The 144,179-nt window shown below is 45.8% G+C and overlaps 1 protein-coding gene across 1 annotated transcript; it reads left to right on the forward strand.

Annotated features, from left to right (window-relative positions):
• Positions 1–8,998: 8,998 nt before the first annotated feature.
• Positions 8,999–91,225, forward strand: RNPEP (arginyl aminopeptidase). Its single transcript, XM_069756472.1, has 11 exons — positions 8,999–9,498; positions 27,803–27,943; positions 38,820–38,965; positions 39,086–39,202; positions 52,267–52,502; positions 55,186–55,299; positions 69,499–69,611; positions 76,948–77,056; positions 78,515–78,739; positions 84,122–84,264; positions 90,883–91,225. The coding sequence occupies exons 1-11, from the start codon at positions 9,025–9,027 to the stop codon at positions 91,030–91,032; spliced, it is 1,968 nt and encodes a 655-aa protein (XP_069612573.1). The 5' UTR covers positions 8,999–9,024; the 3' UTR covers positions 91,033–91,225.
• The last annotated feature ends 52,954 nt before the right edge of the window (positions 91,226–144,179 follow it).

Below are 144,179 nucleotides of genomic sequence, written 5' to 3' on the forward strand. Positions count from 1 at the left end.
ACAATAGTCCTTCCACGAGTCCAACAGAACAGATTCGGGGGCACCTCCCGATAATTCTTGTGCCAGCTAACAAAGCAATAGTCCACACGAGTCCAATGGATCCCAAAACAATCTCACGAACGACGAGATATGTCCTCAGCTCAAGTCTCGCCCCGTTCGCTTCCGCAGTCACAGATGGACGTGTGGTCTTGCCTCAGCTAAGAATCCCCACTCCTTCTCCTTTAAGGATCAACTCACATCTGATCTCAAAAATAAGAATGGATTGTCTGAGCTCCTGGGATCAGCCCATGAAGGGGGGTAGGGGTCACACCTTCTATTCAATGGTTGGGTCCACCAGAAGATTCTAGACTGGTGGGCTCCGCTTAGTCTATCTAGTATGTACATTTGACTAGCCACCTGCTGTGAGGAAGAATGGCTATTCTTCACTAGTGGTGTTGACAAAGCTTAATTACATTATAGCTTAGGGCTGCAAGTATTGGGGGAAGGAGACATATTGTTACAGGTGAACTCCCAGCACAAGAAAATACATAAATTACAGCTAATAGAAACCAGAGAACAGTTACATACATCAAATGGCATATTATTCAAATACAGGACAGGGCAAAAGTACAGATCATGACAGTCATATTATAGGTTCTTCAAAGTAGCCACCTTTTGCTTTGATGACTGTTTTGCACACTCTTGGCATTCTCTTGATGAGCTTCAAGAGGTAGTCACCGGGAACGGTCTTCCAACAATCTTGAAGGAGTTCCCAGAGATGCTTAGCACTTGTTGGCCTTTTTGCCTTCACTCTGCAGTGCAGCTCACCCCAAACCATCACACCTCCTCCTCCATGCTTCACGGTGGGAACCAGGCATGTAGAGTCCATCCGTTCACCTTTTCTGCGTCGCACAAAGACACAGTGGTTGGAACCAAAGATCTCAAATTTGGACTTATCAGACCAAAGCACAGATTTCCACTGGTCTAATGTCCATTCCTTGTGTTCTTTAGTTCAAACAAGTCTCTTCTGGTTGTTGCCTGTCCTTAGCAGTGGTTTCCTAGCAGCTATTTTACCATGAAGGTCTGCTGCACAAAGTCTTCACTTAAAGGGATACTGTCACCTGAATTTGGAGAGAACAATCTTCAGCCATGGAGGCAGGGTTTTTGGGTGTTTGATTCACCCTTTCCTTACCCGCTGGCTGCATGCTGGCTGCAATATTGGATTGAAGTTCATTCTCTGTCCTCCATAGTACACGCCTGAGCAAGGCAAGATTGCATTGTGCAGGCATGTACTACGGAGGACAGAGAATGAACTTCAATCCAATAGTGCAGCGAGCGTGCAGCCAGCGGGTAAGGAAAGGGTGAATCAAACACCCAAAAACCACGCCTCCACGGCTGAAGATTGTTCCCTCCAAATTCAGGTGACAGTGTCCCTTTAACAGTTGTTGTAGAGATGTGTCTGCTACTAGAACTCTGTGTGGCATTGACCTGGTCTCTAATCTGAGCTGCTGTTAACCTGCGATTTCTGAGGCTGGTGACTCGGATAAACTTATCCTCAGAAGCAGAGGTGACTCTTGGTCTTCCTTTCCTGGGGCGGTCCTCATGTGAGACAGTTTCTTTGTAGCGCTTGATGGTTTTTGCTACTGCACTTGGGGACACTTTCAAAGTTTTCCCAATTTTTCGGAATGACTGACCTTCATTTCTTAAAGTAGTGATGGCCACTTGTTTTTCTTTACTTAGCTGCTTTTTTCTTGCCATAATACAAATTCTAACAGTCTATTCAGTAGGACTATCAGCTGTGTATCCACCAGACTTCTGCACAACACAACTGATGGTCCAAACCCCATTTATAAGGCAAGAAATCTCACTTATTAAACCTGACAGGGCACACCTGTGAAGTGAAAACCATTCCCGGTGACTACCTCTTGAAGCTCATCAAGAGAATGCCAAGAGTGTGCAAAGCAGTCATCAAAGCAAAGGGTGGCTACTGTGAAGAACCTAGAATATAAGACATAATTTCAGTTGTTTCACACCTTTTTGCTAAGTATATAATTCCACATGTGTTAATTCATAGTTTTGATGCCTTCTGTGTGAATGTACAATTTTCATACAGAAAAATCTTTAAATGAGGTGTGTCCAAACTTTTGATCTGTACTGTACACTACATGTGAACACAGCTTCAGACTTACATTTTTATTTAAAAAAAAAGGTTTAAAAAAGAAAACATGTTAACCATGCAATTTAATGATCACTGTAAATAATCCATTCATGGCAGGACTGCGGAGTTGGGAAGCAAAATCTCAAGACTCCTCAAATTCCATGTCTCCCGACTCCACAGCACTGGTCACTACTGAGCATGTACATAAAGTGCAGCACAGATTCATCTCAGCTAAAAGCCGAGATCCTTAGATCAGGAGCAGAACAGACATTTAACCCCTTAGCGACCGCCGATACGCCTTTTAACGGCGGCCGCTAAGGTACTTAAACCACAGCTGTGGAAAAAGTAAATAGCGCCCCCCAGAGTCGGATTTTCTCCGGGGTCTCGGCTGCCGAGGGTAGCCGAGACCCCAGAGAACATGATTCGGGGGGGGGTTTTAACCCACCCCGCATTTGCGATCGCCGGTAATTAACCGTTTACCGGCGATCGCAAAAAAAACGCGATCTCTTTTTAATTTCTCTGACCTCCGATGTGATCGCACATCGGAGGACAGAGAAAAGGGGTCCCAGGTAGCCCCCCAATACTCACCTATCTCCCCCGATGCTCCTCGTGTCTCCCGGTGGGCGCCGCCATCTTCAAAATGGCGGGCGCATGTGCAGTGCGCCCGCCGGCCGGCCCCGCGAGGATCTTTGTGGTCTCGGCTGCCGGGGTTAGCCGAGACCCCAAAGAGCATGATCGGGGTCGGTTTTAGCGACCCCTGTTTTGCGATCGCCGGTAATTAACTGTTTACCGGCGACCGCAAAAAAAAAAAAAAAGTCAAAGTGTAATTCTCTGTCCTCTGATGTGATCGCACATCAGAGGACAGAGAAATAGGGGGATTCGGGGACCCTGCCATACTCACCTGTGTCCCTGGGTCCTCCTGCTGCTCCTCCTGGCCGCCGGTAAAAGAAAATGGCGGGCGCATGCGCAGTGCGCCCGCCATCTGTCTCCATCTGCCGGCCGGAGAAGAGCAGTTGGGGTTAAAATTAGGGTTAGGGGTAGGGTTAGGGGTAGGGTTAGGGGTAGGGTTAGGGGTAGGGTTAGGGGTAGGTTTAGGGTTAGGGCTAGGGTTAGGGGTAGGGTTGGGGTTAGGGGTAGGGTTAGGGTTAGGGGTAGGGCTAGGGGTAGGGTTAGGGGTAGGGTTAGGGCTAGGATTAGGGTTAGGGCTAAATTTAGGGTTAGGATTGGGGCTAAATTTAGGGTTAGGGTTGGGGCTAAATTTAGAGTTAGGGTTGGCGCTAAATTTAGGGTTAGGCTTCTTTCACACTTACGTCGGTACGGGGCCGTCGCAATGCATCGGCCCGACATACCGACGCACGTTGTGAAAATTGTGCACAACGTGGGCAGCGGATGAAGTTTTTCAACGCATCCGCTGCCCAATCTATGTCCTGGGGAGGAGGGGGCGGAGTTACGGCCACGCATGCGCGGTCAGAAATGGCGGATGCGACGTACAAAAAAACGTTACATTGAACGTTTTTTTGTGCTGACGGTCCGCCAAAACACTGATCCAGTGCACGACGGACGCGACGTGTGGCCATCCGTCACGATCCGTCGGCAATACAAGTCTATGGGCAAAAAACGCATCCTGCGGGCACATTTGCAGGATCCGTTTCTTGTCCAAAACGACGGATTGCGACGGATGCCAAACAACGCAAGTGTGAAAGTAGCCTTAGGGCTAGGGTTAGGGTTGGGGCTAAAGTTAGGGCTAGGGTTGGGGCTAAAGTTAGGGTTAGAGTTGGGATTAGGGTTAGGGTTTGGATTAGGGTTGGTATTAGGGTTAGGGTTGGCATTAGGGTTACGCTTGGGATTAGGGTTAGGTTTGGGATTAGGGTTAAGGTTAGGGTTGTGATTAGGGGTGTATTGGGATTAGGGTTAGGTTTGAGGTTAGGGTTGAGATTAGGATTAGGGGTGTGTTGGATTTAGGGTTTTGATTAGGGTTATGGTTAGGGTTGACATTAGGGTTGTTTTGGGGTAAGGGTTGTGATTATGGTTAGGGTTAGTGATTAGGATTATGGATCAGGTTGGGATTAGGGTTAGGGGTGTGTTGGGGTTAGGGTTGGAGCTAGAATTGGGGGGTTTCCACTGTTTAGGTACATCAGGGGGTCTCCAAACACGATAGCCAATTTTGCGCTCAAAAAGTCAAATGGTGCTCCCTCCCTTCTGAGCTCTGCCGTGCGCCCAAACAGTGGGTTACCCCCACATATGGGGCATCAGCATACTCGGGATGAATTGGACAACAACTTCTGGGGTCCAATTTCTCTTGTTACCCTTGTGAAAATAAAAACTTGGGGGCTACAAAATCCTTTTTGTGGAAAAATATATATATATATTTTTTTTATGACTCTGCATTCTAAACTTCTGTGAAGCACTTGGGCATTCAAAGTTCTCACCACACATCTAGATAAGTTCCTTGGGGGGTCTAGTTTCCAAAATGGGGTCACTTGTGGGGGGTTACTACAGTTTAGGTACATCAGGGGCTCTGCAATCGCAACATAATGCCCACAGACCATTCTATCAAAGTCTGCATTCCAAAAAGGCGCTCCTTCCCTTCCGAGCTCTGCCGTGCGCCCAAACAGTGGTTTACCCCCACATATGGCGCATCAGCGTACTCGGGATAAATTGGACAACAACTATTGCAGTCCAATTTCTCCTGTTACCCTTGTGAAAATAAAAAATTGGGGGCTACAATATCTTTTTTGTGGAAAAAAATTTTTTTTTTATTTTCACGACTCTGCATTCTAAACTTCTGTGAAGCACTTGGGCATTCAAAGTTCTCACCACACATCTAGATAAGTTCCTTGGGGGGTCTAGTTTCCAAAATGGGGTCACTTGTGGAGGGTTTCTACTGGTTAGGTACATCAGGGGCTCTGCAAACGCAACATAATGCCCGCAGACCATTCTATCAAAGTCTGCATTCCAAAACGGCGCTCCTTCCTTCCGAGCTCTGCCGTGCGCCCAAACAGTGGTTTACCCCCAGATATGGGGTACTAGCATACTCAGGACAAATTGGACAACAACTTTTGGGGTCCAATTTCTCGTTACCCTTGTGAAAATAAAAACTTGGGGGCTAAAAAATCTTTTTTGTGGAAAAAAAAATATTTTTTATTTTCACGACTCTGCATTATAAACTTCTGTGAAGCACTTGGGCATTCAAAGTTCTCATCACACATCTAGATAAGTTCCATGGGGGGTCTAGTTTCCAAAATGGGGTCACTTGTGGGGGATTTCTACTGTTTAGGCACATCAGGGGCTCTCCAAACGCGACATGGCGTCCGATCTCAATTCCAGCCAATTCTACATTGAAAAAGTAAAACGGCACTCTTTCTCTTCCAAGCTCTGCGGTGCGCCCAAACAGTGGTTTACCCCCACATATTGGGTATCGACGTACTCAGGAGAAATTGCACAACAACTTTAGTGGTCTAATTTCTCCTGTTACCCTTGTGAAAATAAAAATTTGTGGGCCAAAAGATCATTTTTGTAGAAAAAATGCGATTTTTTTTTTTCACGGCTCTACGTTATAAACTTCTGTGAAGCACATGGGGGTTCAAAGTGCTCACCACACATATAGATAAGTTCCTTAAGGGGTCTAGTTTCCAAAATGGTGTCACTTGTGGGTGTTTCTACTGTTTAGGCACATCAGGGGCTCTCCAAACGCGACATGGCGTCCAATCTCAATTCCAGCCAATTCTACATTGAAAAAGTAAAACGGCGCTCCTTCACTTCCAAGCTCTGCGGTGCGCCCAAACAGTGGTTTACCCTCACATATGGGGTATCGACGTATTCAGGAGAAATCGCACAACAACTTTTGTGGTCTAATTTCTCCTGTTACCCTTGTGAAAATAAGAATTTGTGGGCGAAAAGATCATTTTTGTGTAAACAAAAGCGATTTTTTTATTTTCATGGTTCTACGTTATAAACTTCTGTGAAGCACTTGGGGGTTCAAAGTGCTCACCACACATCTAGATAAGTTCCTTAAGGGGTCTAGTTTCCAAAATGGTGTCACTTGTGGGGAGTTTCCACTGTTTAGGCACATCAGGGGTTCTCTAAACGTGACATGGCATCCTATCTCAATTCCAGCCAATTCTGCATTGAAAAAGTCAAACGGCGCTCCTTCACTTCTAAGTTCTGCGGTGCGCCCAAAAAGTGGTTTACCCCCACATATGGGGTATTGGCGTATTCAGGAGAAATTGCATAACAAAATTTATGGTTACATTTCTGTTTTTACACTTGTGAAAATAAAAAAAATGGTTCTGAATTAAGATGTTTGCAAAAAAAAGTTAAATGTTCATTTTTTCCTTCCACATTGTTTCAGTTCCTGTGAAGCACATAAAGGGTTAATAAACTTCTTGAATGTAGTTTTGAGAACCTTGAGGGGTGTAGTTTTTAGAATGGTGTCACACTTCATTATTTTCTATCATATAGACCCCTCAAAATGACTTCAAATGTGATGTGGTCCCTAAAAAAAAATGGTGTTGTAAAAATGAGAAATTGCTGGTCAACTTTTAACCCTTATAACTCCCTAACAAAAAAAAATTTTGTTTCCAAAATTGTGCTGATGTAAAGTAGACATGTGGGAAATGTTATTTATTAACTATTTTTCATGACATATCTCTCTGATTTAAGGGCATAAAAATACAAAGTTTGAAAATTGCAAAATTTTAAAAATTTTCGCCATATTTCCGTATTTTTCATAAATAATCGCAAGTAATATCGAAGAAATGTTACCACTAACATGAAGTACAATATGTCACGAAAAAACAATCTCAGAATCAGTGGAATCCGTTGAAGCGTTCCAGAGTTATAACCTCATAAATTGACAGTGGTCAGAATTGCAAAAATTGGCTCGGTCATTAAGTACCAAATTGGCTCTGTCACTAAGGGGTTAAAGGACATTTCATAACTTTCCCAAATTCTGGTGAAAACATTTACAGCACGTCCTGCACAGAATTACTGTCCATATTATTCTGACTCCACCAAAATGGACACAGACTCTGACTTCACCGCATTGTAGAAGTTGTTAAAATTACAGGGATATCAAATATGTTTTGTGCTTGTTACTGCTTTGTAATTTTTTTTCTTCATCTAAAAAATGTCATTATTGCAATTTTTTTCCTTTCACCCATGACAGCACCTGTGAGAGGCTGCACCTATAAGGACGGAAGACCTACAAGATGAAGTCTCTTAAACCATTAGTGGTTTTCGCACCTTAGGCTAGGTTCACATTGCGTTAGTGCAGTCCGTGTAGCGCATACGCTAACGGACTGCGCTAACGCAATGTCCAAAAAGGATCGCGTTTAGCGATCGCGCTAGCGCAGATGCCCGATCTGCGCTAGCGAGAGCGGACCCAAAAACGCTGCAGACAGCGTTCGAGGTCCGTCACAAAATAACGGAACATTGCTAACGCATGCCAAAAATGGCATGCGTTAGGGATGCGTTACATACATTGCGGTCAATGGGTGCGCTAACGGATTTGTTGCGTTAGTGGCGCTATGTAACGGATTCCGTTAGCGGATACCCACTATCGCAATGTGAACCCAGCCTTAGACTGGGGGTCACACTTGCGAGTGCAATGTGAGAAACTCACTCGAGTCTCTCTCCTCAATACCCGGCACTGCCGCTGGCACTCGGGACCAGAGCGTTTGGCTGTATAGAAATACATGCAGCCGCACACTCCGCTCCTGAGTGCCGGATATGGATGTGTGAGCTTCTCGTATTGCACAAGCAAGTGTGACCCCGGACTTAGAGAGAACCTACCAGATTTTATTTTTCCTCTGTAAAAAAAAATAGCCAGACTTTTAGTTTACTCCTAGAATACAGATTGAAAGAAATGCCCTGGCGTGTGTGACATATACATCTCTATTAGTGCACACTGTGCCTGTAATAGAATGTTAGCCCCCCCGCGTTTGATGATAAGAAATATAGCGGGGGTCTCATGTCCTCATAGTGCAAAGGTTACTTAAGGTTAATTTCGGTTCATTTTAATGTTTAATTAAGGCTGGCGCTTTGATTGGCTCTGAGTCTATTAAACTGGTTTTAGCCTGCTTTTTGCGCGCTCCTTTTATGGCAATCTGATTGGCCATAAGCGTTTTGGCGTTTTTTTGCGGCATATAACCCCCCCTGCTCTGCCCGGGTTACCTCAGTTGCTGGTGCAAGAAGAAAAGAAGAGCCCACCCACCCTTATTTATTTATTTTATTGTCGTGAGGTTTCGCTTGTGGGGAAAAATCACTGTTATGGGTGGATTTGGTCATTTGGAAATTTATGGTTGTTGGAAATATGTTATTTGGAGAATTTTTTAAAGGTATTTATGTAACCCTAAATAAAACCTCACGGCCATTTTTATGCCAGCTTGTGTATGTGTCATTATTTGGGGTATGGGTCTTATGTGGACATGCACTGCACATCCAAGCAGAGGACAGGCTCCGGTACTGGCAGTGCAGCCTGGGGCTCATCATCGCCACTGCCTCTGCCCCCGCTACTACAAGCAGAGGAGAATGGGAGTTTGAATCCTGGGGCGATCAGAGTATGAGTAATGAATGTACAGAGCACAGATTAGCACCAGCCCCTCATTTTATGTGCCCCCCACCACCCCTATACATCTGTGCACCCCTGCTCTCCCTCTATGCGCCCTCTCGAAACTCCCCTCCTCCACACACTCACCTCATGCCTCCGGTGTGCCCCTGAACCCATTCTGTAACCCCCCATACACTGTGTACCCCAATACTGCCAAGGACCTTCCTGTAATGCCTCCATTCTAGCCTGCCCTATAGTGTGCTGCCTACAGGGGGCGCCCTCCTGTCCTCCTGCCCTGCAGTGTGCACTGCACATGCGCTGAGGGCAGCGTCCGCTAATGACCCCACTGAAGGCGGAGGGCAGCGTTAGGACCCAGGAGGCTGCAGAGCGCGTCTCCAGCGGAAGCCATAAGCACAAAGCGCGGAGCTGCACTTCCTATTCCCCGGGAGGCAGGATGGCAGCGCTGCTGGTGGGAGATGTGGCGACCGCTTCCAGTTACCGCGAGTTCCAGCTGGAGCACTTTCACCTGGACTTGCAGGTGGACATGGAGGCCAAGAAGCTGCGGGGCTGTGAGAGGCTGGAGCTGCGAGTGCTCACTGAGGCCACTGAGCTGCGGCTGGACTCCTTCCCCAGCCTGCAAGTCCTGCGCGTGTGGCTGGAGGCGGCAGCCGGGCAGCGGAAGGAGCTGACCTGGGAGGAGAAGCCCTTCACCAGCTATGGCAGCGCCCTGGTCATCAGACTGCCCGAGGCTGGCAGCGCCGGAGCGCACCTTGTGGTCGGTGTGGAGTATGAGGTCGGGGACAACCCTGGGGTGAGACCTGCTGTGCTGCGCCGTGTGTATTGTGCTGCTGTAGCCCCACACTGGGGCCTGCACCTAACCTGTGCCCGCTGCTTGCCCCATGTAGGGTCTGCACCTAACCTGTGCCCGCTGCTTGCCCCATGTAGGGTCTGCACCTAACCTGTGCCCGCTGCTTGCCCCATGTAGGGTCTGCACCTAACCTGTGCCCGCTGCTTGCCCCATGTAGGGTCTGCACCTAACCTGTGCCCGCTGCTTGCCCCATGTAGGGTCTGCACCTAACCTGTGCCCGCTGCTTGCCCCATGTAGGGTCTGCACCTAACCTGTGCCCGCTGCTTGCCCCATGTAGGGTCTGCACCTAACCTGTGCCCGCTGCTGTAGCCCCACACTGGGGTCTGCACCTAACGTGTGCCCGCTGCTTGCCCCATGTAGGGTCTGCACCTAACCTGTGCCCGCTGCTTGCCCCATGTAGGGTCTGCACCTAACCTGTGCCCGCTGCTTGCCCCATGTAGGGTCTGCACCTAACGTGTGCCCGCTGCTTGCCCCATGTAGGGTCTGCACCTAACCTGTGCCCGCTGCTTGCCCCATGTAGGGTCTGCACCTAACCTGTGCCCGCTGCATGCCCCATGTAGGTTCTGCACCTAACCTGTGCCCGCTGCTTGCCCCATGTAGGGTCTGCACCTAACCTGTGCCCGCTGCTGTAGCCCCACACTGGGGTCTGCACCTAACCTGTGCCCGCTGCTTGCCCCATGTGGGGTCTGCACCTAACCTGTGCCCGCTGCTTGCCCCATGTGGGGTCTGCACCTAACCTGTGCCCGCTGCTTGCCCCATGTGGGGTCTGCACCTAACGTGTGCCCGCTGCTTGCCCCATGTGGGGTCTGCACCTAACGTGTGCCCGCTGCTTGCCCCATGTGGGGTCTGCACCTAACCTGTGCCCGCTGCTTGCCCCATGTGGGGTCTGCACCTAACGTGTGCCCGCTGCTTGCCCCATGTGGGGTCTGCACCTAACGTGTGCCCGCTGCTTGCCCCATGTGGGGTCTGCACCTAACGTGTGCCCGCTGCTTGCCCCATGTGGGGTCTGCACCTAACGTGTGCCCGCTGCTTGCCCCATGTGGGGTCTGCACCTAACGTGTGCCCGCTGCTTGCCCCATGTGGGGTCTGCACCTAACGTGTGCCCGCTGCTTGCCCCATGTGGGGTCTGCACCTAACGTGTGCCCGCTGCTTGCCCCATGTGGGGTCTGCACCTAACGTGTGCCCGCTGCTTGCCCCATGTGGGGTCTGCACCTAACGTGTGCCCGCTGCTTGCCCCATGTGGGGTCTGCACCTAACGTGTGCCCGCTGCTTGCCCCATGTGGGGTCTGCACCTAACGTGTGCCCGCTGCTTGCCCCATGTGGGGTCTGCACCTAACGTGTGCCCGCTGCTTGCCCCATGTGGGGTCTGCACCTAACGTGTGCCCGCTGCTTGCCCCATGTGGGGTCTGCACCTAACGTGTGCCCGCTGCTTGCCCCATGTGGGGTCTGCACCTAACGTGTGCCCGCTGCTTGCCCCATGTGGGGTCTGCACCTAACGTGTGCCCGCTGCTTGCCCCATGTGGGGTCTGCACCTAACGTGTGCCCGCTGCTTGCCCCATGTGGGGTCTGCACCTAACGTGTGCCCGCTGCTTGCCCCATGTGGGGTCTGCACCTAACGTGTGCCCGCTGCTTGCCCCATGTGGGGTCTGCACCTAACGTGTGCCCGCTGCTTGCCCCACAGTGGGGTCTGCACCTAACGTGTGCCCGCTGCTTGCCCCACAGTGGGGTCTGCACCTAACGTGTGCCCGCTGCTTGCCCCACAGTGGGGTCTGCACCTAACGTGTGCCCGCTGCTTGCCCCACAGTGGGGTCTGCACCTAACGTGTGCCCGCTGCTTGCCCCACAGTGGGGTCTGCACCTAACGTGTGCCCGCTGCTTGCCCCACAGTGGGGTCTGCACCTAACGTGTGCCCGCTGCTTGCCCCACAGTGGGGTCTGCACCTAACGTGTGCCCGCTGCTTGCCCCACAGTGGGGTCTGCACCTAACGTGTGCCCGCTGCTTGCCCCACAGTGGGGTCTGCACCTAACGTGTGCCCGCTGCTTGCCCCACAGTGGGGTCTGCACCTAACGTGTGCCCGCTGCTTGCCCCACAGTGGGGTCTGCACCTAACGTGTGCCCGCTGCTTGCCCCACAGTGGGGTCTGCACCTAACGTGTGCCCGCTGCTTGCCCCACAGTGGGGTCTGCACCTAACGTGTGCCCGCTGCTTGCCCCACAGTGGGGTCTGCACCTAACGTGTGCCCGCTGCTTGCCCCACAGTGGGGTCTGCACCTAACGTGTGCCCGCTGCTTGCCCCACAGTGGGGTCTGCACCTAACGTGTGCCCGCTGCTGTAGCCCCACAGTGGGGTCTGCACCTAACGTGTGCCCGCTGCTGTAGCCCCACAGTGGGGTCTGCACCTAACGTGTGCCCGCTGCTGTAGCCCCACAGTGGGGTCTGCACCTAACGTGTGCCCGCTGCTGTAGCCCCACAGTGGGGTCTGCACCTAACGTGTGCCCGCTGCTGTAGCCCCACAGTGGGGTCTGCACCTAACGTGTGCCCGCTGCTGTAGCCCCACAGTGGGGTCTGCACCTAACGTGTGCCCGCTGCTGTAGCCCCACAGTGGGGTCTGCACCTAACGTGTGCCCGCTGCTGTAGCCCCACAGTGGGGTCTGCACCTAACGTGTGCCCGCTGCTGTAGCCCCACAGTGGGGTCTGCACCTAACGTGTGCCCGCTGCTGTAGCCCCACAGTGGGGTCTGCACCTAACGTGTGCCCGCTGCTGTAGCCCCACAGTGGGGTCTGCACCTAACGTGTGCCCGCTGCTGTAGCCCCACAGTGGGGTCTGCACCCAACGTGTGCCCGCTGCTGTAGCCCCACAGTGGGGTCTGCACCCAACGTGTGCCCGCTGCTGTAGCCCCACAGTGGGGTCTGCACCCAACGTGTGCCCGCTGCTGTAGCCCCACAGTGGGGTCTGCACCCAACGTGTGCCCGCTGCTGTAGCCCCACAGTGGGGTCTGCACCCAACGTGTGCCCGCTGCTGTAGCCCCACAGTGGGGTCTGCACCCAACGTGTGCCCGCTGCTGTAGCCCCACAGTGGGGTCTGCACCCAACGTGTGCCCGCTGCTGTAGCCCCACAGTGGGGTCTGCACCCAACGTGTGCCCGCTGCTGTAGCCCCACAGTGGGGTCTGCACCCAACGTGTGCCCGCTGCTGTAGCCCCACAGTGGGGTCTGCACCCAACGTGTGCCCGCTGCTGTAGCCCCACAGTGGGGTCTGCACCCAACGTGTGCCCGCTGCTGTAGCCCCACAGTGGGGTCTGCACCCAACGTGTGCCCGCTGCTGTAGCCCCACAGTGGGGTCTGCACCCAACGTGTGCCCGCTGCTGTAGCCCCACAGTGGGGTCTGCACCCAACGTGTGCCCGCTGCTGTAGCCCCACAGTGGGGTCTGCACCCAACGTGTGCCCGCTGCTGTAGCCCCACAGTGGGGTCTGCACCCAACGTGTGCCCGCTGCTGTAGCCCCACAGTGGGGTCTGCACCCAACGTGTGCCCGCTGCTGTAGCCCCACAGTGGGGTCTGCACCCAACGTGTGCCCGCTGCTGTAGCCCCACAGTGGGGTCTGCACCCAACGTGTGCCCGCTGCTGTAGCCCCACAGTGGGGTCTGCACCCAACGTGTGCCCGCTGCTGTAGCCCCACAGTGGGGTCTGCACCCAACGTGTGCCCGCTGCTGTAGCCCCACAGTGGGGTCTGCACCCAACGTGTGCCCGCTGCTGTAGCCCCACAGTGGGGTCTGCACCCAACGTGTGCCCGCTGCTGTAGCCCCACAGTGGGGTCTGCACCCAACGTGTGCCCGCTGCTGTAGCCCCACAGTGGGGTCTGCACCCAACGTGTGCCCGCTGCTGTAGCCCCACAGTGGGGTCTGCACCCAACGTGTGCCCGCTGCTGTAGCCCCACAGTGGGGTCTGCACCCAACGTGTGCCCGCTGCTGTAGCCCCACAGTGGGGTCTGCACCCAACGTGTGCCCGCTGCTGTAGCCCCACAGTGGGGTCTGCACCCAACGTGTGCCCGCTGCTGTAGCCCCACAGTGGGGTCTGCACCCAACGTGTGCCCGCTGCTGTAGCCCCACAGTGGGGTCTGCACCCAACGTGTGCCCGCTGCTGTAGCCCCACAGTGGGGTCTGCACCCAACGTGTGCCCGCTGCTGTAGCCCCACAGTGGGGTCTGCACCCAACGTGTGCCCGCTGCTGTAGCCCCACAGTGGGGTCTGCACCCAACGTGTGCCCGCTGCTGTAGCCCCACAGTGGGGTCTGCACCCAACGTGTGCCCGCTGCTGTAGCCCCACAGTGGGGTCTGCACCCAACGTGTGCCCGCTGCTGTAGCCCCACAGTGGGGTCTGCACCCAACGTGTGCCCGCTGCTGTAGCCCCACAGTGGGGTCTGCACCCAACGTGTGCCCGCTGCTGTAGCCCCACAGTGGGGTCTGCACCCAACGTGTGCCCGCTGCTGTAGCCCCACAGTGGGGTCTGCACCCAACGTGTGCCCGCTGCTGTAGCCCCACAGTGGGGTCTGCACCCAACGTGTGCCCGCTGCTGTAGCCCCACAGTGGGGTCTGCACCCAACGTGTGCCCGCTGCTGTAGCCCCACAGTGGGGTCTGCACCCAACGTGTGCCCGCTGCTGTAGCCCCACAGTGGGGTCTGCACCCAACGTGTGCCCGCTGCTGTAGCCCCACAGTGGGGTCTGCACCCAACGTGTGCCCGCTGCTGTAGCCCCACAGTGGGGTCTGCACCCAACGTGTGCCCGCTGCTGTAGCCCCACAGTGGGGTCTGCACCCAACGTGTGCCCGCTGCTGTAGCCCCACAGTGGGGTCTGCACCCAACGTGTGCCCGCTGCTGTAGCCCCACAGTGGGGTCTGCACCCAACGTGTGCCCGCTGCTGTAGCCCCACAGTGGGGTCTGCACCCAACGTGTGCCCGCTGCTGTAGCCCCACAGTGGGGTCTGCACCCAACGTGTGCCCGCTGCTGTAGCCCCACAGTGGGGTCTGCACCCAACGTGTGCCCGCTGCTGTAGCCCCACAGTGGGGTCTGCACCCAACGTGTGCCCGCTGCTGTAGCCCCACAGTGGGGTCTGCACCCAACGTGTGCCCGCTGCTGTAGCCCCACAGTGGGGTCTGCACCCAACGTGTGCCCGCTGCTGTAGCCCCACAGTGGGGTCTGCACCCAACGTGTGCCCGCTGCTGTAGCCCCACAGTGGGGTCTGCACCCAACGTGTGCCCGCTGCTGTAGCCCCACAGTGGGGTCTGCACCCAACGTGTGCCCGCTGCTGTAGCCCCACAGTGGGGTCTGCACCCAACGTGTGCCCGCTGCTGTAGCCCCACAGTGGGGTCTGCACCCAACGTGTGCCCGCTGCTGTAGCCCCACAGTGGGGTCTGCACCCAACGTGTGCCCGCTGCTGTAGCCCCACAGTGGGGTCTGCACCCAACGTGTGCCCGCTGCTGTAGCCCCACAGTGGGGTCTGCACCCAACGTGTGCCCGCTGCTGTAGCCCCACAGTGGGGTCTGCACCCAACGTGTGCCCGCTGCTGTAGCCCCACAGTGGGGTCTGCACCCAACGTGTGCCCGCTGCTGTAGCCCCACAGTGGGGTCTGCACCCAACGTGTGCCCGCTGCTGTAGCCCCACAGTGGGGTCTGCACCCAACGTGTGCCCGCTGCTGTAGCCCCACAGTGGGGTCTGCACCCAACGTGTGCCCGCTGCTGTAGCCCCACAGTGGGGTCTGCACCCAACGTGTGCCCGCTGCTGTAGCCCCACAGTGGGGTCTGCACCCAACGTGTGCCCGCTGCTGTAGCCCCACAGTGGGGTCTGCACCCAACGTGTGCCCGCTGCTGTAGCCCCACAGTGGGGTCTGCACCCAACGTGTGCCCGCTGCTGTAGCCCCACAGTGGGGTCTGCACCCAACGTGTGCCCGCTGCTGTAGCCCCACAGTGGGGTCTGCACCCAACGTGTGCCCGCTGCTGTAGCCCCACAGTGGGGTCTGCACCCAACGTGTGCCCGCTGCTGTAGCCCCACAGTGGGGTCTGCACCCAACGTGTGCCCGCTGCTGTAGCCCCACAGTGGGGTCTGCACCCAACGTGTGCCCGCTGCTGTAGCCCCACAGTGGGGTCTGCACCCAACGTGTGCCCGCTGCTGTAGCCCCACAGTGGGGTCTGCACCCAACGTGTGCCCGCTGCTGTAGCCCCACAGTGGGGTCTGCACCCAACGTGTGCCCGCTGCTGTAGCCCCACAGTGGGGTCTGCACCCAACGTGTGCCCGCTGCTGTAGCCCCACAGTGGGGTCTGCACCCAACGTGTGCCCGCTGCTGTAGCCCCACAGTGGGGTCTGCACCCAACGTGTGCCCGCTGCTGTAGCCCCACAGTGGGGTCTGCACCCAACGTGTGCCCGCTGCTGTAGCCCCACAGTGGGGTCTGCACCCAACGTGTGCCCGCTGCTGTAGCCCCACAGTGGGGTCTGCACCCAACGTGTGCCCTTTTCTTGCACCGTGAAGGGCTCGCATCTAACCTTTGCCCTCTCCTTGCACCATATACTGTGAGTCTCTTTTGCTGATTTGACTCTTCAGTGAGTTGGTTCTGTTATTTATTTGTCTTTACAATGTGGCTGTAGATCATTGACGAGCAGTTGGAGGGTACAAATAAACATGTCTTTAGTTATTATCTTGCTACTTAAGATTACGCTATCAGAACCACATGGTTACCTCCAGAGCCCGTTCAGGCCACATTCACGTCAGTGTTTTACATAATTGTTCCATTTCTTGTGTTGGCTTACAATCAGAGGAAAAGTATAATAGAAACACGACCATTTTTGCGTTTTTCACCCGCTCTTGGTTCTGGCGTGCAGATACTGATGTGTGAACAACGACATTGACTGCTTCGGCCGGCGGTTTGTGTATGGGGGTGCCGGCTGTTTGGTGGTTGAGAGAAATGTCAATTGAATTTATCTGATTTTGGACTGTCGGTCGCATTGTTCTCCCAGAGATAAGCAGCTGGCCAAGTGAGCGTTCTTGTATGTGGAAGTGATGGCTTTTGGTTGAACGATCAGCCAAAACGCTCTTCTGCCGATAGCCATGTAATGTGTATGGCCAAACTTTTCCCTTCCATAAATCTATATTCCATGGAGAGCAGAATGTCGTACTACAGGCAGATGTTTCCAGATGGCGGACGTACTAGCACCTTACCTTAGTGCTACTTTGTACTCCACGGTTTCTCTACGCAGTTTTCCACCAGGAGCACTCTGAGAATGAGGTTTTGTGACTGATCTCTCCCGCACACAGTGGTATAAAAATATGGAGCCCGATTTAACAAAGGTCTCTTCATCAGAACAAAAAATGTCATCAACTGTTGTGGAGACACACCGCACCTGTGAGATTTGCTGAATACAGTAAGTGGCACACACCTCCTAATGATTCAGGCACAGATTGAAGTAGCCGGTGATTGGCAGCGGGGTTTGTGACAACACACTGTTACATGATTGTTGGGAGAGACAGTGCCAGCATCTGCACCACAGATGAGTATACTGTATATACTCGAGTATAAGCCGACCCCCCCCCTCCCCCCCCTAATTTTGCCACAAAAATCTGGGAAAACTTAATGACTCAAGTATAAGCCTAAGGTGGAAAATGCAACAGCTACTGGTAAATTTCAAAAATAAAAATGGATACCAATAAAGGTAAAATTAATTGAGACATCAGTAGGTTAAGTGTTTTTGAATATCCATATTGAATCAGGAGCCCCATATAATGCTCCATAAAGTTTATGATGGGCTCCATAAGATGTTCCATATTAAACTATGCCCCGTATAATGCTCCACAAATGTGGATTATGGCCCCATAAGATGCTCCATACAGATAACTGCCGCATATAATGTTGCACATGGCCACATAAGATGCTCCATACATACATTTGCCCCGTATAATGCTGCACATGGCCGCATAAGATGCTCCATACAGATATTTGCCCCGTATAATGCTCCACAATTGTTGATTATGACCCCATAAGATACTCCATAGAGATATTTGCCCCCCATATCATGCTGCACATGGCCCCATACAGATGCCCCATACAGATATTTGCCCCCATATCATGTTGCACATGGCCACATAAGATGCTCCATACAGATATTTGCCCCATATGCTGTTGCTACGATTTAAAAAAAAAAAATACATACTCACCTCTCAGGCATAGAGGTGGAGCCGCATATTCAATACTGTAATGAGCGGTACCATGTGACCGCTCACTACAGGAAGAAGCTGCAGCGCTGGAAGAAGCAGGGACTGCGCCAGGAGTAGGCGAGTATAATTAGACAGCCCCCCCTCCACTGCCGACCCCTGGGTATTACTCGAGTATAAGCCGAGAGGGAGACTTTCAGCCCAAAAAAGTGGGCTGAAAATCTCGGCTTATACTCGAGTATATACGGTAAGTGTTATTTTAACCGCTTGACCCCGAAGCCTGTCTTCAACTTCCTGGCCAGGCCATTTTTTTCAATTTTGACCACCGTCACTTTGAGGCCATAACTCTGGAACGCTTCAACGGATCCAGGTGATTCTGAGATTGTTTTCTTGTACCATATGATACTGGTAAAATTTCTTCGATATGACTTACATGTAATTGTGAAAAAAAGCAAACGTAAATTTGGTGCAAATTCTGAAAATTTTGCAATTTTTGAAGTTTGATTTTTTTTTTTTTTTTTTATGTCCTTAAATCAGAGGGATATGTCACAAAAATTAGTTAATAAATAACATTTCCCACATGTGTACTACACTGTTCCAAATTATTATGCAAATTGGATTTAAGTACACAAAGATTTAATTGTTTTGGTTTTCAAATAAACTCATGGATGGTATTGTCTCAGGGCTCAATGGATCACTGAAATCAATGTTAAACACATGTGATAATTAGTTTTCCAGGTGATTCTAATTAAAGGAAAACTACTTAAAAATTATGTTCCACATTATTAAGTAGGCCATAGGTTTCAAGTAATATGGGAACTAAAAAGGATCTCTCTGCTGCTGAAAAGCATTAAATTGTGCAATGCCTTGAACAAGGTATGAAAACATTAGATATTCCACAAAAACTTAAGAGTGGTCATCATACTGTGAAGAGGTTTGTGACTAAAACAGAGCACAGACAGAGTTCATGCAGATAAAGGCATAATGAGGAAGGTTTCTGCCAGACAAATTCATGGGATTAAGAGAGCAGCTGCCAAAATACTATTACAAAGCAGCAAACAGTTATTTGAAGCTGCTGGTGCCTCTGGAGTCATAGTAACATACATAGTAACATAGTTAGTAAGGCCGAAAAAAGACATTTGTCCATCCAGTTCAGCCTATATTCCATCATAATAAATCCCCAGATCTACGTCCTTCTACAGAACCTAATTGTATGATACAATATTGTTCTGCTCCAGGAAGACATCCAGGCCTCTCGAACCTCAAGGTGTAGGATCCTTCAAAGGCTTGCTGTGGTGCATAAACCTAATATTCAGCCACCCTTAAACAGTGTTCACAAGCAGAAATGGTTAAAGTGGGCCCAGACATACATGAACACTAATTTCCAAATAGTCTTGTTAACTTATGAGTGTCAAGCAACCCTGGATGGTCCAGATGGATGGAGTAGTGGATGGCCACCATGTCCCAACAAGGCTGCGATGTCAGCAAGGAGGTGGAGGAGTCACATTTTGGGCCAGAATTACGGGGAAACAGCTGTAGGATGCTTTAATGTTCCTGAAGGTGTGAAAATGACCTCTGCAAAGTATTTAGAGTTTCTGACTGACAACTTTCTTCCATGGTCTAAAAAGCAGAAATGTGCTTTCAGGAGCAAAATCATCTTCATGCATGACAATGCACCATCTCATGCTGCAAAGAATACCTCTGAGTCATTGGCTGCTATGGGCATAAAAGGAGATAAACTCATGGTGTGGCCACCATCTTCACCTGACCTCAACCGTACAGAGAACCTTTGGAGTATCATCAAGCAAAAGATCTATGAGGGTGGGAGGCAGTTCACATCAAAACAGCAGCTTTGGGAGGCTATTCTGACTTCATGCAAAGAAATACAAGTAGAAACTCTCCAAAAACTCACAAGTTCAATGGATGCAAGAATTGTGACGGTGATATCAAAGAAAGGTTCCTATGTTAACATGTAACTTGGCCTGTTAGGAGGTTTTGGAGTTAAATAGCTTTTTTGTTCAGTGAATGTGACCTCCTAATGCTGCAAATTCCACAAATGAGCATTTTCAGTTCTTTAAAACATATCAAATGTTTAGAAATTCTACTCTGCCTAATAATTTGGAACAGTGCATTTTGAGTTTTTATTCATTTTGGAGATTATACTGTTGGGAGGTTTCTTCAATAAAATTCGATGTATAATCTAACGGGTGATGACTTTTATTAGACTGACTGCCATTTGCACCCACCATTTAGGAAAATCCGAGAAAAATATCATTTGCATAATAATTTGGAACACAGTGTATGCATCAGCAGTTTTGGAACCAAAATATTTTTTGTCAGGAAATTATAAGGATTAAAAGTTGCCCAGCATTTTTTTTTTTTTTTAAATAAAATTACGAAACCATTTTTTTTATGGACCACCTCACACTTGAAGTCACTTTGAGGGGTCTATAGGACAGAAAATAGCCAAAAGTGACACCATTCCAAAAAGTGCACCCCTCAAGGTAATCAAAACCACATTCAAGAAGTTTATTAACCCTTCAGGTACTTCACAGGAGCTGAAGCAATGTGGAAGGAAAAAATGAACATTTTAACTTTTATGTCACAAAAATGATCTTTTGGCAACAATTAGTTTATTTTCACAAGGGTAAGAGGAGAAAATGGTCCACTAAAATTGTTGAGCAATTTCTCCTGAGTACGCCTATGTCCCGTATGTGGGGTAAACCACTGTTTGGGCGCACGACAGAGCTCGGAAGGGAAGGAGCACCTTTTGACTTTTTGAACGCAAAATTGGCTGGAATTGAGCGGACACCATGTCGCATTTGAAGAGCTCCTGATATGCCTAAACATTGGAAAACCCCCACAAGTGACCCCATTTTGGAAACTAGACCCTTTAACGAACTTATGTAGCTATGTGGTGAGCAGTTTGAACCCTCGGGCTCTTCACAGTAGTTTATAACGTAGAGCATTGAAAAAAAATAAATAAATTTTTTTTGCCACAAAAATGATCTTTTAGCACCAATTTTTTTTTTTTTAAATTTTCACAAAGGTAACAAAAGAAAATAGACCACAAAGTTGTTGCACATTTTCTCCTGAGTATGCCGATACCCTATATGTGGGGGAAAACCACTGTTTGTGTACACGGCAGGTCTTAGAATGGAAGGAGTGACATTTTGGATTGCATGGAATTGTCTTCAGGCGTCATGTTGCATTTACAGAGCCGCTGATGTGCCTAAACACTGGAAATCCTCCACAATTGACCCCATTTTGGAAACTACACCTCCTAAAGGAATTTATCTAGAGGCATAGTTTCATAGTATCTTATATATAATTGTCTAAGGGTCACTCCCGTCTGTCTGTCCTTCTGTCACGGTTATTCATTTGCTGATTGGTCTTGCCAGCTGCCTGTCATGGCTGCCGCGACCAATCCGCGACGGGCACAGTCCGGAAGAAAATGGCTGCTCCTTACTCCCCAGTCAGTGCCTGTCGCCCGCATACTCCCCTCCGGTCACCGCTAACACAGCGTTAATGCCGGCGGTAACGCACTCCGTTACCGCCGCTATTAACCCTGTGTGTCCCCAACTTTTTACTATTGACGCTGCCTATGTGGCATCAATAGTAAAAATTGTAATGTTAAAAGTAATAATAATAAAAAAAAAAAAACCTGCTATACTCGCCCTCTGTTGACGCTCGCGCCGGCCGCCATCTTCTGTTGCAGGTTCAGGTGGCAAAGATGGTATGGGAGCAGGACATGCCATGATGTCACGGTCATATGACCGTGACGTCATCACAGGTCCTGCGCTCATACCAACCCTGGGATCGGAAGCTGCCGTGGACTACAAGGGACCCTCGGAAAGGTGAGTATATGTTTATTTTTTAACCTGTGACAAACCTGGCTGGGCAATATACTACGTAGCTGGGCAATATACTACGTGACTGGCCAATATACTACATGGCTCTGTGCTATATAATACTTCGCTGTGCAATATACTACATGGCTCTGTGTTGTATACTACTTCGCAGTGCAATATACTACATGGCTCTGTGCTGTATACTACGTCACTGGGCAATATACTACGTGGCTGCGCAGTATACTATGTGGCTGGGCAACATACTACGTGATCTGAATGATCCACACCCCCCATGAACCAATTGTATTCCAAGATACAATCTGGCTTTCTGACTTGTGCTGTGGTCCCACGAACAGTGACAAGGGTGCTGTTGTCATGGTGTATGGTGGTCAGGATAAGGATATCCCTTTTGTCTTTATACTTGACCACCAGCATTTTGTTGCTGCATTGGGCTCTACTTTCCCTTTTTCTCAGCGTTTGCCCAATTAGCGACTTAGGGAGGCCTCGCTGATTTATTTATTTTTATTTTATTTTTTTTCGCATGGTGCCGCATGCAGCTGTACCTCTGGCAGAGAGGGCCTTGAAGAGTGGGACGCTGGTGTAAAAGTTATCAATGTAGAGGTGATAACCCTTACCCAGCAGTGGGTGCAGCAATTATCACACAATTTTCCCACTCAACCTCCCCTGAAGGCACCCCTTCCCAATGGGGGGGAAGCTTGGGTGTCCTTCCCCCTCGTAGACCCTAAATCTGTGGGTGTACCCTGAGATACTCTATTACAGATTGTACAGTTTTATTCTGTACCTGGACCTCTTACTGGGCAGGTATTGTCGGAATTTTAGCTTCCCTTTGAAGTGAACGAGAGATTCATCAATAGCGATGTCCCTCTGGGGTGTGTACGCCTCAACAAATTTTCTGCTGAAGTGTTCAACCACTGGCCGAATTTTATATAGACGATCAAAGTTAGGATCGTCTTGGGAAGGACACTGCATTATCACTATAATGCAAAAATCTTTGGATCCCTTCAAATTGTGTCCTTGTCATGGCCATGCGGAATGCCGATGTACTGTAGTGAATATCAGTACTCCAGTATTGCCAAAGCTCTGTTTTTTTTTGTTTAATTATGCCCATATGCAGCACAATTCTCCAAAATGTCATCTCTGCTGCATTTACGGGGGTCCATCTGGAGTATGACGACGTTGGATTTTGGGTGAAAAATTGTTGGGCATACAAGTTTGTCTGGGCCACCATAAGATTTATTATTTCATCACTGAAAAAGAATTTGAAGAAGTCCATTTCAGTGAGGCCAGTGGTATCAAACTGGATTCCTGAGCTGCTGCTGAAATCCGGAATGACGGGCTGAACATTTTCAGGGGGTGTAATCCATACAGGATCGATTTCTGCAGGAGTTGCCTGGGTCCTAGGGTGCCTTGTTGGGGGTCCTTCCTCACCGGATGAGGAGGAGGAATAGAGGAATGTGGGATCTTCCTCACTGGCTGAATCCGTGTTGGATGCAAGGATGGTGTAAGCCTCCTCTGGTGAATATCGCCTTGTTGACGAATGGGCCATTTTTTTAATTTTTCCAAACCTCGGATGTGTATTTAAGTGGTGCTTTTACACGTGTAATGTGTGGTGCTTGTGTATAGGGTACTCTTTATTATAACAAAACAGAGGGGGAAAAAAAGATAAAATGTAGAAGAAAAAATGGAAAGAAAGATCAGATGTAAAAAAAAAAAATAAAAAAAAAAAAAAAAGTTTGTATAAAATAGACGTTCACTACACTAATGCCCTCCCTATAAATTTACGACGCAAATTCTTTTTTACAAAAGAAAAATGGATGTTGTCAATGTGACGTACACTCCCCTAATGCACTTTTTATGCAAGAAAAAAGCTACCTCCCTACTTATAAAACTACTTTTTTTTTTTTTTTTTTTTCTAAAACAACATTGGTCGTCACTAATGATGTGATGCCGGCTATGCAACCTTGCTATGTCTAAAAGTACGCTGTACTAACTAATTAAAAAAAAACAAAAAAAAACGGACGTCGCTTAGACTGCGAAGTCCGCTACGCTAACTAGCTTAAAAAAAAGAGAAATTCCTGTGGCGCAGTCTGATGAGCAGCGATACTGATTAAAGCGCTGCGGACACAGGAAGAGCACAAATGTTCTGCGCAGGACGTCGCGCACGGGGGAAAAAAAAGTGCGCTAAAAAATCGACAGCCGTTTCGCACACACAGGTGCTTCGACGGGTCCGGACCCGTCGAAGCACCTGTGTGTGCGAAACGGCCGTCGTCCGAGCTCCTATACCGCACCCTCGTATATACCTGATGTCCTGATGGATGTAACTTGCATTTTTCTCCAATAAAGACCACAATCTTCACAGTTATCCCGGGGTGAGTGCCGCATATTTTCTTCTTCTCTGCTGTTGATGGATTTCTTGTTGGACATTTATGCAGAGCACCGGTTCCCATACTGATTGTGGCGCCTGTATACACAGCTGTCCGCTAATAGTCCTGACTGCTTGGAGACGTTCTACTCTAGTGCCGTTTTACTCTCTGTATTTTCAATATTACAATCCAGCCATGGCCGATGCTGCAATATCAACGGCCATGGCTGGAAACACTAATGTGCCCCCAGCCCTCCGATCTGTCCGGTACACTGCTCCGGCTCCCCTCCGTCCTGTGCTTCGTTCCACCCCCCCCCCCCCCCCGTGCTCCGTTCCACCCCTCCCGCGCTCCGATCCAACCCCCCATGCTCCGATCTCCCTCCCCCCCACCCCATCATACTTACCGATCCTGCCGGTGTCCGTCCGTCTTCTCCCTGGGCGCCGCCATCTTCCAAACTGGCGGGCGCATGCGCAGTGCGCCCGCCGAATCGGCCGGCAGATTCGTTCCAAAGTGCATTTTGATCACTGAGAGAGATTATATCTCAGTGATCAAAATAAAAAAAATAATAAATGACTCCACCCCCCCCCCCCCCCCCTCCCCCCTTTGTCACCCCCATAGGTAGGGACAATAAAAAAATAAAGAATTTTTTTTTTCACTAATGTTAGAATAGGGTTTCGGTATGTGCACACGTATTCTTCTCCTCTGCGGATTTTTCCGCAGCGGATTTGATAAATCCTCAGTGCTAAACCGCTGCGGATTTACCGCGTTTTTTCTGCGCATTTCACTGCGGTTTTACAACTGCGATTTTCTATTTGAGCAGTTGTAAAACCGCTGCGGAATCCGCACAAAGAAGTGACATGCTGCGGAATGTAAACCCCTGCGTTTCCGTGCAGTTTTTCCGCAGCATGTGTACAGCGATTTTTGTTTCTTATAGGTTTACATTGAACTGTAAACTCATGGGAAACTGCTGCGGATCCGCAGCGTTTTCCGCAGCGTGTGCACATACCTTTAGAATTAGGCCATATGCACACGATGCGGATTGGCCGCTGCGGATTCGCAGCAGTGTTCCATCAGGTTTACAGTACCATGTAAACCTATGGAAAACCAAATCCGCTGTGCCCATGGTGCGGAAAATACCGCGCGGTAACGCTGCGTTGTATTTTCCGCAGCATGTCAATTCTTTGTGCGGATTCCGCAGCGTTTTACACCTGTTCCTCAATAGGAATCCGCAGGTGAAATCCGCACAAAAAACACTGGAAATCCGCGGAAAATCCGCAGGTAAAACGCAGTGCCTTTCACCCGCGGATTTTTCAAAAATGATGCTGAAAAATCTCACACGAATCCGCAACGTGGGGACATAGCCTTAGGGTTAGGGTTGGAATTAGGGTTGTGGTTAGGGGTGTGATTAGGGTTATGGCTACAGTTGGGATTAGGGTTAGGGGTGTGTTGGGGTTAGTGTTGGAGGTAGAATTGAGGGGTTACCACTGTTTAGGCACATCAGGGGTCTCCAAACGCAACATGGCGCCACCATTGATTCCAGCCAATCTCGTATTCAAAAAGTCAAATGGTGCTCCCTCAAGTCCGAGCCCCGACGTGTGCCCAAACAGTGGTTTACCCCCACATATGGGGTACCAGCATACTCAGGATAAACTGCGCAACAATTACTGGGGTCCAATTTCTCCTGTTACCCTTGTGAAAATAAAAAATTGCTTGCTAAAACATCATTTTTGAGGAAAGAAAAATGATTTTTTATTTTCACGGCTCTGCATTGTAAACGTCTGTGAAGCACTTGGGGGTTCAAAGGGCTCACCACATATCTCGATAAGTTCCTTTCGGGGTCTAGTTTCTAAAATGGGGTCACTTGTGGGGGGTTTCTACTGTTTAGGCACACCAGGGGCTCTGCAAACGCAACGTGACGCCCGCAGACCATTCCATCAAAGTCTGCATTTCAAAAGTCACTACTTCCCTTCTGAGCCCCGACGTGTGCCCAAACAGTGGTTTACCTCCACACATGGGGTATCAGCGTACCCAGGAGAAATTTGACCCCAAAAGTTGTTGTCCAGTTTCTCCTGTTACCCTTGGGAAAATAAAAAATTGCAGGCTAAAAGATCATTTTTGAGAAAATAATTTTTTTATTTTCATGGCTCTGCGTTATAAACTTCTGTGAAGCACTTGGGGGTTCAAAGTCCTCACCACACATCTAGATTAGTTCCTTTGGGGGTCTAGTTTCCAAAATGGGGTCCTTTCTGGGGGATCTCCAATGTTTAGGCACACAGGGGCTCTCCAAACGTGACATGGTGTCCGCTAATGATTGGAGCTAATTTTCCATTTAAAAAGCCAAATGGCGCGCCTTCCCTTCCGAGCCCTGCCGTGTTCCCAAACAGTGGTTTACCCCCACATATGAGGTATCGGCGTACTCGGGAGAAATTGCCCAACAAATTTTATGATCCATTTTATCCTATTGCCCATGTGAAAATGAAAAAATTGAGGCGAAAATAATTTTTTTGTGAAGAAAAAAAAACTACTTTTTCATTTTTACGGATCAATTTGTGAAGCACCTGAGGGTTTAAAGTGCTCACTATGCATCTAGATAAGTTCCTTGGGGGGTCTAGTTTCCAAAATGGGGTCACTTGTGGGGGAGCTCCAATTTTTAGGCACACGGGGGCTCTCCAAACGTGACATGGTGTCCGCTAAAGAGTGGAGCCAATTTTTGATTCAAAAAGTCAAATGGCGGTCCTTCCCTTCCAAGCCCTGCCGTGCGCCCAAACAGTGGTTTACCCCCACATATGAGGTATCGGCGTACTCAGGACAAATTGGACAACAACTTTCGTGGTTCAGTTTCTCCTTTTATGGGAAAATAAAAAAATTGTTGCTAAAAGATAATTTTTGTGACTAAAAAGTTAAATGTTCATTTTTTCCTTCCATGTTGCTTCTGCTGCTGTGAAGCACCTGAAGGGTTAATAAACTTCTTGAATGTGGTTTTGAGTACCTTGAGGGGTGCAGTTTTTAGAATGGTGTCACTTTTGGGTATATTCAGCCATATAGACCCCTCAAACTGACTTCAAATGTGAGGTGGTCCCTAAAAAAAAATGGTTTTGTAAATTTCGTTGTAAAAATGAGAAATCGCTGGTCAAATTTTAACCCTTATAACTTCCTAGCAAAAAATGTTTCCAAAATTTTTTTGTTTCCAAAATTGTGCTGATGTAAAGTAGACATGTGGAAAATGTTATTTATTAACTATTTTGTGTCACATAACTCTCTGGTTTAACAGAATAAAAATTCAAAATGTGAAAATTGCGAAATTTTCGCCAAATTTCCGTTTTTATGACAAACGCAGAATTTATTGACCTAAATTTACCACTAACATGAAGCCCAATATGTCACGAAAAAACAATCTCAGAACCGCTAGGATCCAGAAGCATTCCTGAGTTATTACCTCATAAAGGGACACTGGTCAGAATTGCTAAAAACGGCAAGGTCTTTAAGGTCAAAATAGGCTGGGTCATGAAGGGGTTAATGCAAGTATGTTAGAAAATAGTTTCAGATTATAGCATCAAATGGGGATCTAGAATGAAAAGTGCCTTTCCTTTGGACCACCCTTTTAATGAAGAAAAATATGCATGGGAGGACACCTTTCAGTTACCGTATATCAGTGCTATAAGTTTGCAGGAGTGCGCTGCTAGTTGGTTCCGGTTGTTAAATGGGGTATGTTGTAAAATGGCGCTGTGTGATCTGTACCTGGAGATGTGTTCCCTCCCCCCAATGTGAAATGATTATGGTATCAGGTTACTTGATGTAATATGTATTTGTTTCTTATTTTTCCAGGTATGTTGGTTAGAACCTGAACAGACTGCTGGAAAGAAGAAGCCCTACTTGTATACACAGGGTCAGGCTGTTTTAAATCGCTGCTTTTTCCCTTGTTTTGATACACCTGCTGTTAAATGCACGTATTCTGCAGATGTCAAGGCAAGTACCGTATGTACTGAAAATATTGTAGGTAAATGTGTGTCGGTATGGATTTCTATTTCTTTGCTCATTCTTATTTTCACCATATTATAAGGGCTCATGCTGATTGATGTTTCTTCTTGAAATATGTATGTTACGCTATCAACCCAGGAAGGGAGATAAAAGTGGAATATAGAAACCCAGAATCATGCAGCCAGGGAGAGGTATGCACTGCACAAACATTATATAATGGTTCAATACCATCTCTACAGAGGCTCTCCATTGGCCGGGGTCACACTGGTGATGAATGCGATAAAACATTGCATAGCATTCGCACCAGTATTCATCTATGGGGCAGCTCCCATCAGCGTTTTTTTTTTTTTTTTAAATCTTATTTTTTTTGCTCAGCCGTTTTCAACGTGCGAGTGAAATCTCAGCATCATGTGGTTGTCACCGAGTCTTGGCTCACTCGCACCCATATAAGCCTATATAAGTGAGGCAACATCACTCGGATATCATGCTGACCCCGGCAATGGAGAAGATGGAGAAATTCATTCTGTGCGAGAGGCTCGGAGCACAGACGCATAACACTCGGCTCCCACTCACAGCAGAGCAGAGCCGAGGGTCATTAGCATATCACATCCGATTCATACGCTCGTCTGACTCCGGCCATATTCTAACGCTATGTTAACATGTTGCATTTTTTAATGCACATTAAAAGCTGTTTTACTGTAGCGGCAAAGTCTGAGATTTTAGAGATCATGCGCACAGTGTGTGTGTGTGTGTTTTTTTTTTTTTTTTTTTTTTTTTTTTGTGTGAAACAAAGCAGGATATGAAACTCATTTATTTTTTCAATTTTATTTTTTTTTTCTCAAGTTTAAACCAAAATGTCTTGGTGTCCTAACCCAAGCGTTGGTGCAATTTAGTGAAAGCAGGGATGAGCTAAAGTGAACTAGTTGAGCAATTCAATGGCCAATCTGTATGTGTTGCATAGAACAATGCCTGACCATCTCAATGGCCCTGACCAATGTGTGAAAGTAAAGTTTCCTCCTTTACAAAATGCACTGCCCATGTCTTAGGGTATGTGCACACGTTGCGGATTTTGCTGCAGATCCACAGAGGATTGGCCACTGTCGATTCGCAGGAGTTTTCCCTGAGTTTACAGTACCATGTAAACCTATGGAAAACAAAATCCGCAGTGCACATGCTGCGGAAAAAAACATGCGGAAACGTAGCGTTGTTTATTCCGTAGCATGTCAATTCTTTGTGTGGATACCGCAGCGGTTTACACCTGCTCCTCAATAGGAATCCGCAGGTGTTAAACCGCAGGTGGAATCCGCACAAAATCCGCAAAAAAATTGCGGTAATTCCACAGGAAATCCACAGTGCTGTTTACCTGCGGATTTACCAAAATCAGTCCATAAAAATCCTCAGAGTAATCTGCAGCGTGTGCACATACCCTTAGGTATACTATTCCCCGCCAATTCAACTCTCCCCGCTGTTACATTTGCAATTATGAATTTTTTTTTTTTCACGAACTTTTGTTCAGAATAGTCACTATTTTTTCAGACCTAAAACAAATCTTTTTTCCACTAAATCTGGCCAATGTGCCCTTTTGTGGTTCACCATATGTCTTGCATTGGTGGCCTAACAACTTGCATTGTTCATGCTTGTATGATGAAAGCAAAGCAGAACTTTAGGATCCTGAAAAGCCAGCAAAACTCCCGAGGCTCTTACCCCCCCCCCCCCCCCCCCGAAGTCAGGTTTTGTCTGCAAAAAAGTGTCAAAAAAGCAACATGTGAATGTAGCCTATCACTGCAACAACAATTTAACAAAGCAGTTCTCCAGTTGTTAACATGAATCTTTTTTTCTCATCTGAGTGTGTGTTTAGTGCTGACACTGCTGTGTAAGTTCTGCATGTGACTGCTGGGGATAGTTTCTAATTGTGGCTGTAAGTTCCTCCTGTTTTTCCCTATCCGGCCTGGTTGTCTTTCTATAATGACCGCTGAGTACTGTCCTGAACTCTTCTCATTTTCTACAACCCTTGTCTCTCATTAGTTTGCTTTCTCTTTTTAACCCCTTCCCGACCCATGACGCCACGTAGGCGTCATGAAAGTCGGTGCCATTCCGACCCATGACGCCTATGCGGCGTCATGGAAAGATCGCGTCCCTGCAGATCGGGTGAAAGGGTTAACTCCCATTTCACCCGATCTGCAGGGACAGGGGGAGTGGTAGTTTAGCCCAGGGGGGGTGGCTTCACCCCCTCGTGGCTACGATCGCTCTGATTGGCTGTTGAAAGTGAAACTGCCAATCAGAGCGATTTGTAATATTTCACCCATTATAACGGGTGAAATATTACAATCCAGCCATGGCCGATGCTGAAATATCATCGGCCATGGCTGGAAATACTAGTGTGCCCCCACCCCACCCCTCCGATCGCCCCCCCACCCCCCCGATCTGGCCGGTACACTGCTCCGGCTCCCCTCCGTCCTGTGCTCCGCTCCCCCCCGTGCTCGTGCCCGCTCCCCCCGTGCTCCAATCACCCCCCCGTGCTCCAATCACCCCCCCTGCACTCCGATCCACCCCCCCCCGTGCTCCGTTCCACCCCCCCGTGCTCCATTCCAGCCCCCCCGTGCTCCGTTCCACGCCCCCCGCGCTCCGTTCCACCCCTCCCGCGCTCCGATTTCCCCCCCCCGTGCTCCGATCCCCCCCCCCGTGGTCCCGCCCCACCCTATCATACTTACCGATCCAGCCGTGGTCCCGTCCGTCTTCTCCCGGGCGCCGCCATCTTCCAAAATGGCGGGCGCATGCGCAGTGCGCCCGCCGAATCTGCCGGCCGGCAGATTCGTTCCAAAGTGCATTTTGATCACTGAGATATAATCTCTCTCAGTGATCAAAATAAAAAAAATAATAAATTACCCCCCCCCTTTGTCACCCCCATAGGTAGGGACAATAAAAAAATAAAGAATTTTTTTTTTTTCCACTGTTAGAATAGGGTTAGGGGTAGGGTTAGGGTTAGGGGTAGGGTTAGGGTTAGGGGTAGGGTTAGGGGTAGGGTTAGGGGTAGGGCTAGGGGTAGGGTTAGGGGTAGGGTTAGGAATGTGCACACGTATTCTGGTCCTCTGCGGATTTTTCCGCTGCGGATTTGATAAATCCGCAGTGCTAAACCGCTGCGGATTTATGGCGGATTTACCGCGTTTTTTTCTGCGCATTTCACTGCGGTTTTACAATTGCGATTTTCTATTGGAGCAGTTGTAAAACCGCTGCGGAATCCGCACAAAGAAGTGACATGCTGCGGAATGTAAACCGCTGCGTTTCCGTGCAGTTTTTCCGCAGCATGTGTACAGCGATTTTTGTTTCCCATAGGTTTACATTGAACTGTACACTCATGGGAAACTGCTGCGGATCCGCAGCGTTTTCCGCAGCGTGTGCACATACCTTTAGAATTAGGCTATGTGCACACGGTGCGGATTTGGCTGCGGATTCGCAGCAGTGTTCCATCAGGTTTACAGTACCATGTAAACATATGAAAAACCAAATCCGCTGTGCCCATGGTGCGGAAAATACCGCGCGGGAACGCTGCGTTGTATTTTCCGCAGCATGTCAATTCTTTGTGCGGATTCCGCAGCGTTTTACACCTGTTCCTCAATAGGAATCCGCAGGTGAAATCCGCACAAAAAACACTGGAAATCCGCGGAAAATCCGCAGGTAAAACACAGTGCCTTTTACCCGCAGATTTTTCAAAAATGGTGCGGAAATATCTCACACGAATCCGCAACGTTGGCACATAGCCTTAGGGTTAGGGTTGGAATTAGGGTTGTGGTTAGGGTTAGGGGTGTGTTGGGGTTAGTGTTGTGGTTAGGGGTGTGTTGGGGTTAGGGTTGTGATTAGGATTATGGCTACAGTTGGGATTAGGGTTAGGGGTGTGTTGGGGTTAGTGTTGGAGGTAGAATTGAGGGGTTACCACTGTTTAGGCACATCAGGGGTCTCCAAACGCAACATGGCGCCACCATTGATTCCAGCCAATCTCGTATTCAAAAAGTCAAATGGTGCTCCCTCACTTCCGAGCCCTGACGTGTGCCCAAACAGTGGTTTACCCCCACATATGGGGTACCAGCATACTCAGGACAAACTGCGCAACAATTACTGGGGTCCAATTTCTCCTGTTACCCTTGTGAATCTAAAAAAATGCTTGCTAAAACATAATTTTTGAGGAAAGAAAAATGATTTTTTATTTTCACGGCTCTGCGTTGTAAACGTCTGTGAAGCACTTGGGGGTTCAAAGTGCTCACCACATATCTAGATAAGTTCCTTGGGGGGTCTAGTTTCTAAAATGGGGTCACTTGTGGGGGGTTTCTACTGTTTAGGCACACCAGGGGCTCTGCAAACGCAACGTGACACCCGCAGACCATTCCATCAAAGTCTGCATTTCATAAGTCACTACTTCCCTTCTGAGCCCCGACGTGTGCCCAAACAGTGGTTTACCCCCACATATGGGGTATCAGCGTACTCAGGAGAAACTGGACAACAACTTTTGGGGTCCAATTTCTCCTGTAACCCTTGGGAAAAAAAAAAATTCTGGGCTAAATAATTATTTTTGAGGAAAGAAAACGTATTTATTATTTTCACGGCTCTGCATTATAAACTTCTATGAAGCACTTGGGGGTTCAAAGTGCTCACCACACATCTAGATAAGTTCCTTTCAGGGTCTAGTTTCCAAAATGGGGTCACTTGTGGGGGGTTTCTACTGTTTAGGCACATCAGGGGCTCTGCAAACGCAACGTGACGCCCGCAGAGCATTCCATCAAAGTCTGCATTTCAAAACGTCACTACTTCAATTCCAAGCCCCGGCATGTGCCCAAACAGTAGTTTACCCCCACATATGGGGTATCACCGTACTCAGGAGAAACTGGACAACAAATATTGGGGTCAAATTTCTCCTGTTACCCTTGGGAAAATTATAAAATTCTGGGCTAAATAATTATTTTTGAGGAAAGAAAACGTATTTATTATTTTCACGGCTCTGCATTATAAACTTCTATGAAGCACTTGGGGGTTCAAAGTGCTCACCACACATCTAGATAAGTTCCTTTGGGGGTCTAGTTTCCAAAATGGGGTCACTTGTGGGGGGTTTCTACTGTTAAGCCACATCAGGGGCTCTGCAAACGCAACGTGACGCCCACAGAGCATTCCATCAAAGTCTGCATTTCAAAACGTCACTACTTCACTTCCGAGCCCCGGCATGTGCCCAAACAGTGATTTACCCCCACATATGGGGTATCAGCGTACTCAGGAGAAACTGGACAACAACTTTTGGGGTCAATTTCTCCTGTTACCCTTGGGAAAATAAAAAATTGCAGGCTAAAAGATCATTTTTGAGAAAATAATTTTTTTTTTTATTTTCATGGCTCTGCGTTATAAACTTCTGTGAAGCACTTGGGGGTTCAAAGTCCTCACCACACATCTAGATTAGTTCCTTTGGGGGTCTAGTTTCTAAAATGGTGTCATTTCTGGGGGATCTCCAATGTTTAGGCACACAGGGGCTCTCCAAACGTGACATGGTGTCCGCTAATGATTGGAGCTAATTTTCCATTTAAAAAGCCAAATGGCGTGCCATCCCTTCCGAGCCCTGCCGTGCGCCCAAACAGTGGTTTACCCCCACATATGGGGTATCAGCGTACTCAGGACAAACTGGACAACAATATTTGGGGTCCAATTTCTCCTATTATCCTTGGCAAAATAGGAAATTCCAGGCTAAAAAATCATTTTTGAGGAAAGAAAAATTATTTTTTATTTTCATGGCTCTGCGTTATAAACTTCTGTGAAGCACCTGGGGGTTCAAAGTGCTCAATATGCATCTAGATAAGTTCCTTGGGGGGTCTAGTTTCCAAAATGGGGTCACTTGTGGGGGAGCTCCAATGTTTAGGCACACAGGGGCTCTCCAAACGCGACATGGTGTCCGCTAACAATTGGAGCTAATTTTCCATTCAAAAAGTCAAATGGCACGCCTTCTCTTCCGAGCCCTGCCGAGTGCCCAAACAGTGGTTTACCCCCACATATGAGGTATCGGCGTACTCGGGAGAAATTGCCCAACAAATTTTATGATCCATTTTATCCTACTGCCCATGTGAAAATGAGAAAATTGAGGCGAAAAGAATTTTTTTGTGAAAAAAAAATTACTTTTTCATTTTTACAGATCAATTTGTGAAGCACCTGAGGGTTTAAAGTGCTCACTAGGCATCTAAATTAGTTCCTTGGGGGGTCTAGTTTCCAAAATGGGGTCACTTGTGGGGGAGCGCCAATGTTTAGGCACACAGGAGCTATCCAAACGCGACATGGTGTCCGCTAACGATGGAAATAATTTTTCATTCAAAAAGTCAAATGGCGCTCCTTCCCTTCCGAGCCTTACCATGTGCCCAAACAGTGGTTTACCTCCACATGTGAGGTATTGGTGTACTCAGGAGAAATTGCCCAACACATTTTAGGATCCATTTTATCCTGTTGCCCATGTGAAAATGAAAAAATTGAGGCTAAAAGAATTTTTTTGTGAAAAAAAAGTACTTTTTCATTTTTACGGATCAATTTGTGAAGCACCTGGGGGTTCAAAGTGCTCACTATGCATCTAGATAAGTTCCTTGGGGCGTCTAGTTTCCAAAATGGGGTCACTTGTGGGGGAGCTCCAATTTTTAGGCACACGGGGGCTCTCCAAACGTGACATGGTGTCCGCTAAAGAGTGGAGCCAATTTTTGATTCAAAAAGTCAAATGGCGCTCCTTCCCTTCCAAGCCCTGCCGTGCGCCAAAACAGTGGTTTACCCCCACATATGAGGTATCAGCGTACTCAGGACAAATTGTACAACAACGTTCGTGGTTCAGTTTCTCCTTTTACCATTGGGAAAATAAAAAAATTGTTGCTAAAAGATAATTTTTGTGACTAAAAAGTTAAATGTTCATTTTTTCCTTCCATGTTGCTTCTGCTGCTGTGAAGCACCTGAAGGGTTAATAAACTTCTTGAATGTGGTTTTGAGTACCTTGAGGGGTGCAGTTTTTAGAATGGTGTCACTTTTGGGTATTTTCAGCCATATAGACCCCTCAAACTGACTTCAAATGTGAGGTGGTCCCTAAAAAAAAATGGTTTTGTAAATTTCGTTGTAAAAATGACAAATCGCTGGTCGAATTTTAACCCTTATAACTTCCTAACAAAAAAAAATTTTGTTTCCAAAATTGTGCTGATGTAAAGTAAACATGTGGGAAATGTTATTTATTAACTATTTTGTGTCACATATCTCTCTGGTTTAACAGAATAAAAATTCAAAATGTGAAAATTGCGAAATTTTCAAAATTTTCGCCAAATTTCCGTGTTTATCACAAATAAATGCAGAATTTATTGACCTAAATTTACCACTAACATGAAGCCCAATATGTCACGAAAAAACAATCTCAGAACCGCTAGGATCCGTTGAAGCGTTCCTGAGTTATTACCTCATAAAGGGACACTGGTCAGAATTGCAAAAAACGGCAAGGTCTTTAAGGTCAAAATAGGCTGGGTCTTGAAGGGGTTAAAGAGGACCTTTCACTAGTGTGCACTTATTAAAAATACACATTATGGAATAATGGCTGCAGAGCTGAATAAAATGTAGTTTATTGTTTAATTTCTCTTCTCCGTGGCAAAGATATTAGCTGGTAGAGTTTAGGTTATAGTTTTTTGTTGAGCCCAGCTGGATGTTAGAGATTTTTCTCTCGGGGTGAGGTGGGGGTGTACTTCATTCCCTGTATGGCTTTGACCAACCATAAGCAGTCAGCAACATACAGGGGGGAATAAAATGATGTCCCCACATTTGCTCAGAGGTTTTCCCCTTGTGATACATGTAGGGAGTCTGATCTCACTGCAGAGTGGTTACAAGGGAATAGAGTAGAGCTGAGCGCTCCTCTCACAGCAGTCAGTGTGGGGAGGGACATTACAGTAGAGCTGTGCCCAACACACAGGCCATCCATGCATGTGGTGTGACTGTCACACAGCCGCGACATCCAGTTGTGGTCCGAACAGCTGATCATCGGGAGCACTCAGGTATCCGGGTCCCCGATGCAGCTCTTCAGTAAGTGCTATAGCTCACCCCTAGTGCTTACCTGTTTCATGTAAACTTTGAAGGCTATCTTGGTCATTGAGTCACATTAAAATAAAAACCAACAATTTTGTGAAACCATTGTATCACACACATTAGAAAATGCAAGACAGGTGTGGAAGGACTAAATATCACTCATACCCTACACCAGAGCCTGCGATTATAGCAGTGTCCTAGGCCATTCTTCAAAACTAATTTGGCCCCCAGGTAAAACAAGAATGCAAAATTCAGACTCTAGACCCATGCCGTTTTCGCCATACAGTGAGGAAAATAAGTATTTGATACACTGCCAATTTTGCACAAAGAATGGAGAGTTCTGTAATTTTTGTTGTAGTTACACTTTAACTGTGCTAGACAGAATCTAAAAATCAAAAAAATCACATTGTATGACTTTTAAATAATGAAATAGCATTTTATTGCATGAAATAAGTTTCAGACAGTAGATAAACAGAAAATAAAATTTTGGTACAGAAACTTTTGTTTGCAATTACAGGTCAGACGTTTCCTGTAGTTCTTGGCCAAGTTTGCACACACTGCAGGAGGGATTTTGACCCACTCCTCCATACAGATCTTCTCCAGATTTTTCAGGTTTCGGGCAACTTTGAGTTTGAGCTCCCTCCAAAGATTTTCTATTGGGTACAGGACTGGAGACTGGCTAGATCACTGCAGCACCTTGAAATGCTTCTTATGGAGCCACTTCTTAGTTGCCTAGGCTGTGTGTGTTTAGGGCCACTGTCCTGCTGAAAGACTCAGCCAAGACTCCTCTTCAATGCTATTAGTGATCGAAGGAGGGTTGTGGCCCAAAATCCGGCAAAACATGGCCCCATCCATTTTCCCTTCAATAAGGTGCAGTCGTCCTGTCCCCTTTGCAGAAAAGCACCCCCCAAAGTATGATTTAAAAAAACATTTATTTTTTTTTCCCCACCATGCTTCCTGGTTCAGACGGTGTTCTTGGGCTTGTACTCATCATTCTCCTTCCTCCAAACACGGCAAGTGGAGTTAATACCAAAAAGTTCCATGATTGTCTCGTCTAACCACGTAGCCTTCTCCCATGCGTCCTCTGGATCATTCAGATGGTTATTGGTGAACTGCTTACGGGCATGGACATGTGCTGGTGTGAGTAGGGGGACTTTGCCAGCCCTGCAGAACTTTAATCCATGACTGGGTAGTGTGTTACTAACAGTAATATTTGATACTGTGGACCAACTCTCTTCAGGTCGCTGTCCCAGTCATCCCATGTAGTTCTGGGCTGATTCCTGACCTTTCTCAGAATCATCCTTGCCCCACGAGGTGAGCTCTTGAATGGAGCCCCAGACCAATGAAGATTGTCAGTCATCTCATGTTTCTTCCATTTTCTAATAATTGTGCCAACAGTTGTTGAATTCTTACCAAGCTGCTTACCTATTGTCCTGTAGCCCATGCCAGCCTGGTTGAGAGTTGGATTGTGATTGATTGAGTTTGTGGACAGGTGTCTCTTATACAGGTAATGAATTCAAGCGGGTGCAATTATTTATTATTATTATTATTATTATTTATATAGCACCATTGATTCCATGGTGCTGTACATGAGAAGGGGTTACATACAAATTACAGATATCACTGACAGTAAACAAAACTAACAATGACAGACTGATACAGAGGGGCGAGGCTTACATTCTACAGGTAATGAGTGAAGTGTAGGAAGCTTCTTAAAGAAAAACTAACAGGATTGTGAGAGCCAGAATTCTTGCTGGTTGGTAGCTGATTAAATACTTGCTTCATGCAATAAAATGCAATTTATTTAAGAATCATACAATATGATTTTCTGGGTTTTTTTTTTTTTTTTAGATTCTCACAAATGAAGTGTACGTAAGGAAAAAAAAAATACTGACCTCTCCATTGTTTGTAGGATGGAAGACTTCCAAAATCGGCAATGTATCACATACTGTACTTATTCTGACCACTGTATATCCTGAGCCCCTTTTATCTCCTCTCCAAGCAGTGCTATACTGTAGCTCCCCATGATGACAGCTAACCTCTTTGCTGACCACGGCTTAATAGAATCAGTTTTCAAGCTGGGGTGCCATTTAATCTTGCCCAAGGGTGCTGCTGCAATGCTCTAGTTAAATTTTGTGGGGGAAGCCCAGCACAGGGTGCTAGACAGGCAGCCTGTCATGGTTTATTGCTACCCTGAAAAAAAAAAATTGGAAAAAAAAAAAAGTGAAAAAGTACAAATTGCCACTGAATTAGTGAACCTGGTGGTTTTTTGTTTGTTTGTTTTTTTTAAATTAAGTGGCATCCGTATGCAATTCGTTTTTAACATCAACTTTTACATACACTAATTCTGTCATTTAAAGTTGGTTTTCGAAGTTTATAAAACAATCTTGTATACGGATGGATGTCCTGCAGATATTTAATGTAACAAGCACCTTTTTTAGTACCTTTCATGTGGCCAAATATTACGGTAAGTTGAGGGTGCCAACAATTTTTGTCCTGACCATTTTTGGGGTTTATGTCCAATTTGCCTTATTTCTGTTTTTTGTGCTCCGATACACAAAGGAAATAACAAATTATTGCATGATTCCTTGAAACATCTGAAATGGAGCGAAGCATAGCATCTGTACAATGTCTCTCTATCTTTTTCAACAATAAGTTTTGATCTCCCCTTAACTAAATATTTTTTTTCTCTTGCATCTATGTAACATCTAATGTGAAACACTGCTCACTAGTGGTGAGAATTTAATACTGGCATCAGTTTTCATTTACCGTATTTTTTCATTTATTTTTGGTTGTGAAGGTTCCAGATGGATTTACTGCAGTCATGAGTGCTGATGTTTGGGATTATCAAGGTTCTTCTTCTACTTTTAAAATGACACATCCGATTCCTTCTTACCTTGTGGCCCTGGTTGTTGGGGATATAGTGTCTGCAGAAGTTGGACCAAGGTTAGTAATATGACTTGGGTCATAAAATATTTTTTGTTTAATCTGCATTTTTTTTTTTTTTTTGCTTTCTAATTGTAATCCTTTTTAGTGTGTAACTGTTGCAAATCTGTTTCCTCTTAGGAGCAGGGTTTGGGCAGAACCATGCCTAATTCAAGCTGCAAAAAAAGAGTATGACGGTGTTATAGAAGAATTCTTAAGTGTTGGGGAGAAACTCTTTGGACCATATGTTTGGGGAAGGTAAGCTTTGTTCGTCAAATATTTATAAAGGGATTTTTTTTTCTTTATATAAAACACATGAAGTTGAACCACTAAATCTGTCCACAATGATGACTTCTAAGTTGGTGGGCATCTAACCTCATGAGACCTCATCTATCACCAGACCGTGGAGTTTTTGTCTCCCATCTAAATATAATAGCAGTGCGCATGCTCGATTAGTCATTCATTCATTCATTCATTCATTCCAATGGTGACCATGTGATGGCGTATAATGGCTCCTATACACATTACGACCTCTTTCAAACGTCAGTATGTCTGGTACGTGTGATGAGTTTTCACACGTATTGGAGACCCTTACACGCACAGACACATTTTAGTGAATGGGTCTGTGCACATGTCAGTGTGTTTCCACGGGCCATGTGACCATGGGGATAATATGCTGATGCGTCTTCTTAACAGCCGCACGGGCCACAAAACTTCCCGCACACACATCAGTGTGACACGTACTGGTGCCTGGGAAGCAGCGATACAGTTAGCGCTGTTCCCCCGGGGCCAGGTGTTGAAGACCGCTATCATCATTCTCCCCTGCTTGCACTGCTATCAGCGCTAGCAGGGGAGACTGTTGAGAGTTGTATTCAACTGATAACAACAGCGAGAGCAGGCGGCGTCTGATGGGACTTACTCAATCGGCCTACACCTGCTGCCGCTAATAACAATAATTTATAGAGCAGGCCATGGCTGATGAATAATCCCATTAGCCACCACCTGCTCTATAAATGGGTAAATAAATAAATAAATAAAAAAGTGGGTTCTTCTGTATTTTGATAACGATCCATGCAAAACTGACAGCTGAGGGCTGCAACCCTCAGCTGTTGGCATTAGCAATGCTGTTCATCAAGAATAGAGTGGTCTGTTTATCATTTATTAATTTATTTAAATATATACCCAGCCAGCAACCGATCTCGAAACTCCATAGGCCATCCATACATGGGCACCAGGACCTCCTCAATAGATCCTCAGTGTCACTTCACCAACTCACTCTCTAAACATGTAGCTTATTGTTCTCCCTCTCCTGCGATCAGCCCCCTGAATGTGCAGAAGTGGTTCTCCCCCCAAAGCTAACTGTGCATTGGTGTAGGTGTTTTCCTCATGCCGAACTCCTCACCTGGGACTGCATGTGAAACCACCTGTGGAGACATTTTTGCTGGGTCTACGATCACCATCCACAGTGAAACTAGTTATTGGGGAAATAACTGATTGAGGCCCCACAGATGCTAACTAGAGTAATGGAATGATTGCTTTGCTGATTACCAGTCTTGGGTCTGGCTTTATGTATGCATAAGATCCAACCTGCACGTCTTCCTCTGCTTACTATCACTGAATAGAAACATTGATTCCTGAGGCTGAATTTACAAACAAGCAAATCTCTAATAGGACACCACAATAATATTGATGTAACCGGTGCTCCGTGTTGTAAAAAGTCTGCATCTTTCAGAGCATTCTGCTCTATGTGCTTTGGTCCAATAGTCTTTAGTCCTTGGCCAGCTCCTCCTTCTGACCATGATAACCTTTTTACTAGTTGTCTGTCTCCGATGTGGAACATCACCGTCCGAGATACAAATATAATAGTTCACTACACCAAATTCAATACCAAATACACCAAATTCAGACTTTACATAGAATCACATTCAACACAGAACTGCCAGTTGCTAATTCGAAAAGGGAACAAATGTAAGCATGCCAAGAACAGAACCAGACTGGAGAAGAAAAAGTATGTGCCTTAGAAATTGCTTATTCTCCTTGTAGTTTTGCCTAACTCATCAAACCGCATGTTGGGCTGACAAAAGCTGAAAACTCTTCAAAAGTTACACAGTGAGGCGCTCTTTGTATACCACCTTCTTAGAAACACATTTGGAAACTTTTTTTTTTCTTCTGTGGAAAAAAAAAATCTGGCGTAGTATTGGGATTCGGCTGTTTTCACTCTTTGCGCTGGTGCTGAGAGTATGAAAACAGCCAAATCTTACCAATACTTTCCCCAGTGTTAGAATTCCACATGTTTGAGTCAGTGTGGAATCCCACAAATGTCCTAGACAATACCTTTAGAGCAGGGGTAGGGAATCTTTTTTTTTTTTTTTTTTTTTTTTTTTTCTTTCTGCTAAGGGCCATTTTGATATTTAAACCATCCTTCCGGGGCCGTACAAACTCCACCCACAAAGTACATCCTGACTGTGGCACTGGTGTCAGGACGTAATCTTGCATTGCATGCCCTTCAGTGGCCGCTCCTTACTCCCCGCACTGACTGCCCGGCGCCCGCATACACCCCTCCGCTCACCGCTCATACAGGGTTAATGCCCGCGTTAACGGACCGCGTTATGCCGCGGGTAATGCACTCCGTTACCGCTGTTAACCCTGTGTGACCAAGTTTTTTACTATTGACGCGGCCTATGCAGCACCAATAGTAAAAACATCTAATGTTAAAAATGATAATAAAAAAAAAAAAAGATTAGATACACTCCTACGCCGCCTTTCCCGCTCCTCGCGATACAACCGCCACGTTCCGGTCGCACGGATGGTGTGGCAGAAGGACCTGCCGTGACGTCACGGTCATGTGATCGCGACGTCATCACAGGCCCTGCGCGCCTACGCGAGCAGGACCTGCCGTGACTTCACGGTCATGTGACCGCGACGTCACGGCAGGTCCTGCACGACAAAGACCTTGCCGCTTGCAATGGAGAGGTCCCGGGAGCGTGGTGAGGAGCGGCAAAGGCGGCAGATGGTAAGTATAGCAGGACTTCCAACGGGCCTTCGGAAGGTGAGTATATGTTTTTTTTTTTTTACGTCTCTATACTACGTGGCTCTGTGCTGGGCAATATACTACGTGACTGGGCAATATACTACGTGGCTCTGTGCTGGGCAATATACTATGTGGCTGGACAATATACTCCGTAACTGGGCAATATACTACGTAACTGGGCAATATTCTACATGGCTCTGCAATGTACTACGTGGCTGAGCAATATACTACGTGACTGGGCAATATACTACGTGACTGGGCAATATACTACGTGACTGGGCAATATACTACGTGACTGGGCAATATACTACGTGACTGGGCAATATACTACGTGACTGGGCAATATACTACGTGACTGGGCAATATACTACGTGACTGGGCAATATTCTACATGGCTCTGCAATGTACTACGTGGCTGGGCAATATACTACGTGACTGGGCAATATACTACGTGACTGGGCAATATACTACGTGACTGGGCAATATACTACGTGACTGGGCAATATACTACGTGACTGGGCAATATACTACGTGACTGGGCAATATACTACGTGGCTCGTCAATATACTATGTGGCTCGTCAATATACTACGTGGACATGCATATTCTAGAATACCCGATGCATTAGAATCGGGCCACCATCTAGTACTGAAGGCATCAAAACTATGAATTAACACATGTGGAATCATATACTTAAAAAAAAAAGTGTGAAACAACTGAAAATGTCTTATATTCTAGGTTCTTCAAAGTAGCCACCTTTTTGCTTTGACTGCTTTGCACACTCTTTGCATTCTCTTGATGAGCTTCAAGAGGTAGTCACCGGGAATAGTTTTCAATTCACAGGTGTGCCCTGTCAGGTTTAATAAGTGGGATTTCTTGCCTTATAAATGGGGTTGGGACCATTGGTTGTGTTGTGCAGAAGTCTTCTGGATGCACAGCTGATAGTGCTACTGAATAGAGTGTTAGCTGCTTTTTTCTTGCCATAATACAAATTCTAAGTAAAGAAAAACGAGTGGCCATCAATACTTTAAGAAATGAAGGTCAGTCAGTCCAAAAAATTGGGCAAACTTTGAAAGTGTCCCCAAGTGCAGTGGCAAAAACCATCAAGCACTACAAAGAAACTGGCTCACAGGACTGCCCCAGGAAAGGAAGACCAAGAGTCACCTCTGCTTCTGAGGATAAGTTTATCCGAGTCACCAGCCTCAGAAATCGCAGGTTAACAGCAGCTCAGATTAGAGACCAGGTCAATGCCACACAGAGGTCTAGCAGCAGACACATCTCTACAACAACTGTTAAGAGGAGACTTTGTGCAGCAGGCCTTCATGGTAAAATTACTGCTAGGAAACCACTGCTAAGGACAGGCAACAAGCAGAAGAGACTTGTTTGGGGTAAAGAACACAAGGAATGGACATTAGACCAGTGGAAATCTGTGCTTTGGTCTGAAGAGTCCAAATTTGAGATCTTTGGTTCTAACCACCGTGTCTTTGTGTGATTCTGAAAAGGTGAATGGATGGACGCTACATGTCTGGTTACCACTGTGAAGCATGGAGGAGGTGTGATGGTGTGGAGGTGCTTTGCTGGTGACACTGTTTGGGATTTATTCAAAATTGAAGGCATACTGAACCAGCATGGCTACCACAGCATCTTGCAGCGGCATGCTATTCCATCTGGTTTGCCTTTAGTTGGACCATCATTTATTTTTCAACAGGACAATGACCCCAAACCCACCTCCAGGCTGTGTAAGAGCTATTTGACCAAGAAGGAGAGTGATGTGGTTCTACGCCAGATGACCTGGCCTCCACAGTCACCAGACCTGAACCCAATCGGGATGGTTTGGGGTAAGGCGGACCGCAGAGTGAAGGCAAAAGGGCCAACAAGTGCTAAGCATCTCTAGGAACTCCTTCAAGATTGTTGGAAGACCATTCCCGGTGACTACCTCTTGAAGCTCATCAAGAGAATGCCAAGAGTGTGCAAAGCAGTCATAAAGCAAAAGGTGGCTACTTTGAAGAACCTAGAATATAAGACATTTCAGTTGTTTCACACTTTTTGGTTAAGTACACATGTGTTAATTCATAGTTTTGATGCCTTCAGTGTGAATGTACAATTTTCACTTATTTATATATTTGTTTTTTTTCCCCTTTAGAAGTGTGCTGTGATTTACTATAGGTTTAGAAATAAATGTATATCTGGCATAATGAAAGTCAAACATAAGCATAGGTAACTGTCTGACTATTACTGTATGTGGCTCATGGGAGTGATGTGGGAGTGATGCCTCATTTGTGTTTTTACAATGTACATGCTCGGCCAATGTGAGATCAGAATGCGAGAAGCACTTAAGGTTTTGGGGCTTAGGCCGGTTTCACAGGTCAGTGGCTCCGGTACGTGAGGTGACAGTTTCCTCACGTACCGGAGACACTGACTCACGTAGACACATTGAAATCAATGTGTCTCTGCACATGTCAGCGTGTTTTCACGGACCATGTGTCCGTGTGCAAAACACGGAGACATGTCCGTGTTCGTGGGAGCGCACGGATTACACGGACCCATTAAAGTCAATGGGTCCGTGTAAAACACGTACCGCACACGGACGCTGTCCGTGTGCAGTCCGTGTGCCGTGCAGGAGACAGCGCTACAGTAAGCGCTGTCCCCCCCCCACATGCTGCTGAAGCCGCCATTCATATCTTCTCTCCAGCAGCGTTCGCTGCAGAGAAGATATGAATAATCCTTTTTTTTTTTTCTCGTGTTTAAAATAAAGATCCCTGTCCCCACCCCCCTCCCACCCCCTGTGCGCCTGCCCGCTGTTAATAAAATACTCACCCGGCTCCCTCGCAGTGTCCTGTCCTCGCCGCACCTTCTCCTGTATGAGCGGTCACATGGTGCCGCCGATTAGTCATGAATATGCGGCTCCACCTCCCATAGGGGCATATTTTTGTATGGAGCATCTTATGGGGCCACAATCAACCTTTATGCAGCATTATATGGGGCATATTTTTGTATGGAGCATCTTATAGGGCTCATCAAACTATGGAGCATTATATGTGGCGTATTTTGTATTGAGCATTATATGGGGCTCCTAATTCAATATGGATATTCAAAAACACGTAACCTACTGATGTCTCAATTAATTTTACTTTTATTGGTATCCATCTTTATTTTTGAAATTTACCCGTAGCTGCTGCATTTTCCACCCTAGGCTTATGCTCGAATCAAGTTTTCCCCTAATTTTGGCGCAAAAAACTGGGTCTCGGCTTATACTCTAGTATATACGGTATACACTTTTTTTTTTTTTTTTTTTTTTAATTGCATTCTCCTCTTGTGCAACCCCTTTGTTAGACCTAGGTAAAGAAAGCAGATTGAAACCTTACTTTATTGTTTGGGATTGCCTACAAGTAAATTCTTGCATCTATTACACATAATGGAGTGCCAAGTTCTAAATTTTTCATTTGAATCACAAATTTAAAATAATCAAAATCAGTCTAATCAATGACAACACAATGGATGTTGTCAATATGCTGTCTGTGATTAACATTGCAATGAATAGGAGAAGCATTGCAACTAACTTTATTCATCAGTGCAAATCGCTGATAGTAACATTGGTCAGCATATCAATCACTGATAAAATGGGTTACAAAAACTCACGTTGTGACCATTTTCTGTACACCTGAAAATTTTCTCTGACTGAGGCCATAGACAATCCAAACTTGAAAAACCATTTTAAACTGCACAAGAACTTATCAAAGCTTCTTATGCTGTTTGATAAATTCAAGTGCTTCTTTCGACTGTTAAGGCTGTGTACACGGTGCATTTTCTGTGTGGAAATGGGCAAAGAACACTGGGCACATGATCAGTAAATTACCTTGAGTATTTGCAGTGCATGTGTTTGTTTTTTTTTTTTTCTTTTTCTTTTTCTGCAGCATGTCAACTCTATGTGCTGGTTTGTAGCATTTTCCGCACATTGACTTCAAATGAGTCAGTCAAAGTCAAATCTGCAGCAAAAATACAGGTATAAAAATGTTTGCTGAGTTTTTGTTGCATTTTTTTTTTTTTACTGGCTTCCTATGGTGTTTCCCACTCTTTCATCTGTGTGATGGTGTGGGAAACACCTGCACGGTGGTTCTTATTTGCAGTAACCTTACTGCCGGTATGACAATTAATCAGTGTGCTGTGGGGTCATACTGTCAGATGTCAGTGTGATCCATCAGAGATGCTGTGATTACCGCAGGTCAGCTGATGAGACTACTCCTCTCATCAGGCTATGTCTGCTGCCATTGATAAGCGAGATGGCAGGAGCCGCTGATGGGAGAAGTAGTCAGCCGGCGCCTGTGCTTACACAAAAAAAGAAAAAAAAAAAAAGTAAAATAATGACATGCATATTGAAATAAAAAAAATTATACTCCCCTAATGCCTATTCCCCAATGCCCTTGTCTCCTAGAAAAAAATGTAAATTTAAAAAAAAAATCTGCTCCCCTTAAGGCCTAGTCCTCGATGTCCATGTCTCCTAGAAGTAATTAAAAATTAATAAAGCACCATATACTCACCTGTCCACATAATCCCGAGTGTTCGACGGTGATCTCACGTGTAGACCAGTCACATTGGGAGATGTGACTTCTCTACCTGGCTGCCGGCGATACACTTCAGGAGCGATTACCTCCTGTCAGTGTATAACTGAACTGCCTTGAGAGCGGTCACCTGAGTTCATCAACTGATCAGCTCCGGTGCTCTCACTTACGGCCCCACTGCTGCGTGAGAACTTTCATGTCACCGTTTTCCGTTCAGACTGTTGCTTCTTGTAAAGGTCCCTAATGAGACTAATCAGATGGTTCTGCACACCCATATCTTTCATAGTAGTCCAAAGTTTCTGGTGATCACTGTTGAAAGCTTTGCTGGTGTCGATGAAGCAAAAATAGATCTTGTTGTATTCTTTGGCGTTTTCCATTATCTAATGTTGGAAATTACATCTCTTGTTCCTCTTCCTTTTCTGTATCCTGCTTGTTCCTCCAGCAGCTTTTTTCCAAAGTAAGGCTGTAACAAGGTTTTCGTGGGCAGATTAATGAGCCCCATATAATGCTCCATACAGTAGATGATGGGCCCTACATATTGCTTCATATATAATGCTCCCCACAGTATGATGGGCCCCATGTAATGCTCCATACAGTACATGATGGGCCTCATACCGTATATACTCGAGTATAAGCCGACCCCCCCCCCTAATTTTGCCACAAAAAACTTGGAAACTTATTGACTCGAGTATAAGCCTAGGGTGGGAAATGCAGCTGCTACCGGTAAATGTCAAAAGTAAAAATAGATACCAATAAAAGTAAAATTAATTGAGACATCAGTAGGTTAAGTGTTTTTGAATAACCATATTGAATCAGGAGCCCCATATAATGCTCCATAAAGTTTGATGGCCCCATAAGATGCTCCATATTAAAATATACCCCGTATAATGCCGTATCAAAGGTTAATAATGGCCCCATAAGATACTTTATAGAAACATTTGCCCAATATAGTGCTGCATAAAGGTTGATGGCCCCATGAGATGCTCCACACATTTGCCCCATGAGATGCTCCACACATTTGCCCCATGAGATGCTCCACACATTTGCCCCATGAGATGCTCCACACATTTGCCCCATGAGATGCTCCACACATTTGCCCCATTTGCTGTGATTAAAATAAAAAAAATCACATACTCGCCTCTCTTCGCTCAGGCCCCCGGCACCAGCGATAGTCACCTTCCTCGTTCCATCACTGCGTGCTGCTGTCTTCCATCCTCCGCACTGACTGCTCAGGCAGAGGGCGGCGCGCACACTAGTCGCGTCATCGCGCCCTCTAGTCGCGTCATCGCGCCCTCTGACCTGAACAGTCACAGCCAGAGGACGGAAGACAGCAGCGAGCAGCGATGGAACGGAGGACAGGTGACTATCGCGCAATGCTCCCCTCCCCCGTCATACTCACCTGCTCCCGACGTGGTCCCTGGCAGCGTCTCACTGTCAGATGGTCTCCGGGAGCCGGCAGCATCGTCCTGTGTTCAGCGGTCACGTACCGCTGATTAAAGTAATATGCGTGCATATTCATTACTTTAAATGAGCGGTACCACGTGACCGCTGAACACAGGAAGAGCTGCCCGGAGACCATCTGACATGCAGGGACCGCGCCAGGAGCAGGTGAGTATATCACAGCCGCCGCTCCCCCTCACCCACTGACCCCCCCCTCCCCCACCGGCACTGACTCGAGTATAAGCCGAGAGGGTCACTTTCAGCCCAAAAAAGTGGGCTGAAAATCTCGGCTTATACTCGAGTATATACGGTATATTGCTTGAAACATAAAAAAAAATGAAATTGCCTCTCCTAACTGGCCTCTGCTCTGGACTCCTCAGCATCGCTGTCTTCCGTCCTTCTGCACTGTGACTTCAGAGCACACACTACTGATTTCATCTGACCTGAAACGTCAGACACGGAAGATGCCACAGCTGCGTAGGAATGGGGAGAGGTAAGTATTGCATGCTCTGGGGCCCTGAGCAAGCTTGGGTGCCCTTGCAAGCCCACATGGTGTACCAGGGGCCCACCTTCTCAAGGCCCCACTACTTGCCCGGGTGCTGTCGTCAGCAAAGTTAGTCTTCCTTTCCAGTTCAATTCCAGTTGATTATAACACACCATCTCAGGCCGGCCACCAAATCAGACGAGATAAAGCCAGACACAGGCAATGGAAGAGCTGAGGCCAGGCTCCTAGCACATGTGCGTGAAAAAGTTACGAAGAATTTAAGGCACCCTTATACATTAGATAGGTGTCTTCTGAACAATCGTTTCGCTACCAGCTATCTTTTACCACTCGCCTATACACACCCATACCTCACATGCGGTCGAGCGTTCTTGTATTCTCAGAGAGACACTACCAGACCCTTATGACAGCAGCTTATCTTGGCGCTGAAGAAAAGCATCGGTCTTTGGAAATCCACCATTCCAGATTCTACTCTACCAACATTACAGGTCCTTCTCAAAAAATTAGCATATAGTGTTAAATTTCATTATTTACCATAATGTAATGATTACAATTAAACTTTCATATATTATAAATTCATTATCCACCAACTGAAATTTGTCAGGTCTTTTATTGTTTTAATACTGATGATTTTGGCATACAACTCCTGATAACCCAAAAAACCTGTCTCAAGAAATTAGCATATTTCACCCATCCAATCAAATAAAAGTGTTTTTTAATAACAAACATAAAAAACAACAAATAATAATGTTCAGTTATGCACTCAATACTTGGTCGGGAATCCTTTGGCAGAAATGACTGCTTCAATGCGGCGTGGCATGGAGGCAATCAGCCTGTGACACTGCTGAGATGTTATGGAGGCCCAGGATGCTTCAATAGCGGCCTTAAGCTCATCCAGAGTGTTGGGTCTTGCGTCTCTCAACTTTCTCTTCACAATATCCCACAGATTCTCTATGGGGTTCAGGTCAGGAGAGTTGGCAGGCCAATTGAGCACAGTAATACCATGGTCAGTAAACCATTTACCAGTGGTTTTGGCACTGTGAGCAGGTGCCAGGTCGTGCTGAAAAATGAAATCTTCATCTCCATAAAGCATTTCAGCCGATGGAAGCATGAAGTGCTCCAAAATCTCCTGATAGCTAGCTGCATTGACCCTGCCCTTGATGAAACACAGTGGACCAACATCAGCAGCTGACATGGCACCCCACACCATCACAGACTGTGGGTACTTGACACTGGACTTCAGGCATTTTGGCATTTCCTTCTCCCCAGTCTTCCTCCAGACTCTGGCACCTTGATTTCCGAATGACATGCAAAATTTGCTTTCATCAGAAAAAAGTACTTGGGACCACTTAGCAACAGTCCAGTGCTGCTTCTCTGTAGCTCAAAAGTGGCTTTACCTGGGGAATGCGGCACCTGTAGCCCATTTCCTGCACACGTCTGTGCACGGTGGCTCTGGATGTTTCCACACCAGACTCAGTCCACTGCTTCCTCAGGTTCCCCAAGGTCTGGAATCGGTCCTTCTCCACAATCTTCCTCAGGGTCCGGTCTCCTCTTCTCGTTGTACAGCGTTTTCTGCCACATTGTTTCCTTCCAACAGACTTACCATTGAGGTGCCTTGATACAGCACTCTGGGAACAGCCTATTTGTTGAGAAATTTCTTTCTGGGTCTTACCCTCTTGCTTGAGGGTGTCAATGATGGCCTTCTTGACATCTGTCAGGTCGCTAGTCTTACCCATGATGGGGGTTTTGAGTAATGAACCAGGCAGGGAGTTTATAAAAGCCTCAGGTATCTTTTGCATGTGTTTAGAGTTAAAGGGAACCTGTCACCCCGTTTTTTGAGATTGAGATATAAATACTGTTAAATAGGGCCTGTGCTGTGCGTTACTATGGTGTATGTTGTGTACCCTGATTCCCCATGTATGCCGAGAAATACATTACCAAAGTCGGCGTTTTCGCCTTTCAATCAGGCTGGTCTGGTCAGGTGGGCGTGTTCACAGCGTTCTTTTCTTCCCCAGGTTTCCGTTGGTGGCGTAGTGGTGTGCGCATGTCCAAGGTCCGGATTCCCTGTGCCCACGTGAAGACACAGCGCGCGATCTGCGCTGTCATTCCTTTAATCGGTGCGGGCGGCCATCTTCCTGGGGCCGCGCGTGCGCAGATGTAGTGCTCTGCTGCACGGGGCTTCAGGAAAATGGCCGCGGGATGCCGCGCGTGCGCAGAAGAGATCGTGGCGGCCATTTTCCCAAAGCCGAGTGCATCTCGGCTTTGGGAAAATGGCCGCCGCGATCTCTTCTGCGCACGCGCGGCATCCCGCGGCCATTTTCCTGAAGCCCCGTGCAGCAGAGCACTACATCTGCGCACGCGCGGCCCCAGGAAGATGGCCGCCCGCACCGATGAAAGGAATGACAGCGCAGATCGCGCGCTGTGTCTTCACGTGGGCACAGGGAATCCGGACCTTGGACATGCGCACACCACTACGCCACCAACGGAAACCTGGGGAAGAAAAGAACGCTGTGAACACGCCCACCTGACCAGACCAGCCTGATTGACAGGCGAAAACGCCGACTTTGGTAATGTATTTCTCGGCATACATGGGGAATCAGGGTACACTACATACACTATAGTAACGCACAGCGCAGGCCCTATTTAACAGTATTTATATCTCAATCTCAAAAAACGGGGTGACAGGTTCCCTTTAATTAGTTGATTCAGAAGATTAGGGTAATAGGTCGTTTAGAGAACCTTTTCTTGATATGCTAATTTATTGAGACAGGTTTTTTGGGTTATCAGGAGTTGTATGCCAAAATCATCAGTATTAAAACAATAAAAGACCTGACAAATTTCAGTTGGTGGATAATGAATCTATAATATATGAAAGTTTAATTGTAATCATTACATTATGGTAAATAATGAAATTTAACACTATATGCTAATTTTTTGAGAAGGACCTGTATATTTCAGTTAAGTCATGAGACCCATCACATACCCTCCCCCATACACACGGTTGGCCTTTCCAACAATAATTGTCTTCATTCGACTTTAATGTTTATGAAGGGATTTTGATTTTTTTTTTTTTTTTTTCATGGGTTGGGGTGAGGTGAAAACACTCAGACAAACAAAAGACGAATGAGACATGTAGGAACGCCCACCATCAGAAAGTATCCAAGCAATCGTGAGGGCTCTATTTGCCTGTATAAAATCATTTTCTGACTAATATAATTGTTTAAAGTTCAAGCAATCAATATTAAAACATTTTTGACCGTTTTTACACTATGAAAATGGATCTAGGAAAACCTATTTTAAGTTTCTCAATAAGCTAGTAATGGGGGATAAGCTATTAACTTGGTACAAAAGACTTTGTCCATTACAGCCCCTGCTTAATCAATTCAGAACCCAATTAAATAAAAAACGAACTCGTCTCCTGGGTTCCTAGAGAGTGACTTGGCTTATTGTGTCACTTGCTGGCTGCTGCCAATGAACAGCTGCGGTTTGCTTGATGACATTCAAGAAGCCGCCCTGACGGAATATTGATGAGCTGCAGCCAGTCTGCTCATTGGCTGCAGCCTGCACATGATACAAGTCACGTTATTCTGAGAACAGAGGCGCCGACAACGCTGGAATGGTGCCACTGCAGGTGGCCAGTATCCATGGTCTTTATTTTACTTTAGGTTCTGAATTTATTAAGCAAGGTTGTCCAACATACAATCCTTTATAAGTGTCCATTTTCAAATTCTGGTCTGTAGTACATATAAATATCTGCTGTCAAATTTTTTTTCTTTCTTTTTTTTTTCAAGGTATGATGTTTTGTTTATGCCCCCATCTTTCCCATTTGGTGGTATGGAGAATCCATGTATAACATTTGTCACCCCCTGTCTGCTAGCTGGTGATCGTTCTCTGGCTGATGTCATTATTCATGAAATATCCCACAGTTGGTTTGGAAACTTGGTGACCAATGCTCATTGGGGCGAGTTTTGGCTAAATGAGGGTTTCACCATGTACGCTCAGCGAAGGATAACCACAGAGCTCTATGGTAATTTAATTTTTTTTTCTCCTTTCTTTCTATGCATGAAAAATGTATTTTCTTTAAACTGTATGGTACATTTCATGGTGAGATTAAAGGGGTTATCTATTTTCTGAAAATCCTGGTGCCTGGGCCCTTTTTTTATTTATTTTTTCAAATTTAACATTGCACTAGATCTGGGATTAGTGAGAAGTACAAAGTCTTTGCCACTTCTCCCAGTCTATGATATTGGCTGCAACACTGACGTTCGCGATTCCAAGCGGAGCTTTCCGTTCACAAGAGTCCCTGAGCTTTGTAATGCGATTGGCTGCTGCACTGTCTGTGTGACATCCGTGTAACAGCAAATACCAGGAGCAGCAGTGGAGACTCCGCGTAGGCCTGAGGGAGGGTGTGCATACACCAGTTTATTTTTTGTAACAAACTTTGCCCATGGTTTGGATTTTTCTAAAAGTGGGGTAAAAACGCTTTAATGAAAGTCTGTCAAAGCACAGAATGTTCTAACAAAGTTCAGGTGCTTGGCGCACCCTTGGCATGAACAAACATTTAAGTGCAATTTCACTCTACCTCCGCCAATCTCTGGTTCTATTAGCTCTCATGTTGGCTATATTCTTATTTAACTGTTCAAAAATAAAGGGAACACTAAAATACCGTGTCCTAAATATCACTGAATTAAATATTCCAGTTTCAAAGGTTTATTCATTACATAGTGAAATGCATTGAGAACAATAATGCATATAAGTTATAAATGTAAATCCACAATTAATGTGCCATGGAGGTCAGGATATGAAATGATTTTCAAAATCAAAGTGGAAAATGAAATTACAGGCTGATCTAGCTTCAGTGGCATGGTCTCAAGACTAGGAAATGATGCTTGGTAATATGTGGTCTCCACGTGCCTGTTTGACCTCCCTACTATGCCTGGACATGCTCCTGATGAGGCGGTGGATGTTCTCCTGAGGAATCTTCTACCATATCGGGATTAAAGCATCAGTCAACTGGACAGTCTGGGGTGCAATGGTGGATGGAATAAGACTTGATGTCCCAGATGTGCTCGATTGGATTCAGATACACTTTAGCCACATGAAGCCTTGCATTGCCATGCACCAGAATGATCCCACATCCGAGTGCACCTACATATGGTCTCACAGTAGGTCCCGGGATTAAATATTCAGACTCAATTCGTCAGGCTACCTCTGTCTGGCACATTGTAGGGCTGTGTGACCCTCCAAAGAAATGCCTCCCCACACCATTACTGACCCACTAAGAAAACTGGTCATAGCGGAGGATGGTGCAGGCAAAAAAACATTCCCCACGGCGTCTCCAGACTGTCACATCTGCTCAATGTGAATCTGCTCTCATCCGTGAAGCGCACAGGACACAAATGTTGAATCTGCCATGTTGAGCTGTAAGCAAAACACCCATTTGTGGATGTTTGGCCCTCCTGCCACCTTCATGGAGTCAGTTTGAGCAGACACATGGATGTTAGTGGCCTGCTGGAGGTAATTTTGCTTGGCTCAGGCACTACTCATCCCTGTTACTCCTTGCACAAAGGAGGAAGTAGTGGTCCTGCTGCTGGGTTGTTGCCCTCCTATGGCCCCTTCACGTATCCTGGTGTACTTGCCTGTATCGCGGTATCTGCTCCATACTACGGACACTGTGCTGACACACAGTTACCCTTCTTGCCACAGCTCGCATTGATGTGCCATCCTGAATGAACTTTTGTGGGTTGTAGACACCATTTCATGCTACTCTACCTCTAGTGGTGGGAGCAATGCCAAAATGCAAAAGTGACCAAAACAGCCAAAAAGGAAGAACAGAGAAATGGTCTGTGGTCACCACCTGCAGAACCACTTCTTTTATAGAAGTGTCTTGCTAACTGCCTATCTTTTCTACCTTTTGTCTGTTGAATTTGCACAACAGCAGGAGAAATTGATTCTCAATTAGTATTGCTTCATAACTGGACAGGCTGATTTCACAGAAGTGATTGGCTTGGAGATGCATTGTGTTTAAGTGTTCCCTTTTATATGAGCAGTGTACTTCTGTCCTGAGTCAAAAGGGACTGGTGTACAGTTTTAGCTGACACATTGGCTCCTCTTACTGGAAAGCTCACTGCAAGACTAGTGAGCACATACCAGTGCACTAAGCCCCTCTTGTTTCAAGGTGGTACCTTATTGTTGAGCACTTGCTGCGTAACGCTACTTTCACACTAGCGTCGAATTCGGCCCGTCGCATTGCGTCGGGCCGAGATTCTGACGCTAGTGGATGCATTTCTCCGGCGCATCCGCTGCCCCATTGTAAGGTGCGGGGAGGTGGGGGCGGAGTTCCGGCCGTGCATGCGCGGTCAGAAAAAGCGGTCCGTCGGCTGCAAAAAAAGTTACATTTAACGTTTGTTGCTCCCTGCTGTCCGCCACAACACGGCGCAACCGTCGCAAGACGGTTGCGACGTATATCAATACGTTGCAGTGCATCGGTAATGTAACTCTATGGGGCAAAAACGCATCCTGCAAACAACTTTGCAGGATGCGTTTTTTTCCCCTAAACAACGCATTGCGACGTATTAAAAAAAGCCAGTGTGAAAGTAGCCTAAGAGGAAGCAATGAATGCTGTGGCAGGTGGTTGTGTAGGGAATTAACTTTATATGGTAGAGAAGAGAAAATCATTTAATCTTTTAAATTATCTAAATTTTCTACAGGAGCTGCATACAGTTGTCTAGAAGCAGCGATTGGGAGAGCCCTTCTTCGTCAACACATGGATTCATCAGGAGAAGATCATGCATTGAACAGACTAAGAGTCAAAATTGAGCCTGGTGCGTTTCTAAAAGCATTTATTGTATTGTACTCGCAGCATTTTAAGTTCTAAAATGAATTGACTCATTGAAGAAAATTTAGATTAATGTTCTATTGATATCAAGGGATAAAGTTTTATATGAGAAAAAAAATGCATATAATGGAACAGGAGTAAAGAGCAAAGAGGTAGGGTGCATGCACCTTTCAGATGTTTACATTGACAAGCCGTATCCTGAAAACCTCTGATGTGAGAAATGAATAATGTTGCTGATCTCATTGAAATAGCCTCTGCTAAGGGGTAGGCTATTGTGGGTAGGCAGAAAATGAACACTACGTTCTTGTCATTGGAAAGCTGCTAAAATGGAGAGTATAAGGATCAGAGTATCCATGACAAGGCCAAGTTGTGTTGGCTAAATAACTGGATCAGCGCAATCAGTCCAAGGTCTATTGGAGCGTTCTAATGATGCAGTGGTTTAGCCCCTTTTAAAACTGCATTGACCGGGTCATGGCATACAAATCTCACTCCTTTCATGTAAAGGCAAAACTGCCATGCCTGGTTCTGTGCCACAGAAAAACTACTGCAGCAGAATTAGCTGAAAACATTAATGTTGATGTTAAATGGTGCTAGTCAGTGGATGAAGTGTGAGGGGTGGTGCAGTTTTCATATGGGAATCATTAAATTATCATTCACATAAACACTTGGATCTAACTTGTGCACCGTTTAAGGCCCTTCACACTGTTTCCTGTACATGTGGCTTCCTTGTGGCGCCCTCTGCTGGTTGTCCTCATATGAACTCGAGCCTGGGAGCTTTCTAGGAAAGTTCCCACGCTCGAGGGACAACCAGCAGTGGGCGCCTCACCGCAAATGAACGTAAATATAGGTCATTGACCTACTTTACCTTCATTCCCCGGGGTTTTGCAGCCACGAGCACCGCTGCATTAGCAGAGCTCCTGGCTGTAAAATATTTTAACCCCTTTAGATGGATTTACATCGTGGGACGTTACAGATCTTTGGAAGGTATGTATATTGTTGGTTTATTATTTTTTTCTTTGTTACAGAGCAAGGGTCTTCAGATGGATTGAGCGTAGAATAAAATATTACAACAACCTTTGTGTTTATTTCATTAAAATACTTTTTAATAATGTGTTTGTTTGTTTTTAACCCTTTACTACTATTGGATTAATAATGGATAGGTGTCATAATTGACGCCTCTCCATTATTTATTTGGCTTAATGTCACCTTACAATAGCAAGGTGGCATTAACCCTTCATTACCCCATATCCCACCGCTACACGGGAATGGGAAGAGAGTGGCCAAGTGCCAGAATAGGCGCGTCTTCCAGATTTGCCTTTTCTGGGGTGGCTGGGGGCAGATGTTTTTAGCCGGGGGGGTGGGGAGGGGGCAATAACCGTGGACCCTCTCCAGGCTATTAATATCTTCCCTCAGTCACTGGCTTTACTACTCTGGCGGAGAAAATTGCGCGGGAGCCCACGCCAATTTTTTCCACCATTTAACCCTTTAATTTAATAGCTAGAACGGCCAAATTTTGCATATACACACTACTAACAGTAGTATGCAAAAAAAAAAGTGATATGACATGGTTTACTGTATGTAAACCATGTCTCATATCATGTTGGGTTTAGGAAGGAGAAAGCAAAAGCCGGTAATTGAATTACCGGCTTTAAAGCTTTCTCGCGCTGTATGAAATATTAATATAAAAATATATATAATATAGATTTTTTGTGGTTTTTTTTTTTTTTACACATGGATCCCTTGTATGTCGGTTTTGCAAGCCTGCGAGAAAAACACGCAGTACGGATGACATGCGGATTACATACGGAGGATGCCATGCGCAAAATACGCTGACATACCCTGCCTACGGAGGAGCTACGGACCACTATTTTGGGGACTTTTCTGCGTATTACGGCCGTAATATACGGACCGTATTGTCTTACGCTGAGTGTGACGCCGGCCTCAAAGTGCCATCTTTTGGTGTGAGAGCGGATCCAGCTTTGCTCTGATTGAAACCTGCCTGCTCAGCCCAGGAGGCTTTCACAACCCCTCTGTCAATGCACAATAACATAAAACTAGCCAAGTTCCTCACATTTTTTTTTACTTGCATAGAAATAGTGGGGTTTATATATTCTTTAATAGTGTTTGTATATACTGTACAAGTTTTATGCTGGAGTGGAAAATATACTAGAAAGTTAAGATGCTTTAAAAAAAAAAAGTGTTTTTTTTCCCCATCAATAAAGTGAATAAAGGAGAAGAATGAAATCAATATTTGGGGTGACCACCTGTTACCATTGAAAACTGCATCAACTCTTCAATTCTTCTAGTTACACTTTCACACAATATTTGATGGAACTCTGCAGCAAGGTTGTTTCAAACATGTTTGAGAACGAACTACAAATCTATGGATATGGACTTGTGCAAATCCTTCTGCAGCTAAATAAAGCCCCAGACAGACTGTATAGATCAGGGCTCTGTGGGGGCATAGCATCACTCCCAGGACTCCTTGCTCATCTTAAGGGCTCTCTCATACTACCGTATAACACGGCCAAGTGCTATGCAATATTTTATCTAATAGCACTCGGCCAGTGTTATGCTATGGGGCAGTGGAGATCTGCGATTATTTTCTCATGCCAATTCATGAGAAAATAATCACATGATACTGCAAGTGCATCCCATAATAGGATCACATGCACCCATACAAGTCTATGGGTGCGTCTGAAACTTTGGACTGCACTTGGTTGTCATCCGAGTGCAGTCCAATTACCTTGGATGTCGGCAGTGGAAGGAAATTGCTTTCTCAATCTTTTATCTTCTCCACACCTGTACTTAAATACTCACTCACGTGCGAGAAAATCTGAACACGGCGCACGGACACTCAGCTCAAACTCTGTCAGTGTTTGAGAAGAGTATCATTTGCATAATCGGCCCGATTCTCGCGCAGAGAGAATTGACAGTAGTGTGACTCCGGACTGATGCTGACGATAATGCGTCTGAGTGTCTGCCTCCAGTAGGTGTACACGCCTTCGAATGATGCACGCACGTTCACTCTGTCTGCACCATTATACCCTGTTGTACGAGGGTTCCGACATAAGCCCTGATGGGACTAACGAACGGGTGGCAAAACGCAGCGTGGAAGCACTCTTAGTAGCATTGGTTGTATATTTGGGCTTGTCCTAATGCAGAGTATATTTGGACCCATTCAGTTGCCTCCCTGATGCTGATGTATAAGTATCTGCCTGTATTTCTCCACATTGAGGACACCATTAAGCTTTGCCAAATCTCCAACTCCACTTACTGAAATCAAGGGACGTACCGTATCTACTCACATATAAGCCAGGTATGCACGGCCTCCTCATCCCCCAGCCTGGTCTGCATGGCCACCATCAGAAAAACATAATACAAATAATAAATTTTCCATAAGTAATGGGCGCACATGATTGCCCGCTGATGCTGGGGGCTGCGGCTGACACTGTGTGTGCTATTATAGAGAAATGAATATTCACTGCCAGTGCAGTAGCCGCCTCCTGTGACCCACTGGTCTGCCGCTCCCCCTCCGTCTTCTTGGACCCTCGCTCGAGTATAAGCTGGGGGGGCTTTTTTAGCACAAACAAATGTGCTGGAAAACTCTGGTTCTCCTTGAGTATGTACGGTAAGTATGATACGTCTTCTGTCCTCCATGTTGCTCTTTTCTTGGTGTTTTTCATGCTGATAAATGCAGGCAGACACTTCCCCTTCATGCTGTGCCATCAGAAAGATGTCTGATTGTTTCCAAACTTCCTCTGCAGCAGGATAACAGCCCCAGAGTGTTTTTATTCATAGCAATTCTGTGAGTATAATAAAAGCTTTGGGGTCCTATTGTTATCCTCACTATTAGCGGTTCACTACTGGAGGCTTTGTCCACAAATTAGATCAGTGGAAATTTTACATCTATGTGTTGCTGAAGATTTCATCTCCATGTCTGCTATTCAGAGCCTGGTTGTGGTACATGGAAACTCCTGTATAAGATCCTGACACCTCCAGCTAATTTTTTCTCTGTTGCTTGCACAGTATCTCTATGATTTGATTTTTGGACTCTGGGCCTCGGCCTGTGGTGTCTACACCTGTTCCAGCTACTGTAATAGACTGATTGTGTGACCAGGCCCAGAGGTGCAGGGGGGCACGCTGACACCAGCTCAAGTTTCTGCTGGGTATGCACCCGAGGACACACATTCAGCTGAAATGCTATGCTGCGCAGAGGCCTGTCGGATCCCTGCACCAGAATACCTGCTGACTATCAATCGGAGGCCGGCAGCTGACGTAGGTATGGTAGTCACTGGCTGCACATGGCACTGACTACACGCGCTGCCCATCTGCTTTAACACTGAAGTTAGCTGCTGGCTTCTTCACTGGCTACAGAAGAGGTCACCGCCCTTTGTGGGAAATAAATCTTTTTTTTCTGCATTAAAGAACAGAATCAGAATGGGGAACATATATACCAGGAAGGGAGATTGTATACCAGGGTGGGCCCAGGATGGGGGACTTGTATATCATGATAGGCTCAGGATGGGGGAAATCTATACCGGTAAGGAGCCCAAGATCCGGGGCATATATACATGGAAAGGGCCCAGGATGGGGGACATTACTACATATAGGGGAGGGCAACACATCTGTTCTTTTAGGATTTTAGAATGCTAGAAGGACCCATACATCTGACCAACATGAGGAGGGGGCAAGTCCACACTTTGCATTGGGAGCCCATCTGACTCGTTACGACACTGTGGCGGATTGGCCATTTTATTCTCCATTTTATTTAAGCCAATGTAAAAAAAAGCAAAAAAAAAAGTACTGGAAGTGATAGTGTGGCCTCACAGAGCTCTGATCTCAACATTTGCATTTGTCTGGGATTAAAAGAGCTAAAAGGATTTGCACAAGCCTACAATCATAGATCTGGGGTTAGTTCTCCTAGATGTTTGTAACAACCTCTCAAGAGTTAAGGTACCGTCACATTAAGCGACGCTGCAGCGATATAGGCAATGATGCCGATCGCTGCAGCGTCGCTGTTTCGTCGCTGGAGAGCTGTCACACAGACAGCTCTCCAGCGACCAACGATGCCGAAGTCCCCGGGTAACCAGGGTAAACATTGGGTTACTAAGCGCAGGGCCGCGTTTAGTAACCCGATGTTTACCCTGGTTACCATTGTAAATGTAAAAAAAACCAAACACTACATACTTACATTCCAGTGTCTGTCGCGTCACCCGGCCTCAGCTTCCCTGCACTGTGTAAGCGCCGGCCGTAAAGCAGAGCGGTGACGTCACCGCTGTGCTCTGCTTTACGGCCGGCCGGCGCTGACACAGTGCAGGGAAGGGGACGCGACAGACACCGGAATGTAAGTATGTAGTGTTTTTTTTTTTTTTTACATTTACAGTGGTAACCAGGGTAAATATCGGGTTACTAAGCGTGGCCCTGCGCTTAGTAACCCGATGTTTACCCTGGTTACCAGTGAAGATATCGCTTGATCGGCGTCACACACGCCGATTCAGCGATGTCAGCGGGTGATCCAGCGACGAAATAAAGTTCTGGCCTTCTAGCTCCGACCAGCGATGTCACAGCAGGATCCTGATCGCTGCTGCGTGTCAAACACAACGATATCGCTATCCAGGACGCTGCAACGTCACGGATCGCTATCGTTATCGTTGTTAAGTTGTTCAGTGTGAAGGTACCTTTACTTCAAAAAACTGTGTGCTAGTGTACTTGGAAAGAACTGCTGCTGTTTTGAAGGTAATGTGTGGTCACCGCAAATAGTGATATGATTTAGATTTCTCTTATGTTTGTTCATTTTGCATTTCGTTAGTTTATTTTTATCAATTATGAATGAACACTTCTTTATTTGAAACCATTTTACTTTGCAAAATGTTTAAGCGGGCATGGAAAAGATTTTGTACAGTATGGGATGTCTGGATTAAGTGGCAATCACACACGAGTTCAATGCACAGAATTTGAGCAAGCAAAATATGAACTTCAGTAACTAAATATGGTTTAGGCCTATTCTTAAAGGGAACCTGTCACCCCCAAAATCGACGGTGAGCTAAGGCCACCGGCATCAGGGGCTTATCTACAGCATTCTGGAATGCTGTAGATAAGCCCCCGATGTAACCTGCAAGATGAGAAAAAGAGGTTAGATTATACTCACCTGGGCGAGCGGTCTGATCCGATGGGCGTCGCGGTCCGGTCCGGCGCCTCCTATCTTCATAGGATGACGTCCTCTTCTTGTCTTCATGCTGCGGCTCCGGCGCAGGCGAACTTTGTCTGCCCTGTCGAGGGCAGAGCAAAGTACTGCAGTGCGCAGGTGTCGGGAAAGGTCAGAGAGGCCCAGCACCTGTGCACTGCAGTCCTTTGCTCTGCCCTCAACAGGGCAGACAAAGTTCACCTGCGCCGGAGCGGCAGCGTGAAGACCATAAGAGGATGTCATCTGATGAAGATGGGAGGCGCCGGACCGGACCGGGACCGCCCCTGGGTGAGTATAATCTAACCTCTTTTTCTCATCTTTTAGGGTACATCGGGGCCTTATGTATAGCATTCCAGAATGCTGTAGATAAACCCCTGATGATGGTGGGCTTACCTCACCCTCGGTTTTGGGGGTGACGGGGTCCCTTTAATCAGAAAATGACCTATTTAAATGTATGTGTTTTTTTTGTTTGTTTGTTTGTTTTTTCATTAAATTTAACTCTTTCTATCACGATCCATATTAAAAAAATAAATAAAAATAAAAACATTACTGTAATACTCTTGCAATTTGCACACTTGCCACTATTATAATTTTAACCTCATACTTCCTGTCTTTCAGTAGTTTCCTTATCACAGACAGGATTGCAATAACTGATACTACCTCTATCCACTGCTGGGGTGAGGGTAGAGCAGTCTAGCACAGCTGAGCTTTGTTTCATTACAAACATGGCTGCAGGTACAGCTGTGTTGTCACAGTGCTGTCAGCTCTGCGATATTCCCCTCTCCCCATACTAAGTGCTGTGAGATGAAAGGTGTTTGTAATCTCTGCTCTGCTCCTGACACTTGTAGTCATTCTGCAGGGAGGAGAAAAAAAAAAGGCTCTGTCATTTTTGTGTATCACACAGGCGATGGCTTGTTCTAAACTATTGTGGGGCATTTTCATTTTCCTCTCTGTATTTTCCTGCCTGACTTATGATTGGTCCGTCTCATGCAGGGGAAGAAGTACATGGCTCAAAAGACAAATCTATGGTAACAGCCAGTTGAATTTATTATAAATTATAACCTAAATTTTGCAAGATTTTTTTATGCCAGAAAGTGTCCATATAGAAAATAAAAAGTGCTGAGTGAAGCGTAAATAAGTCACAGTAACAATCCTGCATAGCACAAATCTTAAAGCATATTGACCACACTTATAGGACTAATAGTAAAGCTAACATTACCTGCAGTGTTTGAAACCAGGAACCCATCACACCTTCCGCACGTTTCGTAATGAAATGCTTCGTCCAGGGGTCTCCTCTATTCAGCATTTAAAGAGGCTACAGAACAAAAACAGTGCAGGTGAAAGGTGCAGCTGATGCGGCTCATGCCCCTGCTGTTAATAAACTGCAGCAGTTACAGAGAACCTACAGCAGGCCACCACTACAGTTGTTAAAACCTTTGATGTAGTCATCAATAGCAACCACTGCATCTGTGGGTATAGACTGAGAAAGAACGCTCCATCATGCCATCATCCCTAGCAGTGCAGCGCTGGGTGCCAATAGTTGATGTAGCAGCAGGTGGTTTAACAAAAGCTTTAACCCCTTAGTGACCGAGCCAAATTTTTGAAATCTGACCAGTGTCACTTTATGTGGTAATAACTCTGCAACGCTTCAACAAATCCCAGTGATTTTGAGATTGTTTTTTTCGTGACACATTATACTTTATGATAATGGTAAATTTAGTTCAACATTTTTTGTGTTTATTTATAAAAAATATCAAAAATTTGAGAAAAATGTTAAAAAATTAGCAATTTTCTAAATTTGAATGATTATCCCTTTAATCCAGATAGTCATACAACAGCAAACCATTAATAAATAACATTTCCCACATGTCTGCTTTACATCAGCACCATTTGTAAAATGTTATTTTATTTTGTTAGCATTTTAGGAGGTTTAAAAATGTAGCAGCAATTTTTCATTTTTTCAAAGAAATTTACCACATTTATTTTTTTAGGGACTTATCTATGTTTGAAGTGACTTTAGGGGTCCCATATATTGGGAAACCCACACACATGATACCATTTTAAAAACAGCACCCCTAAACATATTGAAAACTGCTGTCAGGTAGTTTATTAACCCTTCAGGTGCTTTACAGGAATTAATGCAAAGTGGTATGACAGAAATGAAAATGTGTATTTTTACCACCTAAATGTTGCTAACTTCTAAACAGATTACTACAGCCGTCAGATTCTAAGGTCGCTATTTGGTCATGAATTGCCATGGCAAACATCAGGACCGCAAAATCATGATCTGAGGGCACCAATTGTGACAAAGAAGAAGCCCCCACACTCTGTTAACCATTTATAATGATGTAGTCACTATTGACAGCAGCATCTAAGGGGTTAAACAGATTTAGATGGTGCAAATACTGATCGTGGCTGGTACAGCAAGTTGTCAGCTATAGTGTACAACCGACAGATGCTGGATTGTTACCTGTATGGGGAGGCTATTCTCTTACATCTCAGGTCAGTTAAAAGACGTATTGGCGGTCATTAAGGGGTTAAGCCTGCCAAGGGTATGAACCCAGTATACCAAAACATTACAACATACATAGTAACATAGTTAGTAAGGCCGAAAAAAGACATTTGTCCATCCAGTTCAGCCTATACAACATAAGGGTATCTATGCTGCTCCAAAAAAAAAAGTTAGGGAACACTTTAAGGGAAACTGTCATGTCTAGAAACGCTTTTTACATCCAATTAAACAGGTAATTTGCAGGTAGATGGCCCCTAAATCTTGTTAGGCTGCATTACTGGGGCAGCAGCTACAGGGAGAAAATTAGCATTTATCTTCCAATTAGCTTCAGATTATAGGAACGCAACAAAGAGCGATTACTCTCAACAATCAAGATACTGTGAGCAAAACTGTAGTCACTCTCCTGCACCTTCACTGACCACCTGCTCTGAACACATATGGTGATCTCTTGTTAATCAAAGTGCTAGGGTGCGATTACAGCATTCTCATTATGTTAAGAGCTACCTGTGCCACCTCGATGACTGGAAGCTAGTGGCTGCAGGGAGGATATAAATTAGTTTTCTCCTTGTAACTGCTGCTCCAGTTAGCAGCCTAACATCATTTGAATCCTATTTACCTGCAGATTTAACCTTACATTTGTAAGTAAATAGTGTTTCTGGACATTACCAAGCGTCATTTTAAGCATATTGTAACCCCAAGTCACTTAATCTTCAGCCATTACAATCTGTCCAGTTGAAAATTGGTATTACTATCTTATCCATGCTGACTGATTCTTATCTAGTTTTGTTAGTGTCCTTGTCAGTACTGGTATCATGAGGTGGTGGTACCTGCAGCCCAGGTTGCAGCGGTAGTCCAGATCCTCCAGTATGGAACATCTATAAACACCATTGTAAGAAATACTGCCATGTCTCATTATAATCTTCAGAGAATGGAACAGTTGCCGCCCGATAGGAGACAGACTGGGCCGCTTAATGGCATCAAACCAGCAGTAGTACCAAGTGAATATCATCTCCTGCCTTGACTACTGCAACCTCCTACTCTCTGGCCTCCCCTCTAGCACTCTGGCACCACTCCAATCGATCTTACACTCTGCTGCCCAACTAATCTACCTGTCTCCCCGCTATTCCCCAGACTCTCCCCTATGCCAAGCCCTTCACTGGCTTCCCATCGGCCAGAGACTCCAGCTCAAAACCCTTACAATGACATAAAAAGCCATCCACAACCTGTCTCCTCCATACATCTGTGACATGGTTTCCCTGTACTTACCTACACGCAACCTCCGATCCTCTCAAGACCTCCTTTTCTACTTCCCTCTCATCTATTCTTCCCACAACCGCATCCAAGACTTCTCCCGTGCTTCCCCTATACTCTGGAACTCTCTACCACAACACATCAAACTCTCGCCTACCATAGAAACCTTCAAAACTAACCTGAAGACTCAACTCTTCCGACAAGCCTACAGCATACAGTGATCCTCAACCTACTGAACTGCCACACAACCAGCTCTACTCTCCCCTAGTGTATCCTCACCCATCCCCTGTAGACTGTGAGCCCTCATGGGCAGGGTCCTCCCTCCTTATGTACCTGTGTGCCTTGTTTTTGATCATGTTTAATGTATTTGTCTATCTGCCCCCTTTTCACATGTAAAGTGCAGCGCCCCAGAGACCTGGTCGTTGCACTATGGCACTCTGCCGCTAAGGAGAGTGGCGGTACGTCTGATGGCACTAAGGAGTTCTCCTGACCAGGTATCACCAGAACACATTACACTTCACACTCCGGCCACTAGGGGGAGAAAAAGGCTTTATTTATTGGGCCACTCCTCACATTGGTAAAACTAGGGGCTGTGGAGGAAGTTAGTCAGAAGCTGACTGGATTGGATTCAGGCAACATCCCGTGGCAGGGGGTGTTGCAGGCAGAAGGCACAGGGGGTCCCTGTCAGGCGTGGGAACCTGGCAGGTGCCTAGCGAACAGAACGGAACGGAACCGAGCCTGCACACCCTGCAGCGGTATCCAGGAGAGAGACACGAAGGGAAGGATATTGTGGAACAGTGTAAACGAGATCAAGCACAAAGGAGAGCCAGTAGGAGTTGTGCCGAGAGAGAGAGGCAACATCTTACTGAGGCGCGTAGTCGGTGGCCGGAACACCGCAGGAGTAACTGACTTCAGGCCTTCAAACTCCGCCGGACAGTCAATTATAGGTTGGCTGTCTACCTTACTACACCTACGAAAACATAGAGGGCAATCTGATAGCCCTGTTAAACGTGCTCTGGATTGAGGATCCTGAAGTCTTCAGTAAAGAGACTGCAACCCTATGTCCTCGTTATTGCCTGCACCTCACACCATCACCATCCACCTTACTGGGAAGCCCTGGGGACATACTTCACCTGTGGGAAGTTATACCATCCAGCTGCCATTCCATCACCCCAGCGGACCCCACAGCAGCGTCGGTCACCCTGACCGAACACCACAAGTGGCGACACGAACCCCTGACAGACTGTACCACCACCTTCATTGGACGCCCCTTAGCAGGGTCGCGGACCGGGTCTAGCCACCGTGACAGCCTCAGAACCGAACCAGAGAGGCCCGGTACCGAGAACCCGTGGCCCTGTGTCTGGGGGCGCTCCATAAAGCACCATGGAATAAATGGCGCTATAAAAATGTATAATAATAATTATAGGAAGAACTCTGCCAAAGGCCTGCTAAGTGACCTCTAGCATGCGACTACTTTGCATGTTTTTAATCAAACTATCAGAAATAAACTACATGATGGTGGTATGAGGGCTCAACATCCTGCATTGAGAACTGTGCTCTTAGCCAACCGCAGTGCTTAGTTCTCAAAAATGAGGAGGTTTACACTGAGCACATTAGACCAACCTATGAAAGAGTTTGAAGACACCTTGGTGGTTATTATGCTGCCTACAACATTATCTAGCCTGAAGGGGAGGCATATTCTCGGGTTGCACAAATTACCACATGGTAACCAAAATCCTTTGAGCCAAAGTCCTATCATTGCAGTGGGTATTGGGTGCTGCCAGGTGCAGGACAGTGCCTGGCCTCATGTGGCTAAAGTGTATAAACTGTTCTTGGGATGACCCAGGCTTTGATGCCATTGACTGGCCCTCACATTTCCCAGGACTGAATTCAACTGAGAACTCTGGGATATTATGTAGGCACATGGGGGCTGTTCACACTGTATTAGTTGACGGGATGAAATTTGCACAATATGCTTGTAATTGCATTTATTTTTTACATTGATGTTTTTTCAGATTTGGAATCCTTCCTTCAATTAGTTGATGATGTTGGTCTTAATTGACCATTGATACTTCCTTTTGTTCTCATTGGGCTATGTTCACACGGTGTTTCTTGGATGCCTGAGTACCCGCCGAGTTTTGCTACAGGAAGAAGCTTCAAGAAAACGCTGGCTGTATTATTCCTAAAGCATCTTTGTTGTCTTTTCTGTTTTTTGCTGTCAGCCAATTTACTTTCTTTTTTTATATAGTTGCCTTGAAAGTGTAACTAGTGGCTGTTTACCAAGTGGGCGCTGCCAGAAGAATGGGCTGTTCACTATTTTTAAACACTTCACGTCTTTACAAATGTGTAGCAGTTAAAACGATAAGAAATACTAAGGCTACGTTCACATTAGCGTTTTGCCGGGCTGCGTTGGGCGCAGCCGCGGCGACGCATGCGCCCCTATATTTAACATGGCGGGCGCATGGACATGCGTTGTCTTGCGTTTTGTGATGCATGCGTTTTTTTGGCGCAACAGAAAACGCATGATACAGTTTTTTCTGCGCCAAAAATTATGAAAAAATGAACGCATGTGGAGGCCCACAGACAGGGGGCCATGAGTTCTCGGTACCGGGCCTCTCTGGTTCGGTTCTGAGGCTGTCATGGTGGCTAGACCCGGTCCACGACCTTGCTAAGGGGCGTCCAATAAAGGTGGTGCAGTTTGTCAGGGATTCGTGACGCCATCTGTGGTGTTCGGTCAGGGTGACCGACGCTGCTGTGGGGTCTGCTGGGGTGATGGAATGGCAACTGGATGGTATACCTTCTCACAGGTGAAGTATGTCCCCAGGGCTTCCCAGTCAGGTCGATGGTGATGGTGTGAGGTGCAGTCAATAACGAGGACACAAGGTTGCAGTCTCTTTACTGAAGACTTCAGGATCCTCAATCCAGAGCACGCTTAACAGGGCTATCTGAGACCGGCCGGTCCGATGGGCACTTCCAGAGTTCCCTTTTCAGGTGGAAATCAGTGCCTACCACTAGCGCCTGTGTGTTGTAGTGCTACCCTGCTGAGCATTCGGAATAGTCCTCACAACTGCTGCTCTCGTTCGTTCGTTCTTTCTAATTCTCTCTCTCGCTTGTTCCAGATGTTACTAGTTTCTCGTCCCCCAGGTATGTTATGGCTAGGACGCACCCGTATGACGTGAAGGCTCGGAGCTCTTCCGGGACCCTAGAGACGCCCCTCTCCACACGTTGCCCCCTATGTCTTCGTAGGAAATTTAAGGTAGACAGCCAACCTATAAATAACTGTCCTGCGGAGTTCGAAGTAAGGCCTAGAGTCAGTTACTCCGGCGGTGTTCCGGCCACCGGCTACGCGCCTCAGTAGGATGTTGCCTCGGTCTCACGGCACGACTCCTACTGGCTCTCCTTTGTGCTTGATCTCGTTTCTCACTGTTCCACAATATCCTTCCCTTCGTGTCACTTTCTTAGGATACCGCCGCGGGGTGTGCAGGCGCGGTTCCGTAACGTTCTGCTCTGTTCGCCAGGCACCTGCCAGGTTCCCACGCCTGACAGGGGCCCCCCTGTGTCTTCTCCCTGCAACACCCCCTGCCACGGGATGTTGCCTGAATCCAACCCAGTCAGCTTCTGACTAACTTCCTATCCAACCCCTAGTTTTACCAGTGTGAGGAGTGGCCCAATAAATAAAGCTTTTTTCTCCCCCTAGTGGCCGGAGTGTGAAGTGTAATGTGTGCTGGTGATACCTGGTCAGTAGAATTCCTTCAGTGCCATCAGACGTACCATCACTCCCCTTAGTGGCAGAGTGTCATACTGCAACGACCAGATCTCTGGGGCGCTGCACTTGCGCCACAAAAAGCTGCGTTTTGCATGCGTTGTGCGTTGCATCGCCGACGCAGCACTGCACAACGCAAATGTGAACGTAGCCTAAGTCATTTTTACTTTGCGGTGCATATGTTCATACTTTTTTACTCTTTATTAAATACTTTTTCTGGTGGGTTATGGCCTGAAAGGGATTCCGTTCGCACATAGAATTATACTGTCCGTAAAGATCACACAATTACGGTAGTTATTCAACTTGAGCATCTTGTTCGTAGAGATCTGATGGATGTTTTAAGTGCAGCACTTTGAACATTGTATATGCTCGTAATGTGACACCGCAAAAACAAAGGTTTACTGCCGGTGACAAACGTGATGCGGGATGTGAATGCTCCAAGACTCAAGTGTTTAAATAATTTGCTCAACAGGGGTAAATCCGGATGACACTTACAATGAAACTCCATATGAAAAAGGATTTTGCTTTGTCTCTTACCTCGCCCACCTGGTTGGAGATCAGAAAAAATTTGATGACTTTCTAAAGGTATTTTTTCATATATTAATATTTTGGGAGCACATTTTTGGGAACTTGTTGAAAATGGTGTCTGATCTGCAGGCATCATGTTATAGAGCAGGAGGAGGTCAGATTGATTATAAATTATTTTTTTTTGTGCGCCGGAAAAGATTCACTAAAACTTGCATTTCATTCATTGAAATCCCCAGTGTTGGTATGCACACGAGTCCAGTCCTACTGGCTGTTGACCGTTTTGCCTTTGTGACTGCGCGTGCAAAGATGGCTAGCAATCACTGAGTAGGACGCCTCGACTCATACATGCATATAGGAGAAAAAGAAACCTGATATTAATTAATAAATGATTGCATCTTTTCCAACAAACACCGTTTTTATTTTTTTCTTAAATATCTTTGCAGTCTTGCAAAAACAGTTCAAATGCAAATAATTTTTTTTTCTGTGTATGTGAAATGTCTGTTACAGTAAAAGCTGTAAAGCCTGTAGTCTGGATATGTCTATCAATATCCTGCACCATTGTTGCTATGAGGATGCGCTCTCTCTGCTTCTGTTCTTTAATGATAGCTTTACTAATCCTATTATATATTTAATCCTTAAGGTACCGTCACACTCAGCGATGCTGCAGCGATATAGACAACGAGCCGATCGCTGCAGCGTCGCTGTTTAGGTCGCTGTAGAGACGTCAAACACAGCAACTCCAGAACGATGCAGGAGCGATCCAGTGACGTAACGGCGACTCGCTTATCGTTCTCGCTGGTTGTTAGCTCCATGTAAAACATTGCAGGCATCGTTGCTTTTGATGTCAAACATGACGATACACGCTGACCTGACGACGAAATAAAGTTCTGGACTTCTAGCTCCGACCAGCGATGTCACAGCGGGATCCAGATCACTGCTGCGTGTCCAACACAACGAGATCGCTATCCAGGACGTCACGGATCGTTGTCGTTCTCGTTGCAAAGTTGCTGAGTGTGACGGTACCTTTAGGCTGCCGTCACACTATCAGTATTTGGTCAGTATTTTACATCGGTATTTGTAAGCCAAAACCAGGAGCGGGTGATAAATACAGAAGTGGTGCATATGTTTCTATTATACTTTTCCTCTGATTGTTCCACTCCTGGTTTTGGCTTACAAATACTGATGTAAAATACTGACCAAATACTGCTAGTCTGATGGCAGCCTAAAGGTACCGTCACACTCAGCAACTTGAGAACGAGAACGACATTGCAGTTTTTCATTTGTGCTTTTTTGTTTTTTCTTCCCTTTTTGAGGCTTAACTTTTTTTTTCTGACAAATATCTATATGAGGGCTTATTTTGCTGGAGAAGGAATGCGTTGTAGTTTTGAAAGACTGATTATTTTACTGTACTGGAAAATTAAAAAAAAATCTCAAGGGTAGTGGAATGGTTAAAAAGTCAATTCCCTTTTCTTTTTTTGGGGGGGAGGAGGGGCTTTGTATGGTTTTACTCAGCAATTTGATTTACCAAATTAGTGCAAGTATGGTGATGGTGGAAAAATAAATAGCAACAAATTAGTTATAACAAATAAAAAGCACACACGTACGTATGTTTAGAATGACCCTGACAATTTCGTGTTTTCCATGAAAACTCATGTATTTTTTTTTATTTTTTTTTTTTAATCAAACGAGTTGCCGAATGAATTTAAAATCTAGTCCACACATTGACAAGGTTCGAAACAAAGATTTTTATTTGAAATAATAATTTTCTCCTTCAAACTTTTGCTTTCATCAAGGAATACTCCCTTTGCAGCAATTACAGGATTGCAGACCTCTGGCATTCTAGCAGTTAATTTGCTGGGGTAATCTGGAGAAATTTCACCCCTTGCTTCCAGAAGCACCTCCCACAACTTGGTTTGGCTTGATGAGCACTTTTTGCGTACCATACGGTCAAGCTGCTCCCACAACAACTCAATGGGGTTGAGATCTGGTGACTGCACTGGCCACTCCATTACAGATAAAATAACAGCTGTCTGCTTCTTCCCTAAATAGTTCTTGCATAATTTGGAGGTGTGCTTTGGGTCCTTGTCCTGTTGTAGGATGAAATTGGCTCCAATCAAGCGCTGTCCACAGGGTATGGCATGGCATTGCAAAATGGAGTGATAGACTTCCTTATTCAAAATCCGTTTTACCTTGTAAAATCTCCCACTTTACCAGCACCAAAGCAAACCCAGACCATCACATTACCTCCACCATGCTTGACAGATGGCGTCAGGCACTCTTCCAGCATCTTTTCAGTTGTTCTGCGTCTCACAAATGTTCTTCTGTGTGATCTAAACACCTCAAACTTGGATTCGTCTGTCCATAATACTTTTTTCCAATCTTCCTCAGTCCAGTGTATGTGTTCTTTTGCCCATATTTATCTGTTCCTTTTATTACCCAGTCTCAGATATTATTTATTATTATTATAGCGCCATTTATTCAGTGGCGCTTTACATGTGAGGGGTATACATAGTAATAACAAGTACAATAATCTTAAAGAATACAAGTCACGACTGGTACAGTAGGAGAGAGGACCCTGCCCGCCAGGGCTCACAATCTACAAGGGATGGGTGAGGATACAATAGGTGAGGGTAGAGCTGGTCATGCAGCGGTTTGGTCGATTGGTGGTTACTGCAGGTTGTAGGCTTGTCAGAAGAGGTAGGTGTTCAGGTTTCAGGTTCTTTTTGAAGGTTTCGATGGTACTGCGAGAGTCTGATATTTTGTGGTAGAGAGTTCCAGAGTAGGGGTGATGTGCGAGAGAAATCTTATATGCGATTGTGGGAAGAGGAGATAAGAGGGGAGTAGAGAAGGAGATCTTGTGAGGATTTGAGGTTGCGTGCAGGTACAGTACAGACCAAAAGTTTGGACACACCTCATTTAAAGGTTTTTCTGTATTTTTGTGACTATGAAAATTGTAAATTCACACTGAAGGCATCAAAACTATGAATTGACACGTGGAATTATATACTTAAAAAAAATTTTTTAAACAACTGAAAATATGTCTTATATTTTAGGTTCTTCAAAGTAACCACCTTTTGCTTTGATGACTGCTTTGCACACTCTTGGATGAGCTTCAAGAGGTAGTCACCGGAAATGGTTTTCACTTCACAGGTGTGCCCTGTCAGGTTTAATAAGTGGAATTTCTTGCTTTATAAATGGGGTTGGGACCATAAGTTGTGTTGAGCAGAAGTCTGGTGGGTGCACAGCTGATTGTCCTACTGAATAGACTGTTAGAATTTGTATTATGGCAAGAAAAAAGCAGCTAAGTAAAGAAAAACGAGTGGCCATCATTACTTTAAGAAATGAAGGTCAGTCACTCTGAAAAATTGGGCAAACTTTGAAAGTGTCCCCAAGTGCAGTTGCAAAAACCATCAAACGCTACAAAGAAACTGGCTCACATGAGGGCTGCCCCAGGAAAGGAAGACCAAGAGCCACCTCTGCTTCTGAGGATTAGTTTATCCGAGTCACCAGCCTCAGAAATCGCAGGTTAACAGCAGCTCAGATTAGAGACCAGGTTAGTGCCACACAGAGTTCTAGCAGCAGACACATCTCTACAACAACTGTTAAGAGGAGACTTTGTGCAGAAGGCCTTCATGGTAAAATGACTGCTAGGAAACCACTGCTAAGGACAGGCAACAAGCAGAAGAGACTTGTTTGGGGTAAAGAACACAAGGAATGGACATTAGACCAGTGGAAATCTGTGCTTTGGTTTGAGTCCAAATTTGAGATCTTTGGTTCTAACCATCATGTCTTTGTGCGACGCAGAAATGGTGAACAGATGGACGCTACATGTCTGGTTCCCACTGTGAAGCATGGAGGAGGTGTGATGGTGTGGGGGTGCTTTGCTGGTGACACTGTTTGGAATTTATTCAAAATTGAAGGCATACTGAACCAGCATGGCTACCACAGCATCTTGCAGCGGCATGCCGGTTTGCATTTAGTTGGACCATCATTTATTTTTCAACAGGACAATGACCCCAAACCCACCTCCAGGCTGTGTAAGGGCTATTTGACCAAGAAGGAGAGTGATGGTGTGCTATGCCAGATGACCTGGCCTCCACAGTCACCAGACCTGAACCCAATCGAGATGGTTTTGGGTGAGCTGGACCGCAGAGTGAAGGCAAAAGGGCCAACAAGTGCTAAGCATCTCTGGGAACTCCTTCAAGATTGTTGGAAGACCATTTCCGGGGACTACCTCTTGAAGCTCATCAAGAGAATGCCAAGAGTGTGCAAACCAGTCATCAAAGCAAAAGGTACTGTCACGGGGCTACCGCAACAGAGAGGTTCCAGAGAACCGCAGCGCTCTGGGTCTCGTTCACACACAGTGAACAGAAGCTCTTCACCTATATTCTGACCTGGCTTCTTTGTGCCAGCAGTGCAGGAGTTAACCTTATTGCTGAGAGCTGGGTCTCTCTCAGCTGAAGTGGATTTTGTAATCTGATCCTCTATATAGACCCAGTCCTGACTTCAGCTATTGTCAGTGATCAGTTCTACTGCCTGGCTTGGAGGTTGAAGGAGCGTAGTGTTGGTGTTGGAGGTTTATTTACAGAGATTGGTGTCTGCGTTTTTGGTTGCATGTTTAACCTGTTTTCTTTCCTTGTTTATTCCCTCTCTTCCCTTCTCGGTGTTTCCTCTGTGGTTGTGTGAGCATTTGGTGAGTTTGAGACTTTTAGTTACCTTGTCTGTATACCCTGTTTATTGTTGTATTTATACACTGGTGCAGTCCACCTCCTTTGGGGGGAGAGGGGGCCACTGATAGGGCCTGCACAGGAGACAGGGATACGCTGGCGGCTCGGGCCTCCTAACCATCATAGGTACCCCCGAGATAAGGGAAAGCCAGGGCCCCATTAAAGTGGTAGGGACAGGTGTGGGTCCCAGTACGCCGTCCTGCCCCTTTAACGCCGCTTACGGCGTGACAGGTGGCTACTTTGAAGAACCTAGAATATAAGACATAATTTCAGTTGTTTCACACTTGTTTGTTAAGTATATAATTCCACATGTGTTAATTTATAGTTTTGATGCCTTTAGTGTGAATTTACAATTTTCATAGTCAGAAAAATCTTTAAATGAGAAGGTGTCCAAACTTTTGGTCTGTACTGTAAGTACCCCGAGATGAGGTCACAGATGTATGGAGGAGACAGGTTGTGGATGGCTTTGTATGTCTTGGCTAGGATTTTGTACTGGAGGCTCTGGGCAACGGGGAGCCAGTGAAGGGATTGACAGAGGGGGAGGGGACAGGTGGATTAGTCGGGCAGCAGAGTTTAGAATAGATATGAGGGGAGGCCACAGAGCAGGAGGTTTAGTCAAGGCGGGAGATGATCAGGGCATGGACTAGGGTTTTTGCAGATTCTTGGTTTAGGTTGTGGGACTGGGAAGAGTGGGCAGCCGTTTACTGTAATGGATAGGTCCGTTGGGGGAGGGGGGCGCGTGACATGGAGGAAAGATGATGAATTCTGTTTTGTCCATGTTAAGTTTTAGAAATCTAGCGGAGAAGAAGGATGAAATGGCGGAATGTCCGGTCTGTTGAGTATGACGAGATCCAGGATAGGGCCAAGTCTGTGATGCCAAGAGATGAGAGGGTCTGTAATAATAGGGAATGGTCCACTGTGTCAAAGGCAGAGGACAGGTCTAGGAGGAGAAGGACAGAGTAGTGTCGCTTGCTCTTGGCGGTTAATAGGTAATTGGTGACCTTAGTTAGGGCAGTTTCAGTGGAGTGGTGTGACATGAAGCTAGATTGTAAGCGGTTGAAGAGGGAGCAGGAAGGGCGATGGGAGGACAGTTCAAGATGGACTTGTTGTTCCAGTAGTTTTGAGGCATAGGGGAGAAGTGATATAGGGTGATAGCTAGATACAGAGGATGGGTCAAGAGAGGGCTTTTTGAGGATAGGTGTGATTGAGGCATGTTTAAAGCTTGAGGGGGGAAAACACCAATTGTTAGTGATAGGTTGAAGAGATGGGTTAGGGTTGGGATGAAGACTGTGGCGAGGTTTGGGATGAAGTGGGATGGGATCGGGTCAAGTGCACAGGTGATGAGATGCGATCTTGAGAGTAGAGTGGAGAGTTTATCTTCTGTAATGGTGGAGAAGTTGGTTTTGGAGTTGGAGGGCTGGGCAGTTGGCAGGAAGGCCTCTGGGGGTTGTCGACCAAAACTGTCTCTGATGATATAGAATCACCAGTTGGGACTTCCAGCCGCTGTCCCCGAATCCCATAAGGAACTGCGGCAGTGTCACTTGATTTGATCAGCGGTCAGGTGCCCCTAACAGCCTCAGGTGGAATCTCGATCCACCCACGGCAGTTAACATGCTAAATGTCACTGTCAATTTCTGACAGCGGCATTTAACTCTCACTTACAAATAAGCCAGTCACAAACCCCGTGATTATGTGGCCTGGGCCCTGATGGGTTGGCATGACAACTGGGGGTCTACAGAAGACCACTGTGCTTGTCATTGCAGACCTGGTATGAACGCCGGCCCATGGCCTTCGTTCATAGGAGATGATGATTTTTTTGGGTTGATCACAGCTTCAAGTCTCCTAATGGGACTATTGAACCAAGTAAAAAATATATTTAAAAAAAATATATTTAAAAGTTCAAATCGCCCCCCCCTTTTTTTGCCTCATTCAAAATAAAACAATAAAAAAATACACATTTGGTAACCCAGCGTTCAGAAATATCCAATTTATGAAAATATAAACTAAATTCATCAGATCGGTAAACAGTGTAAAGAGATAAAACAAATAATCAGAATTACTGCATTTTATTGCAATATTGTGGCGACCAAAAACGGTAACAGGCCATCAAACATTGTTTCTACCCCAAAATGGAATGAATAAAAATGTCAGCTCATTGTACAAAAAATAAGCCCCAGATCTTAAAAAAATGGAGATAGTGCAAATCTTTGAAATTGGCGCCATTTTTTTTTTCTTATAGTATTGTGACTTTATTTTCACCACTCAAATAAAAAAATAACCCAGACATGTTTGGTATCTGTGAACTCGTAATGACCTGGAGAATCTTAATGGAAGGTCAGTTTTAGCATTTAGTGAATATGGTAAGAGAAAAAAAAAATGTGGAATTGCACTTTTTTTTGCCATTTCACCACACTTGGAATTTTTTCCTGTTTCCTGTTTTTTTCCAGTACGCTATATAACATTCTTCAAAAATGAAGCCCTCACATGGTCATATTGACGGAAAAATAAAAAAAGTTATGGCTCAAGTGAAGGGGAGCAAAAAATGAAACTGCAAAAATGGAAAATCCCAAGGTCGTGAAGGAGTTAAAGGATACATATTTTAACAGGATTGATTATGTTCAACACCTATTAACGCTGTGATGAATAACGTGTTTTTGCATTTTTAGGCTTATGTTGACAGATTTAAGTTTCAGAGCATCACTGCTGATGAAGCGTTGGCCTTTTATTTGGATTATTTTCCAGAACTTAAGGAAAAGGGTGTTGATAAAATCAAGGGTAAGTTTCAAGTAATTGGTATCTAACGCTGTAAATATTATACCACCTACTCAGAACTATGATACATACACAATGCAATAGTTTCATCATTTTCGTATTTGTAACTTATTTGTATTTTGTAAACCCCTTGTTGCCAATAAGGATCATTTTAAATCTGATGCTTAAATTAAATGATGTTAAATCATTTATTTTTAATCTATTTATTAATGACCTTGTTGATGAGAAAGTAAAGTGGCATATTTTGCGGATTCAAAATTTTTCTGGATAATAAAAGTTCTGCTTGGTTTTGTAGAATGACGTAGATAATCTGACCACACGTCAAAAAACATAGATTAATTTTAGTGTTGTTAAATGTAAAATAACGCACCACGACTGCATTAATAGTTTAAATAGGATTAAACTGGGGAAAACGGGACAAGAACATGACTATTCTGGTCACAAGGCAGGAAAGTGTCAGTACTCAATGTCAGGCAGTAGCTATGTAAGCAAATGGGATTTTAGGATGTATTTCAAGAGTGAGAAAACCGTGTAATCTCAATGTAACGTTACCCATTTATAAATCGTTTGTAAGGCCACATAGTGAATATGGGACCCAGTTGTGCGTTTCACATTCTTAAGAATATTGGAACACTAGTTTTGAAGGCAAAGGAGGTGTCTTATAATGGAAAGCAAGGAAAATTGGTCTTGGCTTAGGTCCCTGGTTCACCAGCATCGTCGGTAGTCTACGGTACCTTGCATAATGTGCCCTCCATGTTGGCATCCCTGGCTCTTCTTTTAATTTGTAGTCCTGGCTCAAAATCATTAATGTGTCTAGCTGCAGTTGCCCATGCGTCATGTTACAATAATGACGTTATGCCAGGAGAAAAATCAAAACAGAGCTGTGCGTGCTGGCAGGTAGGAGGTGCTTCACAGGGCTGCAAATGTCCAACACCGTATTATCTTTGACCTGGGAGAAGATTAACAATATGGTTAAATAATCTCTGAAGTTGCTATGAAGGCATTAGGGATGAGAGAATAAAAAATATACGTCATAACCCCATCACTGGTCATAAAGTATGATGGACTGAAGAGAAAGCCACTGAACTATGTGCACAAGTAAGATTCGGTCATGTTGAAGGATTAGTGCAAGATCACAAGAATTATTTCTATATTGAAGTTGTGAACTTGTGATCACTGGAAAAATATGGTCTAGTTAAAATAAACTAATGAAGTTTGCTTCACTGTGAAATATTGTTGATGGAGAAAAATGTTACTCTACAGTACGTGAAGATACAGACCACCTTAACACTAATCTGAAGATCAACATGTACTTATCACCGAAGCTGTTGATATTTTTATTTGTCTTTCTCCATTTTCTTTGTATTGATTTTCTGCGCTTTGTACACCTAAAGTTGAGAACTTCGAGCATGTCTATATTTACCGTATTTCCTAAACAAAAACGTGATTTTCTCAAACTAGGCTTTGAATTTGACCATTGGTTGAACACGCCTGGCTGGCCACCATTTCTTCCAGATTTGTCTTCAGGCAACTCTCTGATGAAGCCATCTGAAGCTTTGGCTGAACTCTTGGCTTCTTCACCGCTTGACTTTGAGTCTATTACCAAAGTGGATATCACACAATGGAAAACCTATCAGCTTGTCTATTTTTTGGATAGAGTACTTGACAAGTCACCGCTTCCAGTGGGTAAGAGATTAATTAACTCATTAATTATGTTTGACCATTTCACAACCACTTGAACACTAGGGTGAGACTGGTCACATTACAGAAATTCTCAGACAAATCATGAGATCAAAAACACTTCCTGTGTTACAATTCTAGAGCTGTTAATAAAGTGAAAAAATACACATATTCTTTTTACAGCTCTAACATTGTATAACAGGAAGCCATAGACAACCTGCATAAGTGGGTGCAAGTGTGTGTATGTATATATATATATATATATATATATATATATATATATATATATATATATACATATATATATATATATATATGTATGCACACATATACATATATATATATATATGCACACATATACATATATATATATATATATACACACATTATTATTATTATTATACATTTTTATAGCGCCATTTATTCCATGGCGCTTTACATGTGAATACGGGGCAAATATAGACAAATACATTAAACATGAGCAGATAACAAGGCACACGAGTACATAAGGAGGGAGGACCCTGCCCGCGAGGGCTCACAGTCTGCAGGGGGTACATATATACATATATATATATACAGTGGGGCAAAAAAGTATTTAGTCAGTCAGCAATAGTGCAAGTTCCACCACTTAAAAAGATGAGAGGCGTCTGTAATTTACATCATAGGTAGACCTCAACTATGGGAGACAAACTGAGAAAAAAAAATCCAGAAAATCACATTGTCTGTTTTTTTAACATTTTATTTGCATATTATGGTGGAAAATAAGTATTTGGTCAGAAACAAAATTTCATCTCAATACTTTGTAATATATCCTTTGTTGGCAATGACAGAGGTCAAACATTTTCTGTAAGTCTTCACAAGGTTGCCACACACTGTTGTTGGTATGTTGGCCCATTCCTCCATGCAGATCTCCTCTAGAGCAGTGATGTTTTTGGCTTTTCGCTTGGCAATATGGACTTTCAACTCCCTCCAAAGGTTTTCTATAGGGTTGAGATCTGGAGACTGGCTAGGCCACTCCAGGACCTTGAAATGCTTCTTACAAAGCCACTCCTTTGTTGCCCTGGCGGTGCGCTTTGGATCATTGTCATGTTGAAAGACCCAGCCATGTTTCATCTTCAATGCCCTTGCTGATGGAAGGAGGTTTGCACTCAAAATCTCACGATACATGGCCCCATTCATTCTTTCATTTCCCCGGATCAGTCGTCCTGGCCCCTTTGCAGAGAAACAGCCCCAAAGCATGATGTTTCCACCACCATGCTTTACAGTAGGTATGGTGTTTGATGGATGCAACTCAGTATTCTTTTTCCTCCAAACACGACAAGTTGTGTTTCTACCAAACAGTTCCAGTTTGGTTTCATCAGACCATAGGACATTCTCCCAAAACTCCTCTGGATCATCCAAATGCTCTCTAGCAAACTTCAGACGGGCCCGGACATGTACTGGCTTAAGCAGTGGGACACGTCTGGCACTGCAGGATCTGAGTCCATGGTGGCGTAGTGTGTTACTTATGGTAGGCCTTGTTACATTGGTCCCAGCTCTCTGCAGTTCATTCACTAGGTCCCCCCGCGTGGTTCTGGGATTTTTGCTCACCGTTCTTGTGATCATTCTGACCCCACGGGGTGGGATTTTGCGTGGAGCCCCAGATCGAGGGAGATTATCAGTGGTCTTGTATGTCTTCCATTTTCTAATTATTGCTCCCACTGTTGATTTCTTCACTCCAAGCTGGTTGGCTATTGCAGATTCAGTCTTCCCAGCCTGGTGCAGGGCTACAATTTTGTTTCTGGTGTCCTTTGACAGCTCTTTGGTCTTCACCATAGTGGAGTTTGGAGTCAGACTGTTTGAGGGTGTGCACAGGTGTCTTTTTATACTGATAACAAGTTTAAACAGGTGCCATTACTACAGGTAATGAGTGGAGGAAAGAGGAGACTCTTAAAGAAGAAGTTACAGGTCTGTGAGAGCCAGAAATCTTGATTGTTTGTTTCTGACCAAATACTTATTTTCCACCATAATATGCAAAAAAAATGATAAAAAAACAGACAATGTGATTTTCTGGATTTTTTTTTTCTCAGTTTGTCTCCCATAGTTGAGGTCTACCTATGATGTAAATTACAGACACCTCTAATCTTTCTAAGTGGTGGAACTTGCACTGTTGCTGACTGACTAAATACTTTTTTGCCCCACTGTATATACACACATATACATGTGTATATATATACACACATATACATATATATATATATATATATACACATATACATATATATATATATATATATATATATATACACATATACATATATATATATATATACACACACACATACACACATATATACACGCAGCCCGATTGGATAAATTCTCTTGATATATTTCTATTTTGAATGGGGCAAAAGGGGTTCATTTAAATTTTTTTTATATACAGTGGGGCAAAAAAGTATTTAGTCAGTCAGCAATAGTGCAAGTTCCACCACTTAAAAAGATGAGAGGCGTCTGTAATTTACATCATAGGTAGACCTCAACTATGGGAGACAAACTGAGAAAAAAAAATCCAGAAAATCACATTGTCTGTTTTTTTATCATTTTTTTTGCATATTATGGTGGAAAATAAGTATTTGGTCAGAAACAAACAATCAAGATTTCTGGCTTTCACAGACCTGTAACTTCTTCTTTAAGAGTCTTCTCTTTCCTCCACTCATTACCTGTAGTAATGGCACCTGTTTAAACTTGTTATCAGTATAAAAAGACACCTGTGCACACCCTCAAACAGTCTGACTTCAAACTCCACTATGGTGAAGACCAAAGAGCTGTCAAAGGACACCAGAAACAAAATTGTAGCCCTGCACCAGGCTGGGAAGACTGAATCTGCAATAGCCAACCAGCTTGGAGTGAAGAAATCAACAGTGGGAGCAATAATTAGAAAATGGAAGACATACATGACCACTGATAATCTCCCTCGATCTGGGGCTCCACGCAAAATCCCACCCCGTGGGGTCAGAATGATCACAAGAACGGTGAGCAAAAATCCCAGAACCACGCGGGGGGACCTAGTGAATGAACTGCAGAGAGCTGGGACCAATGTAACAAGGCCTACCATAAGTAACACACTACGCCACCATGGACTCAGATCCTGCCGTGCCAGACGTGTCCCACTGCTTAAGCCAGTACATGTCCGGGCCCGTCTGAAGTTTGCTAGAGAGCATTTGGATGATCCAGAAGAGTTTTGGGAGAATGTCCTATGGTCTGATGAAACCAAACTGGAACTGTTTGGTAGAAACACAACTTGTCGTGTTTGGAGGAAAAAGAATACTGAGTTGCATCCATCAAACACCATACCTACTGTAAAGCATGGTGGTGGAAACATCATGCTTTGGGGCTGTTTCTCTGCAAAGGGGCCAGGACGACTGATCCGGGTACATGAAAGAATGAATGGGGCCATGTATCGTGAGATTTTGAGTGCACGTTGAATTGGTGGATTAAACTTTACCACTGCCTTTTAATACATTTTCTTGAACATACAGCGATCACAAAAACTCTAATAACCTTACTTTTAATTATTTCAAAACTATAACACAATGCCGTGATGAAATAGTAGTTAAGGGGAAGGAAAGGGCAGGACAGCTACTTCACAACAGCGGCGACGGGGAGTAACAGAATGGCCGTCACCATATTTTAACCCCTTCATGACCTTGAGATTTTTCGTTTTTCCGTGTTCGTTTTTCACTCCCCTCCTTCCCAGAGCGATAACTTTTTTATTTTTCCGTCAATTTGGCCATGTGACGGCTTATTTTTTGCGGGACGAGTTGTACTTTTGAACGACATCATTGGTTTTAGCATGTCGTGTACTAGAAAACGGGAAAAAAATTCCAAGTGTGGTGAAATTGCAAAAAAAGTGCAATCCCACACTTGCTAGGTTCACTAAATGCTAAAAGTGACCTGCCATAATGATTCTCCAGGTCAGTACGAGTTCATAGACACCTAACATGACTAGGTTATTTTTTATCTAAGTGGTGAAAAAAAATTCCAAACTTTGCTAAAAAAGAAAAAAATTTTGCCATTTTCCGATACCCGTAGCATCTCCATTTTTCGTGATCTGGGGTCGGTTGAGGGCTTATTTTTTGCGTGCCGAGATGACGTTTTTAATGATAGCATTTCGGTGCAGATACGTTCTTTTGATCGCCCGTTATTGCATTTTAATGCAATGTCGCGGCGACCAAAAAAACGTAATTCTGGCGTTTTGAATTTTTTTCCCGCTACGCTGTTGAGCGATCAGGTTAATGCTTTTTTTAGTTGATAGATCGGGCGATTCTGAGCGCGGCGATACCAAATATGTGTAGATTTTATATTTTTTTTATTGATTTATTTTGATTGGGGCGAAAGGGGGGTGATTTAAACTTTTATATTTTTTTTATTTTTTTAACATTTTTTTCAACTTTTTTTTTTTTTTTTTTTGCCATTCTTCAATAGCCTCCATGGGAGGCTAGAAGCAGGCACAACGCGATCGCCTCTGCTACATAGCAGCGATCTGCTGATCGCTGCTATGTAGCAGAAATGGAGGTGTGCTGTGAGCGCCGACCACAGGGTGGCGCTCACAGCCACCGGTCATCAGTAACCATAGAGGTCTCAAGGACCTCTATGGTTACAATGGAGACGCATCGCCGACCCCCAATCATGTGACAGGGGTCGGCGATGACGTCATTTCCGGCCGCCCGGCCGGAAGCGGTAGTTAAATGCCGCTGTCTGCGTTTGACAGCGGCATTTAACTTGTTAATAGGTGCGGGCAGATCGCGATTCTGCCCGCGCCTATTACGGGCACATGTCAGCTGTTCAAAACAGCTGACATGTCCCGGCTTTGGTGCGGGCTCACCGCGGAGCCCTGCATCAAAGCAGGGGATCTGACCTCGGACGTACTATCCCGTCCGAGGTCAGATAGGGGTTAAGACCATGCCGTTTCAGTTTACAAAAAAAAAAACACCTGATCACTGATCATCGCTGGGGTGAAGAAAACGAACCAAAAACCCCCAAGCTAGCCCCCTTTCTTGTGATTACAAAGCAATTACAATGTTGGCAGGAGAATTAAGCCAATCGTCAGCCCACCGCAGACTCTGCACTAGTCTGGAGCAAACGCAGCAAGCAAGAATTGGCTCTTCTTTCTTAATTTGGGTATATCAGTAAGTAAAGAAAGTTTATATATTAAACCCTCACTGCATGTCCACTTTCCTAAACTTATATTTTTCAAAGTAAAGGCGCAAACTCCTGAAATTACCGGAAGAAGAAAGTCAGAAATGAAAGCAGCCTGTTGTGTGATGTTTATAATTTTCTTTTGTTTTATTGGTTTCATATATAATTTATTGGCGTAATGAACAGATTATGATCATTTTTGTTATGTAGGCAATGTTGAAGAGCTTGGAAAATTGTACACCAAGATTTCTGAAGCAACTAATGCTGAACTGCGACTCCGTTGGGCCCAGATTGTTTTGAAAAATGATTATCAAGATCATTTTCACAAAGTCAGAGATTTCCTGCTTAGCCAAGTAAGTTTGTGGGATAGGTTACTAAAAAGTTGTGAGAATATTAACCCCTTCCCGACATGTCTAGTTTTTTTTTCCTCCCCTTCCTCCATTACTTTTTTAAACACTGCTCAAAAAAATAAAGGGAACACTAAAATACCACATCCTGAATATCACTGAATGAAATATTTCAGTTGCTAATCTTTATTCATTATATAGTGGAATGTGTTAAGAAGAATAAAACATAAAAATGATCAATGTAAATCAAAATTAATAACCCTTAGAGGTCTGGATTTGGAATGATACTCAAAATCAAAGTGGAAAATCAAATTACAGGCTGGTCCAACTTCAGTGGAAATGCCTCAAGACAAGGAAATGATGTTCATTTTGTGTGTGTGTGGCCTCCACGTGCCTGTATGATCTCCCTACAACGCCTGGGCATCCTCCTGATGAGGCGGTGGATGGTCTCCTGAGGGATCTCCTCCCAGACTTGGGCTAAAGCATCCGCCAACTCCTGGACAGTCTGTGGTGCAACGTGATGTTGGTGGATGGTGCGAGACATGATGTCCCAGATGTGTTCAATCGGATTCAGGCCTGGGGAACGGGCGGACCAGTCCATACCTTCAATGCCTTCATCTTGCAGGAACTGCTGACACACTACAGCCACATGAGGTCTGGTATTCTCCTGCATTAGGAGGAAGCCAGGGCCAACCGCACCAGCATATTGTCTCACAAGGGGTCTGAGGATCTCATCTCGGTACCTAATGCCAGTCAGGCTACCTCTGGTGAGCACTTGGAGGGCTGTGTGGCCCTCCAAAGAAATGCCACCCCACACCATTACTGACCTACTGCCAAACAGGTCATGCTGAAGGATGTTGCAGGCAGCAGATCGCTCTCCATGGCGTCTCCAGACTGTCACGTCTGTCACATGTGCTCATTGTGAGCCTGCTTTCATCTGTGAAGAGCACAGGGCACCAGTGATGAATTTGCCAATCCTAGTGTTCTGTGGCAAATGCCAATCGTCCTGCACGGTTTTGGGCTGTGAGCACAACCCCATCTGTGGACTTTGGGCACTCAGACCAACCTCATGGAGTCGGTTTCTAACTGTCAGTGCAGACACATGCACATTTGTGGCCTGCTGGAGGTCATTTTGCAGGGCTCTGGCAGTGCTCCTTCTGTTCCTCCTTGCACAAAGGCTGAGGTAGTAGTCCTGCTGCTGGGTTGTTGCTCTCCTACGGCCCCTCCACATCTCCTGGTGTACTGGCCTTTCTCCTGGTAGCGCTTCTGGACACTACACTGACAGACACATCAAACCTTCTTGCCACAGCTCGTATTGATGTGCCATCCTGGATGAGCTGCACTACCTGAGCCACTTGTGTGGGTTGTAGAGTCCGTCTCATGCTACCACGAGTGTGAAAGCATAACCAACATTCAAGTGACCAAAACATCAGCCAGAAAGCATTGGTATTGAGATGTGGACTGTGGTCCCACCTGCAGAACCACTCCTTTATTGAGTGTGTCTTGATAATTGCCAACGATTTCCATCTGTTGTCTATTCCATTTGCACAACAGCATGTGAAATTGTTTGTCAAACAGTGTTGCTTCCTAAGTGGACAGTTTGATGATTTCACAGAAGTTTGATTTACTTGGAGTTATATTATGTTGTTTAAGTGTTCCCTTTATTTTGTTTGAGCTGTGTATTTCTTTCCACTTAGAAGTAAGGGGCTTGTTTTCTTTGTTTTTTTTTTTGCTCGTCAGCTGTAGCTTTAAATGACTCCATTCATTCTACAACATAGTGTACAGGAAAACTGGCAAAAATTCCCTCAAAATACTCTTTACAGTATTTTTTGTGGTAATGCAGTGACCAAGAAAACTCACAATTTTGACGGTTTTTCTTTTTTTTTTTTTTTTTCTGTTTACGGTATTTACCGATAGGGACGTGTCAATCTTATTTCAACTAAATCTAAGAGATGTAAATGCATTTTATAAGTTTTGATATCAGTAAATATCAATATATACAATTATTATAACAGGACAATCATTTTTATATTTTAATAGATTGGACATTTTTAGACGTGGTGATACCACATGTATTTCATTTTTTTATTATCTTTATTTTTGATGGTGGAAATTCAAACTTATGTTTTTTTTTTGTTTTTTTTTACTTTTAATTTTAGTCCTTCTTTCAAAGGTCTTGAATCTGTGACCATGTGATCGTTTGTGCTATATACAGCGATACCACAGTATTGCTACATACAGTCATGGCCAAAAGTATTGACACCCCTGCAATTCTGTCAGATAATACTCAGTTTCTTCCTGTAAATGATTGCAATCACAAATTCTTTGGTATTATTATCTTCATTTAATTTGTCTTAAATGAAAAAACACAAAAGAGAATGAAGCAAAAAGCAAAACACTGATCATTTCACACAAAACTCCAAAAATGGGCCAGACAAAAGTATTGGCACCCTCAGCCTAATACTTGGTTGCACAACCTTTAGCCAAAATAACTGCGACCAACCGCTTCCGGTAACCATTAATGAGTTTCATACAATGCTCTGCTGGAATTTTAGACCATTCTTCTTTGGCAAACTGCTCCAGGTCCCTGATATTTGAAGGGTGCCTTCTCCAAACTGCCATTTCTCCAAACTGCCAACATCTCCACAGGTGTTCTATGGGATTCAGGTCTGGACTCATTGCTGGCCACCTTAGAAGTCTCCAGTGCTTTCTCTCAAACCATTTTCTAGTGCTTTTTGAATTGTGTTTTGGGTCATTGTCCTGCTGGAAGACCCATGACCTCTGAGGGAGACCCAGCTTTCTCACACTGGGCCCTACATTATGCTGCAAAATTTGTTGGTAGTCTTCAGACTTCATAATGCCATGCACACGGTCAAGCAGTCCAGTGCCAGAGGCAGCAAAGCAACCCCAAAACATCAGTGAACCTCCACCATGTTTGACTGTAGGGACCGTGTTCTTTTCTTTGAATGCCTCTTTTTTTTTTCTCCTGTAAACTCTATGTTGATGCCTTTGCCCAAAAAGCTCTACTTTTGTCTCATCTGACCAGAGAACATTCTTCCAAAACGTTTTAGGCTTTTTCATGTAAGTTTTGGCAAACTCCAGCCTGGCTTTTTTATGTCTCGGGGTAAGAAGTGGGGTCTAACTGGGTCTCCTACCATACCGTCCCTTTTCATTCAGACGCCGACGGATAGTATGGGTTGACACTGTTGTACCCTCGGACTGCAGGGCAGCTTGATCTTGTTTGGATGTTAGTCGAAGTTCTTTATCCAACACCCGCACAATCTTGCGTTGAAATCTCTTGTCAATTTTTATTTGCCGTCCACATCCAGGGAGGTTAGCCACTGTGCCATGGACTTTAAACTTCTTGATGACACTGCGCACGGTAGACACAAGAATATTCAGGTCTTTGGAGATGGACTTGTAGCCTTGAGATTGCTCATGCTTCCTCACAATTTGGTTTCTCAAGTCCTCAGACAGTTCTTTGGTCTTTTCTTTTCTCCATGCTCAATGTGGTACACACAAGGTAACAGGACAGAGGTTGAGTCAACTTTAGGGTACGTTCACACGTTCAGGATTTCCATCCTTTTTTTTTCAGGACAGTTTTTTTAAAAAACTGCAGCTCTTGGCAGAAAACGCAGGTCCTTTTTTTGGTCCTTTTTTTGTCCTTTTTTGATGTGTTTTTTGATGCGTTTTTTTATCCTTTTTTTATGCAGTTTTCTATGCAGAGACTGTGTGTTTCCTAGGAAGCTTTTTAGGGCTAAAATGGCTGAAAATACCCTAACCCTACCCCTAACCCTACCCCTAACCCTAACCCTACCCCTACCCCTAACCCTACCCCTACCCCTATTCTAACCTTAGTGGAAAAAAAAATAAAAATTCTTAATTTTTTTATTGTCCCTACCAATGGGGGTGACAAAGTGGGGGGGGTGTCATTTACTATTTTTTTATTTTGATCACTGAGATAGGTTATATCTCAGTGATCAAAATGCACTTTGGAGCGAATCTGCCGGCCGGCAGATTCGGCGGGCGCACTGCGCATGCGCCCGCCATTTTGCAAGATGGCGGCGCCCAGGGAGAAGACGGCCGGACGGACACCGGGACGCCGGGTAAGTATAAGGGGGGGAGATTAGGGCACGGGGGGGGGATCGGAGCACTGGGGGGGGGCATCGGAGCACGGGGGGAGGGCATCGGAGCACGGGGGGGCGGGATTGGAGCACGGGGGGGCAGCCACACTCCGCCCACGCACTTCCGCCCGCTCCCCCGCACTTCCTGCTGCAGCGGTTCTGCACATCAAATCGCAGTAAAACCCGCAGATATATTTTTGATCTGCGGGTTTTACTGCGATTTTGACCTCACAATGGAGGTCTATGGGTGCAGAACCGCTGCGGTTCAGGAAAAAGAAGTGACATGCTCCTTCTTTTTTGCCGCAGCTATTCTGCGCGGCTTTTTAAACGAAATTCCGGATCATGTGCACAGCAGTGACTGTTTTCCATAGGGTTACATTGTTATGTACCCTGCATGGAAAACAGCTGCGGAACCGCAGCGGCAAAACCGCTGCGGTTCCGCAGTAAAAAACGCACTGTGTGAACATGGCCTTAATCGATGTCAACTGGCTACAAGTGTGATTTAGTTATTGCCAACACCTGTTAGGTGCCACAGGTAAGTTATAGGTGCTGTTAATTACACAAATTAGAGAAGCATCACATGATTTTTCAAACAGTGCCAATACTTTTGTCCACCCCCTTTTTTATGTTTGGTGTGGAATTATATCCAATTTGGCTTTAGGACAATTCTTTTTGTGTTTTTTCATTTAAGACAAATTAAATGAAGATAATAATACCAAACAATTTGTGTTTGCAATCATTTTCAGGAAGAAAATGAGTATTATCTGACAGAATTACAGAGGTGTCAATACTTTTGGCCATGACTGTACATCATAGTAAAAATTGCAGTTGTTCTTGGCGAGTCCTGGCTGTCTGTTAAAGGGAAGGTGCCACCAGTTTTCTTGTATTTTGTTTTTTTGTGAAATTAAGCTTAAAATAGTAATTAAAATGTATTAATGCAATGTTTGCACTGTTTGCAAACATTTCTATATGGAAAATATTATATATCTTTCTACAAATATACATATTTACCACTAGGGGGAGAATTTTCCGTTTTAGACCTCAAGCAGCTATAGTAAGATTTAGCAGCTCTGCCCCAGGGATATTAGACCACCCAAAAGGGGAGGGAAATGATGATGTCAGCAGTTACTGCCCCAACAGTAAGAATGAAGAGCAGCATCACAGGGCAGCACCATTTTGTGTGTGACTGCCCTGTGACCTGCTATCACCAGCAGTTACTGCATCAGAGGCACAGCTTGTTTACAGAGGAGCAGAACACAGTGGGCTCAGCAGCATTTTTTGTGAATAACATTCTTGCCATCCCCCTTCCCCCACCTTAATCCCTGTCCTGTCAGCTGCCCTGCTCCCTCTCTGCAGGCTGTGAGTGCAGCTTACAGGAGATCACAGGGACTGTGTGTGGGGGGAGGGGGAGACACAGCAGGAGAAGCACACAGGGCAGCATGTGAGGAGCAGAGGATGTGTGCATGCTTGGAGTACAGAGGAGCAGGGAGGGCTTCTTCTGTCCTGCGATAGAGAGCACAGGGCTATCATAAAATGGCAGCTAGTCACACCTACAGCAGTGAGTTGTGCAGCCCACAGAGGCGTGCCCAGCTCACTGCTAATGCTGCTGCAATGTTACAGATAGGGTCCTCGGCGGTCTATTATCTCCTATGTCCATGGGGTGCCGTAATCTGACACTGATAGCGCCCTGCTACTGCTGCAAAACCAAGATGTCAGCCCCCAGTGCATTCTTTAAACTCATATAACATATGAAATCTGTTTCACATGCATTTCAAACTTGCTTATAGCAGCATGTTATGCTACATTACAGTGATTTATTAATGACCTACAAACGCGGTACCTTCCCTTTAAGCCACGTTCACGCGTTCAGTATTTGGTCAGTATATTACCTCATTTGTAAGCCAAAATCAGGAGTGGGTGATAACTACAGAAGTGGTGCATATGTTTCTATTATACTTTTCCTCTGATTGTTCCACTCCTGGTTTTGGCTTACAAATACTGAGGTAAAATACTGACAAAATACTGAAAGTGTGAATGTGGCCTTGCAGCTTTTATCTGCCAGGTATCTGTCAGGTTCACCCTGTGAGCCCTCTTCATACACCTGCTTCTAACTTGCGCTGTGGATGTCGGAAAGGGGTTAACTGATGTATATAAACTATTAACACTTCTATTATTTAAAGCATTCTTACTTTGCAGCATTGTTAGCACATCTACGTATAACATTTTCATGTGTATTTGTACACACAGTGAAGCCAAACCAAATCTCCTCTTTGCACTGACGAGGGGCAGTACCCCGAAACAGTCAAATTGAGATCTGGTTTGGCTTTTACCCTAAGTCATGTGACAAGGCTCGTTAAAGGGTCGACATTGACTGTTAGGATTGCTACTTCCAATAGGTGGCACTAGAGTTCTAGTGCTCTTCCTCTCTGAAGACACAACTTACACACATTTAATTAACACAATTTTTCCTTTTTCCTCCTTCTACCTAATATACTTTTAGGGAAAACAGAAGTATACATTGCCGTTGTACCGTGCGATGCAAGCTGGGTCAGAGTCTGCTCGTGCACTAGCCATTGAGACCTTCAAGCAAACCTCTTCACAGCTTCACTCTAATGTCCGTAATTATGTGAAAAAGATCATGGGCTTGTGAAAAGTCATATGTTACTGAATACTTTATAAGAAAGTATTAGATATTGATTTTATGTGGCTTTGCTAGTTTCCAAATATTTCTCCATTTGCGGAGACCTCATTAAAATCTTAACATTTGTCATTTGCACAGTTCTGGTAAACAATCTGTAATGAGTAATTAACAGAATGAAATAAACGATTCACAATGCCTTTTATCCAAGTAGCATCTCCTATTCTACAGGAAAATGCCTTCAGTTAATGTTTGCTATTGTAGATCTGTCCTGTTTGGTACCTCATGTTTGGTAATTCCAGTGCTGTTCATGACACTTAATGGAGCCACTAGCTATTGTTGATGCTGTAATAATCATTTATATACATATGAAATATCATAAAACAGGGTCTATAGCACTATACTTATATACTCTCCTGGTGGCAAGGGCTCTTGGTAAGTTGAACTTGTTTGGTGACTCGTGGTACTCATACTATAGGAAGCATGAACCAAGGACCTGTATGCTTTCATCTGAAAAGGCACGTTTTCAAAATTGAGTATATTTGTGTCTGATGTTTTCAGATAATATATACGCAATATCAATGCTTTATATAGAATTAATATAGTAAGGAATTTGTCATTCATATCTTGTTTCATAACACCAGACACATATCAAGATAAAATATTAATTGAATGTATTCTGTGCAGTATTCAGTTCACGTATTTATTTATTTTACTCGCTTATATTGCTCGATCATAGTCCACAGCACTTTACATACATTATCATTGCTGTCCCCAATGGGGCTCACAATCTAGATTCCCTATCAGTATGTCTTTGGAATGTGGGATGAAACCGGAGTACCCGGAGGAAACCCACGCAAACACGGGGAGAACATACAAACGCCTTGCAGATGTTGTCATTGGTGGGATGTGAACCCAGGACCCCAGTGCTAACCATGCTATTCAACTATAAAGCCATAAAGATGGATTGATTTTATCACTGTTGCATGGTGTTATACGTTATCACAAAAAAAAAAACACAATTGATGTACGACTGTCATCTAGGTAGGGCTGGGATTAAGGGTTGGCGGGAGTAGGCAGCCACCTAGGTCGCCAGTTTACAGCATGCTTGGGTGATTTTGAAATTAATTTGGTAAAGCTACAAAGATTTTTTTTTTTCTTTTTTTTTTCCGTCACATTCTGTCCTTATTTTCCACTATCCATCTGCATCAGAGTGGTCCACTGATAGATCAGGAATGGTGGGACGGCTGAATTCTTTATTTTTTTTTCTTCTGTAAGTCATACATCCTTCCAAACACTTTCAACTTGAAAGAATTGGTAAAAGGTCTTTTTTAATTTTTATAAAGCAGTAAACTGCTCACCTCCTCGACATCAGCTGCATGTCAGAGGCTATCGGTAGTTCAAAATCACAAGCACCTGATTCCACCTGTCTCTCCTGCCAGAGCAGTTCTCCAAATTGCTGCTTCTATTTTCAAGCAATGGACTTGTTCAAAAGCCCTGTTATTATATGCAAGTATAGTGATCACTGTGTAGACTGAAGAACAGGCACTCACAGACCTCAAACCTCCATCTGCATTATTATCATGTGGGCCACACACACACCTCAGTAAAGACCATAAAAAATACAGAAAAAAAAACAACAAGTCACTGGTACTGTGTGGTGGATTCAAAATGAGGCAAAAGATAAGGGCAAAAACTGGCCACTTTTAACCTGGTAACAAGACCGCTTTAAGTACAATATGATCTTTTATGAAAACAGAAGCCTGTGAATTCAAAGGACCATACTAACTTCTGGCCCAATCTTCGAGGGAAAAATAGTTTGATTAACAGATGGAATGGAGCTGCTACTACTACTGTCACAACTTTGACAGACCTTTTTTTTTTTAATGCTGTAGTGCTCCATGAACTGAAAACACCTCCTCTCCCACACAACACCATCAAACATCCAAGCGGCAGCTTCAGTGATGGCACCGCTAATCACTGAAGCTGCTCTTTCTCACGGCCTGAACTGGGATGACCTCGGTAGCGTGGGAAAATACCAGTTCATTTTCCCACGCCGAAGAGTTCACCGCCGGTCAAGCTGTGAGTCACTGCAGCATCAGTGACCTTTTATTTTTTTGAGCAGTGTGTATATATGTATGCATGTATGTGTGTGTATGTGTGTGTGTGTGTATATATATTTATAGTACAGACCTAAAGTTTGGACACACCTTCTCATTTAAGGATTTTTCTGTATTTTCATGACTATGAAAATTGTACATTCACACTGAAGGCATCAAAACTATGAATTAATTGCTTTGATGACTGCTTTGCACACTCTTGGCATTCTTGATGAGCTTCAAGAGGTAGTCACTGGGAATGGTCTTCCAACAATCTTGAAGGAGTTCCGAGAGATGCTTAGCACTTGTTAGCCCTTTTGCCTTCACTCTGTGGTCCAGCTCACCCCAAACCATCTCGATTGGGTTCAGGTCTGGTGACTGTGGAGGCCTGGTCATCTGGCATAGCACCCCATCACTCTCCTTCTTGGTCAAATAGCCCTTACACAGCCTGGAGGTGTGTTTGGGGTCATTGTCCTGTTGAAAAATAAATGATTGTCCAACTAAAGGCAAACCAGTTGGAATAGCATGCTGCTGCAAGATGCTGAGGTAGCCGTGCTGGTTCAGTATGCCTTCAATCTTGAATAAATCCCCAACAGAGTCACCAGTAATGCACCCCCACACCATCGCACCTCCTCCATGCTTCACGGTGGGAACCAGGCATGTAGAGTCCATCCATTCACCTTTTCTGCGTCGCACAAAGACACGGTGGTTGGAACCAAAGATCGGACTCATCAGACCAAAGCACGGATTTCCACTGGTCTAATGTCGATTCCTTGTGTTCTTTAACCCAAACAAGTCTCTTCTGCTTGTTGCCTGACCTTAGCAGTGGTTTCCTAGCAGCTATTTTTCCATGAAGGCCTGCTGCACAAAGTCTTCACTTAACAGTTGTTGTAGAGATGTGTCTGCTGCTAGAACTCTGTGGCATTGACCTGGTCTCTAATCTGAGCTGCTGTTAACCTGCGATTCATGAGGCTGGTGACTCTGATAAACTTATCCTCAGAAGCAGAGGTGACTCTTGGTCTTCCTTTCCTGGGGTGGTCCTCATGTGAGCCAGTTTCTTTGTAGTGTTTGATGGTTTTTGCCACTGCACTTGGGGACACTTTCAAAGTTTTCCCAATTTTTCAGACTGACTGACCTTCACTTCTTAAAGTAATGATGGCCACTCATTTTTCTTTACTTAGCTGCTTTTTTCTTGCCATAATACAAATTCTAACAGTCTATTCAGTAGGACTATCAGCTGTGTATCCACCAGACTTCTGCACAACACAACTGATGGTCCCAACCCCATTTATGAGGCAAGAAATCCCACTTATTAAACCTGACAGGGCACACCTGTGAAGTGAAAACCATTCCCGGTGACTACCTCTTGAAGCTCATCAAGAGAATGCCAAGAATGTGCAACAGGAAAGAAATATATCTTGGTACTGTGTTACCCAGTATATAGAAAAATATTTAGAATTGAGAGTCCTCAGTGGTTGATACCTTTTAATGGCTAACTGAAAAGATGGTAACAAATTGCATGCTTTCGAGACTACACAGGTCTACACATGGTTTATCACCCATTGTAATTCTGCTTCATGTCACCTGTCTTATCCATGGTTTTTCCTTTTTTTTTCTTCTATGCTATGTTGTGCATAAATATGTGATTCTCCAGAATTTGTTTTAGTCTTTGCCTGATGAAGAGACCTGTGTAGTCTCGAAATCTTGCAGTTTGTTACCATCTTTTCAGTTAGCCATTAAAAGGTATCAACCACTGAGGACTATCAATTCTAAGAATGTGCAAAGCAGTCATCAAAGCAAAAGGTGGCTACTTTGAAGAACCTAGAATATAAGACATAATTTAAGTTGTTTCCCACTTTTTTGTTAAGTATATAATTCCAAATTTTGTTAATTCATAGTTTTGATGCCTTCAGTGTGAATGTACAACTTTCATAGTCATGAAAATATAATCTTTAAATGAGGTGTGTCCAAACTTTTGGTCTGTACTGTGTATGTGTATGTATATATATATATATATATATATATATATATATATATGTATATATATATATATATATATTCTATGTGTATATATCTATTCTATCTAACCCTATTCTATACTGTGCACGGCAGATCATTTGCCAGCTTTTATTCTACATATATAATATTTACATACAATGCTCAAAGAAATAAACGGAACATTTAAACAAGAGAATAGAATCAATTTCACATGATTTTGTACAAATGGAATAGACAACAGATGGAAATTATTGGCAATTATCAAGACACACTCAATAAAGAAGTGGTTCTGCAGATGGGGACCGCGGACCACATCTTGGTACCAATGCTTTCTGGCTGATATTTTGGTCACTTTTGAATGTTGGTTGTACTTTCACACTCGTGGTAGCATGAGATGTACTCTACAACCCACACAAGTGGCACAGGTAGTGCAGCTCATCCAGGATGGCGCGTCAATGCGAGCTGGGGCAAGAAGGTTTGCTGTGTCTGTCAGCGTAGTGTCCAGAGGCTGGAGGCGCTACCGGGAGACAGACCATTACACCAGGAGACGTGGAGGGGGTCATAGAAGGGCAACAACCCAGCAGAAGGACTGCTACCTCAGCCTTTGTACAAGGAGGAACAGGAGGAGCACTCAGAGCATTGCAAAATGACCTCCAGCAGGCCACAAATGTGCATGTGTCTGTACAAACGGTTAGAAACTGACTCCATGAGGATGGTCTGAGGGCCCAACGTCCACAGATGGGGGTTGTGCTCACAGCCCAACACCATGCAGGATGCTTGACATTTGCCACAGAACACCAGGAATGGCAAATTCTCCACTGGCGCCCTGTGCTCTTCACAGATGAAAGCAATGTTCACACTGAGCACATGTGACAGTCTGGAGACACCGTGGAGACCGATCTGCCTGCAACATCCTTCAGCATGCTGTGGGGTGGCATTTCTTTGGAGGGCCGCACAGCCCTCCATGTGCTCGCCAGAGGTAGCCTGACTGCCATTAGATACCGAGATGAGATCCTCAGACCCCTTGTGAGACCATATGGTGGTGTGGTTGGCCCTGGGTTCCTCCTAATGCAGGACAATGCCAGACCTCATGTGGCTGGAGTGTGTCAGCAGTTCCTGCAAGATGAAGGCATTGAAGCTATGGACTGGCCCACTCGTTCCTCAGACCTGAATCCAATTGAACACATCTGGACATCATGTCTCGCACCATCCACCAACATCATGTTGCACCACAGACTGTCCAGGAGTTGGCGGATGCTTTAGTCCAGGTCTGAAAGAAGATCCCTCAGGAGACCATCCGCCGCCTCATCAGGAGCATGCCCAGGCATTATAGGGAGATCATACAGGCACGTGGAGGCCACACATTACTGAGCATCATTTCCTTGTCTTGAGGCATTTCCACTGAAGTTGGATCAGCCTGTAACTTTCATTTTCCACTTTGATTGTGAGCATCATTCCAACTCCAGACCTCCGTGGGATATTAGTTGTGATTTACATTGATCATTTTGAGGTTTTATTGATCTCAACACATTCCAATATGTAATGAATAAAGATTTACAACCGGAATATTTCATTCAGTGTGAAATGCACTGCAGCAAAAAAGAATGTTATTTCTTTGTTTATTTATTTATTTTTTTTAATTGTGAAAAGTCTTTTCAGAGGGTCATTTATTATTCAACCCCTCAACCCACCAGAATTCTGTTTGGTTCCCCTAAAGTATTAAGAAGTAGTTCAAGCAAAAAGAACAATGAGCTTCACATGTTTGGATTAATTATCTCTTTTTCCAGCCTTTTCTGACTATTTAAGACCCTCCACAAACTTGTGAACAGCACTCATACATGGTCAACATGGGAAAGACAAAGGAGCATTCCAAGGCCATCAGAGACAAGATCGTGGAGGGTCACAAGGCTGGCAAGGGGTACAAAACCCTTTCCAAGGAGTTGGGCCTACCTGTCTCCACTGTTGGGAGCATCATCTGGAAGTGGAAGGCTTATGGAACTACTGTTAGCCTTCCACGGCCTGGACAGCCTTTGAAAGTTTCCTCCCGTGCCGAGGCCAGGCTTGTCTGAAGAGTCAAGGCTAACCCAAGGACAACAAGGAAGGAGCTCCGGGAAGATCTCATGGCAGTGGGGACATTGGTTTCAGTCAATACCATAAGTAACGTACTCCACCGCAATGGTCTCCGTTCCAGACGAGCCCGTAAGGTACCTTTACTTTCAAAGCGTCATGTCAAGGCTCGTCTACAGTTTGCTCATGATCACTTGGAGGACTCTGAGACTGACTGGTTCAAGGTTCTCTGGTCTGATGAGACCAAGATCGAGATCTTTGGTGCCAACCACACACGTGACGTTTGGAGACTGGATGGCACTGCATACGACCCCAAGAATACCATCCCTACAGTCAAGCATGGTGGTGGCAGCATCATGCTGTGGAGCTGTTTCTCAGCCAAGGGGCCTGGCCATCTGGTCCGCATCCATGGGAAGATGGATAGCACGGCCTACCTGGAGATTTTGGCCAAGAACCTCCGCTCCTCCATCAAGGATCTTAAGATGGGTCATCATTTCATCTTCCAACAAGACAACGACCCAAAGCACACAGCCAAGAAAACCAAGGCCTGGTTCAAGAGGCAAAAAATCAAGGTGTTGCAGTGGCCTAGTCAGTCTCCTGACCTTAACCCAATTGAAAACTTGTGGAAGGAGCTCAAGATTAAAGTCCACATGAGACACCCAAAGAACCTAGATAACTTGGAGAAGATCAGCATGGAGGAGTGGGCCAAGATAACTCCAGAGACCTGTGCCGGCCTGATCAGGTCTTATAAAAGACGATTATTAGCTGTAAGTGCAAACAAAGGTTATTCCACAAAATATTAAACCTAGGGGTTGAATAATAATTGACCCACACTTTTATGTTTAAAATTTATAAAAATTTAACTGAGCAACAAAACTTTTAGGTTTGTAAGATTTATGCATCTGTTAATAAATCCTGCTCTTGTTTGAAGGCTCTAACTTATTTGCATCTTATTAAACCTGCTAAATCTGCAGGGGGTTGAATACTACTTGTAGGCACTGTATATATATACTAGATGGAGGGCGGTAATGTCACGATGGGGGCAGGCTTTGCAGCGTTGACAATCTCTCCCCTTGTGCTCAACCACCTATCCACTGTCTCTTTCCCCATGTGCTGACTTCTCCTATCTGTGCTCTCTTCTTTGACTTGTGCTATCCCCCTTGTCTGCTGTCTCGCTTCCTCCCCTGCCCAGGAGATGTTGTATGCTCCGTACACGGTCAGACACACACAATTTTTAAAATAAACTTTCGTTCATGGGAAAACCTCTTTAATGTGACCGGCTTCCTCTGCCTGTAGAAACGTCGCGCATCTGCCACCGGGATCAGCCGAATGACAGATAGCGACAGTCACATTAAAACTGTGCATGCGCTCCTCCTGTACAAAGATGGCGGCGGTCAGTGAATTATTCGGCAGATCCCAGCGGCGGCGTGATCACAACGGTGTTCTGGTGGTACAGTGCAAGAGGCTACGCAGGGTATACAGTGTGTGTGGCGTACGGCATATACAGTGTGTGTGGTGCGTACTGCATATGCAGTGTGTGTATGTGTGGTGCTTACGGCGTATACATTGTGTGTGTGTGTGTGGTGAGACAGTTTTCCACTGGTGGTACCGCGCAAGAGGCTGGTACCACCAGCAGTTTCCATATTGAGACACCCATCACTTGGGTGTCCTAATATGGAGGTCGGTGAACTTCCACCACTTGGAATTCTGGGATCCGGACACATCTGTAACAGAACAGGATGTGAAGACATTACAAGGTAAGTATATATAAAGATATATGTACAGTATATATTGCAGAATATTTGGTTTTAAAAGGATGTGTACAGTTGTGTATTACAATGTGATTTTAACATGAACTTTAACATACAGAGAACTGCTGTATGTAAAAGCTCATGTTAAAATTGTATTGCAATCGCAATGCACTCGGATGTAAATCAGATGCTAGGTGTAAAAATCGCATTGTGCTCGAATGGCACTCGCATAGCACTCGTCCGTTTTTTCAGTCCGGAAATTGGATTGTTTTTTTCTCACATATGGGTATGAGCCCTAAGGCTTGGTTCCCATTGCGTTAATGGGAAAGCGCTAACGGACAGCGTTGCACGGCGAAATTAACGCCGTGCAACGCGTCCGTTAGTACGCTCATTCACAACAATGGGAACGCGCAGCACTAGCGCGTGCCATGTCCGGTGTTTCCTGGCGCGCCGCGGACGCTGCTTGCAGCGTCCGAGGCGCGCCCGCGGTCCGTTCTCCGCTCTCGCAGATTGGGGATCTGCGAGAGCGGGGACGTTACCGCAACCCCGGGACGCGGCCACATTAAAAACATTGCGTTAGCGCAACCCACTAGTGCTAAACGGGTTGCACTAACGCAATGTGACCCTAGCCTAACAGTCAATGACGTATAGGTATTCCTTGCAGCATGAAATGGTGCATTGTCATGCATGAAGATAATTTTGCTATGGGTGGCATAGTTCTTTTTGTCCTATGGAAGAAAGTGGTCAGTCAGCAACTATATATACTTTTCACAAGTTATTTTCGCACAGGGGAGCCTTAACGAGCCTACCAACTCTTTCCCCATGGAACATTGTGGCCATCCATCAATTATCCACCACTCCATCCATCTGGACCATCCAGAGATGCACAGCAATCTTCAGTGAACAAGATTTAAAATGTGTCACAAATCCTCACACCTGAGCAAAAAACATATCACCAGCAATTTAGCCAAGAAATTTAGACATGTTTGGAGAAAATCCAGGAGGCTATAATCTTTAAATTTGTACGAGTGATAAAAGGTGGGTCTACCATCATAAGCCTGAGACCAAATAAGAGTCCATACAAAAGAATCACAAGAGGTGACCAACTCGTAAAAAATGTAAATGTCCTTCAGTCAGCTGGAAAGATCATAGCAATAGTTTTTCGGTGTTTTTATTTCTAGAATTTGTGCCACACGAGACAATAATTACTGAAGACATCTATGCTTTAACAATGAAGGCATGGGAGACAAAGAGAAACGCCATGTTAAGTTGTCGACAGGTGTGCTGTTGCTTTACGACAATGCACCAGCTCACAAGTTTCCCAAATCCATGGCCGCTATCAGAGAATGTGGCTCCGGGCTCATCCCATCACTGTTAAAAATTAAAAGAAAAATCGGTCCGATATTCCTGAAAAGTTGGACAAGTGGCATGCAATTTTCATGCAAGTACAATGTGATTTTTGGCACCTAGCATCTGAGTGACATACAAATGTGATGAGTTTGTGATGGGATTTTAACATAAGCTTTTACATAGAGAATTACTCTGTAATTTAAAGATATATATAATCAGTGCTTTGTGTGTGTAGCTTACTTTACATGTATTTTATGAAAAAGATGGCGTGGGATCCCCCAAAATTTGATTAACCAGCAGTGGGAAAGTGGACAGCTGGGGGCAGATGTTTATAGCTTGGGAAGAGGGTAATACCCATGGAGCTTCCTAGGCTATTAATATTAGCTCACAGCTGTTATAATGGGGGACCCTTACAGATATTTATTTATTAAATACATGTACAGTAAGCTACACAAGCACTGTACTAATATATGTCACTGACATCCTTACATCTATTCTATGTATATACACTGCTCAGAAAAATAAAAGGAACGCTTAACACAATGTAACTCCAATCAATCTTCTGTGAAACCAACCTGTCTAGTTATGAAGCAACACTGATTGCGAATCAATTTCTCCTGCTGTTGTGCAAATGGAACAGACAACAAGTAGAAATGATAGGCAATTAGCAAGACAACTTCTATAAAGGAGTGATTCTGCAAGGGGTGACCACAATTTCTCTGTTCTTATCCTTTTTGATGGTTGTTTTGGTCACTTTTGCATTTTGTTGTTGCTCTCACCCCTAAAGGTACTGTACAGTAGTATGAGGCAGTGTTTACAATCCACAGACGTTTCTCAGGTAGTTCAGGTAATCCAGGTAATGTGAGCTTTGGCAAGAAGTGTAGCTGTGTCTGACAGCATATTGTCCAGAGCAAGGAGCAGACACCAGGAGACAGGTCAGTATAACAGGAGATGTGGAAGGGGCCATAGGAGGGCAACAACCCAGCAGCAGGACCGCTACCTCCTCCTTTGTGCAAAGAGGAACAGGAGCAGCAGTGCCAGAGCCCTGCAAAATGACTTCCAGCAGGCCACTAACATCCATGAGTCTGCTCAAACTGTCAGAAACAGACTCCCAGACTCCATGAGGGTGGTATGAGGGCCTTACACCCACAACTGGATGTTGTCCTTACAGTTTAACAACCTGCATTTGCCAGAGCACACCAAGATTGACAGATTCGACATTGGCACACTGTGCTCTTCACGGATGAGAGCAGGTTCATGTTGAGCACGTGACATACGTGACAGTCTGGAGATGCCGAGGAGAACATTTTACTGCCTCCAACATCCTCCAGCATGACCAGTTTGGCAGTGGGTCAGTAATGGTGTGGGGAGGCATTTCAGCTACCCTGACTACCATTAGGAGGAGGAGATCCTCAGACCCATTTTGACACCATTTGAAGGTGCACTGGTCCCTGGGTTTGTCAGCAGTTTCTGCATGATGAAGGTTAAAGATTGAGGCATTTCCACTGAAGTTGGATCAGCCTGTAATTTGATTTTCCACTTTAACCCCTTTACCCCCAAGGGTGGTTTGCACGTTAATGACAAGGCCAATTTTTAAAATTCTGACCACTGTCCCTTTATGAGGTTATAACTCTAGAACGCTTCAATGGATCCCAGAGATTCTGACATTATTTTCTCATGACATATTGTACTTCATGACAGTGGTAAAATTTCTTTGATATTACCTGCGTTTATTTGTGAAAAAAACTGAAATTTGGCGAAAATTTTGAAAATTTCGCAATTTTCCAAATTTAAATTTGTATGCAATTAAATCAGAGATATGTCACAAAATACTTAATAAGTAACATTTCCCATATGTCTACTTTACATCAGCACAATTTTGGAACCAAAATTTTTTTTTGTTAGGGAGTTATAAGGGTTAAAATTTGACCAGCAATTTCTCATTTTTACAACACCATTTTTTTTTAGCGACCACATCTCATTTGAAGTCATTTTGAGGGGTCTATATGATAGAAAATACCCAAGTGTGACACCATTCTAAAAACTGCACCCCTCATGGTGCTCAAAACCACATTCAAGAAGTTTATTAACCCTTCAGGTGTTTCACAGGAATTTTTGGAATGTTTAAATAAAAATGAACATTTAACTTTTTTTCACAAAAAATTTACTTCAGCTCCAATTTGTTTTATTTTATTATGGGTAACAAGATAAAATGGACCCCAAAAGTTGTACAATTTGTCCTGAGTACGGCGATACCCCATATGTGGGGGTAAACCACTGTTTGGGCGCATGACAGCTTGGAAGCGAAGGAGCGCCATTTGACTTTTCAATGCAAAATTGACAGGAATTGAGATGGGACACCATGTTGCGTTTGGAGAGCCACTGATGTGCCTAAACATTGAAACCCCCCACAAGTGACACCATTTTGGAAAGTAGACCCCCTAAGGAACTTATCTAGAGGTGTGGTGAGCACTTTGACCCACCAAGTGCTTCATAGAAGTTTATAATGGAAACAAACACATGGGCTACTTGCACAGTGAACAAGTCTGTAGGAACATGTTCACACACCACCAAGAAACCTGAAGACACAAAAGAGAATAGTAAAACCAAAAACACTCAGTTTGAAAAAAATTGCAGTAATCCGCAAGTGCTAGTAAAAGATGTAAAAAACAGGGTATTTGGTTGATACGTTTTTTGCAAAAAATGTATACTAAGCTGCTCTACCAAACTTCACGGTATACCCATATCAGAGCAGTCCTAACTAATGTATGCAATCCCTATCTGATGTATTTAAAAACCTGATCATCTGTATATTACCTGTGTGAATAGGGTTCAGAGAGGAAAAATCCATGTGTGCATACAGAGTAGAACAGCTTTTGTGCAGATAGCCCAAGAGGAGTGGTGGTGGATAACTCCCCAGTCTTGTAGACACAAGAGAACAATTATGGAAACAGAAACACATGGGCTACTTGCACAGTGAACAAGTCTGTAGGAACATGTTCACACACCACCAAGAAACCTGAAGACACAAAAGAGAATAGTAAAACCAAAAACACTCAGTTTGAAAAAAATTGCAGTAATCCGCAAGTGCTAGTAAAAGATGTAAAAAACAGGGTATTTGGTTGTTACGTTTTTTGCAAAAAATGTATACTAAGCTGCTCTACCAAACATCAACTTAAAGAAGTTTATAATGCAGAACCGTAAAAATAAAAAATCCAATTTTTTCACAAAAATTATCTTTTCGCCCCCAATTTTTTATTTTTCCAAGGGTAAGAGAAGAAATTGGAACCCAAAATGTTGTTGTACATTTTGTCCTGAGTACGCTGATACCCCATATGTGGGGGTAAACCACTGTTTGGGCGCATGGGAGAGCTCGGAAGGGAAGGAGCACCGTTTGACTTTTCAATGCAAAATTGACAGGAATTGAGATGGGACGCCATGTTGCGTTTGGAGAGCCACTGATGTGCCTAAACATTGAAACCCCCCACAAGTGACACCATTTTGGAAAGTAGACCCCCTAAGGAACTTACAAATCCTATATAGAAAAGAAATACCAAATAGTATTGAAAATAAATCTAAAAAAGTAAATATTCCACAAAAAGCATATACCCCAAAGAAAAATATTTACTGACAACAAATACAAAAGTTTAATTGATAAATTTTATTATTAAGAAAGACATAACACAATTAATAACATTTTTATTAAAATATATATATATATATATATATATATATATATATATATACATAATCTAAGATAAAGCACATATAAACAAAAAAATATATAATATAGACCAGTATGTGGGGGGGCTACGGCACACCAGAGCTGATTGATACAAAAAGCAATAATATATAACAAGTAAAAATATGATCACATAAAAATATATAGAATTAAATAATAACACGGCTAAACATATATGACAATTATTCACAATGAAATATACAAAATATATATAAAAATAATATTCGATAAATAATATTTCATATGATAAATAAAAGATAAATAATAAAAATTGCAATTTATTATGTGCACATAAACCAAATCTAGAAGTTTTTTAACGAGATCCAATAATAATCAAATGCATATCCATGTTTGATGAACCTATGATTGATACATAATTGGCGATATGACGAAGAGATATCTAATATGATGAAGAGAGAAATTCAAAAAGTAATAGAAATAAGTAATATAAGTGAATAAACAAAAAATATATATAAAATATATGTGTGTAAAGAGTGTAAAATAAAAAATAAATATCAGTGTGAAAATGAATAAGTGAAAACGACTGTAAAAAATACTATAAATCATACAAAAAGGGGTTTGATGAAAAAGTGTGCGTGATAATAAATCTATGAATTTATATAAATATATATATAAATAATTAAGTGGTAAAAAGTAATAAAAAAATATATACGATGAATAATTAAATGTGACTATTATATATTATATATATATAAATAATTAAGTGGTAAAAAGTAATAAAAAAATATATATGATGAATAATTAAATGTGACTATATATGTGTTAAAGGGAACCTGTCACCCCGTTTTTTGAGATTGAGCTATAAATACTGTTAAATAGGGCCTGCGCTGTGTGTTCCTATAGTGTATGTAGTGTACCCCGATTCCCCATGTATGCTGAGAAATAACTTACCAAAGTCGCCGTTTTCGCCTGTCAATCAGGCTGGTCAGGTCGGGAGGGCGTGGTGACATCGGTGGTTCTTCCTCAGCTTTACGTTGGTGGCGTAGTGGCGTAGTGGTGAACAAGCAGCGCGCGATCTGCGCTGTAATCCCTTGCATCGGTGGGGGCGGCCATCTTCCTGGGGCCGCGCGTGCGCAGATCGAGTGCTCTGCTGCACGGGGCTTCAGGAAAATGGCCGCGGGATGCCGCGCGTGCGCATTAGAGATCGCGGCGGCCATTTTCCCAAAGCCGAGATGCAAACTCGGCTTTGGGAAAATGGCCGCCGCGATCTCTAATGCGCACGCGCGGCATCCCGCGGCCATTTTCCTGAAGCCCCGTGCAGCAGAGCACTCGATCTGCGCACGCGCGGCCCCAGGAAGATGGCCGCCCCCACCGACGAAAGGGATGACAGCGCAGATCGCGCGCTGTGTCTTCACCACTACGCCACCAACGTAAAGCTGAGGAAGAACCAGCGATGTCACCACGCCCTCCCGACCTGACCAGCCTGATTGACAGGCGAAAACGGCGACTTTGGTAAGTTATTTCTCAGCATACATGGGGAATCGGGGTACACTACATACACTATAGGAACACACAGCGCAGGCCCTATTTAACAGTATTTATAGCTCAATCTCAAAAAACGGGGTGACAGGTTCCCTTTAAATAATACAATATGTATGAATATAGTGATAGTACTATGTGGATGAAATAAGACGAACAAAAGAATTAGTTAAATATATAAAATGTGAAAAAATAAATAAAAAAATGCATGAAAAATGTATGTATGCTGAAGTGTGAAAGTAATGTGCTGCCAATGTAGTGATGTAATAATAATAAGTGAATAAGGTGTGGAATAATATAAAAATAATATATAACTTAATAAGTAACCAGTTATATATCAAAATTATGGATATGGCATTTGATGAAGCTTGATCTCATATGAGTCCTGCACAAGGTAGGCACATGAATGGTATGAATAAGAAACAGATACAATGTAAATAGCAAGATGTAAGCCATGTATACCAACCAGTGTATGCGTACTTTTTTAATTTCTCTCCTCATCATATTAGATATCTCTTCGTCATATCGCCAATTATGTATCAATCATAGGTTCATCAAACATGGATATGCATTTGATTATTATTGGATATCATTAAAAAACTTCTAGATTTGGTTTATGTGCACATATTAAATTGCAATTTTTATTATTTATCTTTTATTTATCATATGAAATATTATTTATCGAATATTATTTTTAGATATGTTTTATGTATGTTTATATATTTTTATGTGATCATATTTTTACTTATTTGTTATATATTATTGCTTTTTGTATCAATCAGCTCTGGTGTGCCATAGCCCCCCCACATACTGGTCTATATTATATATATTATATATTTTTTTGTTTATATGTGTTTTATCTTAGATTATATATATATATATATATATATATATATATATATATATATATATATATATTTTAATAAAAATGTTATTAATTGTGTTATGTCTCCCCTAAGGAACTTATCTAGAGGTGTGGTGAGCACCAGTTTATAATGCAGAGCCATAAAAATAAAACAAAACTTTTTTTACACAAAAATTATTTTTTAGCCCCCAGTTTTGTATTTTTCCAAGGGTAACAGGAGAAATTGGACCGTAAATGTTGATGTCCAATTTGTCCTGAGTACGCTGATACCCCATATGTGGGGGGGAACCACCGTTTGGGCGCATGGGAGGGCTCGGAAGGGAAGGAGCGCCATTTGGAATGCAGACTTAGATGGAATGGTCTGCAGGCGTCACATTGCGTTTGCAGAGCCCCTAATGTACCTAAACAGTAGAAACAAGTGACCCCATATTGGAAACTAGACCCCCCAAGGAACTTATCTAGATGTGTTGTGAGAACTTTGAACCCCCAAGTCTTTCACTACAGTTTATAACGCAGAGCCATGAAAATTAAAAAAAAAAAATTTTCCCACAAAAATTATATTTTAGCCCCCAGTTTTGTATTTTCCCAAGGATAACAGGAGAAATTGGACACCAAAAGTTGTTGTCCAATTTATCCTGAGTACGCTGATACCCCATATGTTGGGGTAAACCCCTGTTTGGGCACACGGGAGAGCTTGGAAGGGAAGGAGCACTGTTTTACTTTTTCAATGCAGACTTGGCTGGAATTGAGATCGGACGCCATGTCGCGTTTGGAGAGCCCCTGATGTGCCTAAACAGTGGAAACCCCCCCAATTATAACTGAAGCCTAATCCAAACACACCCCTAACCCTAATCCCAACGGTAACCCTAACCACAACTCTAACCCAGACACACCCCTAACCCTAATCCCAACCCTATTCCCAACCGTAAATGTAACCCTAACCCTAACTTTAGCCACAACCCTAACTGTAGATTTAACCCTAGCCCCAACCCTAACCCTAGCCCTAACCCTAACCCTAGCCCTAACCCTAACCCTAATGGGAAAATGAAAATAAATACATTTTTTTAATTTTTTTATATTTCCCTAACTAAGGGGGTGATGAAGGGGGGTTTTATTTACTTTTATAGCAGGTTTTTTAGCGGGTTTTTATGATTGGCAGCCGTCACACACTGAAATACGCTTTTTATTGCAAAAAATATTTTTTGCATTACCACATTTTGAGAGCTATAATTTTTCCATATTTGAGTCCACAGAGTCATGTGAGGTATTGTTTTTTTGCGGGACGAGTTGACATTTTTATTGGTAACATTTTCGGGCACGTGACATTTTTTCATCGCTTTTTATTCCGATTTTTGTGAGGCAGAATGACCAAAAACCAGCTATTCATGAATTTCTTTTGGGGGAGGCGTTTATACCATTCCGCGTTTGGTAAAATTGATAAAGCAGTTTTATTCTTTGGGTCAGTACAATTACAGCCATACCTCATTTATATCATTTTTAATGTTTTGGCGCTTTTATATGATAAAAACTATTTTATAGAAAAAATAATTATTTTGGCATCGCTTTATTCTCAGGACTATAACTTTTTTAGTTTTTTGCTGATGATGCTGTATGGTGGCTCGTTTTTTGCGGGACAAGATGACGCTTTCAGCGGTACCATGGTTATTTATATCTGTCTTTTTGATCGCGTGTTATTCCACTTTTTGTTTAGCGGTATGATAATAAAGCGTTGTTTTTTGCCTCGTTTTTATTTTTTTTTCTTACGGTGTTTACTGAAGGGGTTAACTAGTAGGACAGTTTTATAGGTTGGGTTGTTACGGACGTGGCAATACTAAATATGTGTACTTTTATTGTTTGTTTTTTTTATTTAGATAAAGAAATGTATTTATGGGAATAATATTTTTTTTTCTTTATTTAGGAATTTTTTACACACGTGGAAAAAATTTTTTTTCACTTTTTTACTTTGTCCCACGGGGGGACATCACAGATCGCTGATCTGACAGTTTGCACAGCACTCTGTCAGATCAGCGATCTGACTTACAGCAGTGCAGGCTTACCAAGCGCCTGCTCTGAGCAGGCACTTGGTAAGCCACCTCCCTCCCTGCAGGACCCGGATGCCGCGGCCATCTTGGATCCGGGCCTGCAAGGAGAAGGAGGAGGTAAGAGACCCTCGCAGCAACGCGATCACATCGCGTTGCTGCGGGGGTCTCAGGGAAGCCCGCAGGGAGCCCCCTCCCTGCTCGATGCTTCCCTTTATCTCCGGCACACTGTGATCATGTTTGATCGTGGTGTGCTGGGGGTTAATGTGCCGGGGGCGGTCCGTGACCGCAACTGGCACATAGTGCCGGATGTCAGCTGCGATAGGCAGCTGACACCTGGCCGCGATCGGCCGCGCTCCCCCCGTGAGCGCGGCTGATTACGTATGACGTACTATCCCGGCGGTGGGCATATGGGCCCACCCCACCTCGACGGGATAGTACGTCATATGTCAGAAAGGGGTTAATTTTGAGTATTATTCCAAATCCAGACCTCATGGGATATTAATTTTGATTTACATGGATAATTTTTATGTTTTATTGTTTTCAATGCATTCCACTATGTAATGAATAAAGATTTACAAGTGGAATATTTCATTCAGTGATATCTAGGATGAGGTATTTTAATATTCCCTTTATTTGTTGAGCAGTGTATATCTATTCTATTTTGTCGGGTCACACTGTGATTTTGCTGTATGTGGAAGATGAAATGTCTTCATGTTTTCAAGGACATGGTTGTGTAAAAATCAGATGGCACTCATATGGTCCGTGTGCAGTGCGATTTTTTTATCGCACCCATTGACCTGCATTGACAAGTCTTGTCCGATACTCGAGGACAATTGCAGCATGCTGCTATTTTTTTACCAGTCTGATTTGAGCTGAGAAAAAAATCACAGGTGAGCAGGGATACATAGAATAACATTGTTCAGAGTGCAATCCGATTTTTATCAAATCACTGGATATGAAGTGGAACAAGTGTGAAGTCAAGGAGGATTACATTGAAAAGTAGTAAGTTAAATTTTCTCATAACATTATGACAGTAAGTACTAAACACAGTTCAAACGACTGTTCCGTAGTGGGTGACGTCCGTCTCAGGTGGATCGCTTCACTTGGACTGTGCGATTAGCCTAGTGTACGTTGCCAGCCGGATTACTGCACGCAGCCACTTTTAGGGTATGTGCACAGGTTGCAGATTAGCCTTAGGAATTTCTGGTGCGGATTCTGCATCTCTTGGCAAAAAACGCAGCTGCAGATTTGTTGCATTTTTTGTGCGGATCTGCAGCGTTTTTGGTGCGGTTTTGCTGCAGATTTTTTGCGGATTTCCATGGTTTTTTACCCCTGCGGTTTTCTATAATGGAATGGGTACAAAAACGCTACAGATCCGCAATAAATAAGTGACATGCTAGTTCTTTTAATCCGCAGCGTTTCCGCACTGAAATTTCCGCACCGTCTGCACAGCATTTTTTTTTCTCATTGATATACATTGTACTGTAAATCAATTGCGGATTTGCAGCTTTTCTGCACTGCAAAAAACGCTGCGGATCCACAGAGAATCCAAACGTGTGCACATACCCATATTGTTCATTCATTTATAAAGAGGGCTTCAGGAAGTATTATTTTCATGTACACTGATTGTCTTTAGACAAAGTGAGAATCAAGGGACATTTTTTTTGTTGATATTGCCTCTTCATATAAAGAGACAATCGGGATATATTACCTTTATCTTTGTTGATTGGTTCATTACCAAACGGCAATACATTTGGGCTCTTAATGACACCTTTCATAGGATCATCCTATCTAACAGGGTATGATCACTTATATATGTTATTAATTGGAGATATTTTCAAGTTCACACAGCGAAATTTACATTTTTATCAGTAAATAATAGTGGTAACACTTCAACATGTATCCACTAGAGGTCAGTATTATATCATCCATTGTATGTGGCAACATTTATTATCTAACTACTGAACGTTGGTATAAGGGCATCTAATTCTTATCTTTGCTTTACAGACTTATTACAGAATCCATGTGTTATCAACTTATCTTATTTTCTAGTAAGGTGTTTGTCAGTGTTTAGTATCCACTGTTATTATACTCCTCTCTTGTCTTTTTTCTTTTGCTTTGTCCTTTAGTTATATAATAAGGCTAACTTTTATGATGTATCTACTTCCCTTATGATGCTTAGTTCCTGTGAGGTCCCACAGAAAATATAACATGTCACTACTGAAAGAGGCAACCTCGGCCCTTATGGCTTTGATACTTGTCAGGCTACTGTCACACTAGCTGTATTTGGTCGGTATTTCACATCAGTATTTTTAAGCCAAAACCAGGAGAGGAACAAACAGAGAAAAAGTATAATAGAATCGTATCCAACACTTCTGATTTTTTCTCCCACTCCTGGTTTTGGCTTTCAAATACTGATGTGAAATACTGACCAAATACTTATAGTGTGACCGTAGCCTCACACTGTACCACAGGGCCATGCTTGTCTAGGAAGGGCACAGCTAAGCGGCTACCTGGAGTTCACTGGAGCTCCTGATGGTGGGTCAGGTTTGAGCTGCAGGTAGTTGCCATGTACCACTCTTAGGCAGACTCTGGTACCGCAGCTGCTGATCCCAGGGGTCGGGTTCACTGGATGGGAACATGGGAGCAGAGTCACAGACAGGCAAGATTTGGAAACTGGGGGACTGTCCAGACAAATTGGACTTCAGGGATAGGGTCTCGTTCAGACACACAGGTCTCGAAAAACGGTTCAGGTACTGCCGTGCGGCTACAGGGTGCAAGTACCAAATTGAATTAAACACACAACTACCGCGCTACAGACCTGCTGAAACTGTAAAAATGCATATAAAATATGGGACGGCCCTTGGTCGGTAACTATATAACGAATGCAGCACCTACTCTCCTCCAGATGAGTGGGGTTTGCATCCTTGTCCGATGCTAGGGCAGTCTTCGTGGAGTGAGCGGCGCATAGTGGGAGCGTCCTTCTGTTGCTATGCCTCCCCTAGTGCTAGCAGGGACACAGAATAGCGGTGTGTGCATTGTTTTTTGGCCCATCCACCAGCCCGTCGCTGAAGATTGGTGACGTCACTTCTACAACGCCCACCGCTCACCTCGCCACTAAACGATGGCGCTTCCAGCCAGAGCACACTATTCAGTCTCTGCTAGCACTAGGGGAGGCATAGCAACAGGAGGACATTCCCACTGCGCAACATTCACTCCACGAAGACCACCCTAGCACCGGACAACTAGGATGCAAAGTGCTGCATTCCTTATATAGTTACCGACCAAGGGCCATCACATATTTTATATGCATTTTTAAAGTTTCAGCAGGTCTGTTGCATGATAATTGTGTGTTTTATACAATTTGGTACATGTGGAAATGACACAGGATTGCACATAGAGCCTGTCAAACCTCCAGCAGCTTCAGCCTATATACAGCCTACACTCCCTGACAGAAGTTATGTCGCTTATCCATGTTATGTAAATAAAAGCTTATAAACTGACGTTAAATTCATCCATTGGATGTATAAATTATTCTTTTGAAAGCTGAAACCCTCCGAAATGTGGTTTAGGTTAAGAAAATAAATTGGCATCAATGCAGAAATATTGATCATTTAATGGAAACAGAGTGGTCAGATTTTGGCAAGACAAAAGTTTTGTCGCCCACAGAAAGTAATGTGATATTCAAACAAATAATGAACTTAATATCCAAATATATGTTGCATAACATTGGTGAATGAAGTTGTGGTGTTATTAGAGTTATATTTAATATTTTGTGTGACTTCCATGAGCTTGAAGGACTGCATCCATGCGGTTCAACAATGATTCATACAATTTATTAATGAAGTCATCAGGAATAGCAAAGAATGCAGTCTTACATGCCAGCATTTGTGGCAGCTGTGGTGTAATTCTACTGAAGAGTCATCAGAGAAATCCACCTTCTGCCACTTTTCCAGCGTCCATCTGTTTAGCAGGCTGTGGGACTTTGCAAATGCCACACAGTTTTTTGCCTTTTGTTTAGTGCTGGCTTCGGGGCACTGATTCGACCACGGAGGCCATTTCGAGACAGAATCCTACAAACTGTTCTAGTTGACACAGGGAATTGAGGTGACCAGGCCTGTTGGAGCTCTGCTGCAGTGGAAGAGGGGTTTGCTTTGGATCAGAGGCGTAGCTAGAGCTTTTGCCGCCCGGGGCTGCTCCCAAGTTTGGCGCCTTCCCCCCCCCCCTCCCAGCTCAATACACACAAAGTTTACCAAAAATAGTTTTCCTGTTTTGTAGAACTTAAACTGGGCCTAATGGTGTCACCCCCACATGCCAAACCTGTGACTTTTAATTAATTAATATCAGAGAGAACAAATGACCGCCATACACAACAGAATCCACTATACCACGACCACATAGTGACCGAATAATACTATATACAAGGGACAAATACCGCCTCACCATGACCAGATCACATATTACCACCACTTGGTGACCAAATAGCACATACAAGGGACAAATACCACAACACCATTTCCAGACCACATATTACCACCACATAGTGACTGAATACTACAATACTGATCAGTAATAAAGAAAAAAAAACACAATACTATCACCATAAGTGCCAGTATTCACAGGAGATCTGTACTTTGTATGCAGTAGAGGTAATACAAAGATCACTGGTGGTATTATACACAGGAGCTCTGTATATAATGTATAGGTAATACAGTGATCACTGGTGACTAGTGTTGAGCATTCCGATACCGCAAGTATCGGGTATCGGCCGATATTTGCGGTATCGGAATTCCGATACCGAATTCCGATACTTCCCGCGTATCGGATACCGGAATCGGAAGTTCCCAGAATTCAAACAGAACGCAGCAGCCAATGAGGAATGATTGGAAGTGTGGGCACATCCTGTTTAGCATGGTGGGCATGTAAGTACTGGCAAGGCTGTGATTGGCTGCTGAAATGATGTCACTCTGCACTATAAAAAACGCTGCCGCCATTTTGCGCTCACTCTGCTGTGATTTCAGTTAGGAACAGGACGCTGTGTTCTAACTGAGGGCCAGTTGAGCTAGCTAATTGCTTTATTTTCCTTTCCAAAGGCTAATTTAGCAAAACGCTGTGTGTTCTTCACTGTTCACCTTGCTCTTGCCTTGCAGCGCTGTTTTAACAGCGTTCTGCAAGGTCTCTGTGTGTGTGTGTGTGTGTGTGTGTGCAGCTCACTCTGTAGTCTGTGCGCAGCCATATACCCGGTTGTATTCAGCTCAGGGGGGGTTCACACTGCCTCACACAGTTGTCCTTTTTTGCTCATAGTGCAGCCTGCTGCACATTTTTTCTCAAATTTCCTATTAGTGTTTTTCCACCCGTCTCCAGCTAAATTGTGGAAAAACACTACATAGGATAACCTAGAGGGGGGTTTTTGGGCCTTGCAGCGCCATTTACGGCTGTCTGCACGGTCTCCGTGTGAGCCCAGCTCGCCCTGTAGTCTGTGTGCAGCCATAGCCGGTTGGATTCAGCTCAGGGATCGTTACTGGCTCATACCTTGAGAAAAATTTTCCTTTCTTTCAAATAGTGCAGCCTGTTTAAAAATGTTAAAAAAAATTCCCTATTAGTGTTTTTCCACCCGTCTCCAGCTAAATTGTGGAAAAACACTACATATGATAACCTAGAGGGGTTTTTTTGGGCCTTGCAGCGCCGTTTACGGCTGTCTGCACGGTCTCCGTGTGAGCCCAGCTCGCCCTGTAGTCTGTGTGCAGCCATAGCCGGTTGGATTCAGCTCAGGGTTCGTTACTGGCTCATACCTTGAGAAAAATTTTCCTTTTTTTCAAATAGTGCAGCCTGTTTAAAAATTTTAAAAAAAATTCCCTATTAGTGTTTTTCCACCCGTCTCCAGCTAAATAGTGGAAAAACACTACATAGGATAACCTAGAGGGGGTTTATTGGGCCTTGCAGCGCCGTTTACGGCTGTCTGCACGGTCTCTGTGTGACCGCAGCTCGCCCTGTAGTCTGTGTGCAGCTATAGCCGGTTGGATTCAGCTCAGGGTGCGTTACTGCCTCATACCTTGAAAAACAATTTCCTTTTTTTCAAATAGTGCAGCCTGTTTAAAATTTAAAAAAAAAAATTCCTATTAGTGTCTTTCCACCCGTCTCCAGCTAAATAGTGGAAAAACACTACATAGGATAACCTAGAGGAGGGTTTTTTGGCCTTGCAGCGCCGTTTACGGCTGTCTGCACGGTCTCCGTGTGATTTAAACTAGCTCTGTAGCCCGATCTGCACAAAAAAAAAAGTAAAGTTCACCAAACACAACTTAACACTTGTGTAGGCCACATTTGAAAAATAATAAAGTTTAGTCCACACTTTACAACATTAGTGTTTCTTACACCTGTTAGGAGGAGCATTTCAGGAATAAGCACGCTAAGGCCTTAGTACTTTTCTGCTTATCTTTATCTGTCAACCAAGATGAAGAGGGCAGGGAGTAAGGCACGTGGGCGTGGGCGCGGAGCAGGTAGAGGAGCAGGGAGAGGACGTGGTGATTCTGTGCCTGCTGCGGGCGCCGGTGACTCGTTTGTCACTCAGTTTCAGCAGGGAACAGTCCTTCATGCGCAGCTTTGTCGGAGAGCGCCGTGCACCGCTGCTGCGTGAAGACCAAATTGAAGCCGTTGTCGGGTGGATGGCAGCTAACGCCTCGGCATTGACTTCAGTTAGTGCCACATCCTCTCAGGCACAGAGCACTGGAGAGCAGCCATCTGTCTCTTCACCACCTGCCAAATTGGCCAGGCAGTCAGAGAGCCCAGGACAGGAGCCGTCTCTACTTCTGTTCTCTGAATCTCTTGGCTTGGAAACAGGGGGCCAGCCAAGCAGCATTGGAGAAATGGAAGAAGAGGCAGTGTGCAGTGATGCCCAACAGCTTTTTCTCTCTGACTCTGAAGAGGCAGGTGGGCCAGTGCCTCCGGTGACCACAGCGCAGTACGCATCTGATGATGAAACTCAGGTGCCGCTTTCTGATGCGTACTGTGCTGCCGAGACTACCCAGGAGGAGCAGTTGGTGGCAGAGGGTAGTGGAGATGATGAGGTCCTTGACCCATCGTGGCGTGAGGAACAGGAAGGTGGTGGGAGCAGCTCTGAGGAAGAGCTTCCCCTTACGGGCCAAAGAGGGAGAGGGAGGGGGAAGACTGCGGAGCCTGTAGCCTCCACTTTGGCACCCGTTAGGAGCCTGTCTCTTTCCAAAGCCAAAAAGGGCGCTCCCAAGACTTGCAGTGCCTGGTCCTTTTTTGACACAGTTGCAGATGACATTTGTTTTGTCAAATGCAAGCTGTGTCATCAGAAAGTAAAAAGAGGTAAAAGTGTCAGCAACCTCAATACCACAAATATGTGGAAACATGTGCGGACCAGGCACGCGGTGGAGTTACAGAAACACAGTGAAGACGTAGGCCAACCAACAGCGGCAGCTACCACCTCTTCATCTCGTGTTGCCTCTTCCTCCACTGTTGTCCAGAGACCTAGTGTAATTCCACCCACAGCACCACCTTCCCAGTCATCCTCACACTCCCAGTCTACTCTACAGCCATCGGTAGTACAGGCATGGGAGAAAAGGCGGGCATTCTCAGCCAACCACCCCCAAGCACAGGCTCTGAATGCAGGCATTGCCAAACTGTTGTCCCTGGAAATGCTCTCGTTCAGGCTGGTGGAGACTGACAGCTTCCGTGACTTGATGGCATTGGCAGTCCCACAGTACAAGGTGCCCAGCCGCTTTTACTTCAGCAGGCAGGCTGTCCCTGCCCTGCACAGGCATGTTGAGGCAAACATAAAACATGCGCTACTGAACGCCGTCAGTAGCAAGGTCCACCTCACCACCGATGCGTGGACCAGTCAGCATGGACAGGGGCGATATGTTTCCCTCACTGCCCATTGGGTTAATGTTGTTGAGCCAGGTACAGATCGTGCGAGTGGCGCAGGACGTGTCCTGCCCACTCCAAGGATTGCAGGAATCCAGTCTGTACGCATCGACTCCTCCTCTTACACCAGTTCCTCAGATTCCTCTCTGCAGGATCCGTCACAGTCCACCTCCACATGGACCCGTGAACGTTTACCTATGACCGACATGAGCACAGCCGTGGCCAAACGTCAGCAGGCCGTCTTGAAACTAGTTTCATTGGGGCATCGAAGCCACACAGCGCAGGAGCTCTGGAATGCCATCAAGCAGGAGAGCGATGTGTGGTTACTGCCAGCGAATCTCCAGCCAGGCATGGTAGTGTGTGACAATGGCCGAAATCTGGTGGCAGCTTTGGCCCTTGGCAACCTCACTCACATCCCATGTCTGGCACATGTGCTCAATTTGGTTGTGCAGAGTTTTCTGAGGGACTATCCGAATCTTGATGCCCTGCTGCACAAGGTCCGCCTAGAGTGTGCTCACTTGCGGCGTTCCAGCTTGGCCAGATCCCGCATTGCTGCTCTGCAGCGCCGATTCCGCCTTCCGGAACACCGCATCATATGTGACCTACCTACCCGGTGGAATTCCACGTTACATATGTTGGAGCGGTTGTGTGAGCAGCAGCAAGCAGTTATGGAGTACCAGCTGCATCAGGCGCAAAGAAGTCGCAGTCAGCGCCGATCAGACTTCACAACCACAGAGTGGGCCACTATGAAGGACGTCTGCCAGGTTTTGCGTCCTTTTGATTATTCCACGCGGATGGCAAGTGCAGATGATGCACTAGTCAGCATGACTGTCCCCCTTATCTGCCTGCTTCAGCAAACTTTGCAAGGGTTAAGGGATGATGTTGTGGAAGAGGTGGAGGATGAGGAGTCACCTTTTCCATCAGCTTCTGGAGAGTCAGCGCCACGTGGTTCCTCACAAAGGGGTACGCAGGGGCCAATTTGTGAGGAGGATGAGGAGGAGTCAATGGAGGAGGAAGAGCTCCGTCCAGAGGAGGGAGTGACACAATTGTCCAGTGGTCAGTGTGTACAGCGAGGGTGGGGTGATGACGAGCGGGCAGAGATCATGTCTCAAGCAGGGGACAGCGTTTCTGGGCCAGTTGGCACTCTGCAGCACATGGTGGATTTCATGCTGCAGTGCCTGAGAAACAACCGCCGCATCGACCACATTCTCAACATGCCTGATTATTGGGTGTTCACCCTCCTCGATCCTCGCTACCGGGACAACGTCCAAACCCTCATCCCTGCGTTGACCCGGGAGCGTAAATTGCGGGAGTACCACGACACACTGGTGAATTCCATCATCTTCTCCTGTCCAACTGAGAGGAGTGCTGCTAGTGCTTTACAAAGCAGCTCAGTGCGTCGAGGCAGTGGGGGAGGCTCTGCCCAAAGAGGGAGCAGAAGCAGTGCCTCTGCCCAAGGCAAGCCCAGTATGGCACAACTCTGGCACACTTTTGTGTGCCCGCCCCAAATGTCTACACCATCACCAGCGGCTCCAGTCAGCAGGAGGCAACGGTTCCGTCAGATGGTGACAGACTACATGGCTTGCCCTCTTACTGTACTCCCAGACGGCTCTTCCCCGTTCAAGTTTTGGGTCTCTAAGCTGGATACATGGCCAGAGCTAAACCAGTATGCATTGGAGGTGCTGGCTTGCCCTGCGGCTAGTGTCTTATCGGAACGTGTCTTTAGTGCCGCAGGTGGTGTACTAACAGACCGTCGCATGCGACTATCCTCCGATAACGTTGACCGGCTTACTTTCCTGAAAATGAACCAGGCCTGGATCTCGCAGGAATTTGCCACTCCTCTGCCTGATTAAGTAATTGGGTGTCATCCAGGTCTCCTGCTGTGTTCATCTTTCTACCACCTGAACTGCTATTCCTGGGCTCCAACACCGCCAGTTGCGGCTCAGAAGTGCAGGCTGCACAGTAAAAACATACGACCCAGTGTTATTGGGTTTCAGTAACGTCAGCTGATCCCCAGCTGTGTAGCCGGCAATGTGTCCTGCGACCGCCACGCTGGCACAACAACCAAAATGGAAGGGAACCTGCCCCCCCCCCCCCCCGTCGTTTGTTACTGAAAGAGCCATCTTGTGCAGCATTAATGCTGCACAAGGAAAAGGTAGCTCTTTTTTTTTAGCTCCTTGCACACGCAGAACTTAACACTTATAAAATGTGTTCACTGATACCGTTATACTGTCCCGGAGCTGGGACTTTCCTTCGCAATGTGACGCAGCACAGCCGTCATTCCTACCCCCTTGGTGCCATGCGCTGCCTCCTCAGCGTTGTTTTAAGCTGTCACGGAGCCTGCGCTGTTCTGTTATCCCTTGGGCATGGCCTATTTGCGCTGCCTGTCTTCTGACATAATTTGGTGTCAGGCTGGCTGCGCCTGTGCGGCCGCGCTGCCCGAGATCCCGCCTCGCTGTGTCTTCTGATTGAGTCACACTGCGGGCCTGGGATCCATGGGCATGCGCAGTGCATATCTTCCCCTCGGGCTCTCGCTCATTTCCCTCCGCCTTCTTTAGACTGTGCGCCATCAGCTGATCCCTAATAGCATGCCACGGCCGTGACACCGCACAGTCTGAAGAAGAGGGATGGAGGGGAGTGAGAGTCGAGGATATGCACTGTGCATGTCCATGGTTCCAAGGCCCGCAGTGGGATTACGTTGGACGAGACTGCGAGGTGGGATCTGGAGCAGCGTGGACGCACAGGCAGTGATAGCCTGACACCAAATTATGTCAGAAGACAGGCAGCGCTAATTGGCCATGGCCAAGGGCTAACAGAACAGCGCAGGCTCCGTGACAGCTTAAAACAACGCTGAGGAGGCAGCGCACGGCACCAAGGGGATAGGAATGACAGCTGTGCTGTGTCCCATTACGAAGGAAATTCGCACCTCCGGGACGGTTTAACGGTATAAGGGGACACATTTTTAGTGTTTACTTCGGTGTTTGCAAGGAGCATAATTAAAAGAACCACCTTTTCCTTTTGCATCGTTAGTGCTGCACAAGATGGCTCTTTCAGCTACAAACGTCTTGGGGGGGGGGTTAAAGGTTCCCTTTCAACTTGCTCCAATCAGGCTTCGGCCTAGACTCTGTTCCTCTGCTCCTCCTGCTGTCCCTGGGCTCTAACACCGCCAGTTGGTGCCTGGAAGTGCTGTGTGCACAGTCAACAGTCGCTCCTCTGTTATTGGGGTTCAGTAACGTCAGCTGATCCCCAGCTGTGTGTGCGGCAATACCTCCAATCTGCTCCTCCTGCTGTCCCTGGGCTCTAACACCGCCAGTTGGTGCCTGGAAGTGCTGTCTGCACAGTCAAAAGTCGCTCCTCTGTTATTGGGGTTCAGTAACGTCAGCTGATCCCCAGCTGTGTGTGCGGCAATACCTCCAATCTGCTCCTCCTGCTGTCCCTGGGCTCTAACACCGCCAGTTGGTGCCTGGAAGTGCTGTGTGCACAGTCAACAGTCGCTCCTCTGTTATTGGGGTTCAGTAACGTCAGCTGATCCCCAGCTGTGTGTGCGGCAATACCTCCAATCTGCTCCTCCTGCTGTCCCTGGGCTCTAACACCGCCAGTTGGTGCCTGAAAGTGCTGTGTGCACAGTCAACAGTCGCTCCTCTGTTATTGGGGTTCAGTAACGTCAGCTGATCCCCAGCTGTGTGTCCGGCAACGTGTCATGCGACCGCCACGCTGGCACAACTAAAATGTAAGGGGACCTGTCCCCCCCCCCCTAGGCGTTTGTTACTGAAAGAGCCACCATGTGCAGCACTAATACCGCACAAGGGAAAGGTCGCTTTTGAAATTATGCTCCTTGCAAACGCTGAACTACACACTCATGTAATGTGTCCCCTCACACCGTCCAACCGTCCCGGAGGTGGGACTTTCCTTTGTAATGTGACGCAGCACAGCCGTCATTGCTACCCCCTTGGCACCGTGCGCTGCCTCCTTAGCGTTGTTTGATTCCATCATGGACCCTGCGCTGTTATGTTATCCCTTGGCCATGCACAGTTTGCGCTGCCCGTCCTCTGACATCATTTGTTGTCGTCCTGGCTGCGCCTGTGCGTCCACGCTGCCCGAAATCACACCTCGCAGTGTCGTCTAATGTGATCCCACAGTGGGCCTGGTATCCATGGCCATGCGCAGTGCATATACTAGCCTCTCACTCCCCTTCTTCACGCTTCTTCAGACTAGGCGGCGTCAGCTGATCCCTAATAGCATGCCACGGCCGTGACGCCGCACAGTCTGAAGAAGCAGGAAGGAGGTGAGTGAGAGGCGATGATATGCACTGTGCATGCCCATGGATCCCTGGCCTGCAGTGGGACTACATTAGATGACACTGCAAGGTTGGATCTCGGGCAGCTTGGACGCACAGGCACTGCCAGCCTGACACCTACATGATGTCAGAAGACGGGCACCGCTAACTGTGCATGGCCAAGGGATAACATTACAGCGCGGGCTACGTGACAAAACCAAACAACGTTGAGGAGGTGGCGCCCGGCACCAAGGGGGTTGGAATGACGGCTGTGCTGTGTCACATTACAAAGGAAAGTCCCACTTCCGTGATGGTTTGACGGTGTGAGGGGACACATTATATGAGTGTGTACTTCAGCGTTTGCAAGGAGCATAATTTTCGGAGCCACCATTTTCCATGTGCAGTATTACTGCTGTACAAGATGGCTCTTTCAGCAACAAATGCCTGGGGGGGGGTTAAAGGTTCCCTTTCAACTTGCTCCACTGCAGGCTTCGGCCTACACTCTGCTCCTCTTTGATTCCCTGGGTTTCAACACTGTCAGTTGCCACCTGGAAGTGTTGTCTACACAGAAAAAACACTAGCTGATGTGTCAGTGGGGTTCAGCACCGCCAGCTGTTCCCCTGCTGTGTAGTCGGCAACGTGTCCAGCACAAGCCACGCTGGCACAACAGAACAAAAGCTGCCACCAGTGCAGGCTTCGGCCTACACTCTGCTCCTCTCCTCCTCCTGCTGACCCTGGGCTCAAACACCGCTAGTTTTTGCCCGGAAGTGCTAGCTGCACAGAGAAAAACACCAGCCAATGTGTTAGTGGGGTTCAGCACCGCCAGCTGTTCCCCTGCTGTGTATCCGGCAACGTGACCTGCAAACGCCACGCAGGCACATGAACTGAAATTAAAGGGAACCTGGCCCCACCCCCCAGGTGTTTCTATGTATAACAGCCACCTAGTACAGCAGTACTGCTGCATTTGTACAAGGTGGCTGACTTTTTCTCCTTGCCCACGTGGAACTCAACATGTACAAAATGTGTCTCATTGAGACCATTCCACTGTCCCTGAGGTGTGACTTTCCTTTCTAATGATACGCAGCACCCCCCTTGGTAGCGTTTCCCGTCTTTTGTCATCATGGTTAGCTGGCTGCGCCTGTGCATCCGCCCTGCTAGAAACAACGCCCCTCGTTGTCATATTTATTTTGTCAGCGAGGGTGTGGTTTATGGGCACGAGCAGTGCATATGTTCGCCTGTCTTAACTCATCTCCTTCCGCCTTCTTCAGACTGTGCGGCCTCCTGGCCGTGGTAGGCGATAAGGGATCAGCTGAGGCCGCCCAGTCTGAAGCAGGTGTAAGGACATGTGTGAGCGGCAAACCTATTTACTGCACAAGGCCACGAATCCCAGCCACGCAGTGTGATTTTTTGAAAACACACTGTGGGTCTGGGATTCATGTCCATCGCTAACCGCAACGGCCGACATGAAATGAGGTCAGAAGACAGGAAGCGCTCACAGCGCATGGCCAAGGGATCACAATAGCGCAGACTCCTTTACAGCAAATAACAACGCTCAGGAATCTGCGCCCAGTACCTAGGTGCAAATTTTGACACCTGTGCTGCGTCTCCTTACAAAGACAAGTCACGCCTCCACAACTGTTTGACAGTATAATGGGCTAAATAGTGTACGTGTTTTATTCAGCGTGTGCAAGGAGCAAACTAAATAGAGCAACCTTTTACTTGTGCAGCATTAATGCTGCACAAGGTGTGGCTCTTGTACCTTGCAACACCTGAGGGGGGGTTAAAGGTAACCTTTGAAATTGGTTCAACTAGGCTTCGGCCTACACTCTGCTCCTCTCCTCCTCCTGCTGACCCTGGGCTCTAACACCGCCAGTTTTTGCCCGGACATGCGATCTGCACAGAGAAAAACACCAGTCAATGTGTCAGTGGGGTTCAGCACCGCCAGCTGTTCCCCCGCTGTGTAGCCGGCATCGTGTCCAGCACAAGCCACGCTGGCACAACTGACCAAAAGCTGCCACCAGTGCAGGCTTCGGCCTACACTCTGCTCGTCTCCTCCTCCTGCTGACCCTGGGCTCAAACACCTCCAGTTTCTGCCCGGAAGTGCTAGCTGCACAGAGAAAAACACCAGCCAATGTGTTAGTGGGGTTCAGCACCGCCAGCTGTTCCCCCGCTGTGTAGCCGGCATCGTGTCCAGCACAAGCCACGCTGGCACAACTGACCAAAAGCTGCCACCAGTGCAGGCTTCGGCCTACACTCTGCTCCTCTCCTCCTCCTGCTGACCCTGGGCTCAAACACCTCCAGTTTCTGCCCGGAAGTGCTAGCTGCACAGAGAAAAGCACCAGCCAATGTGTTAGTGGGGTTCAGCACCGCCAGCTGTTCCCCCGCTGTGTAGCCGGCATCGTGTCCAGCACAAGCCACGCTGGCACAACCGACCAAAAGCTGCCACCAGTGCAGGCTTCGGCCTACACTCTGCTCCTCTCCTCCTCCTGCTGACCCTGGGCTCAAACACCGCCAGTTTCTGCCCGGACATGCTAGCTGCACAGAGAAAAACACCCACCATTGTGTCAGTGGGGTTCAGCACCGCCAGCTGTTCCCCTGCTGTGTAGCCGGCATCGTGTCCAGCACAAGCCACGCTGGCACAACTGACCAAAAGCTGCCACCAGTGCAGGCTTCGGCCTACACTCTGCTCCTCTCCTCCTCCTGCTGACCCTGGGCTCAAACACCTCCAGTTTCTGCCCGGAAGTGCTAGCTGCACAGAGAAAAACACCAGCCAATGTGTTAGTGGGGTTCAGCACCGCCAGCTGTTCCCCTGCTGTGTAGCCGGCAACGTGACCTGCAAACGCCACGCAGGCACATGAACTGAAATTAAAGGGAACCTGGCCCCACCCCCCCAGGTGTTTCTATGTATAACAGCCACCTTGTACAGCAGTACTGCTGCATTTGTACAAGGTGGCTGACTTTTTCTCCTTGCCCACGTGGAACTCAACACGTACAAAATGTGTCTCATTAGAGACCATTCCACTGTCCCTGAGGTGTGACTTTCCTTTCTAATGACACGCAGCACCCCCATTGTTAGCGCTGCCCGTCTTCTGACATCATTGGTTGGCTGGCTGTGCCTGTGCGTCCGCCCTGCCCGACACAACGCCCCTCGTTGTCTCATATATTTTGACTGCGAGGGTGTGATTGATGGGCACGAGCAGTGCATATGTTCCCCTGTCTTCACTCCCCTCCTTCCGCCTTCTTCTGACTGTGCGGCCTCATGGCCGCGGCATGCGATAAGGGATCAGCTGAGGCCGCCCAGTCTGAAGCAGGTGTAAGGACATGTGTGAGCGGCGAACATATTTACTGCACAAGGCCACGAATCCCAGCACCGCAGTGTGACTTTAGGAAAAGGCACTGTGGGTCTGGGATTTATGGCCATCGTTAACCGCACCGGCCAACATGAAATGAGGTCATGAGACGGCCTGCACTAACAGGGTATTGCCAAGGGATAACACAAGAGCGCAGTTTCCTGTACTGCAAATAACAACGGTAAGGAATCTGCGCCCAGCACCTAGGTAACATTAGTAACATAGTAACATAGTAACATAGTTAGTAAGGCCGAAAAAAGACATTTGTCCATCCAGTTCAGCCTATATTCCATCATAATAAATCCCCAGATCTACGTCCTTCTACAGAACCTAATTGTATGATACAATATTGTTCTGCTCCAGGAAGACATCCAGGCCTCTCTTGAACCCCCCGACTGAGTTCGCCATCACCACCTCCTCAGGCAAGCAATTCCAGATTCTCACTGCCCTAACAGTAAAGAATCCTCTTCTATGTTGGTGGAAAAACCTTCTCTCCTCCAGACGCAAAGAATGCCCCCTTGTGCCCGTCACCTTCCTTGGTATAAACAGATCCTCAGCGAGATATTTGTATTGTCCCCTTATATACTTATACATGGTTATTAGATCGCCCCTCAGTCGTCTTTTTCTAGACTAAATAATCCTAATTTCGCTAATCTATCTGGGTATTGTAGTTCTCCCATCCCCTTTATTAATTTTGTTGCCCTCCTTTGTACTCTCTCTAGTTCCATTATATCCTTCCTGAGCACCGGTGCCCAAAACTGGACACAGTACTCCATGTGCGGTCTAACTAGGGATTTGTACAGAGGCAGTATAATGCTCTCATCATGTGTATCCAGACCTCTTTTAATGCACCCCATGATCCTGTTTGCCTTGGCAGCTGCTGCCTGGCACTGGCTGCTCCAGGTAAGTTTATCATTAACTAGGATCCCCAAGTCCTTCTCACTGTCAGATTTACCCAGTGGTTTCCCATTCAGTGTGTAATGGTGACATTGATTCCTTCTTCCCATGTGTATAACCTTACATTTATCATTGTTAAACCTCATCTGCCACCTTTCAGCCCAAGTTTCCAACTTATCCAGATCCATCTGTAGCAGAATACTATCTTCTCTTGTATTAACTGCTTTACATAGTTTTGTATCATCTGCAAATATCGATATTTTACTGTGTAAACCTTCTACCAGATCATTAATGAATATGTTAAAGAGAACAGGTCCCAATACCGACCCCTGCGGTACCCCACTGGTCACAGCGACCCAGTTAGAGACTATACCATTTATAACCACCCTCTGCTTTCTATCACTAAGCCAGTTACTAACCCATTTACACACATTTTCCCCCAGACCAAGCATTCTCATTTTGTGTACCAACCTCTTGTGCGGCACGGTATCAAACGCTTTGGAAAAATCGAGATATACCACGTCCAATGACTCACCGTGGTCCAGCCTATAGCTTACCTCTTCATAAAAACTGATTAGATTGGTTTGACAGGAGCGATTTCTCATAAACCCATGCTGATATGGAGTTAAACAGTTATTCTCATTGAGGTAATCCAGAATAACATCCCTCAGAAACCCTTCAAATATTTTACCAACAATAGAGGTTAGACTTACTGGCCTATAATTTCCAGGTTCACTTTTAGAGCCCTTTTTGAATATTGGCACCACATTTGCTATGCGCCAATCCTGCGGAACAGACCCTGTCGCTATAGAGTCCCTAAAAATAAGAAATAATGGTTTATCTATTACATTACTTAGTTCTCTTAGTACTCGTGGGTGTATGCCATCCGGACCCGGAGATTTATCTATTTTAATCTTATTTAGCCGGTTTCGCACCTCTTCTTGGGTTAGATTGGTGACCCTTAATATAGGGTTTTCATTGTTTCTTGGGATTTCACCTAGCATTTCATTTTCCACCGTGAATACCGTGGAGAAGAAGGTGTTTAATATGTTAGCTTTTTCCTCGTCATCTACAACCATTCTTTCCTCACTATTTTTTAAGGGGCCTACATTTTCAGTTTTTATTCTTTTACTATTGATATAGTTGAAGAACAGTTTGGGATTAGTTTTACTCTCCTTAGCAATGTGCTTCTCTGTTTCCTTTTTGGCAGCTTTAATTAGTTTTTTAGATAAAGTATTTTTCTCCCTATAGTTTTTTAGAGCTTCAATGGTGCCATCCTGCTTTAGTAGTGCAAATGCTTTCTTTTTACTGTTAATTGCCTGTCTTACTTCTTTGTTTAGCCACATTGGATTTTTCCTATTTCTAGTCCTTTTATTCCCACAAGGTATAAACCGCTTACACTGCCTATTTAGGATGTTCTTAAACATTTCCCATTTATTATCTGTATTCTTATTTCTGAGGATATTGTCCCAGTCTACCAGATTAAGGGCATCTCTAAGCTGGTCAAACTTTGCCTTCCTAAAGTTCAGTGTTTTTGTGACTCCCTGACAAGTCCCCCTAGTGAAAGACAGGTGAAACTGTACAATATTGTGGTCGCTATTTCCTAGATGCCCGACCACCTGCAGATTTGTTATTCTGTCAGGTCTATTAGATAGTATTAGGTCTAAAAGTGCTGCTCCTCTGGTTGGATTCTGCACCAATTGTGAAAGATAATTTTTCTTGGTTATTAGCAGAAACCTGTTGCCTTTATGGGTTTCACAGGTTTCTGTTTCTCAGTTAATATCCAGGTAGTTAAAGTCCCCAATAACCAGGACCTCATTATGGGTTGCAGCTTCATCTATCTGCTTTAGAAGTAGACTTTCCATGGTTTCTGTTATATTTGGGGGTTTGTAACAGACCCCAATGAGAATTTTGTTACCATTTTTCCCTCCATGAATTTCGACCCATATGGACTCGACATCCTCATTTCCTTCGCTAATATCCTCCCTTAAAGTGGACTTTAGACAAGACTTTACATAGAGACAAACCCCTCCTCCTCTCCGATTTTTACGATCCTTTCTAAACAGACTGTAACCCTGTAAGTTAACTGCCCAGTCATAGCTTTCATCTAACCATGTCTCGGTTATTCCCACTATGTCAAAGTTACCTGTAGATATTTCTGCTTCTAGTTCTTCCATCTTGTTTGTCAGGCTTCTGGCGTTTGCAAGCATGCAGTTTAGAGTATTTGTACACCTGTGCTGCGTCTCCTTAAAAAGACAAGTCACGCCTCCACTACTGTTTGACAGTATAATGGGCTAAATAGTGTACGTGTTTTATTCAGCGTGTGCAAGGAGCAAAATTAAGAGAGCAACCTTTGACTTGTGCATCATTAATGCAGTTCAAGGTGTGGCTCTTGTACCTTGCAACACCTGAGGGGGGGTTAAAGGTTACCTTTGAAATTGGTTCAACTAGGCTTCGGCCTACACTCTGCTCCTCTCCTCCTCCTGCTGACCCTGGGCTATAACACCACCAGTTGTAGCCTGGAAGTGCTAGCTGCACAGAGAAAAACACCAGCCAATGTGTTAGTGGGGTTCAGCACCGCCAGCTGTTCCCCTGCTGTGTAGCCGGCATCGTGTCCAGCACAAGCCACACAACCGACCAAAAGCTGCCACCAGTGCAGGCTTCGGCCTACACTCTGCTCCTCTCCTCCTCCTGCTGACCCTGGGCTCAAACACCGCCAGTTTCTGCCCGGACATGCTAGCTGCACAGAGAAAAACACCCACCATTGTGTCAGTGGGGTTCAGCACCGCCAGCTGTTCCCCCGCTGTGTAGCCGGCATCGTGTCCAGCACAAGCCACGCTGGCACAACTGACCAAAAGCTGCCACCAGTGCAGGCTTCGGCCTACACTCTGCTCCTCTCCTCCTCCTGCTGACCCTGGGCTCAAACACCTCCAGTTTCTGCCGGGAAGTGCTAGCTGCACAGAGAAAAACATCAGCCAATGTGTTAGTGGGGTTCAGCACCGCCAGCTGTTCCCCTGCTGTGTAGCCGGCAACGTGACCTGCAAACGCCACGCAGGCACATGAACTGAAATTAAAGGGAAACTGGCCCCACCCCCCCAGGTGTTTCTATGTATAACAGCCACCTTGTACAGCAGTACTGCTGCATTTGTACAAGGTGGCTGACTTTTTCTCCTTGCCCACGTGGAACTCAACACGTACAAAATGTGTCTCATTAGAGACCATTCCACTGTCCCTGAGGTGTGACTTTCCTTTCTAATGACACGCAGCACCCCCCTTGGTAGCGCTGCCCATCTTCTGACATCATTGATTGGCTTGTTGCGCCTGTGCGTCCGCCCTGCCTGAAACAATGCTCCTCGTTGTCTTACTTATTTTGACTGCGAGGGTGTGATTGATGGGCACGAGCAGTGCATATCTTCGCCTGTCTTAACTCATCTCCTTCCGCCTTCTTCAGACTGTGCAGCCTCATGGCCGCGGCATGCGAGAAGGGATCAGCAGAGGCCGCCCAGTCTGAAGCAGGTGTAAGGACGTGTGTGAGCGGCCAAAATATTTACTGCTCAATGCCATGAATCCCAGCACCGCAGTGTGACTTTATGAAAAGGCACTGTGTGTCTGGGATTTATGGCCATCGTTAACCGCACCGGCCAACATGAAATGAGGTCATAAGACGGGCAGCTCTAACAGGGCATTGCCAAGGGATAACACAAGAGTGCAGACTCCTGTACAGCAAATAACAACGCTCAGGAAGCTGCGCCAAGCACCAAGGCGTTATTTGGGACACCTGTGCTGCGTCTCCTTAAAAAGCCAAGTCACGCATCCACTACAGTTTGACTGTAGAATGGGCTAAATTGTGTACGTCTTTCATTCAGCGTGTGCAAGTAGACAAATTAATAGAGCAACCTTTCACTTGTGCAGCATTAATACTGCACAAGGTGTGTCTCTTGTACTTTGTAACACCTGAGGGGGGGTTAAAGGTTTCCTTTGAAATTGGTTCAACTAGGCTTCGGCCTACACTCTGCTCCTCTCCAACTCCTCCTGCTTCACCACGGGCTCTAACATCGCAAGTTTTTGCCCGCAAGTGCTAGCTGCACAGAGAAAAACACCCGCCATTGTGTTAGTGGGGTTCAGCAACGCCAGCTGTTCCCACACTGTGTAGCCGGCAAAGTGTCCTGCAAACGCAACGCTGACACAAAGCTGCCTCCAGTGCAGGCTTCGGCCTACACTCTGCTCCCCCTGCTTACCCTTTGCTCCAGCACCGCTAGTTGGGGCTCTAGGAAGACAATCTTTAATAGGCAACGCATCTGGGTTCCAGCACCGCCAGCTGGTTCTCGGCAGTGTTTTTGTCACAGGTACTCCCTCGTGCCAAACCTGGTTTCAGCACCGTCAGCTGTTTCCGGGTTGTGTCAAACTCGCTGAGACGCCTATGCTTGCCCCGTCGTGTTGCGGTCGGGTTAGCCAACTCCAGGGTGCCTCCAGTTTAGGAGCTTCCTATGTGGGCTGCGTGAACTGGTAGTCAAGGCTGGTTCTGTAGTGCCAGTAGGCCCAGCTCCCCCTGTAGGACTGTTGGGGTTCGGTAACTGCGGCTGCCTCGCGGCCTAGCTGTTCTCTCCTCTCCTGTGGGCCTTGGGGTCCACCACCTGGTTCCAGCACCGTCAGCTGGTTCCAGGCCGAGCCTTTGGCTTAGGTGCCTCCTCCTGGGTATCCGAGTTCCGCCAACGTCAGGCGGTCCTTGGTAGTGCTTTTAAGCGCCGGCACCTACAGCTTAGTAACCGGGTTCCAGCACCGTCAGCTGGTCCTCGGTCGTGCCATTGGCTCTTGCACACTGGGGCAACGCATCTGGGTTCCAGCACCGCCAGCTGGTTCTCGGCAGTGTTTTTGTCACAGGTACTCCCTCGTGCCAAACCTGGTTTCAGCACCGTCAGCTGTTTCCGGGTTGTGTCAAACTCGCTGAGACGCCTATGCTTGCCCCGTCGTGTTGCGGTCGGGTTAGCCAACTCCAGGGTGCCTCCAGTTTAGGAGCTTCCTATGTGGGCTGCGTGAATTGGTAGTCAAGGCTGGTTCTGTAGTGCCAGTAGGCCCAGCTCCCCCTGTAGGACTGTTGGGGTTCGGTAACTGCGGCTGCCTCGCGGCCTAGCTGTTCTCTCCTCTCCTGTGGGCCTTGGGGTCCACCACCTGGTTCCAGCACCGTCAGCTGGTTCCAGGCCGAGCCTTTGGCTTAGGTGCCTCCTCCTGGGTATCCGAGTTCCGCCAACGTCAGGCGGTCCTTGGTAGTGCTTTTAAGCGCGGGCACCTACAGCTTAGTAACCGGGTTCCAGCACCGCCAGCTGGTCCTCGGTCGTGCCATTGGCTCTTGCACACTGGGGCAACGCATCTGGGTTCCAGCACCGCCAGCTGGTTCTCGGCAGTGTTCTTGACACAGGTACTCCCTCGTGCCAAGCCTGGTTTCAGCACCATCAGCTGTTTCCGGGTTGTGTCAAGCTCACTGAGACGCCTATGCTTGCCCCGTCATGGTGCGGTCGGGTTAGCCAACTCCAGGGTGCCTCCAGTTTAGGAGCTTCCTATGTGGGCTGCGTGAATTGGTAGTCAAGGCAGGTTCTGTAGTGCCAGTAGGCCCAGCTCCCCCTGTAGGACTGTTGGGGTTCGGTAACTGTGGCTGCCTCGCGGCCTAGCTGTTCTCTCCTCTCCTGTGGGCCTTCGGGTCCACCACCTGGTTCCAGTACCGTCAGCTGGTTCCAGGCCGAGCCTTTGGCTTAGGTGCCTCCTCCTGGGTATCCGAGTTCCGCCAACGTCAGGCGGTCCTTGGTAGTGCTTTTAAGCGCGGGCACCTACAGCTTAGTAACCGGGTTCCAGCACCGTCAGCTGGTCCTCGGTCGTGCCATTGGCTCTTGCACACTGGGGCAACGCATCTGGGTTCCAGCACCGCCAGCTGGTTCTCGGCAGTGTTTTTGTCACAGGTACTCCCTCGTGCCAAACCTGGTTTCAGCACCGTCAGCTGTTTCCGGGTTGTGTCAAACTCGCTGAGACGCCTATGCTTGCCCCGTCGTGTTGCGGTCGGGTTAGCCAACTCCAGGGTGCCTCCAGTTTAGGAGCTTCCTATGTGGGCTGCGTGAACTGGTAGTCAAGGCTGGTTCTGTAGTGCCAGTAGGCCCAGCTCCCCCTGTAGGACTGTTGGGGTTCGGTAACTGCGGCTGCCTCGCGGCCTAGCTGTTCTCTCCTCTCCTGTGGGCCTTGGGGTCCACCACCTGGTTCCAGCACCGTCAGCTGGTTCCAGGCCGAGCCTTTGGCTTAGGTGCCTCCTCCTGGGTATCCGAGTTCCGCCAACGTCAGGCGGTCCTTGGTAGTGCTTTTAAGCGCCGGCACCTACAGCTTAGTAACCGGGTTCCAGCACCGTCAGCTGGTCCTCGGTCGTGCCATTGGCTCTTGCACACTGGGGCAACGCATCTGGGTTCCAGCACCGCCAGCTGGTTCTCGGCAGTGTTTTTGTCACAGGTACTCCCTCGTGCCAAACCTGGTTTCAGCACCGTCAGCTGTTTCCGGGTTGTGTCAAACTCGCTGAGACGCCTATGCTTGCCCCGTCGTGTTGCGGTCGGGTTAGCCAACTCCAGGGTGCCTCCAGTTTAGGAGCTTCCTATGTGGGCTGCGTGAATTGGTAGTCAAGGCTGGTTCTGTAGTGCCAGTAGGCCCAGCTCCCCCTGTAGGACTGTTGGGGTTCGGTAACTGCGGCTGCCTCGCGGCCTAGCTGTTCTCTCCTCTCCTGTGGGCCTTGGGGTCCACCACCTGGTTCCAGCACCGTCAGCTGGTTCCAGGCCGAGCCTTTGGCTTAGGTGCCTCCTCCTGGGTATCCGAGTTCCGCCAACGTCAGGCGGTCCTTGGTAGTGCTTTTAAGCGCGGGCACCTACAGCTTAGTAACCGGGTTCCAGCACCGCCAGCTGGTCCTCGGTCGTGCCATTGGCTCTTGCACACTGGGGCAACGCATCTGGGTTCCAGCACCGCCAGCTGGTTCTCGGCAGTGTTTTTGTCACAGGTACTCCCTCGTGCCAAACCTGGTTTCAGCACCGTCAGCTGTTTCCGGGTTGTGTCAAACTCGCTGAGACGCCTATGCTTGCCCCGTCGTGTTGCGGTCAGGTTAGCCAACTCCAGGGTGCCTCCAGTTTAGGAGCTTCCTATGTGGGCTGCGTGAACTGGTAGTCAAGGCAGGTTCTGTAGTGCCAGTAGGCCCAGCTCCCCTTGTAGGACTGTTGGGGTTCGGTAACTGCGGCTGCCTCGCGGCCTAGCTGTTCTCTCCTCTCCTGTGGGCCTTGGGGTCCACCACCTGGTTCCAGCACCGTCAGCTGGTTCCAGGCCAAGCCTTTGGCTTAGGTGCCTCCTCCTGGGTATCCGAGTTCCGCCAACGTCAGGCGGTCCTTGGTAGTGCTTTTAAGCGCGGGCACCTACAGCTTAGTAACCGGGTTCCAGCACCGCCAGCTGGTCCTCGGTCGTGCCATTGGCTCTTGCACACTGGGGCAACGCATCTGGGTTCCAGCACCGCCAGCTGGTTCTCGGCAGTGTTTTTGTCACAGGTACTCCCTCGTGCCAAACCTGGTTTCAGCACCGTCAGCTGTTTCCGGGTTGTGTCAAACTCGCTGAGACGCCTATGCTTGCCCCGTCGTGTTGCGGTCAGGTTAGCCAACTCCAGGGTGCCTCCAGTTTAGGAGCTTCCTATGTGGGCTGCGTGAACTGGTAGTCAAGGCTGGTTCTGTAGTGCCAGTAGGCCCAGCTCCCCTTGTAGGACTGTTGGGGTTCGGTAACTGCGGCTGCCTCGCGGCCTAGCTGTTCTCTCCTCTCCTGTGGGCCTTGGGGTCCACCACCTGGTTCCAGCACCGTCAGCTGGTTCCAGGCCAAGCCTTTGGCTTAGGTGCCTCCTCCTGGGTATCCGAGTTCCGCCAACGTCAGGCGGTCCTTGGTAGTGCTTTTAAGCGCGGGCACCTACAGCTTAGTAACCGGGTTCCAGCACCGTCAGCTGGTCCTCGGTCGTGCCATTGGCTCTTGCACACTGGGGCAACGCATCTGGGTTCCAGCACCACCAGCTGGTTCTCGGCAGTGTTTTTGTCACAGGTACTCCCTCGTGCCAAGCCTGGTTTCATCACCGTCAGCTGTTTCCGGGTTGTGTCAAGCTCACTGAGACGCCTATGCTTGCCCCGTCGTGGTGCGGTCGGGTTAGCCAACTCCAGGGTGCCTCCAGTTTAGGAGCTTCCTATGTGGGCTGCGTGAATTGGTAGTCAAGGTTGGTTCTGTAGTGCCAGTAGGCCCAGCTCCCCCTGTAGGACTGTTGGGGTTCGGTAACTGCGGCTGCCTCGCGGCCTAGCTGTTCTCTCCTCTCCTGTGGGCCTTCGGGTCCACCACCTGGTTCCAGCACCGTCAGCTGGTTCCAGGCCGAGCCTTTGGCTTAGGTGCCTCCTCCTGGGTATCCGAGTTCCGCCAACGTCAGGCGGTCCTTGGTAGTGCTTTTAAGCGCGGGCACCTACAGCTTAGTAACCGGGTTCCAGCACCGTCAGCTGGTCCTCGGTCGTGCCATTGGCTCTTGCACACTGGGGCAACGCATCTGGGTTCCAGCACCGCCAGCTGGTTCTCGGCAGTGTTCTTGACACAGGTACTCCCTCGTGCCAAGCCTGGTTTCATCACCGTCAGCTGTTTCCGGGTTGTGTCAAGCTCACTGAGACGCCTATGCTTGCCCCGTCGTGGTGCGGTCGGGTTAGCCAACTCCAGGGTGCCTCCAGTTTAGAAGCTTCCTATGTGGGCTGCGTGAATTGGTAGTCAAGGCTGGTTCTGTAGTGCCAGTAGGCCCAGCTCCCCCTGTAGGACTGTTGGGGTTCGGTAACTGCGGCTGCCTCGCGGCCTAGCTGTTCTCTCCTCTCCTGTGGGCCTTGGGGTCCACCACCTGGTTCCAGCACCGTCAGCTGGTTCCAGACCGAGCCTTTGGCTTAGGTGCCTCCTCCTGGGTATCCGAGTTCCGCCAACGTCAGGCGGTCCTTGGTAGTGCTTTTAAGCGCGGGCACCTACAGCTTAGTAACCGGGTTCCAGCACTGTCAGCTGGTCCTCGGTCGTGCCATTGGCTCTTGCACACTGGGGCAACGCATCTGGGTTCCAGCACCGCCAGCTGGTTCTCGGCAGTGTTTTTGTCACAGGTACTCCCTCGTGCCAAACCTGGTTTCAGCACCGTCAGCTGTTTCCGGGTTGTGTCAAACTCGCTGAGACGCCTATGCATGCCCCGTCGTGTTGCGGTCGGGTTAGCCAACTCCAGGGTGCCTCCAGTTTAGGAGCTTCCTATGTGGGCTGCGTGAACTGGTAGTCAAGGCTGGTTCTGTAGTGCCAGTAGGCCCAGCTCCCCCTGTAAGACTGTTGGGGTTCGGTAACTGCGGCTGCCTCGCGGCCTAGCTTTTCTCTCCTCTCCTGTGGACCTTCAGGTCCACCACCTGGTTCCAGCACCGTCAGCTGGTTCTCGGCAGTGTCTTTTGCTCTTGTACCTTCTGCTTCCCATCCTGGTTCCAGTACCGTCAGCTGGTTCCGGGCAGAGCCTTTGGCTTAGGTGCCTCCTTCTGGGTATCCAAGTTCCACCAACGTCAGGTGGTCCTTGGTAGTGCTTTCGGGCACGGGTACCTCCTGCTTAGTAACCGGGTTCCAGTAACGTCAGCTGGTCCTCGGTAGTTCCATTGGCTCTTGGACCTTCGGCTACCCTTCCGGGTTCCAGTACCGTCAGCTGGTTCTCGGCAGTGTCTTTTGCTCTTGTACCTTCTGCTCCCCATCCTGGTTCCAGTACCGTCAGCTGGTTCCGGGCAGAGCCTTTGGCTTAGGTGCCTCCTTCTGGGTATCCGAGTTCCGCCAACGTCAGGCGGTCCTTGGTAGTGCTTTTTAGCACGGGTACCTCCTGCTTAGTAACCGGGTTCCAGTAACGTCAGCTGGTCCTCGGTAGTTCCATAGGCTCTTGAACCTTCGGGTAGCCATCCAACTTCCAGTTCCATCAGCTGGTTCTTGGCATTTTCTCAGCCTTCTTGTACCTTCTGCTACATTTCCAAGTTGAAGACCCTAAAGTCGACGACCCGGAAGACCACCCCGATGACGACGACGACGACGACCCTGAAGACCACCCCGATGACGACGGCGGAGACGACGACGGCTGAGACGACGACGGCGGAGATGACGACACTGGAGACGACGACCCTGGAGACGACGACATGGAAGACCGAGAAGCAGAAGAACAAGAGGCTGCAGAACAAAGAGCAGAAGAACATTAAGCATAAGACTTAATATCAGAGCAAAAGATATTATCTAAATTATATGCAGAAGAAGACTAAGCAGTGTATGGGGGTGAGTCCGTTCCTCCTCGTGGTGCCCCTGGATAAAGCATGATGCTGCAGCCCAAAATGAACGCGGACAAATGTAACTTTTGTGACTGGCAGAACGGAAGGTGTAATCTTCCAACTTTTATAGATAACAACTACGGGAATGCCTGTCACAAATGAGAATATGATGAAGAAGTAGAATAGGAAGAATAATAACAGTGGAATAAAAAGAATATGTAGAATAGGAAGAATAATAATAGTTGAATAAAATGAATATGAAGAATGTAATCAAAAAAAAAAAAAAAAAGGTAAAGGATGAAGAAGAAGATGAATAAGGTGAAGAAGAAGTTGATGTCAAAGATGCTGATGATGATGAAGATGAAAGTGTGGGAGAAGAAAAAAAAAAAGAAAAAAAAGAAGGGGAAGGGCGTGGAATAGTGAAACATCAATATCTGACAAAATAAAAAAAAAAATTTACATAGTCAATATCTTTGTCACTCCGAACGTCTTAAAAAAAAACAAAAAACATGCTATTCTATTTGATTGGGATAAACCTCTATGACTTTAATGTCTCCGCCACCTCCCCAAATACATCCGGCATTATTCTTAGTTGTTTTCCTTCATGTAGAATGAACCTACAAGGCAAGAAAGGGTTTATTTTAATTCCGATATTTTGGTCCCATTGACTTGCATTGGGATCGGGTATCGGTATCGGCGATATCCGATATTTTTTGAATATCGGCCGATCCTATCCGATACCGATACTTTCCGATATCGGAAGGTATCGCTCAACACTACTGGTGACATTGTACACAGGACCGCTGTATATAGTATATAGTGTATAGTGTCAGTGTATAGGTAACACTGACTCACCAGTGACGTCTCTAGGTGAAGTCCTTCATTCATCTTTCATCCAGCACATACCGCCATCATTTCTCCCAGCCAGCACTCGTTTCTGCTGGAAATAACACAGTTATCTTGAGCTCCGCTTGCAGAACACATTACTTAATTTTTAACAACTTCTACATTACACCACATGAAGAAAAAAAGGTGATATAGTGTCACTCTGCACACTAACAGGACCGCCCCACCATTTAAAACAGTATACTCAAAAAATAAAATAAATACATCACTGCAGTATAACATCCCTTAATTAGCCCCTATGGTAATACTATTCTCCACCCTGGCCCCGTTTATCTCATTCCTGGCTCCAGCCATATGTTCTCCCATCCTGCCCTCATGAGTATCCATTCTACACCATATGATCTCCCCATCCTGCCCCATCAGTCTCCATCGTATCCATCCTGCCCCATGATCCAATCCTGCCCATGTCTTTCATTCTGCCCCGTGTCTCCAATCATGCCACGTATCTACATTCTGCCCATGCCTCAAGTCCTGCCCCCAGTGTGTCCAGCAATCTGCCCCAGGTTGTCCAGCAATCTGCCCCAGTGTGTCCAGCATATTACCCCCAGTGTGTCCAGCATATTACCCCCAGGTTGTCCAGCAATCTGCCCCAGTGTGTCCAGCATATTACCCCCAGTGTGTCCAGCAATCTGCCCCAGTATGTCCAGCAATCTGCCCCAGTGTGTCCAGCATTGCCCCAGTGTGTCCTGCATTGCCCCCAGTGTGTCCAGCATTGCCCCCAGTGTGTCCAGAAATCTGCCCCAGGGTCTCCAGCATTGCCCCAGTGTGTCCAGCATTGCCCCAGTGTGTCCAGCGATCTGCCCCAGTGTCCAGCATTGCCCCAGTGTGTCCAGCAATCTGCCCCAGGGTCTACAGCATTGCCCCAGTGTGTCCAGCATTGCCCCCAGTGTGTCCAGCAATCTGCCCCAGTGTCCAGCATTGCCCCAGTGTGTCCAGCAATCTGCCCCAGTGTGCCCAGCATTGCCCCAGCGTGTCCAGCAATCTGCCCCAGTGTCCAGCATTGCCCCAGTGTCCAGAAATCTGCCCCAGGGTCTCCAGCATTGCCCCAGTCTGTCCAGAAATCTGCCCCAGCCTGTCCAGATATCTGCCCCAGTCTGTCCAGAAATCTGCCCCAGTCTGTCCAGAAATCTGTCCCAGGGTCTCCAGCATTGCCCCCAGACAGACAGAGTCAGACAAAGAAAAAAAAAAAGTAAAATCCTCACCTCTCCCGTTCCCAGCGCAGGTCCGGTGCACTCAACGTCTCTCCGGCTCTGCAACGCTCAGGACAGAGGCTGAGCGCGCAGTGATGGCCTCATCACACCCTCTGCCCTGAGACGTCACAGAGTCAGAGGGTGCTGAAGACGCTGCAGCTACCGCGCAGCCGCAGGAACCAGGAGAGGTGAGTATTAGCGCTGGCACGGGGGGGGGGGGGGGCGCCCGAAGATTTAAAGGGCACACATCTTTTTTTTTTTTCCCTCCTCCTGCAGCGCCGGCCGCGGCCCGGTGACCCGCCCCCCGCACCCTCCTTCCTACGCCACTGCTTTGGATTTTCTAACCAACAAACGTTCCTCCCGAGCAGTTGTCTAGCGGGGTCTGCCGGACCTGGGCTTGTTAAACACATTTCCAGTCTCTTCAAATCTTTTTTTAATTCTTTGTACTTGATGCTGAGACACATTAAAGGTGCCAGCCACCTCTGCAGTGGATCTGGTCTTCAGCCTCTTGATAATCCTGGCTTTGGTCGCAAGGTGGATTTTTGGCATGTTGTCCGAGCTCACGTTGCAGTTCAAGTGATGGTCTGGGGTACTGGGTTTCTTTTTATATACACACACACTAATTAACCTATCATTCACTCAGCACAGGTGAGGATGTAAACTAAGATTGGGTGCATTATATGACCAGGCGACAAAACGTTTGTCTTGCCAAAATCTGACCATTCTGTGTCCATTAACTGATCAATATTTCTGCATTGATGCCAATTTATTTTCTTAACCTAAACCACATTTCGGAGGATTTCAGCTTTCAAAAGAATAATTTATACAACCAATGGATGAATTTAACGTCAGGTTATCAGCTTTTATTTACATAACATGGATAAGCGACATAACTTCTGTCAGGGAGTATATGAGCACAATTGTGTTTCCTATTACTTTCAATACACTTTTTTTTACAGGGTTCAAGTATTGCTTGAGTGATGACTATGTTGGGGTCCCCGCATGTGGATAGCAGCAATGGATGTTACATTACCTGGAGTTTGCACCCTTTAGTTCCAAACATAATCCATAAACTACTGTATATTTATTGGGAAGTGTTTTGTTTGGAAAATGATACTGAACTATAATAGGGTGGCATACACCAAGGGAAATTACTGCACAGACTACCATACAATATAAGGTTAGCTAGCCCTTAGCCACTAATTATCTATTTTCATTATACATAATGTGAGCCCCTTCCCAATTTGCTATATCTCCATATAGTTTTTTATACACTTTATCATAGCCAATGAATAGGTGTACATGCAACATAAATGCTTACAGTTTCTTTAGATTTTGTGTCCATCTTGTTTTTCAAATTTTTTCCCATCATATAGAGCATATACAAGTTCAGGTATGTTTTTCAGTATATTTTTACTCTTATTGGTTGTTAGTTACATAGTTACATAAAATACTCGTTAAAACGTGGAACAAGCCTGATCTTATAATGGTTTACCTTGTTATTATTGGAAAATCACAAAGATATATAGAAACAAGGAGTAAAGAAATGCTTGTGAGATAAACCTGAATATGTATTAAACATTAGATTCCTCAATGTTCCCTCCTTTTGCTCTGAAAGCAGCTTTGCACCCCTTTCGCATTCTCTCAAGCAGCTTTATCAGGTAGTCACCACTAGAGATGAGAGAACCTTTCAAGGTTCGGTTCGAATCACCAACCTGTTAGATGCCCTCCAAACATGTTCAACGAATGTTCCCGAACCCAATGGGAGGCTAAACCAAATGTATACACAACACCTTAAGGCAGGGGTTGGGAACCTCAGGCCCCAGGGCCATTTACGGCCATCGATGACCTTTTATCAGGCCCCCGAACAGATTCTCAGGGACCGCATTCTTGAGCAAGGAGCTGTATTTTGATTGTACCAAGCTCATTAATTTCTTCTTGCTCTGTTAGCACACGCAATGTTCACTACTGAGCATTGAAGGGCATGCAATGAAAGATTACGTCCTGAAACCAGTACCAGAGTCAGGATGTACTTTGTGGGTGGAGTTTCTACAGCCCCCCAAGGATGGTATAAATATCCAAATGGCCCTTTGCAGAAAAAAAGATTCCCCACCACTGCCTTAAGGATTGACCAAAAGCTTCCCAAACAGCTAAAACTAGGGACAGACACCATGAAAAGTAGCATCAATTGACCCACAGTAGAAATTTGCAAATGTCAGAGCAGCAATCAGCCATGTGCCATACATGAGGTATTAGTGTCTGGCCCAGCATTTACAGCTTGGAATTGAAGTTTCAAGGAGGATCTGGTTAAGTGCGTGTGTAAGCCTTCTTAGCTGGGGGACCTGATACCTCATGCAACACTTCCAATTTTTTTTTTAACTCCAGCCACACTCAGGTGGCACAAACATCAGTTTCATACAGTACTATTGGTAGAAAAATGTAAGGAAAGCAGGGGCAGACATACAGCTGGTACATCCAGTGCATCTGCACCTGGGTCCCAGAGGTGAAGGGGGCCATCAGGTTAAAAATGAGGGTAACCTGGCCTGTTTCTTTGGGATCAAGGCTCCATGTGGCCCATGGCCAAATTGTCCTCATATGTGGTAGGCAGGGGGAGATCCCTGCAGCCATGCTGCCTACAGGAGAAAATGGCAGCGGAGCGGAGCTGCAGGGATCTGTCTTCTGCTTCCTGCCCAGCAGCTTTCTGTCTGACACAGTCATGTGGCTGGATGATGTCAGTTCTCCGCGCTCCTGTGTCAGAGAGAAAGCAGCCGGTGACGATGATGCTGCAGCTGCCAGGTAACATGTGGAGAGGTGAGTGGTGATGTGTGTTTTTTTTAAACAATACATTGGAGGGAAGGAGAACAGTGATTGGTGTGGTGGCGAGGGCAATGATGGAGTTGGTGGAGGAGAACAATGATTGCTGAGGTGGAGAGGGCAATGATGGAGGTGGTGGAGAGGGTAATGATGGGGTGGTGGAGGAAAACAATGATTGGGGTGGTGGAGGAGGCAATGATCAGGGTGCTGAATGAGAGCAATGATTGGGGTGGTGAAGAGTGCATTAATGGAGGTGATAGGGGAGAAACATAATTGTGGAGGTGGAGAGAGCAATAATGGAGGTGGAGAGAGGACAATGATGGAGGCAGGGGAGAGGACAATGATGGAGGTGGTGGAGAGGGCAAGATGGAGGTGGTGGAGAGGGCAATGAGGGAAATGGTGGAGAGGACAATGATGGAGGTGGAGGAAAGTGTTGTGATGAAATGCGGGGGGAGGATGACAATGAGGGATGTGGGGGATTGGGATGGGAGGAAGGGGGACTTATAATGGACTTAAGGTACCTTCACACTCAGCGACGCTGCAGCGATACCGACAACGATGTCGATCGCTGCAGCGTCGCTGTTTGGTCGCTGGAGAGCTGTCACACAGACCGCTCTCCAGCGACCAACTATCCAGAGGTCCCCGGGTAACCAGGGTAAACATCGGGTTACCAGCAGGAGGAGTGCAGAGAAGCAGAGCGCCGGGGACAGACAGCGGTAGGTAAGTATGTAGTGTTTGTTTTTTTAACTTTTACGCTGGTAACCAGGGTAAACATCGGGTTACTAAGCGCGGCCCTGCGCATAGTAACCCGATGTTTACCCTGGTTACCAGTGAAGACATCGCTGGATCGGTGTCACACACACCGATCCAGCGATGTCTGCAGGGAGTCCAGCGACGAAATAAAGTTCTGGACTTTCCTCAGCGACCAACGATCTCCCAGCAGGGGCCTGATCGTTGGTCGCTGTCACACAGAACGATTTCCTTAACGATATCGTTGCTACGTCACAAAAAGCAACGATATCGTTAACGATATCGTTATGTGTGAAGGTACCTTTAGAGGGGAGGTGGAGGAGGAAGTTAGATATGGATGTAAAATGAATTGGGTGTTGGAAGAGAGTGCTAAGCCCCTGATAGTGTCCTCCCCTATCTCACAATTCATTGTGATGTTATCAGGAACTTAAAAGGAGAGTAGAGGAGGGGGTAAGCTGCATAGGACCCTTTAGAATGAGCTGAAAGGTGAGAGAAGACACTGTCAGGGACTTGTAATGAATTGGGAGGTGGCGGAGGATGCTCAGTACCTGATAATGTCTTCTCTCACCCCCAAATTCATTATTATACTATCAATGACTTATGGGGAGGGACACAGGACAGGGACTAAGACTATGTGCACACATTCAGGAATTGCAGGAGAAAATTCTACTGCATGTCCTAATGTGTTGGCAGAAAGAACACTGCGTTAAATATGTTTTTCTTTTGCAACGTTTTTGCCATGCTTTTGTTGTTTATTTTCCTCCACTCATTAGTGTGGGTGAAATACACTTCAAGAATTGACATTATGCAGATTTGAATCTGCATCAAATCTGCAAGGAAAAATAAGCAGTGTGTGCATGAGACTTCAGGCATCTCATTCACTTTGCCTATACTGTAAAACCTTGCATATTTTCCGCATGCACATAAACTTACTTGGGGAGAGTCACAACCTGAATAGTTTATAATATTGGGAGTCAGAGATTATAGTTAATGGGGCACAGTGCTACTTATCACCTTATATTTTAATGGCGGGATACATACATTCAGGGGGAGACCCATGTGTATATACAATATATGTGACCTTGTTATTTTCAGGTCTGCGACGATCATCAATGCAAGATTAGTTGTGGCTGGGAGATATCAACATGAAGGTATGTCCAGATGGAGAAAAAGCAGCAGAAAATGGCTGTAATCAGACGAGACATCAGCGGTAAGTTCCTGGATGTGAATATAATTCTGTATCTGCACTGTGTGACGTGGAGTGATAATGTTATCTGTAAAATCCCTCATTCTACATTCTCACATTTGTGTGATATGTCAGTGTGCTTGCAGATTTTTTTATCAGACGGCACACAGAGTCTTAGGAGTTTTATAGATCCATTCTGATAATATGATCTGTAAGGGTCAAAGAATGTCCTCGTCTGATGCAATTTTGAGGATCAGAATAGGACATGCTCAACGCATCAGTAAAAATGCGCAGCACACTGACACGGCACGCAGATACAGGAATGTAGCCTTATTATGTATAGCACAGTCCCTTAGTATATAGTGTAATCACTTATTATGTATAGCACAGTCCCTTAGTATATAGTGTGCTGACTTATTATGTATAGCACAGTCCCTTAGTATATAGTGTACTCATTTATTATGTATAGGACCGTCCCTTAGTAAATAGTGTACTTACTTATTATGTATATCAGTCCCTTAGTATATAGTGTACTCACTTATTATGTATAGCACAGTCCCTTATATAGTGTTCTGACTTATTATGTATGTATGTATAGCACAGTCCCTTAGTATATAGTGTACTCACTATGTATAGCAGTCCCTTAGTATATAGTGTACTCATGTATAGCACAGTCCCTTATCATATAGTGTACTGATTTATTATGTATAGCACAGTCCCTTATTATATAGAGTACTGATTTATTATGTATAGCACAGTCCCCTAGTATTTAGTGTACACATTATGTATAGCACAGTCACTTACTATATAGTGTACTCACTTACTATGGTGCCTTCCCTTATATAGTTTCCTCTGCTGCTATGTACAGTGCTGTCCCTTACATAGTGTATTCTTGTTATTTTTGTTTTTATTACATAATCCTCTCTTCTTAGATTTAAAATGATTGCTGATGGAGCAACCGGTGACCAGTCCATCAACTCCTCCATTAGAAAAGAAGCTTTCCCATGTTCCATGAGCCGTCATTGCATCATATATCTAACAAGACAGGTTGGTATGTAAAAAAAAGAGGGCACTATATAATCCGATATGTAAGGGACAGAGCTGTATATGACAAGAGAGGGCACTGTGTAATAATGGACAGCAAAATATACATAATAAAGGAGACTGTAATATATACAGCTCTGGCAAAAATTAAGAGACCACTGCACAGTTTTATAAAAATCAGCTTCTCTACATGTCTGACAGCCATTCCATTCCAGTGTCAGTTGAATTCCAACCAGAGTACACCTCATTCTACTTAATGTGCTTCTGATTAGGTGATCAACTGAACCAAATCTTATTTAACGAAGGAAAGTATAAAAAACACTGCTGTGGTGTTCACAATCCTCTTGCAATAGGACAACTGGATGGCAAAAAAATGCTAGTAATATCCCAAAAGTAATAGGAATGAAAAAATAACTTTTAACCATGCCAAAGGAGTTGAAAAGAAAAGTCTTGAGTGAGTAAAAAAAGGGCTAAATGCTGGCTTTACTGGCAGAGGGACACAGTGAGCGTCATGTTGCCTCCATCCTTAAAATTTCTAAGACGGCTGTCCATTACAACAAGGTCAAGGCATGGCAGCGCTGAAGTCATGTAAAGCTAGATAAAAGCCTTTCATCAATGAGAAGCAAAGGAGAGCCAGGATGAAGTTTGCCAAAGACCATAAGGACTGGACTATAGAGGACTGGAGTAAGGTAATCTTCTCTGATGAGTCTAACTTCCAGTTTTGCCCAACACCTGGTCATCTAATGTTAGACGGAGACCTGGAGAGGCGTACAAGCCACAGTGTCTTGCACCCACTGTGAAATTTGGTGGAGGATGGGTGATGATCTGGGGATGCTTCAGCAAGGCTGGAATTGGGCAGGTTAATCTTTGCGAAGGACGTATGAATCAAGCCGCATACAAGGTTATCCTGGAAAAACAGTTGATTCCTTCTGCTCAGGCAATGTTCCCCAACTCTGAGGACTGTTTTTTTCCAGCAGAACAATGTGCCATGCCACAAAGCCAGGTCAATCAAGGTGTTGATGAAGGACCACCACATCAAATCCCGGTTATAGCTATCCCAATCTCCAGACCTGAACCCCATTGAAAACCTCTGGAATGTAATCAAGAGGAA

Source organism: Ranitomeya imitator, chromosome 3 (assembly GCF_032444005.1).
Source record: "Ranitomeya imitator isolate aRanImi1 chromosome 3, aRanImi1.pri, whole genome shotgun sequence".
In the NCBI taxonomy this organism is placed as follows: Eukaryota; Metazoa; Chordata; class Amphibia; order Anura; family Dendrobatidae; genus Ranitomeya; species Ranitomeya imitator.

Bases quoted from the DNA above. Each gene is read 5' to 3' on its own strand.
- RNPEP (XM_069756472.1), top strand. From the start codon at position 9,025: ATGACCCCACTGAAGGCGGAGGGCAGCGTTAGGACCCAGGAGGCTGCA. The intron at 39,203-52,266 runs GTAAGCTTTGTT...TTTTTTTTCAAG, and splicing joins GGACCATATGTTTGGGGAAG to GTATGATGTTTTGTTTATGC. The intron at 78,740-84,121 runs GTAAGAGATTAA...TTTGTTATGTAG, and splicing joins CAAGTCACCGCTTCCAGTGG to GCAATGTTGAAGAGCTTGGA.